The 141,962-nt window shown below is 46.9% G+C and overlaps 5 protein-coding genes across 10 annotated transcripts; 2 read left to right on the top strand and 3 right to left on the bottom strand.

The window, feature by feature from the left end:
* Positions 1 to 26,304: 26,304 nt before the first annotated feature.
* On the top strand, positions 26,305 to 28,281 carry NXPH3 (neurexophilin 3). The gene is made up of 2 exons (XM_059830566.1): positions 26,305 to 26,361; positions 27,550 to 28,281. The coding sequence occupies exons 1-2, from the start codon at positions 26,305 to 26,307 to the stop codon at positions 28,279 to 28,281; spliced, it is 789 nt and encodes a 262-aa protein (XP_059686549.1).
* A 17,128-nt stretch (positions 28,282 to 45,409) lies between these two features.
* SPOP (speckle type BTB/POZ protein) lies at positions 45,410 to 72,822 on the bottom strand. Its single transcript, XM_009816572.2, has 11 exons — positions 72,803 to 72,822; positions 70,195 to 70,266; positions 57,777 to 57,919; positions 57,289 to 57,410; positions 55,476 to 55,627; positions 55,243 to 55,370; positions 51,440 to 51,617; positions 50,797 to 50,852; positions 50,237 to 50,359; positions 46,472 to 46,614; positions 45,410 to 45,723 (listed from the first exon to the last, which is right to left on the bottom strand). The coding sequence occupies exons 3-11, from the start codon at positions 57,852 to 57,854 to the stop codon at positions 45,579 to 45,581; spliced, it is 1,125 nt and encodes a 374-aa protein (XP_009814874.1). The 5' UTR covers positions 57,855 to 57,919; positions 70,195 to 70,266; positions 72,803 to 72,822; the 3' UTR covers positions 45,410 to 45,578.
* Positions 72,823 to 85,735: 12,913 nt separating this feature from the next.
* On the bottom strand, positions 85,736 to 90,426 carry SLC35B1 (solute carrier family 35 member B1). The gene is made up of 9 exons (XM_059830513.1): positions 90,302 to 90,426; positions 90,008 to 90,111; positions 89,671 to 89,801; positions 89,086 to 89,116; positions 88,717 to 88,874; positions 88,224 to 88,350; positions 87,480 to 87,586; positions 87,046 to 87,199; positions 85,736 to 86,690 (listed from the first exon to the last, which is right to left on the bottom strand). Exons 1-9 carry the CDS (start codon positions 90,409 to 90,411, stop codon positions 86,638 to 86,640), a joined length of 975 nt encoding a protein of 324 aa, XP_059686496.1. The 5' UTR covers positions 90,412 to 90,426; the 3' UTR covers positions 85,736 to 86,637.
* Positions 90,427 to 91,679: 1,253 nt separating this feature from the next.
* Positions 91,680 to 113,024, bottom strand: FAM117A (family with sequence similarity 117 member A). The gene is made up of 8 exons (XM_059830172.1): positions 112,910 to 113,024; positions 99,828 to 99,994; positions 96,208 to 96,303; positions 95,549 to 95,662; positions 95,088 to 95,222; positions 94,342 to 94,558; positions 93,850 to 93,970; positions 91,680 to 93,342 (listed from the first exon to the last, which is right to left on the bottom strand). Exons 1-8 carry the CDS (start codon positions 113,022 to 113,024, stop codon positions 93,003 to 93,005), a joined length of 1,305 nt encoding a protein of 434 aa, XP_059686155.1. The 3' UTR covers positions 91,680 to 93,002.
* A 12,685-nt stretch (positions 113,025 to 125,709) lies between these two features.
* Positions 125,710 to 138,913, top strand: KAT7 (lysine acetyltransferase 7). Of its 6 annotated transcripts, XM_059830312.1 has the most exons (15): positions 125,710 to 125,743; positions 127,286 to 127,433; positions 128,752 to 128,928; positions 129,119 to 129,358; positions 129,928 to 130,010; positions 130,245 to 130,334; positions 131,054 to 131,152; positions 131,322 to 131,432; positions 132,284 to 132,475; positions 132,677 to 132,766; positions 133,676 to 133,816; positions 135,019 to 135,112; positions 135,300 to 135,446; positions 136,328 to 136,434; positions 137,103 to 138,913. In XM_059830312.1, exons 1-15 carry the CDS (start codon positions 125,729 to 125,731, stop codon positions 137,202 to 137,204), a joined length of 1,836 nt encoding a protein of 611 aa, XP_059686295.1. In that variant the 5' UTR covers positions 125,710 to 125,728; the 3' UTR covers positions 137,205 to 138,913. The 6 variants fall into 6 exon arrangements, with proteins under 6 accessions (XP_059686295.1, XP_059686296.1, XP_059686297.1 ...); XM_059830313.1 differs by lacking the exon at positions 130,245 to 130,334; XM_059830314.1 differs by lacking the exon at positions 129,119 to 129,358.
* Positions 138,914 to 141,962: the final 3,049 nt, after the last annotated feature.

The raw sequence follows: 141,962 nt of genomic DNA on the forward strand, positions 1-141,962 counted from the left end.
ATGTGGACTGGCTCCCGCATGTTCTGGCGGGGCAAGAACTCAAGGTAGGGCTTCCAAATCCCTCGCCAGCCCCGGCCACTGGTTCCTCCGTCCTGGCAAAGCCGCTGACGTGGGAATCGCAGACAAACCACTGAGTTTTGGCTCTGAAGTGCTGGCCGGAAGGATGATGCGGCCGAGGACCCAATGTCCCCGAGGAACCCTGCCAGCTACCCCGGGGCTCAGCCGTCCCCGTTCACACCCGTGACTCTGCCAGGGCTCTCCCTGTGTTGCAGCGACCGCCGGGACGGCAGCCGGGGCTGAGCGAGGCCGGCTCTCGCTGGCCGGCACGGCTGCTGCTGGCAGGGCTGGCTGGAGAGATGCTCAGCCTGCTCCCGCGCTCCGTCCCGGCTGCCAAGGAAGATTTTGGCCAGGCTATAACTATACGATGCTGCAGTTTTTGCAGTCCAGGGGCTGATGGCAGCTGTAGGTACATCCTTACGCCAAGGCACAGGGCGAACCCTCCTCCTCCTCAGTCCCTGCCTGGCTCCGGGGCACTGGCAACTGCAGAAACAACAAAAAAAAGGGCAAAATGACCCATTTCTGCTGTCAGGAGCTCACACCGGGCTTGGACCGCTCCTACCTGGGGAAGAGAAGGGACCATGGCAGAGCGATCCCTTTTCATCAGAGACCTGACAACCCACTGAAAGGATGACTTTGTTCCCCAGAGATGCTGGGGATGTTCCCGAGAGGTGCTCCGGCAAAGCCCCGGAGCTGGAGGGGGGAAGGAGAGACCTTCGTGCAGCACATCTGGATCTGGACGAGGACATCTGCCCGCAGCCCGCCGGCTGCAAAACATTGAGCGTGCACGGAGGGAACCGCAAACTCCCCCGTTCATGGGACAGCGTCTGATCCAGTGCAGAATGAAAAACAAATATTTTCGCAAGATTCCCAGGAAGCACAAACTGGGGGGGTGGAGGAGGCGATCCCCATGGCCACTGGCATGTCGGAAACATTCACTTTTCCCTTCCCTTTTACATCTCTTTTATATGCTTGTTAGTCAGTGGTTTTAATACACTTCTGACCCAGCCTGTCATATTATAAGACTTAATACTTGCTGCTGCGGGAGTTGTTTAGTGCATTTAGTCGGGCCAGGGCGTGGGGAGAGCCTGAACCCCATCTGCATGCGTGGAAAAGCACCGTTGCTGTAAAAACACATGGGAGCATTTTGTTCCTTCATTGGATGACAAAAATGCATTAACGGATTATTATTATTAAGCTGGGGAATGACAAATAATCCACCTCTGAAGAATGCCCTAGTGAGAAACAGCTGTGTAACGTTTAGTTATAGCAAATATTTCCGTGAGGACCAGCAGCTGGCCGGGACGGACCGGTCTTGGGAGCCTCAGGGAGCAAAACAAAGGGAAAAAAGTGTCTTATCAAGAAAATATTTCATCCATCAGGTGACTCAGTTTGCTCTTTGGCTAAATGAAAAGCACCAAAAATAGAAGGCATTCAAGGAGTTTGCAGTGAATAAATAGAAAAGGGAAAAAATCGGGTCTAATTCTGGCTTCCAGGCTGCGGGGAGGGCGGCGAGCGCAGCAACAGCCCCTGCAGAAATCTGGTCCGAGTTTCGTGCTCATAACAAAGCTGAAACCTCAACGAGTTTCACATGGTTTTGTGTTTCTCCCGCAGCATTTTCCACAGCCACAAAAGCAGGGACTTGAAAAATGACCTCGAAATTTTTATCTGAATTGAGAAACCTCTCCCTGGCCCCTCTGACTCACCCCGTCTATGTACAGCCGGAGCATAAAGCAGGAGCGAGGTTAACACGTATGCCCCGAACGCGCGTGACACAACCTGCCTCGGATGTAAATCCTTTCCGGCCAGGGCCAGAGCTTTGCTCCGATTTCCCAATGCCTGCCGCCGCTTTTCTCTTTCCTTAAGAAATGGCTCAAGTGATACACAAACCCTCATCTTTGACTGCCCACGGGGCCACGGCAGCGCGATGCTGCTGGGAAGAGCTGCGGGATGCGGTGGGGATCACGGGGACCGCGATCCGGACCTGCTCCTGCATTTCCAGGGGCGGTGGGGAAGCGATGGCTTGCTCCCAGCCTGCCTCTTCTATTCAGGGCCGAGAGGCAATTCTGTGATTTTTGCTGCACGCCGGTTAATTAAAACATCTCTGGCTGCTTGACGTACGCGGGGACGTGACAGCACCGTGTCCCCGCGGGGTCTCGCCCTCACGTGCAAAAAAGGGATGATGCTGGGGCGGGGAAAGTGTCGGCGCTGCCTGAGCTGCGAGATGAAGCGTCTTGAAAGAGCTTAACGCCGGCTGCCTCCGGGACCCGCGGGCATCTGCAGTTCAGGCTGTCACTTCGGCTCTGAGTCCCCGAACGACCAGTGCCTCGAAGGAGCTGGTGGGGCATGTGCTGCCAGCAGCATCCTCCCGTTTGCAGTGGGATCAGCCCCCCAATTTGCAGTGGGATCAGCTCCCCCAATTTGCAGCGGGATCAGCCCCCCTGTTTGCGAGGAGGGGAAGCAGATGGGAAAGGTTTAGCCCCTGCCGTGGGGATACTCCGGGGCACGGGGGCCGGAGCAGCCGGGAAGTGAATCGTGACACTCCGGGGCTGCAGCAAAACGTCAGCCGGCAGCTTGTTTGTCCCTGACAGGCTTTCGGCGCTGATCAAACACCACGTCACCCCACGTGCTTTTCCCGCCAGGCTGGCTTTGCAGCTGAGCAAAAGCCGCCTTTTGCCAACTCCTGCTTTTTCTCTGGAGCAGGGAAGGGCCTGGGAACATCCCCCTGCCTAACACCTTTGTTGCACCCCCAGAACACACCGCTCCCCATCATTTCCCTTGACTTTCCAGGCAAAGCCTCTACCTCCAGATCCCGAGGGGACGGGCCTTGACATCCCCAACCTTCCCCAAAACAGCATGTCCATGAGCCTTAGCAGGTTAAATGGCAAAACGCAGCCCCATCCCCAGCAGCGGGGTCTTATCCCAGGAAAATCCAACGGCGAGACCTCATCCCAAGGACATCACTGCACTTGCAGAGCTCATGGAGGATTTTGCACAGGTGTTTTTTTTGCATTTCCTCCCCTCTTTGCTAGCAGAAACACCACGGGACGCAAATAACCAGCACCATGTCGCTTTGCACCGTACCTGCCTGCATCCTGCATCTCCAAGGGTTCCCCCAGGTCCTGCTCTTGCTGCTCCCGCCGCCACTGACCGTGAGCTCTCTTTGGATATTTGGGATGGGAGAAGGCTCACCTGACCAAGCAGTAGGTTAAACCCGTTACCGCCTCAATAACTCACACTTACCTAGGACCGAGGGGAAAGGAAAACAGCTTTATTACCCCTAATTGAAGTGAACTCACAGACCTCTCCCCCCCCCCCCGGATGCAGCGAGAGCTTCCCAAAGAAACCGAGAAGGTCGTTTTTCCCAGAAAATATTCCCTTCACCTTCCAGCCTCCCCCATGCCTCCCACATTAATTTAAACCAAATTAAACTCTGGCTACACCTGGCTCCCTCCCGGCAGCGCCGGCTGGATGGAGGGCTGCGGGGAGTCCCAGGGAAATGCAGGTGAGGGGGGTCGGGGTGGGAGGGTGGATGTGGATCCGTTAACCATCACCTGGGCCTTGCAAGGAGGGTGCCAGATCACCCGATCCCCGGCATGGGATCCCCCCAGGATCTGCAGATGGATGGTTTTGGCAGCGTGACCCTGGCTGGGTCTGTGCGAGGTGTTGGACGGTGGGAATCGGGGTTCAGGATGGTATTTTGCGGGGAAGATGAGGCTCTAAGTAGCTGGGAGGGCTTTTCTGCTCGGTTGGGATTTTTACTGGAAGCAAGATAATGTCTACGAGCATTTCTTGGGGAAAAAAAGAAACCCAACCAATGATGAAGACAAGACTGTTCAGTTTTACTGCTCCATAAATCAGCCCTCGGGCCCCCGGCCCGGCGATCACCCCGGGTAAATCATCACCTCTTCTCAAACAAAGTCCAGCACCGGCACAAGTGGGAACGGGAGGAAACATTATCCTGTTTTCCATCCCTACTTCCCCCCTTCCCCTTGGGAGGAGGTTTTAGGTTTTCAGTGAAAGTCACTGCATATACTTATAATACTAGTTTTTAGCAGCTGACACTTCCCCTGCTTTCCATCAGCTGCAAACTCTCTGGTTCCCAATGAAAGGAAGAAACAAATAAATAAAAGCTGCTATAAAAACAGCCACATTCTGCGAAGATTTGGGGTGAAATGAAAACCCAGCTTCCTGTTTACCAAAAAAATAAATGAGAGGGGGGGTGTGTTCGATGACCTTTAAGCCAGTCCATCCTCCAACCCTGCCTTTGCACCGACGACCTTGGGGTTTAGCTTTCCGCCTCCTCTGCCCTCCCTGGAAAGAGAAAATCTGGAGCAAGGGAGGAAAAACTGAGCTGGGGACAAATGGTGCTGCCCGTTCGGGGCTCGATGCAAGCGATGCCCTGGGAGCTTTGGGCTCGCTTCACAGACGCTTTCCTGCGTGGATGCTCTTTGGAGGAGGTCGTGCTCCCTCCAGCCCTCTCCCTCCGCTCCCTGGGGGACTGCAGGGATGGGGCAGGGCTGCCGTGACCCCCTCCCCAACTCAGCCCCCCAGGAAACAGCCTCACAGCCACCCGTGGGGTGGCTGCCTGTCCTGTCTCCGCTGGAGCATCACTTCACTTTCCCGACACCGCCCAGCGCTGCTGGGTTTCTGCATCCTATTTGTTTTAGATGGATTATCATACAGTTTTTGGACACACAGCCCGCTCCCTCTCCGCATTCCCCGCCGGCTCCCTGCAGTAAGGAGGCTCGATCGGCGCTGCGGCCGTGGGACCTTCTAAAAGGAGCTGAGGCAGCTCAGAAACTGAGCCAGGAGGTTTCCCCGGCCCCGGCGAGCTGTGGGAAGGGCCGTGGGGGCTGCAGCCAAGCTGTGCTGTCTGGGCAGACATGGGGAAGGGCTGGAGGAGACCCAGAGGCAAAAATCTGCCGGCATGAGCCTGTCCCAGTCCCCGCCACCTGCCCCGTGAGGAGCCCAGACATAAAATCACTCCTGGGACCCTACAGAAATGCCTTTTCCCCGTGACATTAGCAAGGCATGGCAGGCAACAGCTGGGACATCTCAGCTTTTACCTCTTACCTCCCATCGCTCCCAATTTCAGGTCCAAGATTAGCATGGCCCGTTTCCCCAGGCTGTGGTTTATGGTTGCACATGTTTCTTGCTCAGCAGCAATAGCAGCGCGTGCACCGGTGCCTTGCGGGCTGTGTTGCTTTCACCATGCATCAGCATTTCTGCCCAAAAATCACCTATAAAATCTGCCCAAGGATAAAGAAAACTACTCCAAGGAGCTCCTCGAGGCACAGTGACACATTGGTCTTAGTCCCAAGAAAAAACTTGGAGAAACCAGCTCCATGGGAGCATTTTCCCCAGCATTTATGCCTAGGGAATGAGGGGATGGTGCAGCATCCCTTGAGAAAGTGTGTCTGCGCGATGCAGTTGGACTAACACAGCATCCCGAAGGATTTACTTGCATCAGGCACCAGCTCTGGGCTGCAACAGGATCAAGAGTTATTCTGTGGGTAAGTGCCCCTGCCATCCCCCGCCGGACACCACAGAGCCACGGTGGAAGCCAAACAGCCAGCTCCTCTCCCAAATTTCTGCCACCAGCACCACCCTCAATAGCAACACTGGAATTATCTGTATTTTCAGGCGTGTGGACCCATTTCCTAGCGTGGATGGGGTGTAGGAACCAGTCGTCTTCTCCATGCTGAGCCCTGCCACGGGCTCGTCCCCAGCTGCCACCGTCCCCTTTCCCCAGCCCAGGGCGGCTGCAGCTCCCTGTCCCCTTCGCAGCCTTTCCCAGGGATCTATACCGGATCAATACGCGTCTAGTCAAGAGGTGAAAGGTGAATACATTAAAATACACTTAGTAAACACCATTGCAGAGCTGGTGAGAAGGTGAAGGCAAGAAATCATTGTAAAATAGCCCCTGGAAGACACATAACAGGAGAGAGACGCGTCCAAGAGCCGATAAATCTCCAGCCGTGGGTCTGAGCTCTGGAGGGAGCAGCTTTGGATCGAGCGGGGCAGGGTCTGAAGGCAGCGAACGTCATGGATATAATTTGCTTTCCAGAAGAGATATTTCCCCAGATCATCTCCCTGCCCTGCTTAATTCAGAAAAGGCTTGTGTTTTGCAGCAGGCAGGCACAGGAATGGAGCAGTGGGGATGCGCTTGGGAGCCCCGTGAGATTTTTTGCACCCAAAAGCATCTCTGGTTTCTGGGTGATTTAAACTGGGACCTTGGAAGTGGCAGGAAACATCCCTGGGAAACCTCATCACCAGTTTGCAGCCTGTCAGACCCCGGTACCACGGGCGGAGGGAGCAAACTCCCCAAACCTGCCCCTGGGACTGTGCAAAAAAGCAGCAAACAAAGCCAAAAGGAGAGGGGGAAGGTCTGGGAGGTGTTTTGGGGTGTGCAGTAGGACATGTGGAAATGCTACAAAGGTACCAAAAAATTGCTTCATTGCACTCAGAGCTGGATCTGAACTCAACAGATGCTTTGCATAAAGGAGATTTTGCTGGATTTTACCTTCAATTGGAGAGGCAGGAGGCAGGAGGGACAAGCTCCGGGTGTGCAGACAGCCCCTCTCCCCAAAAACCAGACTCTTTGCCACCAGCCACAGTGGGGACAGAGAGGCTACAGCAGCACTTGCACCCAATGGGTACCCAAATCTTGATTTAGTCCTACTCATTAGACCATGGGGATCCATGCCTAGAGCATCAGCACCAAGGAAAACGGGGGTCCTCGCTCGAACCAGGATTAATTGGGACAAGTGGGAAGCATCGCAGATTCAATAAAACGCTCCTCCGAGTCCTGCTTAGGGCAGCAGGATTTCCAGCCACTGCTAGTGGCATCCATTGATCTGGGAAATCTATTCCCTAGAGACCTACAGGAAATGGTTCGAATCAATTTAGACCCAATTATCACACCAGTCACCTAAGAGCAGGGTAAAGAGAAAGCTTTCTTCCCTCCACCACAGCAGAAGGAGAAACCCAGTAAAAATGAGCGTATTACCCCAGGCAGGACTTGCGGGGATCTTTAAAGATGCCCCGATATTTCCAGCGAAGATCTTAAGTCTTCAAAACCAATAAAACAGCATCACTGGGGAGCAGCCCAGGGTTTCCATGTGGAAACTTCGGCTTTGCTAGCGGGCAGAGAAGCTTCCCAAACCCACAGAAACACCTTCGTGCCTGCACAAGAAGCAGCATCAAATGTAACCCATCAAACCGAGAGCTCCCGGCGGAGATGCTGACATGGTGTTTGGACCCAGCAGCTACTTCGGCTTCTGGAGAGCAAATCGGAGCTGATCTGCTCCATCCATCTGCACTCTCATAGCGGCGACCGTGGCTTGCTAACACGAATATCACCTTTCTTCTTGGCAGAAGCTCCAGCCTGGGGGGTGGCAGGTAAATACAGGGACAGGATGAATGGGACAACAACGTGGGAAAGTCTGATATGTAAAGCACAATATATGTGTTCTGTATATCCTCAGAGGAGGAGCACATCTCTCCTGTCCAGCGACGCGGACATCCCACCCAGCATTGCAATATGGCAAAACGTTCAGTGCCGTCACCCGCTCGCCTCCGAGCTCGGTCCAGAAGCGATTGCCCAGGCTGAAGCTCCGCAGACCCGGCTTGGGGCCAGCCACGCTGTTCCTGATGGCTGAGAGAAGAGTTAACACAGATGTTAGGAGGCAAAAACAGAATAGAGGATCAGCAATAAATCTGCCTGCCCCCGGCAGGGAGCAGAGCAATAAGAAAGATGAAAGGAAGCAACCCAGACCTCTGCTTCCATCGATAAACAAGAAAACAACAGCAAAACAGCTCTGGGATGAACCCGGCAAAAGGAAAGCTGCTCACACAGCTGCCAGGGGCGTGAGGCCACCGAGCCACGCTCGCACACGAGTTTGGGATGTGCCCTTTCGCTTCAGCCTTCTGGAGCGATGCAACAACCAGAAGCAGCCACGGATCCCACGCAGCGATGGCAACCCCCGGAAAAACGAGAGTCCCTTTGGGATCGTTTGCTACCACTGACCCACCAAAGACCCTTAAAAGATGCGAGAAAGAAATCTATATTCTCCCAGCGCAGCCCCCTCCCCATCCCTTCCCTCTTTGCCCTCTGGGCTTTGGTTTCCTCCATTATTTTTTTTGTTTGCAGCGTCTGATAAGGGTCCCTGTGCAGGGAAAGGGGGTGGCTGGGCTGTGGGAGCCCAACCTTCCGCAGATTCAGTGTCTGCTCCCGCTCCAGCACCTGGAACGTGCGAGGTTTATTCTAACGGGGGATAAAAGGGGATAAAAAGGGATAAAAGAAGACTGAGAACAGTTGAATGAGTGATAAGTTAATAACAAAAAAGACAACCATGACCTGTGTCAGGGTGGGATCTTTCACATCATATCCTGGAAAAATGTAATGATGTCAAAGGTTTTTCGGCGCCCACATCCCAAAAGCTTGCACTGAGCAGAAGTGGCTTTCTTAAAGCACTTTAGAAAGTGTTAAACAAGCCGGTGATTGCACACCAGCAGGGTCGTGTTTATACTCGGGATTACAAGCACTTAACACCTTTTGGTTGTCTTTGCAAAGCAAGTCAAACAGCGGAGCTCTGCTCCGGATCCCTGCTCAGTGATCCCATGGAACGAAGGGTAACCTGCAGGGAGAAAGCAGCTCTCAGGAGCTGTTTTCCCTTTACTTAATTCCCCAGGGAAAAGCAGCCCTGGGCTGGAGTTTGCCATGGAGAGGGCGAGGAGATGCTGCTCTCTCGGAGCCGCCGGCCTCGCGCCAAGAAGGTGTTGAGGGGAATCGATTCTGTCCCCGTATCATGTTTGCGGCTCCCCCCGTCATCGGGACAGCTGGAGGGGCTCCGACGCCCGAGCGAGGTCCGCTGGGCTCCTCTGCCCCCGAGCTGCTCCCACCTGCCCGCGTGGCATCACAATTAGCTGCGGCGGTAACGGCTGTGATGTCAGAGTGGGAGGATTATGACTTCAAAAGGAAGAATAAGCAGGAGGAAACAAATGACATCCTTCTCCCAACACAAGACATGCCCAAGTTTGCGGATAACACTGCTAATTAAGGAACAGAGAAGGCCCTGGCAGCGCTCCCGGGCCACCGATGCTGCAGTCTGCCGGGGGCTGAGGTCACCCCACCGACAGCCCCAGCTTTGGGCAAGGACCACCCAGTGCCGGGACCTCCAAGCATCCCTCAGGATGCCCGGCCAGTCTCCGGGCATGGCTTCATGCTGGATCCAACTACCGGCAGCTCTCACAGGGTCTGTGGAAGCAGAGAGCACCCGGAGACACCCAATTAACAGAGCAAAGTCATCAGCCGAGGAGCCCCACAGCTCGTCTTGTCCCGAGTCTGCTCTCTGTCAGCAACCAGCCCCGTGTGTATCAAAGGGAAACGTCGCAGCCCGGCAGCCAAGGGCAGAGCCAGGACTCCCAAACGACAGCCTACTCTTAATTAAATCGAGCTCAGCCTCAGCCTCCCCTCCAGGACCCTTTCTGCGAGCGTGTAGCACAGCCAAGCCTCCAAGCACTCATGTAAACACGCGGTTCCTCCAGAAAAAGCCAGTAACTCACGTGACGCACACTATTTATTTTTGTAAGACCATTTCTCCTACCCTGGCACTGCAGATTCTGCTTTTGACACTGACTTTCTCTTGGAGACCAAAAGGCATGAACCCTTGGTGTTTAACCTCGCCGTGCCCCGGCTCCCTGGCTGGGGACAGTCTGCCTGCGCGGGTGAGATGCTGAACGCGGACAGGAATCCTAGAAATACCCTTGATTATTCCCTACCCCCTTGCTGCACCTTTCCAGCAGCCCTGCCTCCTGAATGCCTTCTCCAGCCCTGTTATTTGCTTCTCCCTCCCGGTCCCGACCTCCCGAAGGCGTTGGGGCTCCCATCCTCCCACAGCCCACCACGAGTCGGGAGACTCGGGGGGCTTCAGAGGACACCCGGGTGTTTTGCCGCCAACGTGTATTATTCTTGGCCCCGTCGGTGAAGGCGGGAGGGCAATCTACCGCCCGTGGAGAGCGAGGCTTGGGGGCCAGGCTGATGGCAGGAGCAGACGCTGGGAACCGACCAGCTTGAAATTACAGAACATCTGGCTGGGAGCAGCCGCAGCCACCCGGGCACGGTGGCCAAATGCCAGCCCAGCTTGCCAGAGCGCTCCTGCAACACGCGCCGCTTCAGCGGAGCCAGAGCAGGACCCCCCGCTCCTTCCTCCGCTCGGAAACCGAAATCCCTCCTACCTCTCCCATCTCGCTGGGTTTCCTCCCCACGTCCCCAGCACCCCGCGGAGTGGCTCAGCACTGGCTCCGGGGTGCAAGGCATGGTGCTTGCCTTTGCGCTCACCCATCGGTCTCCAAATGGGTCGTGAGACCGAAGCGGTCGCTGCCAGCCTGCCGGGAACAAGCTGGGCTCTGTTAGCAGAGCTTGGGGACGAGCGTGCTCTCCATCCACCCTTTTCCTGGCAAACACTCAGCTCCCATCAGGAATCATTCAGCAAAAAGGCAGGGCTGTCCCTGGACACTTTTCTTGTAAAACGATATCAAGAGGAACCTCACGCCCGTTATGCCGGGGTGGTGGTGTGTTCGACCCTGTAAACACCAGCGATCCCACTTTGCAAACCCTCCTCCCGCCAAACCCCCCGTTCCCTGGGGGGGGATCCATGAAGCTGCAGTGGCGAGGGATCCATCCCCACGTGGTCAGCGTCACCAGCTGCACCCGAGTGGGCGATGCGGGGGCACTCGCGTTGGGGGGTATTTCCAGACCCACCTATTCCCAAATGCTCTGGCGAAGGGAAGAGTGAAAAGCACCTCTCTCTCTCCCCCTCATTCCCAGAAAGGCTGTTTCGGCTGGGGAGGAAATGGTTGCATGCGCTCAGCCACAGTGGGAGCCAAGCCCTGATATTTGGCTCGGCGAGAAGGTCACGAGAGGCGACCCTCTCGCCTTCCTCCAGCCAAGGGAGGCTGAAATCCCTGGCTCCAGCCAGACGCACAGAGGGGGATGAGCCATGCAAGACCCCCGCGGCTGAGCCAAGATGCCCACTAAGTCCCACGCCACACATGGGGACACACGGGGGTCTGGGGGAGCTGCCGGCGGTGGCCACGATCCTGAGCAATGAAGGGTGGCAGCCCTCGGCCAGCCAAAATGCCAGGCATCTGGCCTCACTTCCCGCTGAGGAGCTCCAGACGGAGCAAAGACAGAAAATAAAGGATAAAGCCATCAATTGAGGCGGACAGCTCGCCCCGGCCCTCGGCCCTTGGCGCAGGGGCACGGCCAGCCCTTGACTCACATCTCCAAACACTTCAAAGGGCTCTTTGTCTCCCACCAGCACCAGCCCGCTTGCCCGGGAGGGGGGCAGAGGCGTTAGCCTGCCCGTGGGGATGCTGCGAACCCCAGGGATGGCGGGGAAGGAGCCATGTGCACCCCGGGATGCTCTGCTGTTCCCTCTGCAATGGGGTGGCGAAGCCTCGAGGCAGCTCTGCGTGCCCACACCAGGCTTAAACCCCTTCGGAGGGGGCTTGAGCTGGGGGCCCGTTGCCCGGGAAAAGACGTGCACTGCCCGGCTTTAAGCTAATATCGCAGTCTTTTCGCCCCCCACATGTGGGGCGCCGGCTGTGCAGCCCAGACCCCCCCCAAGCCAGCTCGCTCCAGCCGTGGACTTGGGAGCTGATCCCGCCAAAGGAACCTGCCGCTCTCACAGTCCCAGCCTGTGATTTATTTAATCGATCTTTGGATAAAGTCCTACATATATTTCCAGTTTCCCTGGGAGGTTTGGAATTTTTTTTCCCTTCCCCCCCCCCCCCCCCTTTGGCATCAGCTGTGCTCTCCCTGCAGGGACAGAGAGGAGGGGGAGCGGGGAACGCAGCCGGAATCGGATTGCAACCTTCACACGTTTCCAGGCTTTTGGAGCCGTGTTTCCCACCAAGAAAGCTGGAAACCTCAATCTGTCAGGCCACCTAAACAGAAACACATGGTTGCAGCTCAGCTTGCCAGCCAGCAACGTAAAGCGAGGAATCAAAGGGAGGGAGAAATGAAAGGAGTGACCCAGGGGAGCGGCTTAGGCAGAGCCGGCGCGGGGCAGCCCGTCGGGGACACGGGCAATTCGGTGGCTCTCGCAAAGAGAAGGAGATGAAAGATGTTCAGAGCTGGAGAAGAGAAGAGGAATTTGAAGCCTCAGGGCAGAGACGGTAGGGATGCCAGCCAAGCCTGGGGAGCCCTGCCCGAGGGGATGGGGAAGAGCGCGGCTGAGTTACACCTGCTGCAACCGGGGGGAATTCATCAAAATTTCCATCGAAACAGGAGCTCCTACTCGCATGTGCGCTGTGCAGCTAAACACGCCATTCCAGGGAAAAACAATCCCACAGAAGCACTTAAAATATTTGCATTAAATACCCAACAAGCCTATCAGGATTAATAGCATTACAGTAAATTCCAGACAAATTAATAACCATTAGGCCGTCACGTAAAAGCACTCCTGAAGCTGGCTGGCCTAAGCCTCACCGTAAATCACTTTGCTATCGGTAGCCAATCCTCCCCCCACAAACTGAGCGCTCCTTTTGCCAGCAGTGCCTCATGATACAAATAAAAACATCCAGACGGCATCACGTGTCGGCACCCCAGGTCCCTGCAGCCTGACAACAAGGTGCATCTTCACGTTATCACAAATAAAAGCCACCAAGACTCCTCTCAAAAAATTGCACATCACTTTTTTTGACATATAGTATTTTTTGCCATCGAAAAGCACCAGGATAAAAGGTGTTCGGGAGCTCAGCTCTTACCTACTTGCCGATACGTATAGGGCAAAGCTCAGAAAGATGCCCAGGGAGGAAGAGAGATGCTCTGGGGTTAATGGAGCACTGGGGAGGATGCATCTGATTTCCAGCTGCCATAAATTTGCTGCATGGTCTTACCCAATTAATCCACCACCCTGGCTCAGTTCCTTCCCCTTTCCCACCCAGCAAAGCAATTCTGCATCCAGGGATTTGCAGCCGGGTCGTCCCGTCGGCTGCGCACAGCTGGCCCTGGACCCCGTCTCACGCGCCCGCCCCAGTCCCGCCGGGCACGGAAAGGGAGAGGGAGGGTTTGTCTGTACCGCTGCCTTCGCCGGTACAAATCCCTTCAGCCTCAGCTCCCAGAAAGTAGAAAAGATGAGAAAAAAGCTTCCCAAAACCGTGAAAGATGAGCAGAAGCGGGTGCGGGGGGCGGATGGGGAGAATTAACATCTCCAAAGCAATTACATCACCACCTCTCCCAACCACTATTGAAAACATTGACCTCTACCAAATTCAATCCCTGAGATTAATTACCCGGGTTAATCGCCACTGTAATAAGTGCCTTAGTCAGCATTATGACACACTCTCATCCTGCGGGTCTGCTTCTTACCTGGAAAAACTATCCCTGGCTTTTCCCTGCCTGTTCAACAGGACTGGGGTGGAGGAAACTCCCGCCTTCCTGCAAGGCTTTTGTTTCAGCCAGGATTTACCTGCTTTTTTCACGCAATCATGGGTTTCACCCTGCCCTCATGCTGCTGTTGCGTGCAAGGAGGCACCCACGGGTACCTCATCACCCGTGAAACCTGCTGCTATTCTCCCAAAAGGAGCCAGCGGAGGCACCGCTATTTCTTTTGGCATAGCTGGTGTTTCGCCCCGGCCACGTAGAGCAAAGGAATCACCAAGCCCCCATTTCCCACCTAAGGGCTGGCCAACAGTCCGACAGATGTTTTCTATAAATAACAAAATAAGGAGCACACAAGCTGCAGAAATAGGGAAAGCAAATCCAATTAGGTTGGAAAAATTCTTTACCGGGCTTGCAAAAGGTCTGTGGTTAATCACCTCGCAGGGTGCATCTCTATTAAAATAATAGAGAGATTGTGGGTCCTAGTTCAGCCTCTCCTTCGGGGTAAAACCTGGCTGTGGAGGCAGGGAAATGCATCCCTATCTCTTTGTCCGCTTTAGAAACAAGAATGGGAAAACCTGAGCCAAAAAAAGGGATTTGCCAAGGGAAGAAGGGAAAGAGAGCTTTGGAGTTTGCTTGATTCCTTATAATAATGATTGATTTTTCGCCCGCTGCTCTCAGATTTTGGCTCGGGATCTGGGGCTCCCCTGGGTACCGGACTGCAGTGTAGTTTTCACTTAAATGGACAATTTGTTGCTTTAACTTGCTAAAACCTCAAAAGCCACAACAGGGCTCGGCTGTACAAGCTGTTTCTTTCCTGTCTCAGGTCAAGCGACGGCCGGCAGCGCGGACCCTGCCAGGTTAGCCGGGAAGCCACGATGCCGGCGGTGGCTTACGCTTTCAAAGAGGCCTCCCGTGATTTTCGGTGTTTGAGGTGGGACAGCTCAAGACCTCTTGAAAGCAGCCCCAGTTCCCCGGCGCAAAAGCTTTTAATCTAGCAGCAAAAGCCTAGCTGAGACGCAGCGGTGGGATGCTGAAGTGAAGCAAATTCAGCCTCCAGACATGGGTTTTGTTCCTAAATCAGAGCAAAAATTAACCAGCAACTGGTTGGAACTAACTAAATAAATAAATAAAAGACAGAGAAATCTTCTCATGAAGTCATTCAACTGAGGCTGGAAATTGTCCTAAAGGGTCGGCTCCGCCGACGAGGACAGCAAAGCTGAGCCATGGGTTTCTGTCCCCGCTCCAAGGGCTCCTTATGCATTTTGCATTAAGCAGTAATTGGATAAAATGCATAAACAGGCGCTGGCAGAGGAAGGAAACCCAGGGCTCCCTCTCCCCGGGCTGCACAGCTCCGCCAGCCGGAGAGACAGGGTGTCCGACCGCAGACTTTGGTAAGAGGTGGTCAGCGGTGGAGAGCTGTGCCCTGACCCCCGGCCACTCGCCTACGGATGAAGGACACGTGTGAATCCTCCGCCAGCAGGAAGGAGGACCAGGGCATGGTCTCCCCGAGCCCGGAGGAGGTCCGTAAGCCACCCCACAGAGGTACTGATAGTCCCCACAACCTTTATATGCTCCAGTTTTGGGTGCTTCTCCCAAGGCTTTTGCTAGGCTGGGTTGTCACCCTTAAGCAAGCATCCCCCAGCACCCGCTGAGGCTCGTCTTTGCCTTCGGTTAGTTGGGAGGAAAAAAAACAATCTTGCATTCACTGGGACACTTTCTGATCTAATAAATCCTCCTTCCTCCCTAGCTCCCATGAATCGCTCCCTTTGCTGCTGCTAGAGCTTGAGGCGATCGGACGGAGGCCGCTCGCCGCTTCGTCCCGTGCATTAGAGCATCAATGGACCCAGAGCCTCAGCTGTGTCAAACTGGCCCTGATCCACGAGCTGCTCTACGCTGCCTGGGATCCGGCCATTGGAGTAATTAGGAAAGCCGCATCGTTATCTGAAGCACGGTTTTCCAAGAGCAAATCCATCTGGTTTATTCCCTGGGGAGTCTGAGCTTGTCAACACAAGCTCGCACAACGCGCCACGCTCTGCCTCCTCCCGCGACGGCAAGCACGGGGTTTGGCTGCGGGAAAGGGGTTTGGAGAGAGCAAACGGGTCGGGTTGGGGGTAAAACGGGCAACATCACACTGAAAAAGCAATGCTGAGAACAGTGTTGCAGCCTCTTTGCTCGTTAAAAGCCGCTTTTCCCTGCCCTTGACCCTCCAGCCTTCTCAGGCAGAGCAGGAAGGCTTAAAACCCAGGGAACTGAAAAGCGGAGCCTAAAGAAAGGCAGAAATTCCCCCAAAGCCCTTGAACAAGGAAAGCTGCGGCCCCGGAGGGCAGGGAAGTCGCTCATCAATCACTGCCCTGTCCAGCCCCATGCACACCCCCCTGCCCTGGGTGCTGGGACCTGCTGCCCATGCGACCCCGTCCCCTCCTTGGGGACAAGGCTGGGCTGGAAGTGCAGGTGTCGAGGGGGAGATCTGCAGCTTTTTGGCTGGATTTGCTGCTTTTCGGTGGGGAAAAAGCAGCTGGAGGGTCAAGGGGTGAGCGGAGCTGGTGGGGCACATGCAGTCGCTGCAGTATTTTCACTGGGGGTTCCAGACGGTGCCTTATTTTGGGGAAGAAGCCAAGCGCAACCCTGGGCTACGTCTCACCACGTGGGTCCGGGTTGAACACGCACATCCAAACCCATCTGGCTGCTCTCAGCTCGCATCTCTCACGAGGACAAGCCTTGCGAGACCCTGCGTTGGAACCGAAAGCACTTCGTGCTCTGGGCCAAGCCCCCCAGGACCCCCCCGATGCTAGGTCACAGCTGAAGGCTCAGCGATGGCAAAGGGGACTGGGCTCGGAAAGGCTCAGGTCAGCCTTTCCATCACCACTGAGATGGATGGGGCACGAAGATCAGTGCCGCGATGGAAAGAAGGGGCTGAGAAGGCAAAGCCCCCGGGAGAGCGCAGGGTCTCAGCCGCACGTCGCCCCACGGGGAGCCCCCAAATGCAGAGGGGAGGGCAGGATGGGGGCCAATGCTGACCTGGCCCCATAGCACACAGAGACCAATGCAGAGATGTCACTTAAAAACACACATGCAAGGCAATGCATGGTCACCTCCTTATTTTTAAAGCACTGAGCACCTGCCCCATTTGTCCCCCTCCTCCTGCGTGTCCCCCCAGCCCACATGCTGCTCAGCCCAAGGGCCAAATCCCCCCACCTCCACCCCAAAACCAAGCCCAAAACACCTGGCCCAGGCATCTTTCTATGGGCAACCTGATCCCCGGGACGGAAAGCAGCTCTGATCCCCGGGATGGAAAGCAGCTCCGCTCCCGAGCCCACCGGGACAGGAGGGCTGTGCTCGGCCAGCACCGGCCACCCCCGGCTTGGACCCGACCCAGGCTGCTGATGGAGTGCGAGTGCTGGAAACACACCACCGAATACCTGCCCTCCACCTCGCCTGCTGACCCTTCGCCACCCTCCCCTCCACAGGGGCTGCTAAAAAAATACATTTTTAATTATTACAAGGAAATTTCAGGGGAGGGGGGGTCATTAGCCAAGCTTGCGAGGGTGCCCAGCCACCCTCCAGGACCGTCAGCCTCTACTTGCACATCACAAAAATGCATTTCCATGTAATCACCTTAACAAAATCATTTGAAGTTTCGCTGAGTGCGATCGATGCTGAACAGCAGCGGGGAGCCCCGGGAGGGAGCGGGGTGGGTGGCCCCGCTACATGCAGCCCCGTGCACCGCACCGATGCTGGCAGAACGTATAGCCCCAGGTGGGATATCCCCCCCACGGCAGCAATGGGCAAGGGAGGATTTAAAGGCAGCTATTTCTTCTTAGATCAGCCAATGCAGCTGAAATAAATAATCAGATCAGGTTTAGGGCATGAGAGCCCTTTAGTGGGGCTGCCTCTGTTGGTCTCCTAGAAGAAATTACCTGTCCCAAGAAACCCCGTCGCGCTCGGAGTGCTCGGGCAGATGTAAAACATTAGCAAAAGGGCCCCTCGCCTTGATTTTTTTCCTGCTCTGACATGAAATAAAGCCGCAGCCCCGGAGCCAGCGGGCGGGCTGGGAGCCCTGCAGCGTCCGGGGCTCCCCGTCCTGCCCCGGCCAGGAGGGCTCGTCCGCCCCAAGAGCACGGGGACTCTCAGCAAGAGAGGGAAGACGTGTTTTGAGATGAGACTGGAGAAGTCCAGGGGGGTTATGGCCCAGCCTGCGGCTGAGAAGCTGTGGGAAAAATGATAATGGGGTGGCATGGAAAATGGGGCCAGCACTGGAGCCCTGGTTGCCCACTGGACTGCTCAGAGAGAGCAGCTTAAATATTTCCAGGGGAAAAAAAAAAGAGGAAAAAAAAAAAAAAAAGAAGGAAAAAAAAGGAAAAAAAAAAGAAAAAAAGGAGCCGTTTTCCCCCTTTTCCTAATTTTTCATGAAAAAAAAAATTACCCTTTTTCCCCCCTTTTTACCAGTTCTTATCCCAAAACACCCTCCCTGCTTCCTTATCCCTTTTTTTAATGGCAATAAGGCAAAATTTTCCATGGGGAAAAAACACCCACCGCTTGTCCAGCCCACTCTAGCATTAAGAAATATTAATCATTAGTACTATTACACGGCTCCCAGACAGAGCTTATCTCCCCTCCGCAGCCAGCCCAGGGAAGCACGGAGGCACTAATGCCCGACACCGGCATGAGCAGGGGCAGATGCGGAAGGGGACGGGGCTGAGCGGGGAAGGTTTGTGTAAAGCAGCTCTTATCTGGAGGTGAGCTGGGGCGGCGAGAGAAATGAGAATCCCTGCCTGCACATGCTTGGGAAGAGGCACCTGAGCAGTTCAACGATCTTCCTTCGAAACATGCCTGAGAAATTAAGATTTTTCTAGCAAAGCTGTGTTAATTCAAGGCGCCTGGTGGGGGCATCTCCTTCCTCTGCTGTTAGATACACACCGGTCATCTTTCCAAACCTCTCTCCGCAAATGTCAGGTGTTTACAGCACATTTAAAACGCGAGGTGAGATCGCGGCATAAATCCCCTGACTCCAGCAGCTAAGACTTAAATATCAGCCGACGTGCCAGGCGGGGGAAAGCAGCCCATCCTAACGCAGCAGAGCTGTAGACAGCCGCTCTTTTGGGGCCAAAGCAGAGCTTTGAGCTTCCGAGATTTGCTGCTAAGAGGTTTTTCCTCTCCTTGCAGCTTGAGCAGCAAACTGTAAAGATTTCAGCCTCTTCCCCATCCAGTCTAAAATAGCACAGAGGGCATTTTGCATGCGGAGATCTTTTTTTGCCTATCCTTTCAAAGGCATGCAAACAACTCAGTCCCAGCCAGAGGCATCGCAGCATTTTTACTGATCATTTTAATTTCATTCAGCACTGCCCCGCTCCGAGAGCTGGGGCAAGAAACCCTGACGGCTGCAAGCCATGCAGTTTTTGTGCCAATAGATTGTATCGTGTTTATATTGCCTTTTCACAATGATAGGATCGCGATGTAAATATGGGACATGACCCAGGAAAACGTTACTGGGACGTGAACCCTTTTCATCTCCAATTTATCATTTCACATCTGCCCTGGAAACCCGCTGGCATTGCTGTTTGCTGAGCCCAGCAGAAATGAGCTGTTAATCTCCGTCCTGCTCCGAAGGAAGGAGATGCTGCGTGAGATACGAACCATCACCTCCACCAGCGATTCATCCAGCAGAACGCCCTGCATCGCCTGAACGGGCAGGATAAATGACTTTTTTTTCCCCTGAGGTTTGTGGTTTCGAGGTACTGGGGTTGTATCGGCTGCCTGCAATGCTCTGCTGTCCTATGGGAGGATTTGCAGGTAAAATTAAAGCCTTCCTTTGAGAAAAATCCTGTGCTCTACACCCAAAACGCAGGGAAGGGCTGCTCATGGCTCCAAACCCCATCTCTGCACAAACACTCCATTGGCACGGCTTTGTTTTGACCCGGGATTATTTCTTTTCCCGGAGAGACTCCAGTTGCCTCTTCGGTTATTTTTATGAAATGCTATTCAGCCTCAGAGGGTGGGAAGGGAAATCAGAGCCACCCAGCCCAGGGTGGGACCCGCTGGGACCCTCAGGCTGGAGCCAAGCACCCTCGGGGCAGCCAGCCGTAACACCCCTCGCCCAGCACCCCGGGCCAACGGGGACCCTCTTTCCAGACCCCCCCCAAGCAGAAGGAAGAAATTCCTTTTTTTCTCCCATTTGGCCTGAGAAAACCAAATGAACAAAGAAACCCAAAGGAGCTGGGGATGAAAAAAATGATCAAAACCCTCTGTAGTGCAGCAAAACAGGCCGCGCTCGCCCTTGCCGGGTCCCCAACTTTCCCGGGATAAACATGATTTTTGCTCGCAGGATGGTGTTTTAGAAGTTTCCTAGGCTATCCAACCTTCACGCGCGATCTGGGCCATAAACAACACCGCGATGGGGAAGGTGGTTTTGGGCAGCATCCACCGCTCCCAGGCCAGCAGGTTTTGGGGTTCGCTGCTCTTGCAGCCCCGACAGCGGCGGGTGCACCCAGAAACCGGGCGATGCCCAGAGCGGCTCCCTGCTACCCTCTGCAGTCGCACGGCAGAAGGGCTCACTCAGCTCGCAGCCTCCTCTGCCTCCCGCCTGGCCCCTCGCAAAGGCAGGATTTACCCCCAGCCCTTCCCCAGCCCATCCTCCTGCTCCCCACTGGGGTGTACCCCACCTCACCTCACCCCCAGATGCAGCCGTGCATCCCCGATCGCATCCGCATCGCGAGATAGTGGGCTCCAGCGTCCCCTAAACCCCCAGGTTTGCTCGATTTTAGGGCATTGCCTTGCCAAACCATCTCTCCCAGCTCTTTAGGAAAACCCCGCTGCCTGCAGGTGTCTGCAAGAGAAAAAGGAAGCGGGGAGGAACCTTTTAATTTGTTTTCCCACTTAAAAATCCAAACAGGCTCCCGCAGCTTTAGCCAAAAGGTCTCAGCACTTGGCGAACGTGCGGCGATGAGGCGTCACCTTTTGGAAATGTTTATTCTTCCTTACTGGAAAAGGGAGGGGAAAGACCCATGTGCATGGCTGGGAACAGGGCGGAGAGCGGGGGCACTGCAAGAGGTGGGATTTAGAGATAGTTTTCCCAGGAGCAACATTATTTTGTATTTTAGTATCCAACAAAGTAGCCTGATGCGTTCCAAAGGCAAAACCAAACTGCTCTTTGGAGGTACCCAGTTTACCAGCCCTGGCAAGGCGGATCGTACCTGGCTGGGAGGGTTCAGCTGGATCCGGGAAGGGCTGAGCGCAGGCAGAGACGGGGCCGTCGTCTCCAAACCTCCCATCTGGCAGCTGAATTCAGACGAGGGTTTTAGGAGAACTTTCCCCAGGTCAGCACTGGAGCCCAGAGCACGAACATCCCTTTCATATACGCTTATTAAAAAAAAAAAATGGAGCTGTGTTATGCACATGAACACCAGCAGATGCATGCAGAGTGATACTTTGGGGGGAATCTGTTTATCTTGTGTATGCAGCAGAGGATGCAGCAAGATGCAACCGACTGGCGCCCAGGAACATTTCTTCTCCCCCCCCGGTTTTGCTCCTGGGCCCCTAAACTCAAATCAATCTGGAATAACTGTATTTACCAGCCTGGAGAAATCTTTTGCTACCTGCTAATGAAAGGCTCTGCGAGAGCAAGGTATGAATTAACCACATTTCATATATTTCTGGGTGCCGACAGCATCCACCTGCTCCCTGCGCCTTGGGAGCACATCCCTCCGCACCAGCCCAGCCGAGGAAGGCAGAACACATCCAGCAGCTCCTGGAGAGGAGGCAGAGCACTGAACCGTGGCTTAGTGGAGCTGAGCTGAAATCTCACCGCTGTGGCCAAATAACCTTGGGGTATTGGGCTGCAAAATAAAAATCAGGATGGCAGCCTCTTTCCCAGAGTAACTGGAAGGGGAAAGGGTTGCACCAGGGGATACACAGCATCCGAGGCTGTATATCCCTCTTAATCAACACCTGAATTAATTATCTTCCTCCCCTTATAGCTGTCAGGCATTTGAAGGTTTCAGTTCGCACTCTCGCTATGTTCCCTTGCTGCTTTTAAGTCTCTGCATAAGCCAGTCTCCCTGACCTCCCGATCTCTGCTGTCTCTCCCAGAGCATCTTCACTCTCAGTGGTGGGGTTTTTTTTTTGGTCTTTGGCACTCACAGTCTTGACAGTGCTGCTTTACATGCAGATGCTCCAGCTTTGCAAAAGCAACGTCATGGGTTTGTGGGGGCATCGGACCCGTCGGGCAGCTCCATCGTGCCGCATCTCTCCTCCTCCACGGCAGGGGAGAATCAAGCCCTTTCCCTTTGCTGATGAACCTTCGAGACACCTGCCTGGCACCCCGCAAAAGCCCCCAGGACCCCACGGCACGTGTCTCCCGTGCGGCTAAGCTGCCTCCGCGTACGTGGATGTTTGTGGCCTGTTAGTGGCGGAAGATGCCCAGCAGCACCCTGCCACAGCGAACTGCAAAAACCTCTTCCTTGCTACTACCGCTAGCGATGCTGCCGACAGCCAACCTCTCCCCACCACCGCACACCTGCACCTCAGGTCACTGCAACCTTTTCGCTTAAAATATATTCTATATTCCCCCTTCCCGGCCTTTTTTGTCTTTCTAATCTCCTTCTAGCCTTAATTCTGCTGAGGTTGATAATGCCTTGTAAAAAACAAAATGCTTCCAAATATAAGATCCACTAATAGAAAGCTGCCTTGGTAAACGGGAGATGCTTGCCAGAGCCTCTCCCCTCCCCATTTCACTCCCTCCCGGTGCTCAGCACCCTGTGATTTCTCGGCTGAGCTGAGCCCCCCCCCAGCACCCCCAGGCTGAGCCCATCTTCCCAGCACAGGGTCCCACTAGAGGGCAATAGAAACCCAGGAAAGAAAGCGGAGCTGGGCTGAGCAGCAGAGGGGAGAAAGGGCCTGGCAGCACCGCCAAGGCTTCCTTCAATTCAGCTTGCAGAGAAATCACCCCTAAAAAAAATATCTCAGCTGCTCCCCTGTACCCCGGCTTGCTCCCCCCAGGTGGGATGTGCGTCGGCATCGGGCGAGGTGCGAGAGGCTGCGTCCTCCTTCCCCCCCAAACCAGCCCTTCTCGCTGCAACGCCAAGAGCATCCCTCCCAGAGAGCCGGATCCCCTGGACCTGGGAAAAAAAGAGGTTTCCCAAAGCACTAGAAACACGTGGGGAACGTTTGATTCTGGAAATTTGCGCGATCTGAGAGTATATTTTTGCAGCAGCCCCTGGAGCCGCAGCTGGGGTGGCCGGAGTCGTGCCAGGAAAGAAATGCGGCTGGAAGAGCCCCGGCACCCCCCTGTAATCGCACCCCAGGAGCGCGTCTCGCCCACTGGGAGAAGCCCACGCGGGACAACGAGGAGTTTTGGTCACCGGACCTTCCTTTATTGGCAAAACCCAGCAGAATAAACTTGCAAAACCCACTTTGGCAGCCGCCAGCTGGAGCTGCGGCTTTGGAGCATTGAAGCCGAGCAAAGCCGGGGCCAAAACCTCCGCACCAACTCACCCCATCCTCATCAGCCGCTTGGCAAGAGGCGGGACGCCCCTTCCAACCCCCCCACCATCCCAGCCTGGGTCCCTCCTGGGGGAAAAGCAGCAGGGACAAGGCTTTTCTTTAGATGCACTGAAAGCATCGCCCAGCCTTTCCATTACCTCCCCCCACCCCAATCCCGTGCAATTTTACAGCACCGGGAATATATTTGCCAGTGTTTAAAAGGAAACCTATCCCTAAACGCTGGCCTGGGACTCTCCTGGATGGTTTTATTTTCACCATCGAGGCCCCGTTTGTGCAGGGGAGGTACAGGAGCCCACTTTTACTGAACAGACCCCTGGGATGGGCCGTGTGGGCTGGGACACGTCCCCGAGCTGGACTGGGAGACACATCCCCACTGCCGCTCCAGGAAGGTGGAAGCGCCAGCCCCATGCTCACCACACATGGGCTATTTCAGTAGCTCTGGAGGGAGCCATCGCAGCACAAGACAAGCTAGAGCAGCTCCTAAATCAGTCCTTCTTTACGCCATTCCAGTCCCCAATGCCCTCCAAACATCAGCAAACCCAGAAAGTCACATTAAATCATTTTTATCCCTTGTTCTTCCTCCTCGTCCTGAGCCGCACTGACCTCAGCTCAGCCTCGCTGAGTCGCGAGGAGCCAAATTGGAGACGCAGAGCTGCTCCCCAAAAACGTTTCACCACCCAGAACCAGCGTGAGAATAGGTGGGATACATCCAGCACGGTGGCGGGGTGGCGTGGACCTGAGCCCGCGTGGCACAGACGGCTCCTGGGAAGGCTGTGCAGAAGATGCAGTGCTTGGAGTGATTGAAAAGCAGGTGATGGCACAGGCATTTGGAAGTTTTATGAAGATCTTTTATCGAAATCACAGTAGTTAGAGACGTGCAGCCTATTAAAGGTATGCAGCACGCCGCTGGGGCCAGGACAGCATTAGTGCCGCCGTATATCCTCCAACACTGTGTTCCTTCTGGTTTTAGGAGGCCCCAGAGTCCTTCCAGCACCACTCTTGGATGAATATTCTGGAGCTTAATAGCCCTGGCTACCAGGAAGCTTTTTTTGAGGGATTTGTCACCCTTTTGCTCCCTTCGGCGCAGGTCGGCCGGGGGAACCAGGCTCGCCGGGCTCCTTGCCCTCCATTGGCATTGAGGAGGTGTCTTGTCTTCCCCTGCCCCAAAATGCCACCACTCCAGGGGAGCAAGTGCCATCAACACTGAGCAGGCTGCTCGATAGCAAGTAAAAAGTTATTCAACCCCCAAGTAACTCCCGTGGCATCTGTCCGAGCTGGGAATTCCAACCTGCTTCAGATTTCCAACAAACCCAGGAGGCGACAGGCAGCGCTACAGGCAGGCACCTTAGATGCAGGCAGCGGGCAGCAGCCACCGCACGCACAGATTTGTCACCCACCTTCCTCCCCTCCCCAAAACTGCAAGAGAAACCGCTCTGTCCAGATCCCAGTCAAAAGCTGGAGCAGTTTGCCGTGCAGATGGGAGTGCTAGCAGGGCATTCGGCAAGACCATCCTGCCTCTCACAACGTGCTCTTTACCCCCGTAGTTTGTTCATCTTTAGCATCGCTGCAAGATCTGGCTTTGCAAAGGAGCTGAGGAAAAGGGGGAATACAAAAAGGCTACAGAGAGGAAGGTAAAGTGATGTAAAGAAGAGGAATCGTCGCCTAGGGGTTGAGAAAATACCGGGTTTAATTCTAGTCCTGTCCCTGGCAAGTTAGTTCTCGGTACTGCAACTTCTCCTGCTGAAAGATGGGAAAAGGACAACTGCTGCCATCAGTGGGACAAAACCCACCACGAGCAAATCTGTCTTTCTGAAATCAGCAAACCAGTGGCTTCTGTTTCCTTTTTAAGCGCAGTGCTGCCTGCCATCCCTTTACTCTGGGATAACATAGAAATCAAACCGCCTGGCTTGGGGGAACAGGATCTGCCTTTTCTTGTTCCTTTTAGGATTTCCCATGTTGAAGAGGAGCAGTGCCCTGGCACCGCTGTGATTCGCCCCCCCTGCCCCTGCCATGCAGAGGGAAGGGGAGAACGTCATTGCCCAGACTTACACACATGTGTCCATAAACACAAAATCACAAATAAATTCAGAATAACCCAGACTGTGCCTCTTGCAAAGGAGATGCTGGACCCTCCAGGGAGGAGGGACATGCTCCACATCCATTTTGAGCAGGTAGAAGGGGCCACACACAGACCCCCAAATCAAAACAGCCTGGAAATATTACAATTCTCTCTCTTTTCAGTGATTTTAAGGGTGGGGAGGGAAAGAAGACTGCAGAACCACATGGCCACGCGATGGGGGAGGAAGCATCACTGCAGCAGCCAGTGTTAGAGGAACAAAAATTAAATCTCCCCAATACATCCAAGCCCAAGGACTCTCCCCTCGCCTCATCCATCACCTCCCAAAGGGCACAGCCGCTCTGCCCCGTACCCGCAAGCGGGTGCCTCCCTTCGCCGTACCCCAGGCAGGTCCTGCAGCCTCCCGGGGGGGGGGACTGGTGGGAGAAGAAGTCTTTTCCCTTTCCAGCAGGCAGGTCCTGCAGCCTCCCGGGGGTGGACTGGTGGGAGAAGAAGCCTTTTCCCTTTCCCTGATGGTGGGACTGGAGGGAAGAGGATGGGGAAGAGCTGAGCCCGCGGGCAGAGGGTGATGCCACAATCCTGCCTGTTCCCCTGGTGCGAGATAAAGCAGTTTATAAGGACAGAGCCAGGGACCCCCAGTGGGTCCCCCCAACTGTCCCCCCACCCCGCTTCGCTCCCTTGGTGCCAGCTCTCCACCACCACCCTGGGATGCTCCTCTCTGGGGAGCCATGGGGGCTCCTTCGCACGACGCCTCCCCAGCCCTCTCCTTCAGCGCACCCACACGCCCTGCCAGCTCCCACTGAGCCCCCCCCGGGGGACCCCCAGCATCCCCTGAGGGACCCCCCCCGGGCTGGTTTGCCTGGGTTGCAGGCAGCAAAGGGTTACGCTCGGAGGTGCCGCTCTGCTCCCAGCACCTGGCAGGGGAGGGAGCGAGGAGGGGATGGAGCGGAGTTTCGTTGAGTCTCCGGGAAGGCAGCGGGGGGGCAGCGGGGGGGCAGCGGGGGGGCAGGCGGGGGGCAGGAGCGGCGGCGGCAGCGGGTGAAGCCGCCTCCCGGTCCGGCACAGCGCGGTGGGAGCTGCCGGAGCCACCATGGGCCGGGGGGGGGGCCCTGGGAAGCGGCTTATAAAGGGGGAGGACACCCCCTTCTCCTCGCTGACGTCCCTCGCTTAAAAAGAAGGGAGGGAAAGAAAGAAAGAAAGAAAAAAAATAATAAAAACCCACCCAAATCCTCTCTAAATTTGAGATACGGCGAAGGCGGGCGGCACCGGCTGGAAAATGCATCTCCCTCGGAGCTGCATCGTCCTCCTCATCCAGGGGAGCATCTCTCTGCTGGTGAGCGCTGGGGATGGGGAAGGGGGGGCTGCAGGGGCTGGGGGGGTCGGGCTGCCAAAGGGACAGGGGGGGTTGACAGCCAGGAACGTTTCCCAAATCAATTTGTCCATCCCCCCCCGGCCCCATCCCCTGAAAAAACATGCGTCCCAAAACTTCTGTTATTTTGCAGCGGGTGGGCAGCGGGCAGGGTGGGCTCGCAGGCAGGGCTGGTGATAAGGGTACCTCCTGATCACCCTAAAAATCTGCAGCCCCCCCCCCAGCAGAACAGTGCTGGTAGAGCTGCTGGGGGCCACTCGCCCGCACCCCCGGGCTGGGGCAGAGCTCCGGCACAGCCCCACAGGCCGCCCTCGACCTCGGCTTCCCCGCTGCCTTCTCTGCCAGGGGAGCCCTTCGCACCCCAGGGATCACGGCGGGCACTTGCTCCGTCACCCAGCACCCAAGGCGATGGGGCTGCAGCATCCGCCTCCCGCCCCGGCACCCTCCCAGCCCGCTGGGTGCCCACAGCCTGGCAGCAAGGCAGCCCCCCAGCTCCCCTCTGTGCTTATTTTGGGGTCCGCGGCTGGTGGCAGGCAGAGCCCCCGTGCCGGCACGAGGAGAGTGGGCAGAGGAGCCCGTGCACGGCTGTTAGAGGCAAAGGGCATCTCCCCAGGGTGAGAACTCACCTCGGCGCTTTGCTGTCCCTCGCGCCGCCCCACTGCTCCCAGCTCTGTCTCTCCACCGGACCACGGCACAGTTTGGAGGTCAGAAGTGGGGTCCGCTCTGTCAGCAACGAGACCGGTGCGAAGGCCACGAGGCCGGCACCCTCGCCGCAGGCGTGCATCCTCCCCTACAGCACCCTCGCCCCGGCATCTGCAGAGATCCCCTGGGTGCCAGCGCTCTGCCCTGAGCGAGGTGCCGCTGCCAGGCTGCTCCAGCAGCGAGCAAGATGCACCCGTCCCGGCTCCTTTCACCCATTCCCCAAGCAACCATGAAAGGAGAACGAGAGCAGGGGAAAATTGCTACCAAAAAGGAAATACGGACTATGGAGTGAAGTAGAGAGGAAAGGCAAGAGAAAAGGGAAATAAGGAAAGCAAGGATGGGAAAGAGGATGGCTGGGTCATGTCTGGAGAAGTGGGGTGACTCTGGAGAGCAAGACTGGGCAAGGGGGGCAGGCACCCATCTCTCACTCTCCACCTTGGCTGTGTTCAGGTGATCTGCGGCCAAGAAGAACCAAGGAAAGGTGCAGAACAACATGAACCCAAGACCCAGGAGGGAGCTCAAGTGCAGAAGACCAGAGGGTTGCTCTCCCCAAAGTCCCTGTTAACTCCAACCTTACTGCAGAACATGACCCGCCTGGAGCTGGTGAGCAGCTCACGGGAGTTATGGGATATCCTGGATAACCTGTCCGAGCAGGACCATGCTCCACACCCTAGAGGACAGAGGGACTTGGGGCCAGCCTCAGGCAAGCTTAAAAAAATTTTTGGCTGGGGAGATTTCTATTCCAATATCAAGACAGTGAAGTTGAACCTCTTGATCACTGGAAAGGTGGTTGATCACGGCAACGGCACAGTCAATGTCTTCTTCCGACACAACTCTACCGGGCAAGGGAACATCTCCGTCAGCCTCGTCCCCCCCACCAAGGCAGTGGAATTTGACCTGGAGCAACAGATCTTCATTGAGGCCAAAGAATCCAAAATCTTCAACTGCCGCGTGGAATACGAGAAAGTGGATCGTGCCAAGAAGACCACGCTCTGCACTTACGACCCATCGAAGACCTGCTACCATGAGCACACCCAAAGTCACGTCTCCTGGGTCTGCTCAAAGCCCTTCAAAGTCATCTGCATCTACATCACCTTCTACAGCATAGACTACAGGCTGGTGCAGAAGGTGTGTCCCGACTACAACTATCACAGCGACGTACCCTACTACCCCTCGGGATGACGCGCTCTGCCCATCGCAGGATGCCCCGGTGACGAGCGGGTGCTGGGGGGGCGGGGGGAGGGATGGGGACGGTTTTGTAAGCGGGGGCGGGAGCGCAGCGGTCCCTAGAAACCAGAAGCAAGGAAGGAAGAGGAGGATTTTCCATTTTCCCCAAAAGCTCCAATGTCAAGAGGAGGAATTTTAGGCTATGGGGTATCGGCATCGCTAATCCCAGCCTGGATCCGTGGTCCTTAGAGACTGGTACGTGAAGGCAGGGTCTGAATCTAGGATACAGAATATAGGACATAAAGCCACGATCAGGACTTGGGTTTCTCAGTGCAATAACGGATTTGCCTGGATCTAGGCCACACAGTCCTAAAAGGTTGGTGACCAGGCAAAGAGGGCTCCAGGAGCAGGCTCACACAGCCTGGAGCCAGGGGAGGACCTCGGGGGGGAGAAAGGCACCTGATGCCCTCCATGGCTATAAGATGTCCATGGGCGGCCACATCATCTCCTCCATGTCCAAGTTCTGCAGCGGTGGGAGCTGGAGCTGAGTTTTCTCATGTCAGGATGCAAAGGGCTGCCAGGATGGAAATGGGGAGCCGGAATGGGGGGAGGGACCTTCCTGGGGCGCCACCCCACCACGGCTCACACCGGGCACCACAGCACAGAGTGGTTTCAGGGACTTGAAACTGGATCCGCAGATAGAGAAATCCTGGTGGAATCTGTCAAATCTGCTGACACAATGTATGATTCATGTGTTTCCCCCGACATTCTGTGATTCACACGTTTCCCCTCCATCTCATCCATGCTTTGTATCACCGCCGGCTCCCCAGCGCCCATTCCCACCCTCGCCCAGCCACCTTCAGCTCCAACGCCGCCGTTCCTCAGTGCAAAGGTGCGCGCCCGCGTGCGTACATGTGTGTGAAGTGGAGCTCTGACTGTAGCATTTAATTTACTTTGAAGGAAAAAAACCAACACCGCAACAACGCTGTCCTTGAGAGAGAGAATAAAGTTTTCACAGAGGCATTGAGGCAGGTCAAGTGTTTTTACTGAGAGCAATCTCAGCCTCCTTGGGGGAGAAGGAAAAGAAACTGGTGGGATTGGGAACGAGGCACAGGGCAGCGCCTCACCCCGTGCCCAAATTCGGCTCCGTTCAGATGCATCTGAACTTGCCCCTTCTAGTAACCGGGTATCGGGTCTGGCTTGGGGGTCTGCTGGGACTCGGACTTTCACCTGGGTGCTTGGTTGCTATTGTTCGTGCTTGGGCTCATTCTCCACCGCTGGTGGGTATTCCCAACCTCTTCCCCTTCCCCATACATCCAAACTTCAGGCTCCCACTTACATGGGCACATCCCCTCCTACGAAGGAGACCAAAAAGCAGCGTCCCACTCCCAGCCCTTCATTTTGCCCCCAAACTCCCCATATCCAGAGCACCAGGGCAGCTCCAAAAATCCCCTTACGCCAACAAAACCCCAGCAGAGTTATGAGGCAGGTATTACCACGAGAGCCGGTTTTACGCTTCAGCCTTCGGAAGTCAAAAATTCCTTCTCTACAACTTGGAGAGAGGTTTGCTGGCTGCTGGCAAAGTTTCATTATACGCACTTTTACATCTAGACAGAGGCCGCTTCCAAAACGCATCGAGCAAAGAAAGCCTTTTAGTGCAATAATCAATGGGAAGACTTTTACTCTGAGAACAGAAAGTTTATAATGATTGGAGAGCACGGTTTCAGAAAATAACAGGAGCAATATTTGGTATTGGGAGGGGGGGGGAAAAAACCCCTACCAGGAGCTATCTCACAAAAGTATGTTCCCCAAGGGTTCACACTTGCTTTAAGGAAGAAACACAAAGAGGCAGGTTAAACCCCTTTCTGCCACCACAGACAAACCAAACAAAACCACCACACACAAAAGTTGCTCATTTGGAGAAATTTCAGACAATTGCCATTTGAAGAAACAGAGCAGACAGCGGGAGCAGCTACAAAGGATGCACCATTGTCAAAAGTGATGTGGCAGCCGCAGTTACTAGGAGACCAGGACGGGCCATTATTCGGGCTTGGGAGAAGAGGATTCCTGCTAGCGGAGTCACAACCCCTGCTCAGAAAAGAAGGATTTGGCTGAGCTAGAGGGCAAACAATACAAGAGAAAAAAATCCCCACACCCTAAATCCGCCTACCCTTAACCCCTCCGCTCACCCCCTGCTACAGTGAGATGCAAGGGAGAGCCTTTGCACCAACTCATTTGGTAAAATTTCCCTCGTTAGAGACTACATCAAGGTGTACTTGGATGCATTCGCTTATAGCTTATTATTATTTGCTTTGCGGGGTGTTGCTCAAGCTGTGTCGCACAGTGGAGGTTGGCCGCGGAGTTGTTTCTGCTTCTCGAGCGGAGGAGTTAAATCCCTGCGACCGCCTCTGCTGCAATATCACACAAGGAACCAAGGTTTAATTTCTTTCCCCATTAGGAGATGGACATAAAATAGATTTGGGGGTGGGGAGAGCTAAAATTTATCCAAATGCCGTTCCATGAGTTGCAAACTTCATTACAAATGAAGCAGCGTGTAATGACTGCGGAAAGCAGACTTCAAAAATCCTCCGTGACACCAGGGTTCAGCAAAGTGCCACAGAAGTATTCGCAGGCGTTTTTGCAATTAGAGCCCATCTCCATTTATAAAATGCAGCCCCTTATCATCTTTGATAACTCAGTGGACGGCCAATCTCTTTGTCTCCAAAGCAGGAAAAGCCCTGATGGGAACTACTTACCGCTGTCGTCTACAACTACACAGTGAATGTTCTCCATCTCCAGTAATTAGCTCTCTTTAGTTTGTTAATACTTTTTCCTCTTCCCCACAAAATCCTCCTAATTTAAATTTCATGAGTCTCCCAGCCCAGCTAACCTGTGCTTCTGCACATTTAGAAACCGGCTTCCCAGAACAGCCCGCTCCACCCTCCCACCAAAGTCAATCAGCAGCCCCCGGCCACTAATTGCACTCATTAGAGCTGGTGGGGACCAGTCGATCTGGGCTCCCCAGGATTAGATGAGTCAGGAAAAAAAAAAATAATCAGGAGCTGATGGGTTTGCTGCAGGAATACAACCACCCCAGTCCTGACACCGCTCTCCGTCCCGGGGTGGTGGATCCCACCGCTTCTGCCTCCTCTGGTTTTAAGGACCGAAGTGATGAGACTTCCACCATCTTCCTTAAAATGCTGTTTAGTATCTGAGTAATTCTCCCGTTAAGGTAATTTTCTCAACTCTGCGCAGTCCGAGTGCTCCTTTGTTAATCTTGTCCTATAGAGTAAAAAATAATTTGGCGTAATCAACCTCAAATAAACCTAAATCCATCTCTCTGTAGGTTACTGGGACCGCTTCTCCTTTTGTAATCTTCCAGTCAATCAGACTTTGTCTGCCTACTGTTTCCTATTTACCATATCCAAAAAACCCAGCAGCGGCCCCCGATTCAAATGAGACTCTCGTGGCCAGCTATCACCTCCCAAATGTGCTAATGCATTACTCCAGGATTTCAGAAAGGACAAATCTCACAGGAAGGTACGATTTCACGCAAGGATGGCACAATCGGACCCTTCTCACCGCTACGACATCTTCGAGGCATCAATTTTCCTCAAGTCGGGGTCAGGCAGGTTTTTTCCAAACATAAACATTTTTAGCAGGTTCCAGCCAGACGCCAAGATCTCGAACAAGGAGGAAGTTTGTTCGTGAAAAGCCTCCGCATAAACTAAGAAGCAACAAAAGGTTATTGTCACAAGAGCCCTACTTGATGTGAGAACTTCTTTAAAAGCACCAACATCGCGGAGGTGCCAGCCTTTTGAGGTTTTCACCGGAATTTGGCAATATTTGGAGCAGTTCCCAGAGCGGCGGCTATCAGAGCCACTTGGTTACTCGAGAACTTCAGCTTCCAGAAAAACAAAACAATTGCCTTCATCAAAAAAAACCCCCAAGAAAAAGGGATTTCTAGAGGCTTAGGTGTCACAACAGTAATATAAACCTCGATTTGTGTTAGATTTCACCATTTCTACATCAAGCTCACATTATGGTCCGTCTCAGGTTTCCTTTTACCAAGTTTGTAGGCTGGTGATACTGAAGTTTCTGCATCTGGGGGAGCGTATAATGCTTTGCTTGGAGGGCATTGGGGGCTCAAAGCATCTACATTATTGTTGCTCCTGTTTTTTGCGTCCCCCAAGTCTCCAGCACAGCTCCCGGGTCACCAGCGACATCGCAGCTCCCGTAACATCCCTTGCCGGGACAAGCCCGGCCCTTTTATTCCTAAACCAAACTGCCGAGGTCGAGCCTTGCGGAAGGAATCCTGACCTAAGTGCTTTCACAACACAAATAAAAACATTTTACGGTTTCATGCCCAAACTACCAAATGGCCTTCGCTGAGCTCTAGCTCAGATGGGCTAAGGCTGCCTATGTGCAATGCCGCATCTTTATAGAGATTATTAGATTTTAATGAGGTCTAGTGAGTCAGCTGAGCCTTTATGCTTGTAATCCCCATTTCAATAGCCATAGGTAGCTCCTGGATGCATTAATGTTGCTGGTTCTCCTGCTCTTCTGGGTGCATAAAAGCAACTTTGGAACCAACTTTGTTGTTATGGCTAGTGCCAGGCCAGCGTCACGCTGAACACGGACTGACGGCGCTTGCTCGAGATCTCAGGACGGGTCAAGCGGCAGAGCCGGAGCAGTGCGGGTGCCCGGGGTCCCGCTCCAGCCCACGGCCCCCCGCCTCCCCCGGGGAGCCGATGCGCCTTTCAAGTCCTCTTGAAGTCTCTTCGCCGCCGCTCTGTGTCATCTCTTCTTCTTTAAGGGAAGAGTTTCCCCTCTTCACAGACCACGTTTCGCGGTGCCAACACAAGCTGTGCTGAGGACAGACATCTCGTTCTCCAAGCGGTTCGAGAATCTTAATTCCTGGGCATAAATCCTGATCGTGCTATTGGCTTTTTCTAATACACTTAACCAAGTTATTCCAGGCCTTGGTCTAGTCTGCCTTATCTCTCTTTATAAAGATAATATTCATTTGCCTTCTGGGGATGGAGTGAGACTGCACGATCATCAAACACTCTGGAAATCCTCCCCTGAAAGGGGAGGCAAGCAGAAATGATTATTCATTAAATCCCCAGTGTTATGACTTGTTGTTACACGCAGTAGACTAAAAATGCAAGTGGGCTGAATGCATCATGTATTTGATCTAAGAATTATTACAGTTTTGCCAATTAGACCCAGAACCCAAATACAACCGCTTCCCTCCTCCTCCTCCCGCTCCCCTGCCAGAGCTTAGCACCAGCTGCCGTTTCATAAACACCAACATTTCCCCATCTTCCTGCGCTTTCAACAAACTCCAAAAGCAGCAGGTCTCCGATTGTTTTCCCTCCAATTAATGGCAGAGTGCACCGCTCTCCCAGAAAGAAGCTGCAACATGTAATGTCACATCATAACAACAACCACTCGCCCATCAGCGGCTTTTTCCTGCCGGAGAGGGAGTCGTGCCAAGCGGGTGGGTGAGAAAAGCACCCCTTGGCATCCCCCCCTCCCCAAAACCCTCACCTACCTGAGAGCATCAAACACCGCTTAGGATGGAGGGACGGGGCTCGAGGGTTAAGCAAGCAGGCTGCTTTGCTGCTCAGCGCACCGGTGGCAGGACGGCATCCAGCCAAGCGTCGGAGGAATAGGGCAATCTGCTCCCTTAGGGGAGCTCAGCTCGTACACGCTGTTCTGCAGAGTAAGGCCTGAACCTCCTGGTGGGAAGGAAGGATTTACTTTTGCCTGAGAGGTTTCCAGACCTACCAGAGCACCCATCTGTTACCCAAATGTCTTCTTTCCTAAAGGCTTGTGCCCAAAGAGTAGGAGGGAGATGTGATGCAGTAACCCCTTCTCCTCCAGTGCCCTAAGGTCACTGCTCACCCTGTGGTTTGCCGCTTGCTGTGCTGGAGCATATCTGTTACCATCCAGATCGTGGGGAGGGTTTCCTCTCGTGTCTTGTTAGATTGCAAACAAAGAGACGAGAAGAGGTGAGCATAAGAACAGTGATTTTTTTTTTTAAAAACAGAAATATTCCCATTTAAGCACTGTACAAATAATTCAGACTTACTTGGGTTGCACAAAATTATCCAAGAGCGTTGGGGCACGAGGGTGGCTGCAATCACAGCTCTCAGCTCCATGCGTGCACAGGAGCAGGGCTGAATTAGCGTTTGTTGCCCAAAGAGCCCTTCCCTGTGCCCCTGGGGACAGGCAGAGCTGGGCCAGTGGGTGCCACAGCCCTGAGCCCTCCCTATGGATTAACCAGCACCAAAGGCTGCAGGAAAAATCTGGGCAAGATGGAGTCGAGCAGATCATGGAGGAGAACAATGTCTGTCTGATGCTCACGCACAGACGGTCCCAAATGCCTGAAGAAAACGGACGGGGGAAGAGATTTTAGGGGAACATTGGTCCAAAACCACTCTGATGTGGTTCACAGTGGAGCTGCCTGAGCCACCTCTGTGCGTCCGCCCCTGTCCTCTCCCTTCAGGACGAAGGGCACATTGCTCCAGTGCTCACACAGCTTTGCAAACCACCCCCCGCCTTCTAAAAACAGTAAAAAAACACCCCCAAAAAACCTGAATAAACGCACCAAAATCCACACAGGCACAAAGCAAACCCCCTCAGCCCCTAACAAAAGCATATCCGAAGCCAGCCCTCGCCTCCTGCCAAGCCTTTCGGCGAGCCTCGGCGGCTCCGTTTCCAGCTGAACTAGCATCTGGTTGCTCGCGACGGTCTGAACCGCACTGTCAGTGTCTGCAGGAGATTGCCAAGTCCCCCGGGATGAGGGGCCACGTCGCCTCGCACGCCGGTACGCGGCGTCAAGCACGCTGTCAGCGCTCAATAGATGGTTACGGCAGCATCCACCGGCGCTTCAGCAGGTGAAGCAGCGAAAAAAAGGGAAAGGGGGAAGTTACAGGCGATGGAAAGCACAAGAAAGAGAATGAGAATTCAGACAAAAAAAAATAAATAGAAAGGCTGTCAAGAGGCAGCAAGAGGACAGGAATGGAAAACTTGTCCAGCTCTTTCAAATCCCACCAGACCCTAATTCCTCTGCAGAGAATTCCCAGCTCAAACTGCTTCAAACCCCACACCTGCTCGCACTAAAAAATATGCTAAATAATTCAGTTTTTACTCGCGTGCTCTCAAGCTGCAGAATCCTCCCGGCTCCTGCAGCTTTGCGTGGTATTTTAGGGGGAAGGTACAAACCGGCTGGGATTGAGGGAGGGGAGGTCAGTGTGTCAGCCCACCACCACGCTCTGGGACAGCAGAACTCTGGTTTCTGGTGCTGCTGCCCTTTGCTGAGGGACGCAGAGCCCCTGTCAGCACGGTGGCTGCGACACATGGGGAATAGAGATGTGCCACGTACAGGATAAAGGCAGGGAGAAGGGAGGGCTGGTGTGTGTGTTTTCCACCTGCCAGGCTTTTCTGATCTGTGGCAGATGTCTCTCCGCTTTCAAACTGCATCAAGAAGCGTCCGCTTTCATCTAGCCTCCTCATCGGTAAATTTTCCCATAAGGGGAGAAAAAAAAATTATCTGCTGTGGTCTACTCAAAGCATCGCATGCCTGCATCTTCGGCACATCTGTAGGACTTCATCCTGGACCAGTGGCTCTCCTGCTCCCCCCACTTCTGCCAATCCTTCTGGAAGACCGACGGCCTCATGCCTGCCCTGGTCCCCACAGTGCACTGGGAAGACCATGGGGTGATGCCCGATGGTGTATGCTCCTCCTGAAAGCTCCCCACGTACTCAACATGGACACGTACTACACTCCTGTGGTACCTCCCAATGCATCCATCAAGGAAAATTGCTTTACGAGCAGCGAAAAATCCAGTTTTCTTGCTCCAAAACACACTGGGGGAAAAGGACGAACACCCAGGAGCAAGTCGCCACGGGTGGGATGCAGCTGCCTCCGTCACCGCGTCACGCTCCACAGTCACCCACCTCCTCTCCCTTCCTCCACGTTACATCTCAATCCAAACTACACACATTGGGTACCTGCTTCCATGGGCCGCTGGCACGGGCTCATCCCCCAAGTGCAAAGAGGCGCCTACATTCACGTGCACATTTTTCCTCCAGAATTTTAAAGCATCCTAACACAGTTTCATGAGGCTGAAGCTACTGGAGGAAATGTAGAAAGACAATTATAAACTAAATGAGAATTTCAGCAGGTTCCTTGGCTGAAACCATCTCGTGGCAAGGGTCCTGCTCAGAGACCAGTGCTATGGGCACAGCAGCCCAAACTAGAGGGAAATCCTTAGTTTCAGGCATAGGGGCTCTTAAATTCTATGTCTTGTTCAAAAAACTACAATCCCAACAATAAAACCAGTGAAGATCCGGCATCTGAAAGGAGATTCCTCAATGGACTCTATACATGCACATGGGACTGATGGTTAAATAAAGAAGCGAAGACAGCCCATGGTGGAGCAGCCCACGAGCCTACTGTGTCTGCAAATCGGTTTGAAGATACACTGGTGCTTTATAAACCTTTTGAAATTGCAGCCTGAAGACACTGATTTTAACGACTATGTTCTCTCTTCTTGCCTCCAATATTAGACATCGTCCCACTGAGACGGTGATCAGATGCTGAGATACGCAATACAGTCTTTCAGTTACTATTGCTGCCGTCTACTGCCGAGTGCTTAAAAAATGTTCGCACCCAGCTCAAATTGGCATTTTTCTCAGCTATCAGAGGAAGTGTAACTATTCTTGCATTTATTGTCGTCCCACGAGCAAGTGCTGCTTACCTTGCAGATTTTATTTCGATCTCCTCAACCCACTGGATGCTCTGGCACTTCGTCATGGGAAGCCAGATATTTGCTTATACCATCGGTGGCCAGCTCTGTGTTTGCAGCCTCTGTTATAGCAAACATGGTATCTTAATTAAGGGACTTGTTGGCTTGCTGAACTCAGACAGATGGGATCTTAATTCAATTACTATACTTTAATTACCTACTATGGTAGGACTTTAAAAAAAATGGACATAAGTGAAAGGTTTTCTGAGCAGCTATCAGTCATATCATATACTTATCAATGATAAGCAGTAAATGCTGTTCAGTTGTTTCTTTCTACCACTCCCTCTTCCTCACCCCTAAAAATGCCTGAATCTTATCTACAGCTTTGGAAATTTTGCCTGATCTCTCCCCTTTATGAACTGAAAATAAACAGAAGCAAGCTCTGAAGCGGCAGCACACACACGAGTGAACGAGCTGGAAAACACGACGCCTGTACGTTAACCCACGTCCTCCCAACACCTCAAGCTACAGCAAGTAACCTGAAGAAGATGCAAGTATTTTTGCTTTACAGATTATAAGCTGCCAGCTGATGCCAGTAAAGAGGTCTGAACCTAATTTAAAAATAAACTTGTCTTGGGACACAAGGATGTGCCAGATTATTTCTTCTGGTCTCTTTTAAAATTATTCTCTAAGAAAAGCCCTACAGAAATAAATCACAGTTGAGGTCCGTTACAAAGAGTCTCCCTTCGGCAGATCTGAGACAACAAGGACAAACTCGTGGTTAGTAGGTGCTGATGGAATAAATCTCCCCACAGCTACTATTTTGTGAGAACTCCTCATTTTGAGGTCTGTTTCTGTTACACAGGGTTGTTTGTGTCTAGGGATGGAACTGAATTTTGGAAAAACATCTCTCTTCATCTGCTTGGAAGAGGGCTATTTCATCCCCAAAGCACCGAAAGAGCATAAGCAGGTCTCAGAAGACACAACTTCCCATTTACATTTTTATGAGCAAAAGGGTGGGCTTGGCATTCTCGTGATTTTTTAATTTCTATTTTGGGAATGAGGCTTGGAAAACAGGTGGAAGCAGCTCTTAAAATTGCTTAAAACTCTTTTGACCACAAGATGTGACATTACAGCATGCTTGCAACATCCAATAAACCTCTGAAAACAAGATACTGGCCCAATTTTTTCTTGGCAGCTCTCTAGCCATGCATCCATTGCCAAGAACAGCATGAGCAGAGGGAGGGGCAATGCAAGCGTCCCCAAATCTCCCGTGCTAACAAATGAGGAAAAAACACGAAGACCCAGGCTCGGCACGGCCTGAGACTGCCAACGGTGGGACCTGCGAGCGCCAAAACCGATTGTGTTTTGAGACCCCTGTCTTTAAGAGACCTCCGTCTATTAAAGAAAAGCATTTCTGGTGAGATACTGAGAGCCAAAAGATAGCAAAGGTTTGAAGTTTGGGGCTGGTTTGTTGTTGTTGTTTTTTAAAACAACTGAAGAGCTCCAAAAAAGAAAGTATTATTGTATGTATTATCTATACTTAAACACAGCCTACCTGTTTTCCGATGTGTCAAGCTCTCCTCCCACCATTTCTAAAGCCTATTCTCGCCTCCTGATACGCCGTTTTACAGAAGCATACACCCACAGGCTTTCTGTGTAACACCAGTCTATAGCCAGAGGTTTAAAATAGTAGGGGGAAGGTAATAACACATATTTTAAATATGTAGTGACTGTTCACCAACAGGAAAAGTCTGCTTACATCAAAACCCTGAGAAGTCCCTCTCCGCGTGCCGCGGGCAAAGAGCACGGCACCGAGCAGCACGAGGTGCCAGCGCTGGGGCAGGAGGGGAAACATAAATGGAGCCACCAGTCAAAAACAGCCGTGGCTCTTAAATCCACAGCATTTCATCTCCGTGCTGCTGCTCGTCAGCCGCTGCTGAACCGACACTGCAAATATCTGCCCGTACCCATCAATCACTCAGCATCACCACAGCCGGCAGAGAAGCGCTGAAGGAGAGCAGCGCTGGTTCACGGGCATCAGGTAAAAAAGCATTTCTTTGATTTAATTTTGAGAGATCCACGCTGTCAAAGCATACATAGGTGAGATTTAAAAAGCAAACCACCCATCAATATAACAAAAACACCACTTACGTCCTACAGCCCAGCTCCATGCCATGCTGAAGCGCCCACAATAATTATAACCTCACAGAATTACGTGTTTTAGAAGTCCCAGCAGCCCTGGAATGGGATGGAGTTATTGCTGTAGTGCTGAAAGGAAGGAAAAGGCTTATTTAAACATTTACCATACGTGAAATGCCTCTTTTTTTCCCCTTGCCTTCTGAGGCTTCAGCACCTAGAAATAAATCTAGCTCATTAAAGAATATTTCGCCGTTCAGTTTTGTTTACAGGCCCCAGCTAAGTAATGCCTGCTACCTAATTCAGGTTTTACCATCTGGCACATCACATTAGAAATCAAATCTGCAAGGTGATTTATTTTTTATTATTTCTTTTTTTTTTTTTTTTTTTTTTAATTCAGGACAATCTGAGTTAGGAGTGACACCACACTGGGCAGAGGAGACTAAAGAAAAGGCATTTTAATTTCACATCCTCTAGAGAGAGAAATTATTACAACCCATCAGAGCATCTCCTGCTCATTTATGTCTAAATGTTTTACAGTCGCAAGCGGTGACTGCAAGCGATGGAGTTTCTGCCCACCCCTCAGCAGAGCCATCGCAAAGGGCACGTCCAGCATGCGAACCCATCTCCCAGCAGCCCACGCACGCAGAAGCAAGCGTGCAACGAACTACTTGTATCTCAGCTGCACAGAGATACAGGCAGTTGGATTAGATGATCGGTGTAGGTCCCTTCCAACTGAAAATATTCTCTTCTAGTCTATTCTGAGCTATACTATGCTCTTCTATCCCATGCCACCTTAAGACAGACTAACTTTGAGGCTGCTGTTGGGTGAACACACCATTACAGAACACCTTTATTTTGATAAGCACACCAGGACAGCGAGGCAAGATAATTATCTTGCCCAAGTTTGCTGTCTCCTTGCTGTACGGCACGCGGGATAGAAGCCAATCTCCCCAAATCCACAAAACACAGGCTACAGAAGGAGAAAACTCCCCGTCTGCCAGCTCTCCCATCGCTGGCCACAAAAAGCTCCGGCCATTTGTCCTTGCAACGGGGGCGAAGCCCCTGATGAGCCTCCAACAACCGCTGGAGTTGGCTGCGAGCTGTAACCCGGCCACAGACTATAAACTCAAACATCCTGTTTAGCTATTTTTGTCGAGTGTTTTGTTGTTTGGCAAAAAAAAAAAAAAAAATCAATAATAAGCAATAATTTTGCCAACGCCACCTGCCTAGAGGAGTGAAAAAAGTTGGTGGGAAAGAAAGGAAAGGCGGACAAACTGCAATGCAGCAACAACCGGAATTAACATTGGGAAACTCTCCTCCTAACGCAAAATCAAAAAGCAACCAAAACCTTGTAGTTCTACGGTAACATTGAAATAAGTAGGTGTGAACAGGAAAAAAGGACCCACCCCAGCTCTAAGATGCAACAATCTTAAGAGTTAACACTTGCACTGCTTCACCTCACCATCCAGAGATAAAAAAAGCAGATAAAATGCACTCCCGCTATCGCATTAGAGGCGGCAGCGAGGAGCAGGTTTGCAGACATCCACGCAAGGACGTCACCCTCCAGGATGTCACGCTACTGAATATCGAGGACCAGCACACCCACCTCCCCCCCACGTCGGAACCGGATCCCTGTGTGACGAAGCGCCTCCTCTAGTAGGTTTTAAATGACTCAAAATGCTCAGGGATAACCTCTGTGTCTGCCAGGAGCCTTCCAGAAGAGGTGGAATGACAGTCTGAAAGTGGTTTTCATTTGTTCGTTTTCATCCCATTACTTCTAGATGTGCAACCTCTGGCTATTTCAAGGCTCAGAAAGCTTCATTAGCAGCTCGGTACAAACATCCGAAGAGTTCTTGTCCTCAACACTGCTCCCCAGTGGCAAGAGTCAACGATTTTCTCTTCAATACCTGCTCGATTTCCCGATGGCAGAGCTCAAAGTAACATTCCTGCATTCGGATTAGAGAAAAATACTGCAGCATAACACAGGACATCATTTCTCTTCTGGAGGGTTGGGGGAAGTGTTCCAGTTCCCATCCAGTTTATCATCCACCATCTCGATTAACAACTGGGTGTTGTTTTTTTTTTGGCCATTGATGCTTTTCAATTATTCAAAGAGGAGCCCTACATTTTATACCTCTCCTGCCTGCGATTTTTCACAATTTGATGGAATAATTGCAAGCTCTCTCCATCCCTTCCCAATTTACCCCATCAATTAACACATTTCCTCAAGTGATTTTAATAATTCAGTCTCAGAGACAAAGTCTAATGTATCAAGTAGGAGCAAGATGTAAAATCCAAACCCAAACTTAACCCAAAACTCTGCTGATTTTTCTTGCCTGCGCTCTGTCCAACAAACTTCAACCGGCTTCAAAGGCCACCTCCTACACTGAACCGCTCTCGCTTTATTTATCATATATATTTTCCAAAAGCCTTCCAGGTCACCGCAATTTATTTCCCCAACTATTTCATGGGCTGTTGGGCTTTTTTTTTTTTCCCCTGCTGTCTCCCAGTTTCTTTTGTCCATTGTCTTCCTGTGCAGTTCAAGCTGACGCTCGCGTGCTGCACCCCCTCTCGCTGCGCACCCATCAGCACCACCACCACCAGTTTTAACGTTAACTTTACACGTAACGCGCACAAGAAACTGGAATTGCCAAGGCAAAATTTGCGGCAGCATGTGTCTGGAATTGCAGCCAAAGATCCAACTGGGCAGCAGGTCAGGAAAAAAAAAATACACCCTCTATAATTAAATGTCTTCATATTAGATTAACCAAAAAAAGTCATTAGAAATAAATGAGTTAAGTAATTCTGCAACACAAGTTAAATGTCAGTCATGAGAGAAAGGAAAACTGCGTGGTCCAAGCTGACTGAACAACGTAATTATTTTAGCAAAGCCTTTTGCAAAATAAATTGCACGGAAGTTGAGAAACCTTCTGAAATGGAAGTTTTTTTTTAAAAAAACAACAATCTTTGGCTCCTTCAAGGAAGTGGAGAGAGGAAAAAAAAAAAAAGGGGGGGAAAAAAAAAAAAAGAGAGAGACGGTATTGTGTCCTTAACAGCAGTTTGAGAACCAGAACAAAGCCAGAGAGAGTTTCAAAGCACAGCAGCTCTCCCCACTCTGCTGTTTGTTCTGCTCATAAGCAGACAAGCTGTTTCCTTTCATCTGGAAAAACTCACACAATAAGAAAAATACCTCAATAGAATCTGAGTCTGTAATAACAAAGCCCAAGGGGCAGCCAGAAAGAAATCTTTTTGGCCAGTATAAAATATTTGGTGTTTGGATCCTCAGAGAGAGCTGACTGCTTCTGGGTGTAGGGCATATGCACATCCCACCGCTGCCGGAGGAGGTCAGGGATTCATTGAGGTATTTCTTGTTCCTGTCTCTCCTCCCCACACCCAGATGAAGGCTGCAGCCCTCGTAGGTCAGCACAAAAGCGAGCAGAGGAAGCTGGAGCAAGGAGATAATAGGGAGAAGGAAGCACATGAAAGACTGCGCACGGGGATGAAATGTCTCTCTGTAACACCCTTGAGGAGGGGGAAGAGAAGGAATTAAAAGCACGAGCGCAGGGTCCAACCTAGATTTTGAATCTGGACCTGTGGTAGCTACGCTGCGATTCAGAAGACCTGGTAAAAATGTCTCTCTGAAATATTGTTTTGATAAATATGCCATCTCCTTGTGGAATTCAAATCTCCAACTGTTCAACTGGCATGGACATCTCTGCAGTAACAACACATGCCACAGATTGTGAGTTAACTTGAATTACATTTCAGATCTGGGGAGGGGAGGATGTCAGTGGGAGGTTTATGAACAGTATGCTCTAGCTCTGATGTTGTTATAACCAGATGGCTTCAGCTGTATCATTTACAATAAAAAACAAACAAAAAAAAAGTGAAGTTGACAAATAAATCATTAATTCACCTGCAACTGGAACAATCTGAGCAAGTCGCCTCCTTCACGGATCTCATTTCAGACCTTCCATGACGGTGTATTCTGCAACTGCACCTGGCTCCACAGGCAGGGCTGGGACAGACAAGCCCCAGAACAGATTATTTTCCTGCAGGTATCTCCCCATCCTCCGGGGAAGGAGGCTGCCAAATCTGTATCGCTTTCCTGTAAATACCTCCCCAAAAAACAGGCCGAGGACAGGCAATGCGAACAGCCGTTTGCTTTCTTCTAGGCATGTCTGCTTCCCAGGGCAAGGCTGAGCCAGGGACACTCCTCGAACAGTTGGTCACTTCAACGTGACAAGGATAAAAGGTCTCGTACAGGTTTGAATATTTCAGTAAACAATGCAGTTACTGCAGCGTAATTAGACAACTCTGTGCCACACAGACAACTTCTGCAATTACCTGGCAATGAACTTTCCATGTCTGTATGCAATTAGAAGCTAGAAATGCTGGGTTTGAGTTCTGACAGGTTAGTGGGGAGAATCTCGTTACGACTAAATGCTTTGCTTACCTAAAAGGAAACACACGCTAAATCCAATATAAAAGGAATTAGTGGCATTCGAGCAATAGATGCAATATGGGAATTTGTGAACCACGTAAAAGGAAGGCTTTACTATACAGACGGTTGTGTGTTTATGATGTGAGCCTCGGTGGGGGAACACAAAAAGGGGCAGGGACCCTCTCATGAGTCACTGTTTGATAAAAATAGACAGCAGCTAGATTAAACACATGAGCGTATGAACAGAATTCTCCTTCACACAAGGGACAAGAGGCTGTGAGAGAAAGTATGATAACAGAATGAAAAATCAGAGACAACAGATACCTAATCTATTTTCTAGACAAAACAGAGTTATTCTCCGTAATCCATTACGTGCCCTACCTGACCATCTTAAGGTCAGATCAATTTGCCACTGCCCTGGCACTGCGTATTTCAATCTAACCGCCCTGGAGATTTGGGGCTAATGATGACACAAATGGATGGTGTCTACCCTGCCCAGACATCCTGTGTCGCACCTTAATGTTATAAAACAGATGGCTTAGTATACTATTCTGCCTTCCCACATCTAAACAGGTATACAGGTAAAAGGAAGGACCATGGGTCAGCTTCACACAGCTACTATTAAAACCAACGCTCTCTAGTAACACCTGCTATGAGAAATAACACAGGTTTGCATTGCAATTTTGTGTGCAACATTCCTTAATAAATCCCATCTGAGTTCCAGGAACAGCGTGTCACTATCAGTATACGGCAGCAAACTGAAACAGAACCTTCTGGGAGCCGGTTTTAAACTGGGAAGTCTTAAAAATGAAACAAACAAAAAAAAGACAACAGATACCACACAGTACAAAATAGTAATTATTTATATTTTCAAAAAGAAAAAAAAAGTTACCAGCTATTTTGAAACTTCTTCCCTGTAAGAAGAGTGACTAATAGAAAGGAACAGGACTGGCTCCTATACAGTCGGCAAGTCAGGTACAAACAGTTGTTAAGAATCATTTAGCAACTCAGGACAGGGACTTTTGACGCAGCATTCATGAACAATAAAATTTCTCCTTTTTTTTTTTTTAAAAAAAAGGGGGAGGAGGGAAATAAAGCAGGGAAAAATGCCAAAAACATTTCCCACAATGTCTAAAAACAGTAACCGTTGTTCTTGTCAGACAGCACGCTCCAGATCAAGGATTTTCTAGTCCTTTCAAAACCAATACAGCCAAAGGCTGCCTTCAGTCTATTCACACCCTCCAGAACACACAGCCTTTCACTGTCCCCTTTCACTTCAACCTGTCATTTATAAAAGGTGGGGTTTTTTCTTCTTTTTTTTCCTCTTTTTTTTCTTTTTTTTTTTTTTTTTTTGCAATTAACATACAAGTGCTACTAACAGAGAAACTGATCTTCTTGTTGCTGGATGGCAATAAGGAGTTACACAAACGTCCAGTTTTTAGCTCAGCTGGAAGGACTTAAATTCTCTTTTTTTGATTTAAATACTACTGGAGCTCCCATCAGGTACTTCTTTTCCAGAACCTCACTAGAAATTCTTTTTGACCCTCCAACGCTCTCCAAAGCTAAAATGTCCTCTTGCTCCAGGCATCTGACGATTTGTTCTGTGCTGCCAGACGCAGAGACGTTGTTTTCCCCAGTACCACTGCTGGGTTATTCTGACTTGGGTTGGTGCCTAAACCGAACCCTGTACTTAATTGACTCAGCCAAGTCGAAGGGAACACACAGACGATGCAGCGACAGGGATTCGTTAGGTTGAACAGCCCCAGAGCCCCAGGCCCACCCTCCCCCCTCTCCCCAAGTTACTTGGTGCTGTTTTAAAAAGTCTGGGTGTCACGAAGCAGTCTCTTCCCCCCAACAACAGAGTAAAAGCTCCACAGATTTCGCTGTCTACCTGGTGGTCAAGGTTACAGCAGCAACAGCTGGTGCTGCTTCCAGAAAAACATGGGGTGGTGTGACCAGACAGGACTTTAGGATTGCTTCAGTCGCTTACGTGGGGGTCCCAGAAAGGGGCACTGTGCAGAGGCCAAAGAGCGATACGCCTCAGCCACCAAATGGGGATGCGATACTACCATAGACTTCCAGCCTGATGTCTCCATGACGTCAGAAGCATGACTAGAAAGAAGAGAGAATAAATCTGAAGTTATCAACTGGGATAAAAAGGATTAACTAAATGGATTCTTTCCACATGCCCGAGAAAGCTGACATTTTTAGTGTACTGTTTTAGGATCACTCTGGATGTATGCTAGATACCTTTTTGTGAAGACTGCAAGCTTTGGCTCTGCTGGCACAGTTGTATGCTGGACAGTCCTTCAACTTTAGGATGAAAAGCTCAAACGTACATGATCCCAGGTGGAGGACAGCAGGAACACAATGCTCATCTACCCTGACTACTCAGCACAGAAGTCTTTTAAATCAATATAGAACGTACTGAGAAAAACTGTATTAACTGACAAATAGGACTAAAAACATTTCCAGACATCAAAGTAGTTGGTAGTCATTTTACATCTACTGAAAGGTCTGTTATATTACGAGTTGCACATAGTGCCTCAATATCAGGGGCTACTTGATACTCTACTACCTAAAAGTTCTTGTGATCTTAGGAAGAGATCCATAACAGCTCAGAGAAACAGTCCTGCTGTACACTCCAAACAGTCCCAGCAGGACAAGACTAATCTGCCCTTAGGGCAATGCCACATCTGGGACGCCAGATAAATGAAGGATCACAATGGGAGAACTGAAAAAGAAAAATAATAGAGGAGACTCTCCCCTGCACGTGACGCTTCACAAATTGTGAACCCAATTGCTAATAAACAACACTTTCCTCTAGATTTGTTGCATCCTGGAACAAAAGTAAACTCACTAGTTAATGAAGTCCACTGCTTGAGTTTTCAGTTGATCAGCACTATGTAGGTCAGCTAGAATGAGGATCTCGGCTGCATTTTCCACAGACAGGTTACTGCACAGTGCATCCTCACACATCACCTTCAGACGTTCTAGAGCATACTGCAAAATACAAGCCAAAGTACGGTTACAAAGAAGAAAACACCTAATCAGGCCTGATGTGAAGCCTTACTTGTGCTCCTTCACCCTTCAGTAACAAACTACTCTATTATGCTGAACAGACCTCTTCGCTTTGCTATATGCATCTGAACTGTACTCAGAGAAGTAGTGACCAGCAAAACAAAACAAAACAAAACAAAAGGAGAATCATGATGTGCCCACCCTGAGGAAAGCAATGGAGAGGAAACATACCCACCATAAAACTCTCATCCCGGCCTTCTTGTGTTACAGGCTTACTGGTGCTGAGTTCATGCTTTGAAATGAGAATTTCAGGTCACCTGTAATACTTACTATCTCAGTGACTTCAAGGCACAGAATGCTAAAGCCAACCTTCATTCTCACTCTATTACTGCATGACAGTAGTACCCGGGTTCAGTGGGAAGACCTATCTAACAGTGAATGCTCCATAGGTGTTCCAGTGATGTTTAGGCAGTTTTCACTCAATTTCTTTGCCATTAGTGACCTGCACATTAAGATCAGCCTTGCTCAAGCACATACTACTAGTTTAATATTAAAGTGTTAAACAAATGCCCCTGATTTCTTGCAGCTATCCAGCTAGAAACAAAACATCACAGCATGCCTGTAATGCCTTGGCAAAAGCTCTAGTCTAACTTCACATTCTCAACCTAAGAGTTTCTACCATTTAGTTGTTCATTTGCCTCCACTTTTTTTAGATCCGCAGGGTTGGGCCACATCAATGGTTTGAGAAATTCAAAGGATATGCTTAGAAGAAGACTGCTGTCTAATAAATTTCACACTATTTTCTGCAGCACTTCAGTCAGTATTGAATCATGCAGACACAGCCAAGATTTTCAAAGGCAACACAGTGGTCTCGGGCAGACTCCAGAAAGAGCAATACTCAGAAAACTTCAAGCCACTCATTATCAAGAAATGAAACCCAAACCCCAAACCTCAGTCTTTTGGAATATCATAGCTGGGAACTGTGAGACTGAGATACTTCTGAAAATCTTGGTATGTGTGATCTGATTATGGGGTTTGTGGCTCTTTGGATGAAACAAACTGAGTATTTCTGAATACTTCTGCATATTCTAGATCCCACGATTTCATTTCACAGGGATTAGGACAGTAGTCAATTCTAATGCAGTTCTTATATGAATAATAACATTAGCACTACATAAATGGTCCTAAAGATTAAACACAGTTAGGTCTTCTTCACATTATGACTTCAAATTGAGTGACATTTCTAAAAAGAAAAAATCTTTAAGATTGTTAATTTTTTTTTATCTGACAGATAACTGCATTTGAGAGTATCCTTCATACTGTTGATAAGGCTTTTTTGGACAACTCAGAGATGACATGGTATACAAGTTCTTCAGTATGTAAGGCCACATTGGGAAAAGATACCAAATTTGCAAGGACTGAACAGAGAGCTGGTAACAAGCTCACTTGCATGACAACGGGAGCGCCTGCCATACAATAAGCATTGTTACTATAAATTGATTTTATATTCTGATTGAGATTTTCATCCCGTTATGGTTAAATTTACCCGAATAATTTTAGATTGTAAGAACATTTTTTCACTTAAGGATCGGTGATAATAATTACTTCAATTGAGGCATAGCACTCATAACCAGGACAGTTTTCTCCCACCAGAACATCTGAGAAGGCAAGTGATATTTACTTGCTTAATCTGTATCAGTAACTAAGAGTTTCAAATGAGGGGCAAGCCATTAGTTTATATTAATGTCTGTCAGTAGTTTAAAATGCACCAAACGAAGCTTAAAATTATGCCTTTTGTAAATTGAATATTCTCTTCCATGCATGTACAATTTTTATTTCGATTTTCGCTACAAATAGCTCAGCTTCTAATTACATAGTTGGGCAAAAGTAGCCATTCTGGTCTCTCAGGTACCAAGATTTCCCCTTCCCCCCTTTCTTAATTACACTTTAAAAAAACACCCTACCTAATAGCACACTTACCCAAGAGGCTGAAATAGTATCTCCTGGGTTGAGAAGACGTGCTTTGTTTTGGTTTTGGTCTAATTACATATTTTCCCCAAGAGACAGGAGGAACTCAGAAGAAGCTGTTTCAGTCTCTTGAGTAAATATTAGATGTTTTATGTGCTTTCATGAAAGATTTTTTATTTCTCCTTTTAAAAGACACACAATGACTTTAAAAGGAAAAAAAAGCTACATTAAAAGCCAGGAAACTCAAAGTTAAAGCCTACTCTGTCCTTAATGTACTGCTTCTTACTTACACTTGTCTCAGTTAAAGATGGTATGTGAGCTCTCAATCAATACTCTTTAAATAATGAATAAAATATGTGGCAATGATTATAATCAGGCCAAGAATCTCCTTGCATTATTTCCCATTTTAATTCTAGTTGCAGTGGCCTAATAATGGCATATGGAGCATTTCACCTCTAAAATCAGCATTTTTGATGAAGCCCAGGTCTGCAGTGACAGGGAGTTTGATGGCCGTGTGGTGGTTACGTGGAACAAGGTTACATGCATCCACATTTTAAAATCCACCACCCTAACTGGCACCCACAAGAGAATCCAAGGACTGAAGAAGCATGGAGACTGAACTACGGTCTCACCCCTAGAGGTGGTCCCTCCAGGTCAGAGTTGAGGCACATTGGCAGGGCAGTGTGGAGAATCTTGCACTGCTGCTACCCGTGCTGAACCTGTTCGATGGATAAATTCAGGACTTTAGTCTCCAGTGCTGTCAAACTGGCATCTTTCACCAGCACTAAGTTCACTTTTAAGAGAAAAAAAGAAAAAGGAAATAAAATTTTGGTTATATATTACGAATTTTCACTGGTTAATACGGCTCGCTGGCCAGCAGAGCACTCTCTTCTGTCCTTGGTGCTGCAAAGGGAAGGAGGCAACGGCTGGCTGGCTGGCAAGGCCACAGCGCTGCGCCTGCTACGCAGGGACTACCAGCAGCCTTCCAGTCAGACCATCCCCGACACCTCCCTGGCAAGGACCCTGCAAAACCACAGACGGGTTAGGCAATAGGGCTTCCTCCAGTGCACCCCTTCTCTCCATAAACAGCAGGGACTGCCACTGCAAAAAGAAAATAAACAACAGGACCTTCCCACTCTTGGCTATCCATCACTTTAGAGCATCTCTTGAAGCTGCTGATACCAGCCAGACCAGAAGGAGAAGCAGGCCCTGTTTGCCAAGACAGAACACTACTTTTTGAGATTTGGTAATAATCACACTAAAAAAAAAAAATATTGCCAGGTCCACCTTGACATTTTCTTCTCACCCCCAGCTCTTATGCTAGATTATGCTGAATAGAGATGACCTCTGAAATTTTAAGAAAACGCTTAAAACTGAGCAGTAGAGACAGAAATTCCTGATTGTTATATGTTAAGATATGTATCTATACAGCTATAGGTATCTTATATGTATATCCTATCTTACAGGTATCTTATATTACATGCAGGCTTACCTACAAGCCACAACCAATTCAAAGTAACTGCCCAACCACAATGATCACATGAAAAGCTTACTGCAGCAATCTCCAAGGAGCATTGTGTAAAGCAAGGTGCATGTCATTCCTGGTTCTCTGAACACCCATAAATCCCAACTGTACCTTGTCAGCAGCTGCCAGCAAGTCATCAGCCATTTTGTCAAGATTTGGTGCCTTCCCCGTGTAAATAAAGCACATCATTTCCTTAAAAACTTCAGGCTCCACATCATTGATTTCAACCCGATTCTGTATTAGAAAAATGAAGCTCATTAAGATCCTGACAAGAGGCTAAAGGCTTCCTTCTACCCAAGCTCTTCCAATATCTAGAAATTTGCTACAAACTATTTAGAATGTGTACTATTTGCAAAAAAGAAAGAAAGAAAAAAAAAAATGTGGATGGAGTAAGAAAAATTCTAAGTTGTATTTCACGTTCTCTTCTTGTCCTTATCCCACCCCAGACTCTTTCCCCAAGAGTAACAAAGGTAACAATTGCCTCCTTGATCCCTTTCTTCCTCCCTTCAGGACAGCTGAAGCAGAGACCTGCATCTAATGTGAGAAAAACAGTTAAAAGGTGACAATAGTCACAAACACTACCTAAGAAAGTTATCTGACCAGTGATGCTAAGAGTTGACTAGAGAGCTATTCATCTAGCCGGAGAAGTTCTCCTTCCTTCAGGAACTTACCTTTTTACTCTCTTCCATCTCATGCTCAAACATGGCGCTGAAAACTGGGGAACGCGCTACGGCAGTGGGGAAAATAAAACACAGTTAGAGATGCTCTTTTACTCTTCAGGAGGAGCTAAGTGTAGCCTGCCAACACCTCAACAACTGTCTTGCTACTTAATGCAAGAAAAATTCTCCTATAACAGATAGGGCAAATTGGGTACAACTGGTAAAGAAGTATAGGTTGTGACTTAATGTAATGTGGCCGATGTAGCTTCAAACTGGGTATGGGAGAATTTCTTATGCCCTTTCAACCAAGGCTGAAGAGTACATGGGTGGTAAGGTATCTTTCTTGACTTTACAAGGAAGTATTCCCCTGGAAATGTACTAATTTCTCCTTACAAATGCTTTAGGAATACGTTATAGTACACTACAGCCACAAAAGAATCCTCCTACCATCCTCACCATGGCAGGAGGTAGGCAATTAAAAATGGAGCAGGTATTTCCTCTCCCTCTAACAGTTCACAAAACAGTCCTTTACTACAGCTCTGCAGTTAAAAGCACTGCAGAAGCCTCCTTTAAAGACAAAGTAACTCAAAAAAACCCACTTGCCATCATGTTGTTGTCTCCTATCCCGCTAAGGCCCATCCAACTCAATACCGACCTGCCAATATGGCTTTGTGAGCCTGGAACTCCTGGCCTGCAACGCACAGACAGCAGTCCGTGAAGCGTGAATTCTCCCAGAGTCCTCCCAACTCATCTGCCAAGCGACACTCTGGTACCTTCACCATGTTCATAGTGTTCTGGCCGGAGATATTGACAGAGTCCTGTACCACACTCACCTGGAGGGGAAAAGAAAGCCAACAACCAAAAAACTCAAAAACACACACCGGAAAAACTAATTTCTCTACAGGAAGTTTTTATTTCCAGGACAGGTGAAGGGAAATGCAAAGCAAAACCCACACCTCTCAAGCAGAATCACTGTATGATTAAAAATGTCTCCATTTTCAAAGCATCCTTTCTACCCTGCCTTAACCTGGTTCTCTGCTCCTCCAGAGTGTCCATCCCAAGTCCTAAATCACACCAGCACATTTTCTTCTCGATCCCAAATTAACAGCACTTCTACGCAATTTAATCGTAACTTTACCAGATGGTTTACCAAGGAAGTAGAACCTTATTTTTCTGCTTTTACGGACATCATACCTGACCTAGTTTTTTCCTTCTATCAACACTCTGAAACCCTCCCCAATCAATAATGCAATACAGACAGAAGTACAGATGAAAATGAAGTGTACACAGAGCTTCTCTATCCGAGCACTGCATCCACACGTGCGCAAGGGCAGTGTCTGACCCCCCAAATGTCTTGCTACTTCTGGTTCTAAATTTCTTAGAGAGTTCAACACTTCCACCACATTATAAAAGAAAATTTAAAAAAAACCGTGAACAGTAAGTTTAAAAAAGCAGCTTTATGTCAAGTAATTAGGAAGATTTGGGGAAGGTAGATAGATTCCTTATCACCTGCTCTAAAGCAGACATGGTTAGGCAGGGACCACAGGTCCCAGCTGATGAAAAGGGAACCGTTAAGAGCCTATTCAGCACCAAACCATTATTGTTAAACACGCAGTAATTCATAAGCCTTCTACAGCAGACTCCAATTAGAAAAGATCAGAGTGACTAATACTACTCCGCTATAATAAAGAATAAAGGAAGAAGCTGATTGACAGGGAAGCATACATGAGACTATTTCCTGGATTTGCTGTCAAGTCTAAGTTAAATTTCAGTTCTATTAATAACCAATGGCCAAAGAAGAACAATGGACAGCAAAGGAAGCTTCACAATTATGTAAAAGGAGAAGTAAATTATGAAGTGAGAGAGATGACAGAAGCACCTTCTAAGGAAAAAAACTGCTAATAGCACATATACCCCAACTCTTGAGAAACCTCCAGTGGGTTTCTGATGCAGGCACATCTTGTGTAAACTACACAACACTCAAAACCAAACAAATACCAGATGCTGCTTGCCAAAGGACACTAGTGAGTAGCCAGAGCAAAAGTGAGGAAGCTAATATTCTTTGTCATTAATTTGATGGCTACATCATCTTTTTGCCCTGTGACATCTAGACCAGCAACACGGACTCAGGGATGGATGAAAACTCATCAGATTCATTAAAAAGGAATTCTAAGATGCAGATCCCTTGCTGGAGTCCGATACTGATTACAGACCAGCCAAAAAAGGCTTGTGAACTGTGTCTCAAATCAACAAATAAATCCTCTTCATATATAAAAGGAAGTCAGTTACTGGCATGAAAATCTATTACATGCTTTTTTACATAAGGAGTTTAGACTGGTAGATTCCAAGTGACCAGCCTTGGAGGTCAAAATAGATAAGGTTTTGCTTAAGCTATTTTCAACTTCTTAGCACAGGAACCAATGCTACCTAACTCAGAAGAGAGCTATTACCACAACTTTGGGAACACCGTTCTTTTTGGAGATTTACCGGGATGGTATTTACCTATGATGTTGGAATATAATTTAAAGAGCAAAAAGTAATGCAGTTGGGATATGAACAATCAACCCCACCTGCAAAACAGAGGTTGAAAAATTCCCAAACTGACAACTAAATGAGGTCAGATTTTAAATGCTTGACAAGGAACATCATTCTCTGCCTTAACAGCATTTTCAGCAAGACGTTATCTGTGTTCAGCACTGGACATAAGCAGAGAGCAAAAGACTTTCCTTTTAATAAAGCAATGAGAAAGTGCAGTGGAGACACTCAGCAACTTTCTGCTCTACAGAAAACTCCAACATATCCCCAAACAACAAGCATCTCAACATCCAGTATTGCTATCTCCTTAGACAGTTTCTACATACAAAACATGCATGCTGAAAGTACAGATGTGAGCAGCATCACTTGGCACCTGTGGCCAGCAGGGAAGCATTAGGAGAGCATATGGCACACCGGTTTACATGCTAAGAGACTTACAAGCTCAGGGAAGAAAAAGGAGGAAAAAAAAAAAAAAAAGAGTGGGGAAAAAACCCAAATCCAAGGTGTTGAAAGTTCTTGACAAACTGCTTCCAGCCAGCAAAACCTTCCCCTCTGATATCACTAAACTTAAGATTTCTTACATGCTAGACTGTAGAACAAACTGAAAGGGAAAACAGAAGATATCAAGGCCAGGTGAAGCCAGCAGCAAGTTTTCTCTTCATCCAGAACAAACAAAAAACACTGAGCTAAAGCTTTTGAAGGGAGTAATTCAGTAAAGAGTGGGCTGACTTGAATTAGTACTGGTTGCCAAGACTACTAGTGGATCTCAGGTTTGTCTACATTGCATCTCGCAAATTCCCTTCTCAGACATTAATTTCTGCGTTTCGCTCCACAATTCTAAGTTCTCTGGCTCTTTTATCATGAAGGAAGGAGTAACTGCCAGACCTATAGAGGTGTCATCCCAGACACTGTCCTCTTCTCCCCCCATATGGCTACAAGTGTTAAAGGAAGGGCTCCTGCCATGACAATAAAAATTTATGCTACTGATTGCATACACATCCTTTAGGAGATGTTTGTCAATTTAAATATGTGCATGTTTATGATGGCCAAACAAAACCACCAAAAAAAATACAGCTGTTGAACAACTTTTGACTGAAGCATTTCTTTCACTCCTGAAAGAAAACACAGCACAAGGAAAGACTCCCATAAAAACCACTGCAGGAGATCCAAAGAGAGAATAACTTGTTCTACCTGAAGAAACTCACAGCTAAAGGAGGTATTTTGCAGTTAAAAAGACAATGGAAAGATGAGAGCAGAAGCTCTGAAGACACTAAATTAGAGAGTTTAAATTTGCTCATTAATTCTAAACTTAAATATCTAGTTTTAGAAAAAAGTGCCTGCATCTTCGTCTGAAATTAGTATTAGTGGAATAATAATTTTGTAAGCAGTTGTAGAAAAATGCAAACACAATGACCAGAAAATTGTGGTTACTATAAAATTCCTTTTTCTTCATTTTTTTCTTTTTGTTGGCTGTATAGACACACTTAGGAAAATAAAGAAAACTCTTCTTTACTCAGTAGGCAAGTAATAGGCGGGCCGGTTTCCACCACAGAGCTAGTGTTGGTTATTATCCCAACTGAGTTTCAAATTAAGGAGTACAAACAGATGGATGATAACACTAAATCAGAAGTGAAATGATAATCAAACATGCTTAATTCCTACCATCATCACAGGTAAAAGACAAATATAAATTAACAAAAAATAAATGTAAGCAAAATGTGATGAATCACACACAGAAAAAGCCACCAGCCATGCAGGCACGCACACACACACACACACGCACAAATAAAATCTCAGTGCCATATAAACATCCAGTATTTCTCCTGACACCTCTGACTCCTTAAAAGCAATGATGAAAAATAAGGTCACATCTCCCTTAAGCTAATGGAATTGCTATTCTTTCAGCTGCACAGGAAGACTTACCTCACAGAAGAGAGTGAGTTTGTCATCTGGAAGAAGTCCATTGGCCTCATCCAAAAGAAAGTCTCTTCTAATAAATTTTTTGAATCCCCAGTCCTTGCCTTGTACAAATCGATATGCTCGCTGGCTCTCTGAAAGAAAGATACGGTGCTTCAAACACCAGCTGAGTGACTCGCTTGATCAAACAGCAAAAGACAAACAACTGACCCCATCAGACAGAAAGAGGTTTTACACACCCATTGCTTTTGTTTCTTCTCCTTTAGCATTCAGGATGGAGAATTTGAACTTTGCTCGAACTTCACTTTTTGGACAGCTCACCAGCAACAGATAGAGGGATAGATAATCTTTACTTTCTTCATCCAAGCCTTTAGGGTTCACACGTAAACACCTGTGGAAGCAGGCATCCGAATGAGACGTCAGGAACAGTTTTTGGCAGGTCATTCATAGCTTTCAAAGAAAGGGCATTGTGGAATTTTCACAATAAAATGTACAGCAAACAAGTTCTGTTTAACAGCCACTGAACCACAACGAAATAATAGTTACGTAAATAGAGTGGAACTGCGTGTTACAGTCAGCCTCATGCTACATCTCCAAGACAGATAATAATATTGAGGCAGTAATTATGGGTAAACCAGTGCAAAAACCACGGGGGAAAAGAGGAGGGGGGTCTGGTTTAAATTACTGAAAAGCACCCTGGATGTCAACTTTCAAAACAAGAAGGTTAAAGAAATAGTAGAATGGAAGCAATGGATTTGAGGAAGTGCAACAAATCCAGAGGTAAAATTCCATGGGAAGCAACTGAAAGGAAAAATGGATTTCTGGAAGGCTGGTAGTTTCTCAAAAACATAATGCTAGGGCAAAAAGAAAAAACTACTCCTGTGTGAAGAAAAGGTAGTAAGTGCAGGAAGAGGCGAACTCACAAGCACTTCCATGACCTGAAACTTGACACAGAATCCAACAAGAAGCAAAAACTAGGCCAAATGACTACGAGCTCAACCACACAAGGACAAAAAAACAAAAAAAAAAAAACCAAAAAAAAAAAAAAAAAGTCAGAAAGATCTAGACGTTAGAATGAGATCTGACTAGCAAAGGTTATAAAGGTAAGTAATTTAGTAACAAAAAGCAGTCCAAAGAAAGCACAGGTCTGCCACCCAAAGGAAGGGAACACAAACTGTAATCACACACACACACTAAATTATTTAGTGGCTGATTTGCCGCAATCTATACTAAAGAGGTTTAAAGAAAATTGCTAAAACACTTAACATCAGCCACAAGGGATAAAATAAGGAACCAGGTGTCCATGGATCTACTAGGTCAGACACGACTCACAGTTGATACACGTTCTGACCAAAGTCCGCTCGGAGTTACTGGAAATTACTTGAGAACTCAGGGAAGATAAGAAAGATTTTAAAGGACAGGAAAAGGCCAAAAAATTATGTCATCTTTAAGAAGCAGAAACTCCTGGGCAGAAGGAGTTATAGAATATCGTTACTTTGATCATCTCTGTGTTAAGTCTCTGAATTCACAAAAAGCTGCCATAAAGGGAATACAGTAGCAATAGTCTTAAATTGCAAGATTTAGAGCGTAGGCAAAAATTATCTTTTTAACAACATGGAGTATTTGGGACTGAAACGGGGAGGCTGAAATAGAGTTTGAATACACTGGCTGTGGACCCTCATTGGCTTATAAGAGCTTGTTAAGATAAACATCAGTCAAAACCCCCCAACTTAAGACATTAATAATCCTCCACGGCATGTTTCTGCTTCAAGGCAGGATGTAGTCTCCCTTCCAGCTATGGCTTCTATTACTTCTGATGTTTTCCATTATCAGAGAAACACTGCAAACAGCCAGATCCTCACATTTGTTTTGTGTGTCCAAACACTATGCTGAAGCAACAGTACTTTCTCCCTGTGCATATGTTGTACATCCAAGGAAGCAAGAACCCATGTGCAGTACAAGTATTTTTTAATGTATTTCCTCTGTTATAGAACCCCAAATTCTTTCACGCAGTGGTACAAACAGGGTGAACCTCTCTGCTCAGTTTCTTACCATTTGAGTTTATCATTGGCTCCAGATGAAAAGGTTGAGCTTTTGATGACCTCACCCATTTCTTCTCGGCAGAAGCTAAAGTTGTTTATGGTCCACATGTAGGAAAACTTCACCACCTTGATCTTAAAAATGGAGGATAGGAGGCAGTTTAGGGTCATACCCATTTACCCTGACCATCCTAAAGGCAAAAACTGAAAAGCTGGAAGTTTTACTGAGTCACTTCCATGACAAATAACCCCCAAGCACAAGACAACAGTCGGGAAATGGCTAGCAGTGGCAGCTGGACCACTCCAACTTCTCCAGCTGCCTCCTCAAAAGTTCTGCCAAGGGCAGAGGGCAACATCCTACTGTTGCCTTGGTGAATGCTCACTGCTAGCAAGCATGACATAGTCTGAAAAATCCAGTCTCTAAACTTGTTTTGAATAAATTTCTTACCACAGATTCTAATGGTGTTATGTTAAGAGTATCTCAACACAGCGTGGACTTACCTGAGTGTAGCACCAGCTCTCTGCTACAGGTCCACTCGACATTTCTGCCGGAGGAGGAGGACTCGGCACCCTTGACATCGCCAGTTTGAAGATTAAACAGAATTTCACAACTCAGCAGAAGAAATTTATAATTGATCTTCACCCTGTCAGTCCCAAAAAAGAGAAAAAAAACCCAAAAGTAAGAACAAAGGAAAAAAAAACTTCCGGAGTGCTGTTAAATCTCATGGGACACAAGTTAAAGCCGTCATGCTGTCTCCCTCCCCCCTAGCACCTTCAAAATAGGATGTTACATTTAAACATTTTAAAGCGTTACCATATGTTTTCTGAAGAGGGGAATACACCACCTCCACTTATTCTTTTATGCAGCTCCTTATAGGAATAAGCCTAGCATATAATTTCCTTTAAGGAGTCCAAGACTCAAATAGGAGACTCCCCACTTGACTTGGGATTTACTACTTTACCCTGAGGCCACCGTTTCAACTCCCTGTTTACTCCCTCTTTTCATTTTGAGAGTCTCAGACTATCAGAGATCACATTTGACAAATGAAGTTCTTAATCTCAAAAAGCTACAGGTAGCAACATGCAACCCAAACTCAACAGCAAAACAAAACCCTAGGTTCAGAGTGATTCCAGTAACATCAACAGAGTAATTTCCTATGGCTTAAACCTTCTCCTGAAGCCTTACTATTAGGGAAGGTGTTGGTGATGATTTCTCTACTTCAAACCCAATCCCTTTGGCCAGAGGGAAATTCTCATTGCCTTTATATGCTAGTGAAGTTCCCAACTTCTAAGTGCCAAGTCAAATTGTCATCTGCAGAGAACAATCTGGGGTTAAAACCACTGCAACACACCTGAACGAATACGCAGGCACAACTGATAAAACAGGCATCTAGTTACCAGAAGGGAGGTTTTAAAACAAAATAGAATAATCAACCCATCTCTGACTTCTGAGTCCTGATCCCTAAGGCAGATACACAAAATGCCTTCAAAGATGAGCTCGGAAACTAGGATTCATTACTTTGGCAGATGTAAAAGCATCACACGCCTTACAGTTTAGCCTTCTGCTAAACACTTTCTGTTTCACAGGTGCTATTTATCTGCACAGGACAGCCAGTGAACCACAAGAACTTCATTGCTGTTAGTTTTGTCCTCAGAAGAATAAAAAAAGGGTGAGTAAAAGACACAAAATGGTTATCTGGCAATACGAATTGCTTTAAATATAAAGGCTGATATCGAGGTACGTTGGGGGAGAAAGGTAAAGCACAGGCTGCCGGTCTTGAGGAAGGCTGAGTCATTAGTTGTTGAAAGGAAATGGTGGAAAGCGTAGAGAATATATACCTAAAAATCCCACATCTCAAAACAAGAGGAGAATGTTCACAATAAGAACATAAACATATATGTACATAATTCCCCCCAAACTGCTATTAAGATAATTTGGAGTCTTTAAGTGCAGTTGCAAGGCTGGTCTGGATTTGAGTGCAGGCTCCAGCTGCAGACCAGACCTCTCCTAAGCAGGGCTCACATCAGCCACTCCAGTTTACCGCTGTGCATTTGGGTTTTCAGTTCTACGCACCTTCGGAAAGCACCTGGAAATGCTGGTACACAGGCATTATCTAACCATAAAACAAGAGTGGGGTTTTTTTAGGTTTAATTTCCTTTAGAAAAGCACAAGTGAGCCCATGTAAACACTGAAAGAGAGATACTGGCTATCAGGAGCTAAGAAATAAGTATTTAACCCTGCAGAGCTGCACACTTAACTCGATGGAAATTTATTTCCCTGGAGCAAAGCTCAGGGGCAAGCAACTCCGTAAGATCTGAACTGCAGACAACTAGGACTAATGTAAAACCAAGTGCTCTCAGATCAAACTGCTTTACAAACTTTTTGCATTTGCAGTTTGTGCTGTGCATGTGGAATGAGGGAAAAAAAAAAGTTTTAAAATGTTGATTTTTTAAAAATCAACATTTTAAAAAGAAAGGGACATTGAGATGCACTTTAGGTACTTGCTGCAGGTTTTATTACATTAAACTTAAAATTGCCACAGTTCCTCCAAAGAAATTCAATGAAACCACTCTGTGTCATTCAAATTAAGCCAGAAGTAGCAGAGACGACTTTTGAATACTTAGCTAACTGCCCTTCCATGGGCAACATTCAGTCTTGCCTCCGAGGTCATCATTGCTTCACTGTCTCTAGTCACAAGTCTTTCGGGGACAGATAAAAGCTGAAATTCCAGCACAAGCAGCAAGAAACACCTCCTCCTCACCATGGCTGGGGAAAGGATGCCTTTTTCCTGGTTTTAGTCTATGGGCAGGAGAGACCCAAGCTTTTTCCTTCCCCTCGGGGTTCACAGAAGCACTGCTCAACTCCACCCAGGCTCTTCCATTGTTCTGTTCACAGCTATTTTTAATCTACATTATTCTAGTGATCTGTTTTATAGCACAGGCACAAACGACAGGGACACAAACTCCTGAGAGAAGCAGCGGCCAGGGAAAGGATGAAGTTTTTTAAGCTCGCCTCCACACTGATGGCAACCTGTCTGCACACTGAGCAACAAGATGCTAAGCGTAATGAAAAGGTTTGATCAGAAGAAAGCACAACAAATAAATAAAACACAAGAGTGGGACGTGAAATTAATTTTTTTTGTTAAAATTGTAGTTAGTTTCAGTGATTTTAGTTTTTAACTTACATCTTATTACTCAGACTACTTGCAACACGGAAGTATTCAGGTTTCTTTCAAAATACTTCCTTATGCAGAGTGAGAAATAATGCAAGAAGCATTAGAGGGGATGAAGAAAAGATGTAAAAATAACTTAGCTTAAAATAACTTTTGAATTCTCTGAAACGACGACGCTATGGCCCTCCATCCATCTCCCCATACACCTGGCCAAAATGGAGGTGTGAATTAAACCTCAAACCACAACAACCTACTAGGTCTTCCTCCTAGCAGGGATTTTGGGCACAGCCCATCACTGCGAGACACCCTAAAACTCCGGGTGAAGAACAGCCGGAGAGTCAGCAGCAGTGTCCATCAGCATCTTCCCGGTGACTCGGTGAGGCCACAATGCTGTTCTCCTTGCCTGGCTTCAGAATAATTACAAGGAACAGACCCAGAACAGTTTGGATAAGGTACCAATTTCCACACAAGGTATTTATCAACAATAAGCAAGTTTCTGTAAGAAGACTTCTACTTCCAGGTAAGCTGAAGCAGTTAAGTATCTACACACACATTAGAGAAGTGGTTTAACAGGAAAGGTAATTACACGGTTAAAAGACTCCAGTGGGTCCTTCTTGAAGACAAATTGGTAAATTCAGTGGTAACACCTCCCTTTATGGCATGAAAACGAGGGATTAATGAGGAGGGAAAGAGGAGACAACAACAACTTTTTATGTTACAACGGCACATTCATCAAGCCTGTTGGAACACACTGAGAAGTTGAAGGGTTTCCTGGATGGAGGGCAGAAGTTAATCCTAAATTCCTGTACCTTTCACCGGTCTCCAAGGAGCAAACTCCAGAAGACTGTAGCCATCAATAATGTAAGGGGATAGGGGAAGGAAATAGATAATCGTGTGATGCAAAAATTGAAACTTTAACAGCTACTTTCTGTATTTCAAAAGGATTTTAAGATGTACCTAAATATTACCTCCATCTTACATATGCAAAGACGTTTTAGAAAGCTTGTGTGGTCTAAAGGCAAGACAAATGTATGAGCTTGAGATACACAGGACTATTTAATTTTCTCTGAGTGACTGTCACTTTCATATCTTACATCCTTTCCTCCCAGATGGCTTGGATAGGCAGGTGGTAATAAAAGTTATGACAACGTGCTAATAGAATTGCTGCACGCCAGCGCGTCATTCGTTATGCTTTTAAAATGGTCCAAAGGGGACAAAGGTTCCAGATTTTAAAGATTTTCTATTATTTGGAAAATACTTTCAGTCTGGCATGTCAAAGCTTTCTACAGGTGCTTTGCGAGGCAGTTAAATGCAGTTAAAAAAAGATTTTAAAATCCAACATACCCCTAGCTCAATACGGCAATCAACCATCAAATACTTGTCATCAAATGACATCACTGGTACTTTTACTGCTGTAGCAAGTCACAGGGGGAATAAACTGGCAATATCCATCACTGCCTTTTGCAAAAATTACCAGTAAGGAAAAACTTGGCGCTTGCCCTGCTTAGCAAGCACACGAACAGGGCAAGCACATAAAAGGTCACTGAAATATATCCTTAGAACTGTGCCGTAGAAACTTCCATGTGCTGTTCCACCTTCAAATGCTGAATCACTCTTCTGGCATGGACCAATATTAAATGCATTTTAAAAGGAACCACAGCTAACTTAAGGTAAAGTTAAGTTTCTGTAATCGGCAGGGCACTCCCGGTGTTTATTTGCTCATGAACACTTAATACTTCACCAGTTCACACTTCTTCACTAACAGTGCTGGCACCTCTGAACTAGCAGTGAATTAAAAAGCGCTGCAGGCAAAGGTTTTAGGAAAACATTTTGTAAATAGTTTGGATATCAAAATTCTTTCCGGCCAGGAGAGGCAGGGACAAACTTGAAGGTACAGGCATAAATACCAAGTCACAGGAAACAAAATACAAAGTATTATCTTATGGACCCCTGCGAGCCCATGTACAGTCTGGGGTCTCTTACTTCCTTGGCTATAAAAAACAAACAGCACTTGTCTCTGGACATAGTTAAGATTACAGTTAAGAAAAAGAATAATTCTCACCTCATTCACAACCACTTCCAGATGAAGACATTTTATCTACGAACCAGAGCCAGATCAGACCTTTCTGAAGCACAGGAAATGTTCCCTTGCCACTTTGTCCTCATAATTACCTCCTGACTTAGCAGCTGCACCAAGACATTTCAATCTCAGCTCAAAACTTCATCTACTGTAGGAATCAACAGTCAAATCTATTCCCTGAGCAGCTGAGACTTGACCTGAGAGAGGTGGGGAATATCAACTCAACAAGTAATTCTAGAAGAGGCCTCAAAATTACTAGACTTTTGCTGAACAGCCTGTCATTTTCTACTTCTGCTCAAGATAAACCAACTACCTTTTAAGAACCCAGTAGTTTACACCAGAAATGTCCAAGTATATTCGTTTTCAGTAAGCTTTATTCAGCAAAAGATAACTTACAGAAAATTCTGTAAAAGAAGCACATTTTTAATTAAGCATTTCAAGAACTGGAGTGATTGCTTCTTGGACCAGCAACGTATCAAAGACTATCCAAGAACAGCACAAAGCGCAGAGAAAAGGAGCAGGACAAAGATAATTGGAGCAATAAAACAAGGGGATGAGATATGGAAGCACAGGAAAAGACCATTATCTTCCTGCATTCTTCAAAGCTTTGGAAAGGACAATGGAAGGTCTGAATTCACTGCCGTAAAGAAAGAAAAAGAAGAAAAAATAAAGGGGGGGGGGGAGCAACTTAACTGAAAGAGCAAAGTGGGATGCAATGCCATCTAACTAGTGGATGAATGAAATGAGTAATTTTTCAGATTTTAATGTATATACTAAACAGGGTGTCATACCACTCTTCCTACTTGCCATACCAGAGAAGAAAGCAATGACAGGCAAAGCATTCACATCACCGGTGCTAACGACTGCCAAGCAATGATACCGATTGCAATGATGATACTGATTGCAAGGTCTCCTGTGCGTCAGGAAATCTTGTCTAGCTACAAAGGCAGGCTGAAAGTCAGGCACAGCGAATTCCAGAGGTTACACAAAGTTGCCTAATTATTAACATGGTGGTGTAGAGACTGCACCAAGGTAGCGAACAACCTGTACCAATAAAAATAGACTGAGATTAGAAATCAACACTTAGGAAAGATGAAAGTGACCCATACCAAGAAGCTACGTCTTGAAAGGAAGCCTGGTTTACACAAGCGAGAGGCTTATCTTTCTGGAACAAAGAAATGTAAACGGTTCTACAACAAATAGCCAATCACCGCCTGGAAAAAAAAAAAACCAAACTATAAAGGAGTAACATGAATGGGACATATACAGACTTAACTGTACCTGAATTAGAGGGAAGAATAATCTAGGCCAAAAAAAGTTGTTGGTGAATTAAGCTTGAACACTTGCTAAAAACTGGGAGTGTGTGCACCTTCCTCTACCTTCTGTGCTCTTAAATCCAAAACCAGATCTTACTTAACCTGTACCCTGTTGAGTGCCACAAAAACTGCTGAGCTCAAAATGACACATGCAGTTTCATTTACAAACTTCAGTCATAAGAGAACAGACTGGAAAATCAACATAATCATAGCAGAGAGATAAAAGGAATGAACTCACATCCAGTGGAAGGTGCATACCAAGCTAAAGGACCTACAACTTCTCATTTGGGAGACAGAAACAATAGAGATAACCCAGTTTCCTTAAAATACAGTGCAAATGATCTCTCTCAACAGTTGAGAGTGCCCATGCATTTCTCTTGATTCCAAGGCACTATGTATCAGTCCTAATTCAGTTTGTAAGTTCTACCATCAGTAGCATTCAGGAACTTGGAGGGGTACCTTCTTTTTATTATACCCTGAAGTTGCCAAGTACATTAGAGAAGGCCAAATTCCTCAGGTCACAACAGGGTCCTCCGGACACTGCATAAAAGCAAGATTTTAATTAAGGCAGATGCATGCACCTTAATTCAGTTTATTTCAGAAAACTCATTATCAAGTCGGAACATCCAGAAATACTTTTTTTTGGAGCTGACAGATCACAGAAAAGTTTAGAGGAGTTACATAGAAAAATAATTTTCAACATGGCTAATAAGAGAGTTATCTCAAAACACACTGAATATTGGCACCCCACTAGAATTCAGTAACTAAAATTCCACTTGGAGAAATATTCCACAACTAAGGGTTTCTTTTCCATTCTTGGAATGTTTTTATTTTTTTTCCCTTAAACCAATTCTCCAGTTATAAAAGAGGAAAAAATAAGAACAGGCTTGATCACCTAGAAAAATCATAATTTGTATGAAACTATTAAGGGATCACAGAATCATTAAGGTTGGAAAAGACCTTTAAGATCATCAAGTCCAACCATCTGTGAAACATCAGCCTTGTAAGGAGAATTACATCTATTTCGTAAGAACAGAAACACCATCATTCTTTAGCCATAGACCATCTACCATCCCTTCCCCCTCCTCCCCAAATATCACCAGATAAAATAGCAAGCAGCTAAAACTAAACCAAGGAAACAGAGAGGAAGTTGGTTAAGAAGCAGCCCAGAATACTCTAAATAACCTTCTGCTTTTATAAACAAATCCTCCACTGAAAATGTCTACTCTTCAGTCATTAAGTCAAGTCATATTTTTGACATTTTTCTAAGACTGCTTCATGCCTGTGTTTGAACAGATGCAGAAAACTGTATCCCCTTTAATCACATCCAACCCTAACTATAAATTACCCAAAGTATATCAGAATTACCTCCACACCAGTAAACATAAGAAGTAATCAAATTCTTAAAAGCAAACCAAACTTTTTTTTTATTTTAGAGTTATTGTTGCGTTTAAGTCACCACTCCTATTTTCACCAGATGTTTGCCTCTTCTTTAACTCTTTCTACTTCCATCTTTAAACCTCTTGAGGTACGTCCTGAGATGCTTAAATCTTAAATCTTCAAAACTGTTTTTCCTCAGAAGTTAATAATCTTCATAATTTTTTAATTCAGATCATAAGCATGTTAAAAAGAAATATGTCTGTCTTCTTTTTCTCCAAATTCTCCTTTTCACCTCTTTTCTCTTCCTTCCTACCAATCCATTCCTGCTCATTTCTCTCCTCTCACAAGGAAAAACGTTATTTGAACACACCAGCTCAGGTCTTACAGAAACAATCAGCCTGAGCAGACTTCTGTCTTCAATAAGAAACCTGATCTTATTTTTGAAAAGAAGAGTTTTGTTATTGCCCGTGAACTCTTTTATTTTAGATTCTCCTTCACATGGAAATTGTAAAAAGTATTTTACAGCTTCAGTTTCTACTTGTAGGGTAAATTGTTACCTGTCACTTGTCAAGTAACTCAGTTGCCATTTTAGCAATTTTTTTTTGAAAAGTAAAACATTTGCACTTTCATAGCACGTAAATAATCTTGCAGATTAAAAGATAAAGCCATGAAAACGACTCTTTCCAGAAAACTTCCTAACATGCCAGGGAAGCCTCTCGCTCCGCAAGCAGGCTGGCAGCAGCAGGCGTTTTTCTCCCCTCTGTAGATTGTTCTTCTTTTGTAAGCGCGACACACTGCTAGAAATACCTCACACCTCTAAAATCCCAACAGATTCCTGGGGAGTTGAAAATAACTGGAAGAAAATGCCTAAGTGGTTTAACGTCTAATCAAAGAACAAGCAAAAACTGAAAATTAAGCAGGACTGCATTTTCAATCTGCTGTGCTGAGACCTGGTACCAAACACCGCTGAAGCACTCAAATGGGATTGCAGATCTGACCTCTAGCAAACCACCAAGACTATAATCCCCTCTGGAGCCTTTTATTTATATCAACTTTCCAGTAACACAAACATCTGGTAGTCCTCACATAACATTTTCCAGTTGCCATCTTGCGTTAATATTTCTAAGAGCTTATCAAAACCAACTTGAGCTGAAATACAGTTTCTGCCATTATTATTCTGGAAATTAAGCTTTCAAATAATCAATTTAGAGATTACAATGTGTGGCCAAAACTAGACATCAAACTACTGATTCTTTCACCTCCTTGCAATTACAGCATGACTTCAAAATGGTTATGAGAATTATTTTAAACTGCTGAATGTAAAGAACATATGATTGCCAAATAAAAGAACTCTTGAGAACCAGCATGCAAACCCCAGTTTTTGGAAAAGCATGAAAATAAATCAACTGCTTGCTTCATTCCAACAGAAAGCTCACTCCAGGACTTACTTTTAACAGATAATAAATAGCAATTACAAGCACTCGAAAACACTCCTGTTTGCAGCCTATCCTACCAGGTAATGCTTCTCTGACACTCGCGGTTTTCTAGACAGGAAGAGTCCTTAATTTTCAGCGTTACTTTGTTTAGTCTTTTCTCTGACCTTATCAGACATCAACATGCGAAGGAATAAGGAGAGAAAGGAGATGGGAATCAAATTCCAACCAACTTCCGCTTCCAAACCATCTATATTTTCCTCAAAAATCAGCAGCCGTGTTTCCTATAAAACACATCACACTGACTTCAATAAGGCGTGATGGTTTTGCTAGCGTAATTTTAATAGTCTTACTCACATTAACATGAAAAAATAATAAATCACATCTTACCATAAATCACACTCAGAAAATAAACACAATTATGGCATTCGCCTACACCCATATTTGAATATTCTAACCATTCAAGACCAAGATTATCGAATTAATAAGACAAAGAGCAAAGAAAAATTTCAGTAGCTTAGATATTCTGTATTTAATATATTTTTAATCAATAGGAAAAAAGACTGGGCCAGAGGCATTATTCTATGTCTGTTTACATTAATGACACTTCGGAAGCAGGGCAGCAAGGCACATTCTTTCCACTGCTTTCGGCATTAATGTTGTAACGTGTGTTAAAAGTGAAAAAAATCCCAAAGGAAGTATCTTGGACACAGGGAGCTGACTGCCTGACTTTTAATTTTAATTATACATTCTAAGCTGTTGCTGGCATAAGCCATTTATTGAATCTTTAAAAAACAAAGGGAAATGTAAAAGTACATGAAAATAAATTCCCAGGAGATACCTACATTTATTTCCCTTTATACACAAACAAGCCATCTCCATAAACCCATTCTAGCCTCAGAGAAGAAACCACTCCTTGTTTGTTGCTTTTGTTTTCTTCCTGTTACCCCTTCTGTTCTTATAAGAACACTTTAAAAAGTCTTCCTACTATTTTGCCCATCAATAGTAAAACTCAGTAAGCTACCGGGCAATATTATCTAAAGAGAAATATAAATTATCTGCTAGCCAAGAACCAACTCTGAATCACACAAGTTATAAATCTTAAAAAGTCCTAGTGCTACTCGGCAGTAATCACACAGGTTTGGTAAGGTTGGCACCAACCTAAAGCAAGGATGTTTCAGAACATTTCCAGGATACAGCTGAATATAATCTACTGTAATGCTTGTGCTTGCGCTCCCTGATTAAAATTATATTACATCGAATTTGAACCACAGTCATTTCACTGTAATCTTACTTGCTAGAAAGCAGAGGTCTGTAAGGCAGAACATGACACATGACGGCAACTTCCAAAACTTTTGGACTCAAACACCTACACTGACACACTGTTCTTTTCTCCGGGAAAAAGTACTAACAAAATCACAAGCTAACAGGAAATCTTAAGAAAACCGTCTGTCTCTCAAAGGCAGTAGTGAGATACTGTTCTCCGAATTTCATTTACTGCCCACAAGTGCTTCTAAGAAATTAATCAAACTGATATATGTGGTTTTTAAGCACAACTTGTTGAGGTTGCACACTTCTACAAAAAAGCAGCTGAGGAAATGAGGGCACCAATCATTTATTATGATTTTCAAATTACAAAGACAGATCTATAAGGTCAGGACACCCAGCCTATTGTAATAGCATGCATTCTACGCATCCAAGGAAGGTACTGCATGATGTCTTTGCCCCAAGATAACAGAATCTTGGGGAGGGGTGGGGGATATGACAACATTCTTTAACAGTCAGTATCATTAACTGAAAACTTTTCCATCGATGCAATCAGCGTCTGTTCAAGCCTCTTTGTGCAGCAACACTTGGGAGGCAGCCAGGCAGCTTTTCTGCATTGCTCTACAGCAGCTCCAGATGACTTACTGTGTTTGCCTCCACCTGCTCTCCAGTCTCACTGCTATAAGCAGGTCTCTAAAACCAGGGCTGTCATCTGAGCTTTTCTTTCAGACACAAAGGCAAATCCACTATTTTAAATAAAAAATAAAAATGAAAAAGGATTTCTTTTTAAGAGAAGATAAGTGAGGCTTCACTAGCTTTAAGATCTAAGCTGAAGAAATAAAACTTAATAATCTTGGGAAGTCTCCCACTAGTAAACCACTGCTGTTAGAGAAAAGTTGCTATATACAATTAAGATCTATGATTTGTTGAACAAATTTCTGCAGCAATGAGCAAAGAAGGTGGGCAGAACAGTAACTAAAGCCACACTTAAAAAAAAATACACATATTCTTAAATTAAATTACTTCTTCATCTGATCAAGTCCCATAAGCAAACTTCTACTTCTTGTTTGGCTCTAAGACCAGTAAGTTTTTCCAGACCACCTTCTCTGCTATTCAATTGTGCGTAAGTATCGGTTCTTGTAACAGCCCTAACAGAGATATTCACGTGTTATACTCATTTTAGAGATAACTGTTTATTGGTAAATATGAGGACTTAGACTTCATGGAAAGGAGAAAAAAAAAAAAAGAACAACTACACATTGCTGTTCAAGTCCACAAATCATTTTGTGAACCTCTACAAGTGCCATTCCTGCGTATTCGTAGTTAAAAATGTGTAATTCTTTAAATTCTGTTCGACATCAGAAGATACAGTTTCCATTTTTAGAACATCACATCAGTCTTTTTAGATTGATGCCGTATAGATGTCACTGGCATGTCTGATGTCACACATATGAAAGCGTTCCTTCTGTACCTCTATTAACTCAAAGGGTGGCACGTTAAGTCCAGAGAAAAAGTAGTGATCCAGAGTAACTATCAGCCAGCTATTTAAGTATCCTGGTGTCCAACTATACCCTATGTAATTTTACATATCACGCAACATGAAATGTTTCTGAACATGTAATAAATTTAAGGTGTTTAGAGTTCTAAACCTTCCAGTATATTTTCAGAAACAATATTACTGAACTTAGGAGACTCCTAAATATTTAAAATGCTTAAAATTAGCATATTTTCAAATTAATATTCTGATTTTCTGTATGCAAGTCTCTTAAAGGTGTGCACAAGAGCATCCTTTTTTGCTGGAAAATGATTTCTCTTATCAGAAGTTGGATCAATTTTTTAAAAGCAGTAAGATTACTGTATATGATTCACAGCCCAAGCATTACATCAGACCCAATTTAAAATGCACAACATAGATGCTAGATTTCTAATGAAAGCCATTTTTAAAGTCCACAGTCATATAATATAACCTGTTGAATAAGACGTACAACACAGGCTAAGAAAAGCGGAACCGAGATCTCAATAGGAAAATTTTAATACTATTTTCTGTAGTCAGTGCATCTAAAGTCACCAGGATTCTACTGGTTTCTAATATATCAATGGCCAAATCAGTATCTTCCAGTTATGAATTTAGCGTTGGAGTGTTTAATCCCTTCCATGGTCCCAACTTTACAAACTCTATGGATGCCTAAAAATCCATGGAGTTGTAAGACCAGCTACACCTCACGGAACACAACGGTGCAACTCCTGCCTGTAGCCAAAGAATTTACTCACAGTATAGAAATGAACTCTCAAGTCTTTTCCGGGCATTTGCTACACAGTCAGTGGTTCTGCATCTTTTCTGCCCTAAAGATGTGGAGAGGGAAAAAAAAAAAAAAAAAAAATCACAAATTACATTTCATGTGTGCCACGTATTTTCTTGAATTCTTAGCTGTGCGTATCAGGGAAGAAGAAGAGACTTCCAGAATCACTCAACTCCTTCCTTCCAAAACACTGCTACAGAGTTCAGTAAAGGGACACTTAACAACATGAAACCAAGAGAAGAAGTTCTAATATATTTACAGATATAGCTTCTGAAAAACAACAGGTTTTTTGCCTCCTCAAGGGTATGAATACTTTAACCTCATGCTAATTTCCTGTACCGTCATGTGTTTCTAGAACTTGGGACACATGCTTTATTTAAGAGGTCTCTGAAGTACAAAGTACAAGACAGAATGCAGCAGCAGCTTATCAACTGAGAATCAAGAAGCAACACTCTCAATAAAGGTTTTTTGGTTGGGTTTTTTTTGTTTGGTTTTGGGTTTTTTTTAAACATGTTTTTCTTGTATTTCCTCTCTGTGCTGAGTAGGAAACACCAGCAGTCAGACGTTGGAGAAATACAGCAAGATCTTACATAATACTCCAATCGTGCAGAAAATCGAGCCAAAGCTGGGAGGAGAGAAGGAATTTTACAGAATTACAGTGGATATTTCCAAGCGTGGAACTATGAATGCAATCAATAACACAGCAATAGCTCCTGATCGTACAAGAAATAATAATCTTTCCCAGATTTATGCCCAATTTTGCAGAAATAATGTCCAGGAAGAAATGAAGCAGATGATTTCAAGTTTACAGGGTTCACAGTGAGCCAGGCAGTGGAATGGCAAGCCCCACGAGTAAAACGCTGAACAGAAGGGTGTGCCAAGAATAAAGCTGGTAAGTCCCTCTTATTGTGAACTGGATTGGTATCTGGAAAAATCACACAGGGCAACAAACTCATTTCACAGTACATACCTAACACTAGGTCCATCTACAGGCTCAGCTACAGTTCAGAGATTAACCCTAAACCTACCCCCACACCGGTCAAGCTGGCTCAGTGGAAACTAACTGAGAGCAGACTGGTAAATGGAATTGTTTTTAACGTTTATCAGGTCTAATCAACCTAATACTATTGCCAGTACTGGTACCTTCTCCATGTTAAAACATCAGCAAATTGTAAGATCCATTACACAAGAAATAGTATTTTTAAGTGCTCCACTGTGATCTGTGCAATCAGCGATGGTACTGCTCACTGAGACCATGTGTCAAATCAAAACCCCTTCCATTTTAACTCCCTCCCTGACCTGTATCTATGTGCAAATCCTGAATGTTTTGGGGATGAAACACGGTTAGTTTTATAATAGCGGTAACTATCGTCAAGTAAATCAGGATACCAGATTTGACAGTAATTTCTACGATCTTATGGTAGGTACAGTTTTGTATTACTGTCCTCTACTGATACAGTGACAGGATGACAGCTCGCGATGTACTTCTGCTATCACGTTGTCTTGATCTTGATACACATCCATAACAAAGTACCATTAAGAAAAAAACCTGTTTTTTCTTCAGGTCACAATGAAACAAGTGACATAATGAAACCAAATCATTCTGGGCATCTGGTTAGAAAACGTCACTGAAAAAGAAGCAAGCCAGTTATATGTTTCACTTAACTAATTTAGGGGTTTTTTTAATAACCAATGAGTTCTATTTTATAAAGCAGAAAAAAATAGTGAAATTCTCCAGACTTTTATAGGGCTTCACATCAAGCCACCCCAGACATAACAATTTAGAACTCTAAAGGCAAAGAAAAAAGAAAAAAGGAAATCACAAAAAAGGATTCCTTTTCATTATGTCATGATGATGCTCTACAATCACAAACGTAAACACATCTAATAACGTTGAGCTACAGAAAAATGACGACAAATAAGATTACATTCCATATTTTTCTCTCCCCAAAAAACTCCTGTCAGAAAAAGACAATTCCATTTCACGGGCAGCTTCGCAAATGCTATGAGAATAACATTTTTACCTTTATAATACCATCGATCATTAATCAAGACAGTGCTTGCTACAAGCATTAGCACTCTGCTATCAAATCGTATTACTGACACATTTAGCTGTGAAAGGGAATTCTTTTGCCTTTCCGTGCTGCATGATGATGCACCATTTCCTTTAAACACCACTACAGGCCTGAGACACAGCTAAGAAATACCAGTACTGATCCCAGGCACCCTGGGGTCCAATTCATAGGAAGACCAAGTTCCCTCCTGATTTGGAAATGTGCCTCACGGTCCCCAGTGGCAAAGCTACGACCTGTCATCCCTTACTTGGTTATGCTGTTAGTCAGCTCAGTTTTTCCACTCCAGCCCTTATTTCCTTTCTCCCACTCGTGTTTCCTTACTCAGTTCCTGGCACCCCACTGAACCTCTGTCCCTACCTGGGGATCCCGAGGAAGCCCCTAAGCAGGCCTCCCCCCAACTTCTCCCAGCCGCAGCTCTCCCCCCCTCAGGCCCTGCTCCCTCGCCCTCCCCAGCCGAGCTACGCTCCCTCTCTCAACTCCTGCCCCCTTCCCCACAGCCCTTACCTCCTGGCCCTACGAGTGACTCCTACCGCCGGAGGAAGCCCTGCTCCGAGGCAGGCCGGGAAGCCCGAGAAGCCCTGTCCCAAGCAGGTGCGGCGGGTGGGGAGCGCGCCCCCGGAGTCTGCCCCCCGCTCCGCAGCCAGCCCCCCTAGGAGAACACCAGCAGCTGGAGCTCACTATTTGGCAGCATGTCTTCCTGCTCCGATTCCCCCCAAGCAGATGCAGAGGCTCATTATTCCGCAAGTCCCCGCAGCAGCCTTCTGCGCAGGCGCCGACTTGACGAACAAGCAGGATATGGCCGTTCCCAGCGCTCCCCTCCCGGCCGCGCGTGCGCAAAGCACGAATGACACCGCCTCCCCAGCCCCCCCACTCATGACCACTGCGCATGCGCACATTCCCTCACACAGGACTCAACCACCCCCCCCCTCCCGCGCATGCGCCCTCTGCCGCCAGGCCAGCTTCCGCGCATGCGCTGGCGCCTCCGAACACGCCCTCGTCCCTCCGATGCGCATGCGCGCTCGGCGCCGCCCGCCTGCTCCGCCCCCCGGCGGCTCACATTCTGGCAGCGCGACGGAGCATGCGCTGTGTGCCTTGGGGTCCCCCCGAGTGTCACAGCTCACTATCTGGCAAGGAGCGACTCCTGTCGCAGTGCCATTTAAACAGCCGGCGGCGGAGGGGGACAGGCCCCTGCGGGTCTCTCACTTCCCAGGGCCGCCGCAGGAACAGAGGAGAGCTGCCCCACACACACCTCGCAGAGGCAAGCGGTGGAGGGACGACGACGCTACCTTCCCCCCGTCCCTGGGGAGGTTTCCGGTCCTCGCCCGAGTCCTTTAGCTTCTTTCCCCCGCACAGCCCTCCCACCTCACCTGAGAAGGACACCGCTGCCTGCTGTCCCCTTGCGGTCTCCTCATACTGCCCTAAACTGACACATCCGGGCTCCCCACAACACCCGCCTCTGGGCGACGCGCCACCGGGGCGGGGGCGGCGCACTGCGCGTGCGCGGGGAGGGGCGGGGCGCAAGGGAGGCGGGGGAAAAGGCGGGAAAGGCGTCGAGTGGGGTGGCGCGCGCCATCCCTCCTTTCCTCACGGCTCTGTGAGGAATTGGCTGCCTGAGGTAACGGCGCGCCGCTCGTCCCCCTTCTGCTTTGAGACCTCTTCTCCTGGTGTTGTGCGAGGGCTCTGCTTGGAGGTGTAGGGGTTTATTGTAAATCCCTTCACCCAAGGAGGAAATGTTAGGGGAGATAAGAGGGTGTGCGGGTTTTTTGCTGTTGTGGCATGGCCTGGTTTCACCTTTCCTCCCCGTTCCTTTGAGGGTTGGGCTTACTGTTGTATAGTGAAAATACAAACAGTTCTTCCCCCTCTCACTTCAGGCTGGGTTGTGGGTCACTTCAGTGCGTGGGTCACCAGTGCTTGTGAAGAATGGCTCCCCACACCGCGCACAATGAGAATTTCTCGCCAAGTTTGATGATGGTTGGTGAGGTTTTTTTTCAAGGCACAGCATTTATTTTAACTTTTGGAGAAAAGGATTATAAAGCAAACGTGCTTTATGTTTGTCATTTGGGGGACTAGATCAAGAGCTTAGAGGAGACTTTATAGACCTTCCAGTATCCACAAGGGGGTTATCAAGCAAACGGGCCAGGCATTTCATAGTGGTCCATGGCAGGACGATGAGAAACAAAAGTAAAACCGAGATTTAGACTGGCTAGAAGAAATTTTTTTCATCGTGACCATAGATGAGTATTTGGACAGGTTGCCCAGAGAGACTATTCAGTCTCTATTGGAGGTTTTCAAGGCCTGATTAAATAAACCCCTGAGCAACCTCGTCAGATCTCATAACCGACGCTGCTTTGAGCAGGTTGGACATCCTGAAGTCCCTTCCACCCAAATTATCCTGTGATCCTAAGATCTCTTTTATACATGGGTCTTCTCTTGTTCTAATTCGTAATGGTTTGCAACCAGAGGAAGCAAAATTTTCATTGTTAGTGGTCCTTAATTACATAAATGTTTGTAGAGAAGTTTATCCAGAGCTAGCCTTTCTTTCCTGCCAGTTTCAGTCTCATGTTACAGTGAATTAATACAATTAGACGCAAAGCACCCCAATAACCAAATTAGCCGTGTAGCACAATACATATCACAGCTACACTTGTTTAAACGAAAGATCCAAAGTCTTTTTATCTGATACCTCATTCTCTCAGATGAAAAATGCTGCTTCTCATAGCACAACTGGTCCTGTACACTAGGCTGCCACATTTGTCCACTACTGACTCAGAGAATATTGCCTGTTTTATTGCTAACATTTTCTGCAGCGTCCTGGGTTTTCTTGGCAAGTATCTCATCCAAGTCATGACCAATTCTTGGACCATGCTTCATTCCTTCATTTCACAAACTGCTGCCCGTGGTGACAAAACAGCAGGTAATGCTGCATTGTAATGAAGAAATGCTGTAAAACTGTCTCTTGGAAAATACAGAATTGGTACTAGCATTCCTGTTCTGGCTACACATTTCTCCTAGAAACTTATTTTCATACCCTATCCATTATCCTGGATTTTATATTCCCAAAATAAACTGTGGATTTTTACTGATGTATTTATTCTCTTATAGGTGAAGTACAAAAGGAAATTACAGCACCAGTTTTAGGGAAAACAAAGAGATTCCCTTCTTCCCTCCTGCATTAGAGCGCTTACGCTGTGGACTCTTGATACAAGGGGTTTCTAGATAGAACAAACAAAAATGTCTCCTTTAATTCAACGCTGGCCATGTGTCACTTAGCAGTAGGAAGGTCAACCTCTTTTGCAGTTTATGATATTCTCCTGATCAAAATTCTCTTGTTCTCAGGAAGTGGAAAATTAAATTGGGTATCTGTGAAAATGAAGATCGAGTTTCACTTCTCCTCCCTATGAAAAAGTTATTTAGGGTCAATTCTGCCCTCCTTGGTGGTTGATAGAAGTGAAATACTGTCACTTACTCTTCACAAACCCTACCTTATGTCTTTAATACAATCCTGTAATAAAATGACTGTACAATTCCTAGGTGCAGGTACTGCTTGAACCTTGAAAACTTGCATGGGGATATGCTGATGCGTGCATGTTTTGACACTAGTGTGCATGTGAGAGTAGCAAATTCTCAAATGCATTCACTTGGGGTAGAATGCTCAGTATCATCTGAATGATACAAGACAGGTTGTTTTTTCTGCATGAAAAGAACCAGTAAATGCTACTGTACATACAGGTTTGGAGGTGTTACTTTTATGTATATGTAAGTTCAATTTTTATGTGAAGCTGATTAAACTGATGTCCGTGAAAGAGTTGCGTGCAAGAATTTTAAATAGCTCCTGCTTTTTAATATTCACTTCCTCTTTGGTTTTAATTATTTTGTTCCTACATTTTCCCTTTCAATTTACTAAAAATCTAGAAATGTAATTAGAGAGAGGCTGAACTCAGAGAAAGCTGCCAGCATTTCTACATCATGATTAAATATATCAGCCATCCCTTTAGTGAGAGACTGAAAAACAGGATTCTCGTAATTATCTCCCTGTTATCCAGGAAAGAATCTGCAACACGTACAGATACAGAGTTATTGAAAATGCAGCACTAATTAAAATCTCATATAGGCTCCTGATGATCGGGAGAGTATGAAAACACAGTTATTTAATTATTTCCTGTATTTGCTATCTTTGTTACAAAAACAAACAAAAACCATCTCTAATCACTGGGGAGACTTAATGAGGCTTTTATATATGCAACAGTCACACAAACATTGCAAGTTACTTTATTTACCTCTGCTTATACCAGTGAGACATCTATATAACTCATTTTCCATATGTAATGCAAAAGGAATGCTGTGGTACATTCACAAAGAGTAAGGGAATCATTGCTCGGTTTAGGATATGGGTGCTGTCTTAAATTTAAGACATAAAAAGAATCTTGATATTATAGGCTTTTATGGTTTCATTGTGAAATAGTAATATTTGTGTCATAGCCAATTAAAAATCTAGTATCTAATAGGTTATCCTTCCAGTCTGACTTCTGCTAGGGTATGTCCATCCTCTTGAAAATGTCACGCTCTCACCTAGCCCAGGACAAAGCCTACATTATTATTTATCTTGTCAAGGGAGTCTAAGCTCTGGCACTAGCAGAGCACACTAGAGGACAGTAAGTGCTGATATGGTTTGTGATGAAAGGAAAACCTTCTGAGATACTGGCTTCTTTGAACCATATAAGTCTGGGGATCCTCCAGGGAAAAGAAACTGGTGAGCTTTTTCTTTTGCAACCCTTTTCCTCAAAATTTATTTTACAACAGAATAGCAAGTACTGAGCGAGATAGAGTCCAGTACCCCCACTTTTCCTTCACTATAAATTAACTAATCTTCAGTGTTGCATGGAATAGGAGAGTAAGTTGAGTATTACCCACCTTTTAAAACTTTAAAAAATGTAGAGAAGTTAAGTAGCTTATTTAAAAAAATTATTAAAAAGTATATATTTTTTCATTTTTTTAAAAAAGGACAAAATTGGAAAACTGGTTGCTTCCACTTTCAAAGCAGAAATCCAGAAGAGTATAGGAATTAGGTGGGTGTTTTAGACATCCCAATTCAAAACTATGACTGAAACCAATTCTTTTTCAACAGATGTATAAAATTACAGGTACCTAAATTTTTCAGGTACTGCCCTTTCTGACCTGAAAGTTCACTTAAGTGTTGCCAGTTTCTGGTTATGCACGTGCTCAAACCCATCACTGTCTGAGCACTTAAGCAATTTGCTCCTTACTTTTATTACATTTGGATCCAGTAGCACCTATGTCCCTTGGAGCATGAAAGGATAAATTTGCTCTAGCACAGCCACCACATATATAGAGCGTTAAATTCAGTACAAAACATGATAACCATCAGCACTTCTATGAGAAAGTGCCTGCTGGTAGTGGTGGGATAGTCTCCTTTTTCACATACAAACCATTCTCAGGTCTGAGTTTACTGCTATGCATATTTCTTGTCAGAATTTGCTTTCCTGACTTCAAAATACTGTAAGATAACTTTACTAAGTCATTATTGCTGTGATTAAAAACTACTTTTATTTGTGAGAAAACAAACATTGTTTAAAAAATCTTGACCTCCTTTGAAAAAACTCAGACTTGGAGATTTTAATTGCAGGGAATCTGTTCATAGTGCTATTTTTACATGTATTGGAAAAGTATCAAAGCTAATTTTTTAGAAGAGGAAATTATACATTAAAATGCACTATTGTGAGAAAGTGACTCCCTAACGTCTTTGAGTTGGTGCTTTGTCTCTCGTTAGAAGCATCTCCTGCCTTCCCTGATGAGCCTGCTCTTGTTTTCAGTGCTGGTTTGCTTTAAGATGCTTTTGATCCTGTATTCATTAAAACCTGATCCTGCTGCTTCCCACCAGCCCTAATGGTCTGTGAAATTATTTTCCTTTCTCCAAGACACTGTTAACTCTGCAGAGTAGAGGAGCTCAGAACATTGTCAAAAATCCTCCAATTTATTCAAACCAGCTTTTCTCCACAAACAAGGATTAATCTTCAATGTTACCACAGCAATCTTCCTTAGTGGAGAAGTGGGAACGGACTGCAACGGAGTCTAAAGGTTTTTATCACTGCTGTTTTCCCCTTCTACAGGTACGGAGAGAGAATTGGACCAAAGACTTGAAAATGAAGGATAAGAGTCATTCTGTATAACAGAGCATAAAAGTATGAATGAGCATACAGGGCTCAAACTTCCAAAGAGGAAGTAAATCCAGTAAGAAAAAAGTAGGGAACAATGAAGCGAAGTGATGTAGTAAAGGAAAAATGTAAAACTGCATTTGCGGTCTGGACCTTGCAGGGAATAACAACAGTTAAGGAAAAGGCAGGATTTTTAAGGTGTCCACAAACTAAGAATTCTTCAATGACTCAGCCTCAGGATTTGTAACTAGAGGACAGTTTGGTCTTGTTCTATTTTTTTAATGCTGGTGGAAGAGAGGAGAGCTCTTTAAATTTGTGCTTTCAACACAGTGATAAAGATTAGTATTAGCTGTCAATATGTACTTTATTGCACAAATTCTAACAAGCATTGTGACTTAAATATTGCTATTCTAGAACATTCTTACAGAACAGAACAGCTTTGTGTGGAGCTAATCGGTTCTTTGGTTTTGCCTTCTCATTAGCCATGTCCTGCAATGACTATTACGGCATTAAGTTACTGCAACCAAAATGGCAGTAATGAGTATTTGGGTGTTTCATCTGAAATTAAATATGCATTCAGTTATTGCATAGAAAATTGTTTTCTAGAACAGCGATTTCAAAACCAAGCATTCAGAAGCCACAAAGACCAACCAAAAGTAAGGTTGTCCATGCAATATTTTGGTCCTTTTGTAGATCTCTGCATGCTGTAGTCTTTAATTGCATGATCACATTATCTTTAACCTGATTTCCAAAGGAGACAAAGCTTATGTTGTTTGATGTTCCTATCTTCCTACCCCATCCCTCAGTAACTTCTAATTCAGCAGTGTTTTCCAACCAAATTCAAAAAAAGAAGTAGGGGCCTCAAAGATCATTGCATTCTACCATATTCCATCAAAGTAGGGTCTGGATAGAGAAAAGGGACCTCCCCAAGCACCCTAAGGCATTACGCTGCAGTTTAATAAACACTAGTGCATCTGCAGGGGGGAGAAACTCCACGAATATGCTAACTCTGGAGAAAGCTTAAATGGGAGCCACAATCAACCACCAATCTCAAATCTGTAGGAAACTACGGGCTGCTAATTCCAGCATTTACAGGACTTTTTTTTTCACTGGACTGTGCTATCCCTTTCTGTGACTAGGCAAGTTTATAGATAATGGAATGAAACGCATCCTGTATGGGTTCCCAAGCTTTATGTAACTCACACTTCCTAAAATATTTACTGACAGCAAAAATAATTAATTTCTTCCTGGGCATTTCCTAAATTATCAGGTAATGGTGTCTTGTTGCTTAAAAATATTGATGAAGCTATCTTAATCAGTACCCCTGTAATTTTAAGTGATTATCATGCAATATAGACAGAGGGGAAAAAAACACATCTTAGAATTTATCAAACCAGAGAAAATAAAGCTTATGTCAAAACTATGCACTAATATAAAGCGCCAAACTTGATACATCTCAGGCCTCGTTATTCAGAGAATTTGGTAATTCAGATGTGCTTTGTGTGTTCTGATCAGTTTTACATCTCTCCAGGTGTGGCTGTGAACACTGCCTTTTGCAGATCTACCCCAGCCGTTCATATGAAAAGAAAAAAACTTACTAATCATAGAAACACTTTAGATTATGGGATTGCCACACAGGTCCTAAGGCAGGGGCAGAATCTGCTAATCCAAATTGGTGTTCTGTTTCTTAATCCTGAGAGCAGGATTTTGTTTTTCTTGCCACATTCACTGTAAAACTAATTAACAAATTATAGCCCATCACGTTCACTGAATGAGATCTCTCAAGACCTTGGGAGAATAAACTAAATCAGAGCAGGCTGCAAATTTGTCTTGAAAGTACTCAGCTCCTCAAAGCTGATAAGGAATGAGAGAGGCAGCCTTTGCCTGGAAAGCAGTCTGCATTGTTCAGAGAAGTGACTTTTAGTTAGCTAGTGAATGTCAGGCAATCATGCTGCCAGAGGACACAAACTCAACTGTCTACTTTTGCCACTACCACAGAAACTGGAGACAATGATCCCTACTGTTTGAGTGTACTTGAGAGGGTTGAGATTTTTATTGCCTTGTAATGTTTAATTTTAGGTGGGAAATAGTCCTTTGGAGGACAGTTTTCTGCTGTCAATGGAAGAGACCATTACAGATGAGCCTAGTATGCCCTCTATTCACGTTCCAGGGCCACTGCAAGATTCCTTAGTGTTGCCTTTATAATAGCCAGTGTTTCAAGGGGAAATCACAACAACATTGATTCACAAGTGTGGGGTGCTAGTCCCACCTGCAGAAAAGCAAATCACTATGTACAAGGCCAATTATGGAAATCCTTCCTTGCTGTCCTCAAAATTATGTATAGCTTTTAAAATATATCACTTCATTCCCATTTTCAAGTTTCAATCAAGCAAAAGACTTAATCAGTTTTCGTTCCAAGTGATGGAAGGTTTCCATGACTGACCTGGCTGGATTTTAACTTTTATGGATTCTTCAGCATCTGGTCTGTGCTAATTGAACTGCTGGTGGGAATGCCTCATGCTGCACATTTGTGCTGCTCTTGGAGTAACTGAAGACCCAGTAAAGGACCTGAACCTACTTCCAGGAAAAACCACACCACCATCCCTGACTCTGGCAGTCTTTTTTTTTTTTTTTTTGCATTCTCCTACCAAAACACCTCTACTGAACGAGTCAGTATTTCAGCAAGTACTGTGTACGAAAACCATGCTGTCTTCTGAACGTTTTGGGTTTGGGTTTTTTTTTTTTTTCTTTAAAACAGGTTAATTGCTCATAAAAACTTCGGAAATAGGCTGTGAGCTTACCAAAGTAACTGAACAGTGATGATGAAGAAGGTATTAAAAGCGTTCAGGATCCTACGTGTCCATAAATATGCAAAAAGAATGAAAATGACATTGCAAGCACTGCAGAAAAGCATAGCAAGAGAAAGCAAAAAATGGTCATACGGCTTTTTTCCCAATTTAATTCTGAAGCCTTAAATGCACTTTTCATCTCAATTTTTTCCTTAAAATATTTAAAACCTTAAATACCTCATTCCAGTGTGACATCCAGCTGTCTCAGTTTAAGTCTGAGGCAATTACTGTTTTTTCTTGTTCTCTAGATGCATCCCTGGCTAACTGTTCCTGAAATTCTATTAGTTGTGAACTGTAAATCTAAGTGTGAAACTGTTTGTTATAAGAGTATGTATTTCAAAGGCATATCCCATCCCTATCACCCTTACGAAATTCCTGCTACTACTAGTCAGCATAAACTTACTACATGCTAAAGTGGGACTCTAAAGCTAGCACGTATTTTCCCCGACGGATGCTATTTTGATTCTCATGTCCTTTTCAGTCCGTGAAATCTGACAGAAATTCCCATATCCTTTGCAAGAGTGTGTGGAATCCTGCAGGATAACTGAGTAGCACAGCGTAAATCCCAGTTGTTCTTGAAGAATTAGCATTGGTTTTTTTAAGTGGTATCTTCAAGATTGGCAATTCATTAATTTCAAAGCAGTAATGATAACCTCCTTATCCCTTAAACTATTGTCATTTGAGCACCAGTCTTTAATATCCTGTGACCAGAAAATTATCAGTGTTAAACAATTATACCTGCCTCTACAAAATATATGCACGTACAGTATCATCTACCTTATTCTACGTGCTCTCGAAACATTTGGGATTTTTAAACATCTGCTGATGAGCTGCAGAAGGAGCTTGTAAAAACAAGGAAGATGAAAGGAAAAGGAACGCAGCTGCTAAGTTTTCCCCCCTGCAGATGCCACGTCTCAGTTAGCTATGAAATAAAACTTCACCTTGCTTAGTTGACACATCAACGAGTTCCTCCTGGAGGGACAACAGGCACAAACACTGCAGCAATGTAATCTGCTGTTTATTCTCAGACCACCAAGAACCGACAAGGTTCCTAGGAGAATTCTGGCAGAAACATTTTCAAAAACATCGACTGTGATGCCAATGGCTGCTTGCTGTGCAGGAAGCCAGCTGTTTGCGTTACGTGAGGACGAGAGGACATGGAGGTGTGCACATACTTAATTATGCTCCTGCTATTTGTAACGAAGGCCATTCTGCAGAAGAGAAGGTGATTGTCTTAAAGCTTCTAACGACTTAGCTTCAATGTATTCTCTGCTAATGGTCAAAAAGAATTAAGCAGACTAAAAATGGAGGAAGACCTTGATTTCCACATTATGTTTTTACTGTAAGCACAAAGACTCTAGAAGTACAGTTATATTGCTAGTTAAAGTGGAACTGCTTTTTTGTTGTTTTTCTCCTTGCATTTCTTGAAAATGATTGAAAGAAGAGTTCCCCCTGCTGGTAACTGGCTGAGCCATGAATGGACTCGGGGTTGGGACTCTGGAGCCAACAAAAAGTAGAAGAGGGGAAGATGGAATTTCTTCATAACTTCTCAGTCTGACCTTCATGTTCTGCACTTGCAGGGCTTTGTCTAAGGCACTTAACAAACTAATCTCCTCCGCAACTGATTTCCCTTCCTCTTCTACGCAGAGAAAGACCAGTCACATCCGCTAAGGAAGGAGCAAACCACAAGCATTCCCTTTAGTAACTCCTTGGCAAGCCAGCTCAAACTCAAAACATTACACAGTGGGTATTCAAAGCACCTACCATCTTGGCTGCGAAGGGTGATGTTTTACACTTCACAAAAACTTTTCATTTTGGAAAATATGTCATTACACAAAACTATTGCTTGCTTACAGCTGGGGAAAGACAGACAGATCAAGCACACAGGACTAAAAAGAACAAGGTAGTCTTTTTTATTTAACTAGGTTTGTACCCTTCTAATAAACTGGAGAATGTCTAAAAAAAGCAGAGACAAACCGAGTCATAGCAGAACTGGCAAAGCCCAGATTGTTGGTAGAGAACCTGGGCACTGTGCTTTAATTCTTTGAAACCTCTAAGCTGCTTATAGGTGCCCATGCTACCACAGAACGCTTCCTTCTTTGAATAAGCAAAATATAACTTGCCAGCAGTAGTTAAAGATTCCCTTGCACAGCCATACCCTAGATGTTACGCAGTATCTAGATAAACTACAGTAAGTTCTGTCAACACTTGGTACATTACTAATCTCTTTCTTGAGGACAGAAAGCCTTTCCTGATACTTCAACCAGGAATTCAAGCATTGCCTCTAAAGACACTTGCATTGTTTATAAAAAAAGAACAAAGCCAAAAAAATATTAAACATAATTACGCCTCTGCAAAAGGTGCCTCGAAAAGGAGCTACCATTTCTAATAGGAAAAAGTAACACGAAGGGTGAAAACTTTATTGGGTCCTAACCCAGTTCCTTTGGAGTTTACCCGTCTTTAAATAAAGAGACAGCTGAACCCAAGCAGGAACATACACCAAAAGCCACCAGGCAGGCTTCTGAAAATGTGGTAACGTCTGTCACTGGGGAGAGGTATTACAGCAATCCTCCTGGCAGCTCAAAGTGGGGGACTTGTTTTGAGGCAGCGTTGTTAAAACTGTCCAAGAAGAAAAGCCAGTGCTGATTTGAAAATAGCTTCTTGAATTGCTTTTGTAGCCTCCTCTGGGATCTCGCAGTACGTGAGGTCTAGAGAGAAGACAGCAAGCTGTCCAAGGAAATCCAAAGGATTCACACTCAAGGTAAGTACAAGAGCTGCCTTTGTTTTAAGAAATTCTTATGGAGGTGCAGCAAGAACCAAGCTGGAACAATACCAGGAATAGGCTTTAGAGCTAAAGTGGGTCAAGGGAGCCTGAAGCAATCAGGAGAGAGAAAATCTCCTTTATTTTCTTTCTTCTTGGCAGACTGATCTTTAAATCTGTGCTCTGAATACAGACAAGTTGAAGATATTGGTAAAGACAGATCTTGGCTTAGAAAATAGACCCTAGGAAGCTCCCAGCTTCATTCTTTCTGCTGGTCGTCCAGGCTGCTGCAGCGTGGGGAAGGGGACTGACCTGTGGCTTTCAGCAAGAGTTCCCTTGAAACTATGGTGGCTTCTTTTCAATGGTTAAGGAAAAAATTAACAATGAAGTCTTTGTTTCATTTTTAAGACACTGTGTCTCCTAGAGCTACACCGAGACTCGGGGCGAAAGGGGGAAGAGTTCAGGAAAAGCAGTCTTCCTAGCGTATACACAGAAGAGGTGATTTGGCTTGAAGTGCTGTAAATGAAAAGGAGATTGCCAATAATAGACTGACAGCACAGTGGAGAAAGGCTGCTGCCATCTCACTCCCTCAATGCCTGATCATATACTTTCTCAAGAGCTTTAGTCAGTATAGAATTATTGCTAATAAGCAATTCGGCTTCTGTGGAATCAAAATAAGACTGATTTCCCTTTGATGTGTAGCCCACGCTCTAGAATAGAGTAGTGGTTTATAACAGCAATGACTCAAATGTTCCTAACAGGTGACATGTTTGAACAGAAATTCCAAGATTATCACGAGGAAGTGGATGGTTGAGGGAGTAAGTGAATTATAATGCATTTTTCAGGTGTTTGTATTTGCACAGTGATGGGGAGCTGGGTCTATTCCTACATAAGATTACTAATTTAATAGAAGGGAAAACAAGTCTGCAAAACTAACAGAATTGAGAGCTCACCTAGAATCTTTTTGCTGCTGTTGGGTGCTGAGTTTGAGGATTGGTTAAATTTAAGAGAGTGCTAAGAGAGAGAGGAGCGCAAGTCCTATCAACACAGAGAAAAGATAGCTTTATGATTAACGCACGCAGAAGATAATTGATTCTTATCTCTGCCACAGTGTTCATGAACACATCATGCAATTTCTCTGCTCCCTTTTATAAAATGGAAATAGTATTCATTACCTTAGAGATACTGGGAAGCATAACTGTCTTCAGGGAAGCCAGAATCTCCGTACGGTAGCAGATGCCAGCACATGGTGTTCATCAGGCAGTATTCATGGAGGTAAGTCAAAGAAGCTTTTACTTCAGGATTCTCTACTACTGGGAACATGTTTGTTTGCTACTTATCACTTGACCTTTAAGACAATGTAAGTTAGCAAAGAGGTGAAGGTGACAGACTTTCATAGCCTTGGCTTTAATTTTGCAAGAAATGTGTTGTTTGAGTAAAACTACAGGATGGTAAGACAGATTAAATGAAAACCAAATTGGAGGCCAAAAAAGTTGTAAGAAACACTGGAGGAGTGGGGGAAGCAGGGGATGGAGAGAGAGAGAGACTTACAACAGCCGCTCAGGAAAGAGCTCAAGATCCCATCTGGAGGGGCAAAAGGCCAAAGCCACAGAACAGATGGAGACCAAGTGACAGCTGGTAGAAACATGCTTTCATGTGTAAAGTTTGCTCTTTGGAGAATTTTGCTCTCCAATTCTGAAGGCATCATTATGACAATAACTCCTCCCCATACAACACTGGGGAGCTAGCCTGTGCTCAGGAGCGGGCGTTGGAAAGCTCACCGTGATGGTGGTTAATTAACAAGGGCCCTTTCAACATTTAGAAGCTGTTGTCACACAACCCTGGCAAGGTTTTAGCAGCAGAGGGTCCTGTTCCTTCATCAGCAGGGGGGATGAAAAGAATTAATTTGGGCCCCACTGGTTAAACAGGTTTCCTGTAAACTTTTACATATGGCAAGAGTTGCTTCCGTTTTAGAAGGGCTCGTATGAAGGACAGAATGCATCTCAATGTTTACTCATATTATCTTAATGGAAGAGCATCCAACTGGCTGCTCCATCAACTCAGTTATGGAAAAATCATATCATCAATCAGAAGAGGGGCTTGTCTTCAACACAGGCCTTTAATCCAGGGATCTTTCCAGGCCACACCAAAGAACTAACATAATTCTAAGACTAGCCCTCTCCTTGGAGAGAGTGTGCTGTTTCTCCCCAAGATCAGCCAACGATACTGAAATTAAAGTTCTGGAAAAGTGGCCATTGTCACTTTTTCTTTAATAAAGATACGAAGATTTTTTTCCTGTTAAGGCAAGAATTTCATCCTGCTGCTAGGATCTAGTAATGCAGGTTTGATTACAGAAAAAAAAAAAAAAGCTTAATTACAATTAAAACTAAAGTATTACACTTTTAAGACAATTTAGAATTAAAAAACTAAAACAAAAAAAATCCAAACACTCCCCTTCTGATTACCTATCCTGAGTCCAGTTTCATAACAGATTTTGAGGTACAAGACAATAAATTAAAAGTTCATTCCAACTGCAGACATCAATCAACCATTTCCTCAATGTGATGTTTTCTTTACTCCCTTTCCAAATTTGGCATCAAGTCCAAGGCCTGCAAAGACATAAAATAATCCATGTGCACAGAAAATTGCTTCACATTTTTCAAACAAACATAACACAAGGAATGTCGTGAAAAATCAGCTTAGCAGCACCAACTTACTAATGGTCACTCAGAGGCAGTGACTCACCCAGTGTGGGGGGTGAAAAGAGACCAAATAAGATCTGCTAGAAGTCATGTTCCTCTTTTCCTGCACTGGTGAGGCTACTAACACACTCTTCCATCGAGAGTCTTCTAATACGATTAGGTTTTTTTGACCGGCATCTTCTGTTAGCTCTCCCCTCGCTATACATCATCTCTATTTAAGTTAACAGCGGAAAGACCTCAGGTGTTTGCTTCCCAGACTTACCCAAGAACACCAGGACTGTCCCCACCCACTGCATTGTACTGATGGGATTGGCAAATAGAATGACGGACGCTAAAATGGTGAAGAACTTGCGGGTTGTGGTGATGATGGAACAAGTCAGAGGTCCGAAGTATACCACAGTCATGAAAATAAAACTCTGTAAAAAACCAAAAGGATGCCTTTTGTCACTCTGACTGGTAAAAGAACAACACGGATCATACTTTCAGATGAAAAGCCATTGAGCCAGAGCCGAAAGAATCTTATTTCAAATCCTGATTATTTGCATAAAAACTTAAACCAGTTTTACTCTGAAGGTAGCCTGTACAGAAAGCGAGCAGCAACCAAAGCAACGGAAAGTGAAGCAGCCTTACTTTGCTGTCTCCCAGCTGGGCAAACGCATCCCCATGAAGACTGCGGAACAAGGGAGGTGTATTTACCTGACCCAGCGCACTTGTCAGGCCAAACAGTAAGATATTGTAAATGATGCTGGGGTAGCGTTCCGTAAAACTCAAGAACTCCCAGAGCTCGCCGGTGAACAGTATCCCTGGAAGAAGGATCAAGACGAGAAGCATGAATTACGAGCCCAGAGGCAGCCTGAGCAGCCACTGCCTATGTAGTATAATTTTGGTTTACACTCGTAACCCAACAGGTGCTACTAAAAGCAAAGACTAAATTCCACCCAGTGGAAAACAAAGAGAACAGGAGAAAAAGTGATCACCTTCCTAGTTAATTAATGAAAGAAGCAATCATTAACTGCAGATCCAATTCTGACAAAACAGTCCCTAGCAATTAATTAGAAGCGCTACTCCCTAATTGGAGCGGAAAGCTACATGGATACGGTTTGCTTCTCTGCCGGCACAAGAGAGCCCTCGGGTAGAAACCCAGGCAGTTATGGCCGGAGCGCAGAGCCAGCCTGCGGGGAGGCCTTCTCAGGCGTGAAGGAGCGTTGGGCAGCTGCACTCTGCATGAAGTGGTGTCCTCTAGTGGGTATGAGGAGAGCTACACTGAACAACCCCGACTTTTCATAGACAAACAAACAAAAAAACCCCCAAAACAAAACAGTTATTTGCAAATAGTGCTCTAGGCCCATTTTTGGAGCAGGACACAATGGCTCTTCCCCCGGGGTGTCCCCGGGCAGTCTCTGGGCGTGGTGGCTGTGGTTTTTGCAGGGTGTTCCTTACCAGCCCCCAGGAACAAGGTGGACCATAGATTAACGTTCAGCATCATGTGATTGGAACCCGTTTGGTAGTGAGCTCTCATGTGGTCCTGAGATACACCCGTCAGCCCATCCAAGGTCAGTGACAGCAGCTGAGAAAAGAAGAGACAGAGATAAGAGAAAGCACAGAAGACCAACGTTCTTTATGTCTTCTCTATGGGGAAAATCTTGAGCATTTTCCCCCCTTTTTTTACATCCCAATCACCTACTCAATAGCAATTATGTGGCCTCAGAACATATGCTAAGAGCGACGCGCACGTCCTCGTGCACTGATCTCATACCACAGCTTAAGAGTGCACCACCCAAACCCCGCCGAAGGGGTTCCGCACTCCTGCAGAAGCATTTCCACGCCGGCTTTAGGCTACGCTTGAGGTACAAAGGACACGGCCTTATCTGTGTTGTAACTGCTTGTTCCTCCTCAGCCCTGCCGGGGTTATTTGTGCGTTGGCAGTACTCACCAGAAGGAGTTCTCCATAGCCAAAGACGTGGTCATCGCTCCCAGCCCCCTTTTTAGGTTTGTACAGAAACAGGGCCACGCCTGCGACTATCAAGAGGACGCAGAGATACTTGGCCGGGGGATACTTCTTCCGCAGCAAAGTCACTCCTAAAAGCATGACTGTAAAAAAGCAACATCACAAACCGCTCCCAAAACCCTCTCCTGGGGTTTTAACTTGACCCAACAGAACAACGCACAGATAAAACACCGCTTGCGCTTCCTGTGGCAGAGCAGATGGAGGGGGAGAGGCGCTGTTTTGACAGCTGAGGTCCTCCTTGAGGGCACGAGAAATCCACATAAATATACAAGAAGAAATGTGAAATTTGCGTACCTGGAATGGGCTTACAGGATTTGCCTAGGACCTGTAAAAGAAAGACTTGTATTAACTATCCGCATACCGTCACCTGCCTACAACGAGAGAGATCACGGCAATACAAGGGTGACCGTATGGGATCAGACCACCCCGGTACGCCCCTCCAATAAAACATACCAGATACGTCAAAAAAAGAAGTCAAAAATCCCCATCACAGGGCAACTGCTAAATTAACCGTGAAGGTTCCAGAAATCGTCTCAAGCCCTCCAACATCAGCACCAACTCCCAATTAGCAAATTCCCATCATTTCTAGGGATTGCTATTCCCTTTCTGGAACAGTCTGAGCTCATTTGGCCCCTCTCTACACACCCAGCATTGCCTGAAACACAATGATACAGCCCCACAAAAGCAGTTACACACAAATGAGTGTTAAAATCACAGTTTCTCTCCATGTCATTTCACCAGCTGGTTCTCCCACAGCATTCGCTGCCTCGGCGCAGTGTCCGTTTCTTGGGGTACCCCGAGCACTGGGGGGTAACAGAGTGCTAAGTTGTACATTAAAGCTGCCTCCCCTCGCCCCCCGCGACGCCTGCCCCGCTCCACCTGAGTCGGGTAGCTGACGAACTGCAGAGCCGAGTTGCTGGAAACCATCGCGCCCAGATAGGAGAGCGAGCAGGCGGCGTACAGCCAGCTCCGCGTGCGATCCGCTTTGACGGCATCGAAAAAATGGATGACTGGAAGGAAAACGAAGAAGACGAAAGTCAGGAGAGCTGCCAACAGCCGCCGCCGCCACGAAGCGCTTTGAGAGCGTCGCCAGAGACGCGGAGGGACAATCGACGCCGATGCTCGGCAGCAACCGTCCCCTCGACGGGTGACAAACCCCGACTGGCGACTCGCAGCCGAGCTCCGCGAGCAGCGGGGCGGCCCGGACCCGACTTACGGAGCTTGGCGAAGGCGGCGTTGATCACGCACTGGATGAACACCAGGGTCAGGGCGTACTTGAACTTCTCCTGCTTGGCGCCTTCCCCGTACCGTCCCCGCGTGCTGCAAGAGCGGGACACGGTGAGACAGCGGCGGGGCCCGCCCCGGAGCAGCCTCCCCGGGACACGGTGAGACAGCGGGCGGGACCCAGCCCGGGGAAGGCTCCCCCGGGCCGCGACCGCACCGGGGCCCGCAGTCAGGGCGGCCGCCCTCGGGGCTCCCCCCGCCCCGGCCCCCCCGGGGCGGCGCTCACATGCTCTCCTGCAGGATGCCGTAGTAGAAGTAGCAGGCGAAGACGCCCAGGAAGCAGACGGGCAGGCGGAGGCGCTCGGGCAGCGCGGCGCCGTTCGCGCTCGCTCCCATGGCGGCGGCGGCGCGGCCGCTCAGCGCCGGGGCCACGTCCAGCACCACATCCCGCAGCGCGGCCGGCGGCGGAGCGGGCTGCCTCATACGCCCGGCCTGCGCCCGCCCGCCGACCAGGGCCCCTCCCGGCCTGGACGCGCCCGTCCGCCGCGCTGCCGGGCCCGCCGTGAGGTGGAGGCGGGCGGGCAGCGCGGGGGACCAGGCGGAGCCTTGCCGGGAGGGGCGCGCCGAGAGCCTCCGGGACCGCTCCGGGGCCGCGCCGGCCGCGGCGCGGCGGCACTCACGGCCGCGGGGCGCCCCTCGGGGCAGGCAGCGCCCGGGGCAGCCCCGGACTGGGGACCTTCGCTGTGCGCGGCCCTTGCGGTTACGCAACCCGATGTGGAACGCGGGGATTGGCTGCACCACCGGGGCCGGCGCTAACGGGCGGTACCTGGTTGGCGTTCGCGCCGTCGCCTGAGCGACTCGGGCGGGTTGTACGCATGCCCCAACGGGCCGCGCGGCCCCACCTTCCAGCAGCGCCGCGCAGGTCCCGCCGCCCGCCCGCCCGCCCCCGTCTGTCTGCCCCGGCCGGTGTCAGGCCCCGCGGCTGAGGCCTTGAGGGAGGGCGGGCACGGGGGGCCGGAGCCCCCGCACCCCTCAGGGCCCCCTGCGGCTCCTCTTTCGGGAGGAGGAAGCGGCGGCTCCGGGAGCCGCTGGCCGCAGCCGAGCAGGGCCGGGTGCTCTTGCCCGCAGCCCAGCGCCGCGGAGCGGGACAGCCGGGGCCCGGCCCCTCCTCACTCCCGGTGAAACCCGATAAACGCCGAGGGAAACACGGGGGCTCCGGCTTGAGGCCCTCCCGCACCCAAACCACCCTCCCCGGCCCCCCTCCAACACCCAGGAGCTGCCCGAAGCCGCGCAGGGGGTGCGTGTAGGTGTTTTCCTTCAGCCGGCTGCATTTCCCCTCCACGGCCTCATTTTAGCAGCTTCTAAACGAGCACGACTTTAACGACCACGTTTTAACACTTACCACCACTCGGCCTCGCGAGCGGCCTTGGCTTCAGGTGAGGAACAGTCAGTCCTGCGCACTCGGCGGGGCCCTCGGAGAGCCGGCACGCTCCCGGGCAGGATGACACCCCAGCAGGGCCAGTGTGCCAGCACAGCAGCCCGCTACTGATGCTACTTGAGCAGAAACCAGGCTGTGAGCCTGTTCACAGCTTCAACATGTCTGCTGAACTCTCCAAAGACTCCCGTTTAGACTCAATATATTAAATCCCAAAGAAGTACTTTGGATGCCTGAAATATTTATTTTGTTTCCTTTGAACTGGCAATACCAGCATCTGCAAAAAACCCCCTCTAAACACAAGACAAGAACTCCAAAGCTAACATTCCTCCTTTAAGCTTTGCAATACATACATAAAATACAAACTTCAAACAGCTGCAAAAATAGTGTCTTTGGAAGAAAATAGACTTTCTACATCAGATACAAGAAAATAGGCTTCTTCAATACAACCCAGAGCCTTTGCAACAGAACACAAAATCAAATACTTTTGTTGTCAAGAGGCTTTACAATCAGTGTTCCCGTGTCATCGCTTCACCTTCTAAGGCATCGTGTCAGGACAGAGAGCCCCGCCCAGCTGCGGGCCCAGCTCCGTGCAGAGTTTAGCCCTCGGTGAGGCAGAGGGGTCCCGTCCCACCCAGGGAGCCAGCCCCAGCCAGGCTGTCCGGGCTCATGGCTGGAAAGCAGCAGGTAGTTCTTCTCTACAGCAGCAACACACCCCACCTCAAGCAGGGACCTTTGTGCACTGCCAGTTTTCACCTCCCTCTTCCTGCAGCACAGCCAAGGCACCTGGAAGACATCTGCCCATGCGCAGGGAGACAGGACAGGCAGCTTGTGTCTCAAATGCTTCCGTCACCCTCAGCCACACAAGGTTTCCAGAGCACGGATCTGTGGAAGCCTGCGTTTGGTCACCTGCACCTCCCCGTTTAGCACTGCATTCTTCAAGCTCCAGGCTTGTTTTGAGGGGTAAAGGTGTCCAGGCGGGGCACGGTCAGGGATCCGCTGCTCTCCAGCCCTCTCTGTGCTCTGAGGGAGATGAGCTGTCCTAATAGTGCAGATACACAACATTTTCTGCTCCAATACATCCAAGGGCTGCCGTCCTGCAGGCCCCTTCTCCCCCCTTCCCATTCCCCAGGGTTCAGCAGTCCCAGACAGCCGCAGGGGTGCGGGGTGCTAAGGAAGCCCTAACCTGAATTCTCCCAGCTCAACCTCATTCACAGAGCCATGGAACACGAGTTTGCCTCTGTGCCCCACAGCACTGCCCGGCTGCTCTTCACCAGCAAAACAATCACACAGGAAACAAAGACAATTCAACACAGGAAAGTGCTTTGAACAGGGGAGGCTTGGAGAAACAAGCCTCTCCAGCAGCGAGGAGTCCCATGGCACACTGCACTTCACAGTTTCTATCATCCGCGGAGGAAGCCTGCCGCGGTTCTCAACCCCAGGGCTGCCTCTTGGCTGTTACGTCCCACCTTCAAGGCACTAGTCTCCACAGGCTGGCAGAGACGCGCTGAGGAGCCAGAGCTGCTGTTGCTGGCTAGCTTTCCCAAAGGCTTCACACCATGAGAGAGCTGTGGAAGACGACGCTCTCCTCTGGCTGGCCACGCTTCCAGTGTTCGTAATTCAGTGAAGGAGACTTGGACACCTCGCTGAAGCTATCTACTGCAGCGTCCTTCCGCACCCCAAGGAACGGGGTGGGAGCCGTGGGCTGGCAGGATGTAAACGTGCCCGTGCCAGGGCTGGAAGAAGCTGGAAAGCCCCTGAAGAGGAAACCCACGTTTGGGAAGAGGGGCTTCACCAGACTGACAGGGCAGAAGGCAGAACCGGTGGGGTTGAAGTGCACTTTGTTCTTATCTGGGCAGGAAGGCTGAAAAGGCTGATCGGGGCTGGGGGAGCTGAAGGAGAGAGACAGAGTGGATGTGATTAGGAACAGACACTCCCAAGGGCACCGCGCAGCCACAGGGAAAACACCTGGAGTTGTGCACTCTTCAAAGAGCCTGACTAAAAGGTGAACTGCCTCTGTGAGCTGCGCCACTCTTCAGGTACAAAGCGGCACGAAGAGGCTGTTTTGTTTTGAAAGCACACTTATTTATAGGAGAACCACCTCTTCTCCTCAAGAGGCTCTGCTAGCCGAGAAAAACCTACTGCCTGGGAAGGACAAGGGATCACAAGATCCTTCCCAGTGTGTCTGAGGGTTAGCAATTCAGCTTTCAGCTCTTCCCACCAGGGCCTGAGCAGCCACGTTTATGGTGGGATTGTTTCCTAGAGGCTGCTCCCTACTTTTAGAACAGGGTAGGGGTGGCAATTGCAGCAAGAGAAGCCTCAGCTGCCTTCACCCCAGCATCCTACCATGGGACCAACCTCACATGAGTTCTCTTCTGCCAAGAACTCCTCATACTTACGAGGCTTCTTCAAAGGCCCGGACCTTCTCACATCCCTCAGGAGGTTCCCGTTTAAACATGTAGCTGTGGTTGGGTCGAGGAGAAGAAGCAAAGGCCAGGACTGGTGAAGGGCTGCCCTCCTCTAGCAAGGAAAAGATTCTTTTTAAAAATTTCTCAAAAAGTATCCAACAGCGCTCTTTAACTCAGCACCAGACATGCTCTTCTAGACCTTGGGGCTGCAGGCTACAACACCCCAAAGCTGCGGCATTTTATTTATGTAGTTCCCAGCTCACATCCTCCACCTGGTACTGGAAACCACCTACCTGGAGGGTAATTACTGGAGCTTTAAAAGTCCACTATAGTTTAGCCAAATTGGCTGAGACCCTCTCTCCCATCTCAGCTGCAGCTTCCAAGCCAGCACGCAGACAGGGAGGAGCCATTGCACCAAGGTTTTTGCAGCACTGGCCCCCTTTGTCTCCCCTGACCTCCAGCCCCTCTGCTTTCAGTGTTTACCTTTCTCCTTTGGATCTGGCTGCACCTCATCCGCCGCAGAGGAGGGCTCCTCTGCTGCCAGTCTCACCGGGGTGTGCGGAGAAAGGTGGAGAGGCACGGAAGGGGAAGGAGAGAGGCTGCTGCAGCTGCCACTGCTGGGCTCCAGAGTCAGGGACGCATCTCCGGAGCCTCTCTGGGCAGGCGCTGGCGCCCTGTGGCCATCTGGGACATCCAAGATCTAGGGAGGAAGCAAAGTCTTAGTGGAGCAAGAAACCCCTCTCACCAGTGAAGAGGTATAACAGCAGTTGCACCTACAGAGGACGGCTACTTGGGTGCTGGATCCAGATACAGGCAGAGCCTCTATGTCGGTGGGTGAGGCAGCCTTCTGCAACCAGAAGGACATCAGCCCTTCTGTATCCTGCAACGCATGTCAGTTCAGAAGCTGTCTGGGATCGCTTCTCCCACATCCGCACAGTACAAAGTAGCCTTTGGATGCCAGTCTAAGATAGTGTACTAAAGCTGTCAATGAGGTGTCATCTCTCCCAAGATTACTACTGGCTGACCTCTCATAGCATCAGCAAGTTTTAAGGAGGGAAGCCAGCAGCCACTTGACCCAATTTAGATAGTTACACGCCTAGAACAAACTAAAACTAGACACAGAGACCATCCCCCCCATGGCCAAGAAACAGATACGGGCAGGGTCTTTAGAGGAAAGGATTTCCAAGACCACCCAGAAGGTTCAGGGCGATCTTGTGACCTTCACTTACCCGCAAAAGCTCTTCCTCTCCCTGTTCCTTCACAAACACTTCCTCCAGCTCCTGGTTGAGCCCTTCCAAGCTCCTATGCAAGCAGGGGCTGAACCTCAAAACGGGAGATGGAGAAAGGAAGCTTGAAGGAGAGTCCTGTAACAATTCAGAATCAAAAGTAGTTAAGAGTTCTACCTGCACAACCTCAGCAGTTACATCTGTTCCCACAGCTCTCCAGGGCTCAGCCAGAGCCTTCCAGGAGGCTGATGGGAGAAGACTGACAGCAGAGTCGTGTAAACTCACTAACTGCAGATCAAAGCACAGGGACAGGGGTGGGAGAAGACAAAAAAAAAAAAAATTTCTCCCTTCTCAGGCATGAGAGCAGGACTCCGAGAACAGCTTGGACACCTGCCCAAAGGAGTTTGCTCTCCACCTCACTAGGACACGCGATGACAGCAGAGCAGGGGGAGATGTGAACGTACCCTGAGCGATCCAAGGACAGCATGGTCCCCCTGGAGTGGGGAGCTCTTCTCCTTTTCTTTGCCACTTCTGCCGTTTAGCTTTGTTCGCTGGAGCTGTTGCTTCAGTTTGGCAATCTAGCAAACAGAGTTTCAGCTACAGAATCAGACAAGCCAACACACCTCCACCAAAAAGGATCATGCCTCGGCTCTCTCCTCCCCCTCTCTTCCAACCCACAAGGAAGTGCCAAAATAGAGACTGTTTCAATCACACAAGCAGCAGCTCCGGCCACTTCTCAAAGGATGGACCAGAAGTACTCGCAAGGCCTCGTCACAAACCCCCCCACTGCAATGTGGCCAGTACCCTTCCTCTAGCAGATCTGGGTTATCTTCCACCTACAGATCGTCAGGAACCAGGCCCCGCTGGGACCCACATACGCCACGACACCGACAAGCAATGCACTGAGTTTCAGTGGAGCTACTTTACAATAGCTGCCTGCTAGAGGAAGCCAACAAGATCAGTCTTTAGTTGAATCACAGAGCGTTTGGGATGAGAACAAGGACTGAGGTCTCATCTTCAATAGTATCCTGTCCTCCCACTCCCCTCCCATGCAAGCAGGAGCCTCCTACACATTAGCAACTAACCCAGATCTTGCTCAAGCATTGGGAGCGTTCCATTTTACCTCTCTGCGGTGATCTGTGCTACCCCAAGAAGCAGAACGCTTGTGAGCACCGGAGCTGGCTTTCCCCACTTCTGCGTCATGCCAGGACACTGGAGTCTGAAGTGATGAGAAACACGGCTGAGAATAATCACAACATTTACTGGTTTAGAGACTGGTGGTAAAGTCCTAAGAATAAGCGATCAACTACTGCCCGGTCACAGTCCTATTCCAGTCTCCCCCCATTAATACAATACTCAGTAACATGCATTAAGAGATAGCCATCTATTTATATTTGCCAAAACAAAGTAATTTTGGCCAGATTTGTGCCTATCGCAAAACTGGACCTCAGACCTACATGGCAAGAGACCTGCTTGGCAGTCAGTGGCTTAATCACCACATGTACCTGGCGAGATAAAGGACACCAAACCACTACTCCGGAGAAACAACCGCAACCGCCTCCTGTGCTGCTTGCACAGGCTCCTGTCTGATGAACGGTGACGTAGGGTTTCAGGCACTCATTGTACGAAGAAGCATTACTGAGAGGAAAAGCCTCACCCAACTGTGAGAACACACAACTTGCTTCTGAGACCTCAGGCTGCCATATCCGAGTTCAAAGGCGTAACCAAAACCAGCGTTTGGCCTGCAGACTGACTGCTGCTGCTGCCGGAGTGCTGGAAGAACCCAGCTGCCTCTCCAGCTCACGTCCCTCCATCTGCAGGGCTGGCAGTTCTCAGCTGACTCTCTTCATGCAGAAAAACAGCCTCAGCACCACGTTACACAGCTGTTTTCCAAGCAAAAGCTACATTTTGAGCATCAATGGAAATCAGAAAGGGCTGTTAATCTGATCAGCAAAGGGTGTGAACTTCCTTCCACTGAACTCAGCGCTCTCGGCAGAGACTCCAGAATCGGAACAGTCCCAAGGCACATCATTTTCAAGACCAGCCATCATTTTTTCCCAACATCATATTTCAGTGCCTCTCAAAACGCTCACCCTGTGTCACTGCTGCCTGCCATTTCTGTGGGAGGCTTTGGATGATACTTCCCTCCTCCATCCTCAGCGACAGGCTGCCAGAAGGTGAGGGCCTGAGAACAGTTCCTCTCCAAGCAGCTTAACTGATCTCCCCAGAGGCTACTGCAAGAACAGCAGCTGTTTTTAACAACCCTGTTGAGTCACAGGGATGACAGAAGCCTCTTCTCTCAAAACAGGTTTTAAAATCTATTTAAACCAAAGGAACAAGGCAAGTTACCTAGAGAGGTACCAGGTTTCCCTTCTGTAAAGGGATACAGGTGATTTCTAGGCAGAAATCCAACCCTCTCCTGACTTAACAGGCTCTGAATGAGACCCCCCCCCTTACACACACACCACTGTAGGCAGAGCACACTGCATTCCCTACAGCTAAAACCATTTGTTGCCTAGGTCTCTGCTTTGCAATGCCTGTAAGCAGCAGATATCATGGCACAGGAGTCGTTCTAGTCGATTTACAGTGTTCAGCTTGCTTTGAGATAAGAAATCCATTCAGTCTGAACATTGCTCCGAGGTCCTGCTAAGCTCAGAGCAGTTGGTCGCAGCCATCCCTGTGCTACTCCTGAATCGTGCCAGACAGAGAGGGGAACAGATCAACCCGATAGGAAACCCTATGGCAAAGACCAGCCTTGCAGTTTCAGCACACGGCACATCTGATCTCATTTCCCACCTCAAATATTCTCTCCTAAACAACTCAACATCATTATTTGGCTGTTATCCCAAAACATTGTGTCATTTTATATCCCAGTAGATCACACACGTAAGAAAGCTAAGGAGAAGAGGCAAAGGTCTAAGAGACAAGACCACAGCCCTATCCCACATCACTGCAAGAAGCAAGTCTGTGGGAAACTGAACTCCAGCTGCTAAGAACAGTCCTGCTTTGCAGGACGTGACAGAAACTCTCCTCGAGTCACTGGAAGCCTCCTGAGCCCTGTTTGAGAAGTCACTTATTGCGGCCTATTGCTGTGACACCCAGAGCACTGAGCACTGCACCAGTGCTCACAAAAAACTAGGGCCTAAAAAGGAAGAAAAGATGTCATTTGCAATACGAAGGCCTGAAAACAAAGAGCACATACGCGTCCTACCTCTCGCAGGCAGACTGTCAAGGCAGAAGGAAATTACAGAACCTTTTGTACTAACCGTGGCAAAACCGCTTCCTCAGAAAAAAAAGAGAGAAAAAAATGCTTTGCACAGCAAGATAAAGCCACAGGCTCCAATCATGTATAGTGCTGCCATCCTCACCCCCACACTGAGCACCTGCAGTTGTATCTCTCACTTAACCACCTTACGATAGCAAATCTACAGAGCTCTGCAAAACAGCCGATCAGTAGCTGAATAAGGAGGGAAGTAAACATGTACTGGCTAGCAGAGAAAGTCCCAAGTTTGATAACCATTAAACCTGAAAACATGGAAGGAGCGGCAAAGTCCTGGAGGTTACGATGAGGAACATTTTGTTACTGCACAGGGCAGTCTAGAATCGAGGACTTTATTCCCAGCTTGCCACAGACAAGTCATTTGACAGACAGAGGTTTGTGTGTGAAACAGTGGAGACCACTGCTCATTTCACAGGAGTGTCCCAAGGTAAAATTAGCATTTGCAAGACACTTGCAGATAACTGATGAAAGACTGTGGCGCACCTGGTCTATTCACTGCAGAGAGGAGCGATCAGCCCCATGGCTCAGCAGACTCTGAATTAACATAGCCGTATCTTCCATTCTGAGGAAAAAGGAGGTGCCCCTCTTCTCCAACCCTTTTGCCAAAAGGGCCACATGCAAGAAAAACTAATTAGCCCCAAAACACTGGGGGTTAAGCGTTCCCACCATTGCTGATGAAGACAGAAAGGAAGAGTGTGCTTCCCTGAGTCAGAAATAAAGTTAGACAAATTCTTTCCCTTCCTTTCCAGCATGCCCTCTGCCCTCAGCAGTGCTCTTGGGCACCAGAACTGAAACAAAAGCAGGCAAGAACACTTTGGAAAAGGACAATGGAAGTTGGAATCCAATTGAGAATTTCCTGCAAACAGCCCAGTAATAAATTGTTGAATAGCAGAGATCAAACAGCAAGTTAACAGAGATTCAATGTGCTAAGTAAACGACTTGTTAAGCAAACGGATGCTCTTATCCTTCTAAATTCTTTCACCTCTGCAGATAGGCAAGAACTATTTGCTGCTATACAGTAATATTTACAGGTTGCTAAGAGTTCCTCGAGGTCTGGAGCTTTTCCATTCTACAGTAGAGAGCTGCGCAGTTCGTGCTAGCGAGCCCTTCTGTGGGAGCACCCTTGACTTCTCGCAGCGTGTGGCACACAGCCCACGAGTGTTATATAAGGACTTGGCCCAGAACTGCAAGCCAGAAAAAAAAAGTAGTGCTGAGCCAGTACTGGAGCAGAAAGCCAGAGGCCATCTGCCTCCAAACAAGGCCAAGGAAATTCTAACTCTGCACCAAAGTGGAATCAACTGAAAATGAGAAGCAAGAGGGGAAAGAAAGCCTTCCTAGAAAGTTGCAGCTGGATGGATGGAAATTCAATGCCTTCCCTATTCACCTCCAGTTTACACAGCTCATTTTAGTTCTGCAGCCCTCTCCCAGCCCAGACTTCAAGGGCAGCCTGCCGGCATTTATACCTGGGTAGCTTTGTCGTTCATGCATGAAGTGGAAGCTCCTTCAGCCTCCCGCGGCCACTGTCCCAACAAGTAGGAGCCCACGATGGTGTCTAGCGAAGATGTGCGCCGCACACGGGGCTGTCGGGGACGGCAGGTCTTCTCAACAGCAGCAGCACAGGGAACACTAGCTAGACAAGGAGGAAAAGAAAAGAAAATGAGACTTCCAAAGCCAAGATTTAGCAACAGCTATCACAATTAACAAGCCCACATCCGTTGCAAAGATCGCAAGAAGGGAACTAGAACATACAGCTTGGAGAAATCCATTTACTTTTCGGAAACCAGAGTCCTATCGCTTCTCAAATGCCCAGTGAGTTCCCACTCTCACAACAGCAGCAGCTCTTCCCTGCCAAGGCCACGCGGCTGCCCAGCCTCAGCACGGGCAGATTTGCTGCTCCAAGTCAGCGATCGAAAACAAGCAGCAACAGAAACACCGCTTCAGTAGAGTGGGCCAGCAAGGGCTGGCGGACTGACTGCCCAATCTGCCCTCCTACTCACTCCTCCGCTCTGCTGCAGAGAGCCGTATTCACACTTATCACCAAGAGATTTCTTCTCTAGAAGCAGAGATTTTATTGCAGTCCTTAAGTGGCTGCTTGAAATCATTGGTCAGACATTCCAGTCGAAGTTGAGGTAGCTGCTACATGACCAAGTGAAATACTCAGCATGTCCACATTGCTTTTGCATGAGCACTGCAGGAAAAAACCCTACTACGCTGTCTGTAAGGCTGTATTTCTTACTAGCTGGAGCACAATGCTTAGTTGGAGAACCCATGGTAAGACCCAACAGCGAAAGGGAGCCTGTGTGCCTCAGTTTCCCCCAAGGAAGCATGCTATTGCTTGCTTCTGGTTTCAAGGAGGCCAAGAGAACATCTGCAAAGTTTTGGATCCTCCAGTGGGACTATGTGAGCACTTGGTGCACTAGTAGGTGCGTGCATTCATTTGGCAAAGAACAGAAAGGGAGACGCGCAACCTGTTTGCTGTCACAGCCCATCGCTGGCAGGGCCTAAGCTCAAATCCAGGAGCTCTGGGTCTGCCCAGCTTCCACAGGATGGCTGCACTGCCTGTTCAGACATTACTTTCATAACAGTAGCTAGAAACACGATTAACAGAAAAGCTTTATAAATACAATGAGTTTAAGTCTATGTGTCAGCAATGATACACACCAGGGCAATCCCATCGCAAGGACAGAGCGCTAAATGTCTCTCTTGGGAGGCTACGGCAAGGGGAGATGTAGAGCACACGCTTTGCTGTGCCCTCCCCGTCTCCTCCATCGCAACCTGGCCAGCTCCGAACCCAATGTGATCAACATGGGGCCCATGGGCAGACAGCACAGCTGCCCTCTTCTGCAGCCCTGTCATCACCCTTGCAGCTGAAAAAAGGTGTTATTGCCAGAACCAAAAAGGTAGCAAGAAAGAGACAAGTTGAAGCCAGCAGGAAAGTTTGTTTGCATTTCATTTTGATTAGACATGCAAATTACCACACACATTAGAACCAGCCCTGTGGCCTCCTGGCAAGATATTAAGGCCATGCACAGCTCTCTGCTCCAGGTGCTTTGTGTACAGATATTCTCTCCTTCCTCCCCAAAATGAGGGCATGGCAGGCAGGTAGCGAGTTAGCCACACCAAAACTGTTAAAGACTATGTTGTGTTTGCCAAATACCTCTGTGTTCAAAGGCGCTGCAGCACGGACTGCAGGCTGAGACTGTTCTAGGGACATGGCCTGTTAAATACATCTTTTTATCAGCTAAAATACCATTTGAGCAGTGGAATTTGAGTTCTAGGTGAGAAAAGGGTAGGAACAAAAAGCCACGTGGGAGGGCAAAGGAAGCATTAGTCCTTGCATGACAGCCACACCTCATAAGGTCCACACTGGATTAAAGGCTTATTGTGTTGGGTCCAGCTGGCATTTCAAGGCAGGCTCCCTGCTCCCAACAGTTAACAGTAAGACAGCTACCACTAACTCTAATTTAGAAACTCGTTAGTATTTGCAGCTTCCTCTTCAGTGCCTCATTGCCCCCACAGGCTATGTTACTTGCATCTCCATTACGTATGACTTCAGCTGTCTCTTCCTCTCGTGCTGCTCTCCCCAGCTAGGCTGCTGGCAGAAGAACTGAACGCTGCTGCGATAGGGCAGCCCCTCTCCCACACTGCTTTGACAGCACACGTCCCCCACAAAGCTCTCCAAGAGGCCCCCTTTGATGTAACCGTTGCATCCAGAGTGACTGGGGTCACCGCTGTACTCCAAACCTTCACCAGCGCAACACAGCCAAAACCAGCCTGAAAAGACCTCGAAAACAGACGTGACCAATAGACGGGAGACATGGCCTCCTACGGTGACAACCACATCAATTGCGTACGATGGCTGACAAACACCTAAAGCTATCAACGTACGAACAGCAAGAACTGTCGTTCCTTTTCACGAAGTACAACTCTGCTACTGAACAATTCACAGTTTGTTTTTAAGCAGCACCGAGAAGCCCGAAGGGCAGGGGGCAGCTGGGAGATGCAGGGCAGGGTGCTGCTGGAAGCAGGTTGCCCCTCCTTAGGGCCCAAAGGCTGCGTGCACAGCGCAGCGTTTCGGGCGCAAGGAGGAGGGCGCATGAGAGGCGCCGAGGCAGGGTGGAGCGTCCTGTTTACAGCTCCGTGCTATTATCATCCCTCCGCACTGAGCCTGCACAGCTGCCACCTGGCCACAAGCTCTGGAGTTGGTCCAAGCCAGCTCCACAGCTGAGAAGCGTCAGGTTGTGGCGCTTTTACTTTTCATGTGACAGTAAAGCAGATAACAGAACCTTCGCCGTATCTCCAGGAGCCATTTGGCTGCCTCCAATTGCTGCATGAGGCTTTCAGGCAGCCACAAGTAGGAGACTGGTGCAATGCACACATTTAAAAGCAGGAAGTTTTCACTGCTGGAGCCCTAGATTTGCAGTGTTCTTAGTCCTTCCCAACCACATCAACGCCGGGGAGCTCAGAGCTTCCTAAACAGTCTCCCTAGGCCAGCCAATCTGCGTCTAAAAGGAGAAAAAAAGCCTTCAGTAAACTTTTAAAAATTTCTGGGGTCACTTTTCCATAAAGAATACTTACAGCTGAATCAAAAAACGATGGCAAGCAAAAGTAAAGTTCCCATTACTACTTTCTTTAGAGTTGTAAAATTTTCTTCCTTCCCTCTCCAGATTTCACCCTGGGGAAACTGACCCTTTAGTATCAGAAGAATGTTTAGAAATTTAGGGACATGCTGTTCAGACCCTGACATTTTTGGAATATGTCCCTGCAAGGGTCTATCTTAAAGTGATGAAGCATAAAATAACAGTCCATGTTTAAATATAATCAGCTTTCAAGTTAACCATGGAACAACGGGCTGCCTGAGGCTTCACCACACAGGGAAGCTTTCCCTGCGTTCTGTAATATCAAGGCGTACCTAATGGTTTTGGATGCAGTTTTCATTTTATTGGCTCAAGCAAGAGTTGTAACGTTCCAAGAGAGAATTTGTCAGGGAGAGTTTAGCTGAGATGGAACCTGAGCAACTCTGTCAATAACTAACTTATGCAAATATCTTCCACCCCAGTGTAACAGAAATTACTGCTAATTATTTAAGTTCTGTATCAGCTTCCCCCATCTACACCTTTTAACGCTCTTTACAACACATCATCTTATTCACATGATGCTCCTGATTTGGGGGATGAGGGCAGTAAGATAACATAAATGCCTAAGTTGAATTTCTCATGGGCCTGTCAAACCACAGCAGGACCCTGTGACACAGAAACATCTCTTAGACAAAATATTCACACCAAACCAGGCTGCTGGATGTGTATCAGTGTCCCCTGCTGCAGCCCAGCACCACTTCCTTGATCTTTAACATCTTCCTAGACAATCTAGCTGTGAGATCTCTATATGAAACATTTTTTTTGCACAACAGCTACTCGGACACAGTTCAGCTGGCACAAGCAGAAGGGACGCAATGCTGGCATTGCTGTGGTGGTTAGCAGGGCAGGAGCTCCTACAGCAGGAAGGAAATAAGCTATCCTACCATGCCAGAGCACTAAAAGAGCACCTTATGTTCATCTTGAGGACTGTACTACTTAATGAGTTACAGCTCTCATCAACAGCTTTGGTGTAGAGCAGGTCTTGGCCGTAGCATCACCCCGAGCTCGCTGGCTCCAATCCAACAGAACAAGAGGTGAGGCTGATACACAGCAAGAAACCCAGTGTCTTCCCTTCTCGTTTTAAAATGTAACTGGACAAGAGATGCATGCGCAGGACTTCCAGAGGGTGTTAAGAACAGTGATCCACAAACCACATCAGGGAATTGCACTTCATCTAACCTCACTCTGCAAGGTGGTACTTGATCAGAAAATGTATCTCCTCTGAGGACCAAAACCACCTTAACCGGGCATCTCCAGTGCACTGACAAGCAGCAGAAGCATTAGTGAAATAAAGATCAAAACTGAAGCTTCAGCATTATAATCTGTTTGAATCTCATTTCAATTTCTCTGCAGTTTCATCATGGTGAATCAAATTACCTGACAGGTTGTTGCCAAATCGGACAAAAAATTCTCAGCAGCAAGCAAGTTTCAGAAATATATTCTCAGTTTTTATTTAACTATTTTTTTCCAGGTGGAGCAGGTAAAGGAAACTGTGTCCTGACTTCTGCACTGAGGAAATACAATAGAAACAGTTATTTTTTGAACAGTCCTAATCTTTAGCATAGCAAAGACTAAAAATCCTTACAGGGAAAGAATTGCCTTTTCCCAGCACTGTGCCTTTACTGCACTCTCTCTGCATTCAGGAGAAACGTGAAGATTTAAGAAACCACGCTTGCAACCATCGCAGTCAGCCCAGGCACTTCCTCGTGGCACACCAAAGCGCTGCTATTGCATGCTGCTTCTGCAAAAGCACTCCAGGAGAGGACCTTAATCTATCACACAATCTGAAAGCAATGCTGGATTATGCAAGGAGTAAATGCTTTTGCTCTGGGAATCCCAGAAAGCCTAAAAGGAGATGAACAGGCAGTTTTACTTGTTCTTAATGAAATTAAAACTCCTGTGCTTAGTACACTACAGAGATCTGCAAGCGTGCTAGAAAATGGAAGCATTTCACAGGAGTTCAGAGCATGGTCAGAGCTAGCTACCGAGACAGGAATGAAGGCAAGATCAAGAGCTGGAGAGGTGCTGGGATGAAAGTTCACAGAAGCTGGAGGGAAAAAGAATATCCTCTCCACAAAGACAGCTACAAACAGGTCTTTTGAAGCTGAAGAGACAAGGGGAAGGTCTCAAGCTTTAACCAGAAACGGAGTAGGAGATTCAGAGAAGGCTGCCAGAACACGCTTACTCAAGGTACCAAAAAAGACAAGCAAGGCTATAAATCCACATCATCTGAGGGGTCTCCGCAAACTGCCCCCCAGAAAACAAAGCCAAGCAGGGGTGGAGAGAAGATCTCCAGTACAAGACAGGCATCAGGATGACTACAAGCAACCTTTGAAGGCTGGACACAGTCTGCATTTGCTAGGAAAAGAAAAATATCACTCTGCCCCAAAACCAAGAAAGGAAAGTTATGTTCAGCAGTAATGCAACGCGGAAGAAGAATGCAGTAAGACAACCAGTTGCAATTGATACGTATGGGTAGAAAAAAAGAACAATTTGAATGTTAAGGGGCTTCAAAGGGGAAAATGAACCTGGAATTTATAGGCAGATTAAAAGGTAATGATATATAGAACCCTCAGCCGCTCCTGCCAAGAGAGTTAACACGTCCACAGCAGTAACTTCTGGAACTAAGTCTTTTCACCTCAATTCTCTGCAAAGGAAGTATTCTACATCTCTCCCTCTCTCTCAATATTTTAGAATTATAATCCCTTTGCCTTTAAAGATTTATAACTGAAGGGAAATTCACACCCATGCCAGCATGGGATTTCATAGCTCTTTGCTCATTTCAGTAAACATTAATACAGAAATGCAAAACCCTCAGAGCACTGAAATCCATTGCACCTTCCGGCGAGGAGGCAGAAGCTGTGGTTAGACCACACTGCCCCTCATGACTCTTGCTCAAACTGTACGCGCACAGCCCAAGACACCCGAAAAAGTACCTGCTGTTCCCAAAGCCCAGGCCTCTAAGAAACCCCACAAAAACCTTTCTCTGCTTCATTGCTTGACAGACACAGAGAGGAGCAACCCACCGAGGTGGGGGGCACGAGGAAAGCAAAACACCCAAGGGGAAAGATGATCCTCCGCCAGGCTGGGGAGCTGGATTCCCATCTGATACAACCCAGCAATGCCTTGCCCCGCAGGCTTCGCTGAACCGGCCCCAAGGGCTTCACAACTGGCCTGGGAGCACAAGGGAAGAAATTCCAGGCTTTGTAATCACTCCCCTGGTTACAAGCTGCGTTAAGAGTACAGCTGGAGAGAGCTGCCCAAAGGACACAGCATCTGCAGATATCATTGAAGGAAATTAATAGAGGACACTAGCAGTTCAAGCTGTCTTTTTTTTTTTGGACACAGACATTGTTCAAGAGCAACTCCCTCCAACAGGGCTCAAGGCCTGAAACTGAAGCTGAACACCCAGTTGATGGAGGAAAAGAGCTGAACTCTTCACCTTTAACTTAATTCTTGCAAAGTTTGTTTTTCAAATGATAAAACAATCTGAAGAATTTCAACATCTTCTAAGTTTTTGGTTCAAGTGCACATTTCCTAAATCTAGCCTGATGCAAGGCACCACTTTAGTGGGATCTTCAAGCAAGCCCATCTCTTACCCACTGATACAGGCTGGGAGTGCTTCCGGACTGGCTTTACACTCTGAAATTTAAGAACTAGGAAAAAAACAGATGGGCAGGCAGCCTCTCATGAACAATAAGAGTGGTTTAGAAACAAGCAAAAACTTGTTCAAACGTTAGATCTTTAGGACTTGTTCACTCTGATCCTGGAGAATACAGATGACTAAGGAGCTACCAGGATCATCCACGTCGCCCATATCAGAAGAGTGAAACCCAAGCAATGAAGACAGAGCTGTGGGTTTGGGTTTTTTCCCTTTTTTGTTAACCCTACTTAAATCAATTCCCGATAAGCATCTAGGAATCAAGATCACTGCAAAAGGCAGGGCTCTCACTCTCAAGATGAGAAACCTTTGATTCTCAAGCCCTTGGAAATCTTCCAGCACAGATAAACCGAAGTAAAATGAAAACAGAGTAAGACATCCTTGATATTTCTACAATTACAGACAAGGTGGAAAACAAGGAAAAAGAAGGTTTCCTGTCCTTTAGATACATATAACTACATAAAACTCATCAATACTTTATGACAAGCCTTCCTCCTGTACTCACAGTCATCTTTATGGCTAGTTGCAGTTAAGCCATCTGCCTGGAGGGCCCAACATGAAGCTACTGAAACAACTTTTCAGCAAGGAAAAAAAATATGAAAAATCACAATATCTGATAAACCTTCTGATTACCCTCCTAGTGCCTCTTCTAACTGCGAAGCAGGATAGCAAAGCTAATCTTAGCTCAGTGTTACAGCTAGCCTAAGCAGTGTAAGCACAACAGCATTATGCATACAACAGTTGCACACAGCAGCCTCAGGCTCAAGCGTGCCAGGAACCTTACAAACTCTGTAATTCCTGTTCCTGAATGCTTCCAGCCTGAAAGGATGGCACACAAACTATGAGAAACTGAGGCACAGGCAGGAGAAGCAGCTTGCCCAGAGTCATGCAGCAGGTTCCAGGCAAGCATGGAAACAATTATCTCCCATTATTTTCAAAGAATAGGCTAACCACACAACTTTCTTTGATATTTTCCTCATTTCCTGTACAGTCAACCCTGCATTAACAGGTGGTTTAAATGGCAGCACCACAAGCTCAATTTTTAATGCAAAAAGGCCTGTTTAATATAATAAATTCCAAGAGGGAATATTTTTACAGGCCCAACACTATTGGTCTTTCTTGGAGATCTTCCTTGTACAACTGTGAATCCCACTAAATCAGTATCGTCATCTTAAACTGCAGGAGCCATGAGGGAAGTGCCAAGATCAGCTCGGTGTAGCCAACGCTGCCATTTACACGCTATTTCAACATCCAAGCTTTGCATAAAGAGAACGCATTGCACTTTGGTGCTCAACATCATTTCTCTCACAGGGTTAGGCCAAGGAATTGGTTTTTTTTTTTCCTTTGCACCACATAGTCAGACAGTAAAAAGTTTACCGCACCTGGAACAGAACTGCTTCTTTGCACAAATAAGTGGCAAGGTTCCTTCAGTCCTCTGCTCACCCAACAGATGCTAAAAACTTTGCTATGGTCCATGCAATTGTGTTAGATAAGCCCCAGCTGAAAGAAAGATTCACAAATAAAAATCCATCCAGGGTAAATGACCTGAGAGCTTCCTAGTTCCTCTGGAGCATTCTGCTATAGAAGGGACAGATCAAACTGACCACACGGTCCCATCCCTTCCCCCTGCAAATTTGTTTTAAACGTCATCTCCAGAATTTAAAACAGGGAAAAACTTGTTTCACCCACAGAATGTCAACACAAGTCAAGATTAGTTATAGATGTGTCCTTTGTTTCCCCTTTCCCACACCCGTATCCAGAGGCTAACAAACTGGGAGCAGCAAGTTTAGATTGAAGGCATGATCTGTATCAGCTGAGGACTGCAATACCATGAATGGGCTCCAATTACTGTGCGAGAAACTCGTTCTACATTAAACAAAGCCACCTGCAATGCTGTGCCTCCAAACCTGAGCCACGTATTGTATTCAGCTGTGTTTTGCACAAAGACTGATTCGGTTCCATAGGACAGAGGCAGGATTCTTCCTGGCTAGTGCAACAGCAGGACACCTTCAAGATTTTCCCATTCCTCAACCAGTCCCTACATGACTATTTTTCCCCATTACAGCTCTCTACCTGTGCTTAACCCTTTAATTCTACCAGCCTGCTTACCCACAGCAAAACCCTAAAGGCAAAGGCAGAATTACTTAATAGTGATGAACCCCAAAATTTGGAAATGCAAAGCTTGTTGAAGCAGCTGCTTGCAGTGCAGCAGCACAATTTTCCCGTGGCAGTACTCTGCATCCCTGCTTGAGGGTTTTTGCTTCTCTTTTGGAGAGTTTATACCAACCAAGCTGCTACTTCTACTGAGATCCCCGTCTCCAAGATGGACATTTTCACTTTCAAGTTGGGTACAGGATATAAACATTATGAACCTGTGTGTCCCTTGTTCATTTGCTTAAGCACCCCCTGAAAAACTACAGGTGTTAAACAGCGTGAAAGAAAACTCAAGAGCAGACACCACAAACATCTGGACCACTTTTTCAGTAACGAAAGCCTTTATACCCATCCCTCAGGACACAAAACCCCATCAGATATCAACTGCTAAAGCGAACGCAGTAGGGCCTGAAGCACTTAAGATATTCAACTAATAAGATTGGGGGGGAGAAGACCCCCACACTCATTACGTGATGCCTGCAGCAAAGGGAAGAAGCAGAGAAAGATATGGTGAACAGCTCTGCTGTATCACCACCGTGTAGGCAGCAATCTCACAGCACTTGCAAGTGGTAAACACACATTTTTATTCCTAAAGAAACATTTTCATTTTGCTAAACATACACTCAGACAGTATTGCCTATGAATAGTGTCCCACTCATCTGCCTCTATAATATACACCAGGCACGGGTTTAATTCAGATACCAAATAAAGATATTTGGCAGTCTGCTCACTTAGTCTCTCTAGCAGGATCCACACAGCAAAAACAACTGGACATCTCAAAAACAGGCAAGTTCAGCAGGCAAGCAACAAAATCCCAGCTAGATGAGTCAGCTCAGCCAACAGTAACTTCCTGAAAGCTAAAAGGCACCACATAATTCTGGGGTTCTAGTGGGAAAACTGGTGAATTTATCTGAATTCTGATGAAGAGAGACTATCAGTAAAGCTTTGGTTTCACGGAGGGTTAATGTGAAGTACGCAAAGTGCAAGACACAGCTCTTGTCAAAGCCATTCATGAAACCGCATAGGTTTACAGGTGAAGACTTGCACCTCTGCACCTCAACTTGTTCCTCTCCTATGCCACACTGTCACTGATAAACAGGTAGCACTTGGAAGGCAGACAGGCAGTTACCCTTTCTCCTCCCAAGAAATTTACTCCAATACTGTTCAGAAAAGCAGCTGGTAGGTAACTCCCGGTGCAGCTATTTATCCCATCTTACCCCCTACACACTGAATAAGGAGTGCTAGTAACATATGACATGACTTTGCTTTTCCACCGTATTCCATCTTCTCCCTCTCTGTGCATGAACCAATTTAGATCACTAAGACTACTTATCCACTCATGTTCACAAAATGCTACGTTCACCAATGGGTCCGCAAATTAAAATTCAAGCTGCAATTTAAATAGTCCTATTTTTTTTCTAGTGTCACACTGCAGAAAAGAGGCATAAAGACTTCTCAGTGTCTTGCTTGAGAAAATGAGGTTTCAGATTGACCGTGCTTGATGAGGACTGGGGTTACACCCAGGCAGCGGATTCACGAGTGCGAAGGCATAGCTCTCAGGCAGGCTGAAGTCTGGATGCAAGCACAGAAACTCTCCGACCAGCACGTGCTTCTGTGTGGGCTTTGGGGGAAACAACTGAGGCCACAAACAGCACGAGCATTGCCGTTAACTGATTTAAACTTCAAAGTCTCCACAAAGCTCATCCCACCCCAGAAAAGGCGTAACCTTGCCGCTGTTACAGCATCTGTAGAGCTCCGACTACCCCAGCAGCCGCCTCCAAGCCACCTAACGTGGCATAAACGGATGCAACAGGGATGGGTCTGGCCTGCACCTGAAGAGGATCAAACGCTAACACATTACCTGCTTCACCACCAAAAGCCACATCACTGAAGAGATAAGGAATTTGAGAAAGACCCAAACATTGACCCCAGTGACACACATCAGATTCATCACTAGAAGTCCTGACATCTTGGATTTCTAAACAGCAAGTCAAGACCTTTTAAAATATTCTTAGACCTCCTTCCTGGCATCCCCCAGGCTCTAGCTCCTCCTTTTAACAGAAGCCCTTTGAGAGACTCAGCAGCTGCTCCTCATCTCAATGGGATCCTCTATTATCACAGCAGCTGCAGGATCAGACCCCGGATCACCCTGCACCTCTTCTTCTAAAACCCCAAGCCAGAACCACAGCAATCCCCGGCAGCCACGCAGCTCGAGACCAATTCAGAAAGTCAGCAGAGTCAAATGAGGAAAGAAGTGATAAAGCAACAGGTTCACATGCTGAGCTCCCAAAAGGTAGGAGCAAAAGTGTTAGATTACAGATCACCAGGATACCAGTTTTCGGTTAAACCCTGCCAGTTTACTGCTACAGCTCCCACACATGCAGGGAGCAAACTGAAGCTTATAAAGAGTGATGAGGCTGAGAGCAATGGAAATTTCAACACTTCCAAAACTGTAGATGAAATGACTATGATCAAGAGGAAAAATTCAAGCTCCTGGAGCCTGAACAGTGAGGCAGAGAGCCAGGAAGAAATGAAGACCAGCAATTCTGGTTCGTGTCAGCAGAGCGCCTGCCGTTTTGCCCTCAGAAAGCTGCGTGGTATTCACCATGCTTTGGAGTAGGTACAGCACAGAGCTCTAACACAACCAAGAGATCACAGGCAGCCTGGCTCCCCTTTCTTTGAGAGTTGCTTTCTTTTTGTTCTAATATCTGAAGCTACTGAGTAATTACCCTATTAACAGCAACTTCACCTCGATTTCAGCGTACTGCTGAGAGGGAAGCAGAGACTAGCACTCAAAAGAATTTATTTCATTAACTTGTTTCAAGTGTAAATTGAGCAAAAAGCTTTTTAATAACTTCTCTGATCAATACCAACCCCGCCAGTGGCAGGAACGACTGGAAGTCTCAAGTAGGGAAATGCCGGACACTTCAGGAAGGGCCATTAATTCTCATTGTAGGACAGGGCTGCAGCAAGCTCCTCTGCAAAGCAGATTAAGTAGCTGCTGCACTAAACAAGAGACCAGCACTCCGAACAGATGCCACCAAATCAGCTGGCCCAAAGCTGGGCAAATATTTCTCTCTATTCCAAAAATCTGTTTAAACTTACATTTAACCCCAAAAGCGTTTCGTTGCTATTTTAATACCTTCTGAGATAATGAACAGCCAAGCAGGAGCTCAGCATCCAAAAGCAGTCCCATGAACAGCCAAAAGTAATACGTACATCAAGAAAAGCCAAAGACTATTATTAGGTCACCAAAAAGTTATATTTAAAGAAGCATTCCTAAAGTGGTCAGAAAAATCTCAGTAATGCAATTAGGGCCAAACTGCCATTAGCGCAAATCAAATTACTGCTTCTTTATCAAGCCAGATCAGCTGCCTAAAACACAGGGCTCACTTTTTTGTGAAACCACCTCCAAACAGGCAACTCATTCTCATGGAGGGCCGCAAGCAGTGACACGTCCTGCCTGCGAGGAGGCCAGCCCAGAAGGGAGATCTGCTGACCCCACGGGGCCGGGGATCAAAGCTCACACCTCGCGTGTGTGATCGCAGCCCACGGGCAGCATTTTAAAGGGCTCCCGCGGTCTGAAGTTTCCCTTCGCTCGGCGTCTTTCCCCCCCCCCCGCCCGGGGTTGTTTTCCCCCCTCCTCTGCCCTCGGTTCTCTCATTTCTCTTTCGCTTCCACCCACGCAGCATCGATTAGGAGAAGCCTCCCGAGCACACGGTAGTTTTCGCTAATCCCGGTACTGCCTCCGCGGCCCCGGGCGGGACGGGAGGTGTCGGCGCGCACAGCACCGGGACTCCCCCGCTGCAGGGGCAGAGCCCGGCTCCGCCTCGAAGCTCGCTCAGCTGCCGGGGCCCGGGGCGAAGAGGCGCTCCCCCGCGGGGGCATGCTACCGAGCGGTTCACTCCCGGGAGGTGCCGCTGGGAACCGGCGGAGCAGCTCCCGGTGCCGGTTGCGCACCCCACCCTGGGCCCATGCGCCGCCCCCGGTACCCCGCTAGGTGCGGAGGACAGGCAGGCTCCCCCGCCGCAGCCCCGAGGCTGCCCACGGAGCCGGTTGCGCACGGGCGGTGCTCGCCTTCTCCCGCCGTTACCTGCCCGGCCCCCGTCTCCGCGGCGCTGCTGCAGCTGGAAGGGGACGGTGGCGCGGAGCGGCTGGAGCCCCCCGGCCCCGCCGCGGCAGCAGGAGGCGCCGCCCGCCCCCGCCATCCCCGGCCGCCCGCGCCACCCGCCGCACTGACCCCCGAACACCGCCAACGCCACTTATCGGCGCTCCGGGGGCGGTGCCGGCGGGAGGAGCCCGGCGATCATTGGCTGTCCGCAGCCAAGCGGGCCGCCCTCGTTAACGGGAGCCAATGAGAGCTCTCTCAAGCTCCTCCCCCGCACGCGCTGTGACGGTAGCCAATCAGAAACGCAGTCACCCTGAACAGGCATCATCCCTCGCGCCAGAGCCAAAGAGGGAAGAGATGCTCAAGCCCTGCCCCTCGCTCCCTCCCCGTAGCGGCGGCAAAACCAATCGCAACACGGGACAGCGGCGTAAAGCCCACCCTACTGCGGGAAGACCAATCGCAGGCCTCCTCCGACGCCCCGCCCCTTCCCCCCGGAGAGGCCCGGCAGCGTTTGTGTTCTGCGTCCGGTTTCTCTTTCACCTTGGGAAAGAGGCCGGGGGGGGAAAAGCCCCGGCCCGGCCCGGCCCCCGTCCGTCCCGCCTCGTCCCCGGGGCACGGCGGCAGCGCGAAGTACAAGACACAGCCGTCCGGGGCCTTCGCAAGCCCCGGGCAGGCGGCAAGCCGGGTTCCCCCCGCCCCAGCAGCGGGGGCTATGCCGGATGCAGACGCGAAGGCAGAAAGAAGCAAAAAGCTTAAAAATAGCCCAAATTACAGTGCGGGACTCCAGCAGGATCGGCTACCGAGCTCTCAGCCCCCCCGATCCACACCCCCTGCCCCTGTTCGAAAGGAGCCGAGGCCTTTATCAGCGTTTAGGGGGTTTTTTTTGTTGTTTTTCCCCCTTTCCCAGCGCTCTGCTCTAAGCACAGTGAACATCGCAGGGGGGTTTGCCTTTACACCAGACAATCCTGCTGCAGGAAACTCTAATACAAGTTTCATCACTGAGTGAGCTTCCAACTTTCTGTACCCCCTCAGACATCTAAAACTCAAGACATCTCACTGCAACCCCTCCCAGGCTGAATTAAGAGTTTAAAAAAAAAATACATATATATATAGCTGGAAAAAGGAGAACAGAAATCAAAATGTTGAAGTTGGGGGTTTTTTTGGTGCTGGTCATCAAGCACAAATAGTTCTGTCACACACAGGTACAGGTTGGCAGATGTGGTTTCACAGGGCTGGTGGAGCTGGGCAGGATCAGGCCACACCGCCTCGCTCCTCGTGTTCTGCATTTTGTACCAAGGATGTGACTCACTTCCCAGCCTGTTCACAAGGGTCAGATCCTGCAAGCATCAGCTTCAGCGGGAGCTGGATGAGGACCCCGCTCCTTTGGTTCCCTCTCTGTCCCACCACCATGTGCCCTTAACTCAAGAGAGCTTTGCTGAACTCTTATTTCCAGAGAACTTCTGTTCCTTCCACTGTCTGCCAACTCGTGTCACCTGCAGGAATCAACTGCTACTTAAACGACAGGGCTGAAGGCCTGAGAACAGACCCAAGAAAGGAGGCTGCAGGGGATACAGCCTTAGGAATGACAAAGTCAAAGCTCTGGATAGGGCCATAGGAAAAATGGAATGCTCAGAATTTGGGGTGCCAAGGATTTTGAGGGAGGCAAAGTTGAAGCCTTAAGCACTAAAGATAGAGTTTTTCCAGTGCTAAGCATTTGGGACTCTAGCCCCACAGCCTTTTTCAAGATTAGGGGGCTCCAGGGTGCCCCACCTCCACCTGTCCCTGCAGTGGAGAGGAAAAGGTCCTTCCACCCAGCCAGGGCTCTCAGCAGCCAGCCATTCACCATCCTCTGACTTTCTGTTCCTCAAGTATCATTTCTCATCATGTCTTCCATTTATACCTTATAATTATACCACGTTATTTGATTTTTTGAAAAGACATCATGACATGCAGGCTTTTTTTCCCCCTTGTTCTAGTCCCCCAAAACATATTTATAGTCTAACTAGTCCTCAAATAAAGGTCATTACCTTTTACCCTTTCCACTCACCATATCTCCACTAAACCTACAAGCAGACTCTACCCGCTATGGGTCCAGGCCTACATTCTGCCTCCAGATGGACGCAGTTTTGTGGGTTTAGGGAAAGGAAGCGTCTATCCAAGTGAAAAGGGTGGGGCCGATCTCTCCAACCCAGGAGCCTGGGAAGCTGTGGCATGGCTAGATAAGATGGGGGGGAAAAGGTACGAGCTGGCAAAGCAGCCCGGGCTTCGTGCCAACCTCTCTGGAGAGGAGAGGCTGTGACAGCCCCAGACAGTTGGTCTCCCCCAGCAGCTATCGCAGCAGAGCAGCACTCCTCATCTTCTTCCTGTATCGCTCTGCTCGTGAGGCCGGCTGTTTCTATTTGCATGTAATCAGGCAACAGATGGGAAACTAGACAGTGCCATCTTCTTGCTTCTAGAAAAACCCTGGGGGGGGGGGCGGGGAGGAAGAGGTGGTGTCTACTGCAATACTGCAGTTACTGAAGGAAAGGACAGAATGTACCTCCTGATGGAGGCAAAGATGAGACAGAAACCACAGCTTTGGTTATTAGATCTTAGTAAACAAACAAAATGCCACCCATCAAACTAATCATCCCTATCTCTTCTAGCAAGGAGTGCTGCAAGATCTCTGATAAGGTGGAAACCCAGTCACACAGGGAGGCACAATGATCTCTGCTCAGGACTGTCCTAAGGATACGGGAACATTCCAGAACAACAGTAGCGTTAGGAGGCATTTCTGAGAGTTAACAGCACTCACCAGAAGACAGTTCAAGTACTTCTCTGTTCACTTACTCTTCCAACCTAAAATTAAGTTTTAAACTAAACAAGGGTCCTCAAGGGTCTGTTCTCCCAACAGTTCTTCCTATCCCAGCTCCCACTGCAGAAACAAGGTAAAACCATACCTAGCTGATCTTTGAAACCTTGCTGCTACTCTGTGTACAGACACTTCTTCAAGTCAAAGACACTCTTCCTGAAAATATTTCCTTCCCAAGATCCATAGTAGCTATTAGCAAAGAAACAGGAAATTAATTGTAAGAAAGAAAAATGGGGAGGGAACTACCAAAGTACAGGTGTTCAAAAGAAAATAAAACTGCAATGAAAAATGGTTGTAAATGCCAAGTTGAGGAGTTTTGACCATATGCTTTTTTCACTGACAGACTGGTAGCTCAACTTTTCTAGGAACCCCTCAGAGTCAGTCCTTCCAACCTAGAAATTCAAATTCACCTTTCAGTTTCTCTGCCACACTGTCTTTTTAAGGCACTGTGATTTGAACCCAATACCCACAGCTGGAACAAACTAAAAATATTCACTCCTCTGTGCTGTTTTGTTTTAGCATAAAGGAGGTCACACAGCTGTGCCTCTGGTTGTTCTCACCATATCTCATGCTATAAATACAGCAAGGAATACTAAAAAAAAATTTGAAGTGGTTCAGCACAGCTCAGCTAAGCACCACTCCATCTCAAGTCCAAGTTTTGCTTTCACCAAATGCTTCCCTCAAGGTTTAAAAACCCACATTTTGCTTTATTATGTAGGAAGAGGCAAGAAAGCACCGGCTGTTACCTATCAAATGGGCTACAGCCATTCTAGCTCAGATGAGTTGCACATTAGCAGCCAGGCAAGTTTATTTGCAACAAGAACAGGGCTTTCTGTATCCTTCCCCAACAAAGACACACACACCACAGAGTAAGCGTTATAAAATTAAAGTTCCTACATTCCTGCAGGCTACACTCCAGCCTACGCAATGCAGTCATCTCCCCGTAACTAAGGCTCCTAATGATGTGCTGCATAGTAGCAGAAGCAACACAATCTTTTACAACTGCTCAAGGGCTGCAGGTCAAGGATCCAACTTCTCATCATACTCTGCCCGCTCGTTTCCATTGCTTCTGCCGCAGCAGTTTCTGCAGCCTTCTCTCCTTGCTCAGAAGGAGAGCTGACCTGCCACATCACCAGATAACTAGTCTCAGTTTTCAGAGCCTCAGAAAGCCAGTCATTTCATCACGATTAGCAAACGCCACAAAGTTTCAGAATTATCAAATGCATCTCATGGCTATGGACCGACCTATCCAGCGTGTTCCAGAAAGTCACCTTTTAACACTAAAGCACTGTCCAGTTCCTCAGTATTCCTCAGTTCCAGTATTTACAGGCACGCAGGAGAATATTTTTGTGTAACAGGCCTGGCCATCCCTTCCCTATTGGACCCCTCTGAGTACAGCCTACTACACAGCCCAGACCCACCAGTCTTTAGTTTTATGTCAGCGTCACTTGAGGAAGCGACAGGCATATATGAAACATGTAAGGCTGAACAGTGGCCACTGCAGTCCTATCATTCTGGTCCAGCGCTCAAGTCCTAAATGAGATTATATTTCTGGCTGTTTGCTATGGGTAGGAGGGAGACAGAGCTTAGATTTAAAGTCCTGATCAGCTGAGCATGAACGTGGAAGATCAAAGGGTCATTCAGCATACAAGCTAAGCTTTCCCTCATTGTCCTTGAACAAAATTCCTCTCACTCTCAACTGTGGAGTAAAATGCTTGCCTGTCTGACTCCCACTCTATCCCCAAGAGAGATGGCTGCATTTCACTACTGGACAGTTTCTGCACTCAAATGTTTTGAGATGAAAAGCTCTAAAGAGCAACAAGATAAATAAAACTGCAGTTTATTAAAAGAGACCAACAGATTATTCACCAGACCAGCCAAGCTATTTCACAGTCTGGTCATGCTTGCAGTGAAAACAGTGGGAGTTTTGGGAACAGAGCACAAGCCCTGCTAAGAGTAAGGAGACATTATGAAATAGATCATTTTCACTAAGTCATGGAAAGGCAGGAAGCCTCTCCTAATAGTATGAATCATCAATATACCAGAAAGAAAGAGTGCACTTAAAAATAATCACTGATGTCCAGCACTGCCAACTTTGTAATAGAGCACGTAAGTGAATACAAGGAGACCAAGGAGAGCAAGTCAGTCAAGTACTGACAAATTGGTACAAAACAGGCAAGAAACTCAAAACTACAGCCATGATAAAGCATGTCTCATACCTGCTGCTGCAACATCCTCCACTGCTGCTTGGGTTCCTTCCGCCCACTACAAGAGCCACCTGATCATCATCACCACTGCTGCGACTCTGCAGCTTCTCCCACTGGAAAACAGACACAGCAGGGATCAAGTCTATTATCTTCTTTGGGATCCTTTCATCATACACTCGCAGAAGTTTGGGTACACAATTACCAATTTTTTTTTCTATTGCCATTACGGCTGATGGCATTCAGAGCAATCCCCTGCTTTGTGCCAGGCAGTGCATCTATGCAGGAGTTGGCATTTGACTGTTCCAAGTGACACACAAAGGTTGTCCGCAGCAGGACACAGCACATCTAGGGGACACCAGGACTTGTGATCTATGCTGGTAGATCCCACTTATCCTAAGAGAGGATCTTGTTTCTCCTCCCGTGCCCAACCACGTGGATTCAAGAATTAGCCAACATCAGAGACTTAGCAAGATTTCCCAGAATAATACGGGCTGCATTAGATGTAAAACATTCACCATTAAGGAATGACAGCTTGCTTAGGAGAACGCGTGTTAAAGGAAGCTTTATGTTTTTAGGATAGGCAAACCCACGGTTTCTCAGCTTGCACAGAACAGTATCAGCAATTAGAGCTCTAGTTCACCCATCAGCTACTGTCTGGCAAAGCACAGCAGCTCAGTCGCACAGCACTACCTTTATATTTCCTGAAACCGAGTTAGATTAGAAAGTGTTAGAAACGTGATATAGAAAAAAGTTTACATAAAGGGCTGTATCTGGCACAAGAATATTATTCCCTCATAGATAAAAGGCAGTCCCAAGACAAGCTCCCCAAGAAGTGCTGCTGAGCTTTTCCAGAACATGCAACATGAATTTGGAAGCACAGGTAAATAAAACTGTGTGGTAACAACTGGCACAATGTAATTAGGAAAAAATGCAGACGCTGAAGAAAATAACCTACTTGGCTCACCTCAGAGCTCAGCAAGCCAGAAGTTCATATAGGAAGAAACTTTTTTTTTTGCCATGAATAATTACAAAAACAGGACTTTCAAAGGAAATCAGCAGTTCCAGCTGGCACATAAACCTTATCCTAGGAACAGCCATTTTGCAGCAGCGCACTTCTAATGGGACACAAGCCCCCAGAAAGCAGTAACATTGCTCACCCCAATCTTTACTTATCTGACAAATTTCTCCAAGTAAGACAATGTGGTTTTTGTAATTAGAGTTATAAAGGACAGTGATTATATCACATAAAACAAACTGGTGTAAAAGCTACTGCTCCCATCTTGTGATATGCTTCCTCCAGATAGATCCTCCCATTCTCCATCCATTCTGTACTGGCAATCTGCATTCAGTTTGGTGTTTCTTTGGCTCCTTCAGTGTTAAGGCACAGAACTAATCAGTCTCCTAGGAAACTAAGGGAAAGATAAGGAAAGATAAACCTGCCTAAACAGAGGAGAAGCCAAATTGATGCATATTTGCTATCAATCAGACCATCCCAGCAATGGTGTTGCTCAATGTACCAAACTGGTAGTAGTTTGTTGTTCTCAGAATTCTTTTGCCTAGCTCTGGTTCTTACTTCTACCTTGTCTTACTACAATCCTCTCTTACTCCTTGTCTTAAGGTTGCTTATTTTCTTAACCTTTGGCTATGCTTCCAAGTATGCTCCACCCTTTAGTTTGGGGTGACATTTGGTTTCTCTGTTACCTGCCTCCTATTTTCACTTTGGATCTAAACAGTAGGCACATACTAAATTATCCCTCTACCTCCACTACCGCAGGCAACTACCTGAGGCACAGAATATGGTGATTAGGGATCACTCTTCATTTAGTGGAGCAAGCAAAGACAAATTCTGTCCCTACTATACTCACATATAACCTGTTCTTAGTATCCCCAAAGTTCTTACTACAATCAAGATATTCATGTCAGCTGGAAACTGAGCTACCAAGTCCATGGCTAGTTGCCCACAGCACCACAGTCAGCTTTATGAAAAAGAACAGCCCACAGGATGGGCTCAGAAATGCCAAACAGGATAAAGTTTCGCCTTCACTTCCCACATCAGTGTCATTTTTGGTGACAAATGTTTCTTACACCTGTGAAAGTTTGTGTCATTGGGCTGAACAACATGAGCAGAGTTTTCCTTTAAGGAAGCATGCAGTGGACTTGATTGATTAGGAAGCAAGGCATTAACATCAGTGCCAGGCAGTTGGAGAGCACTGCCTAGACTGGAAGGAATGTATTAAAGGAACAGATCACAAATCCAAAAGCAGACAAGAGAATCCAAAAAATAACCTATTTTGGCAGGAACAGGTTGAGGATGGCATAAAAAAATCTGGCCTGTCAATAGGCATTAGTCCTGCCAGGGCAAAATGTACTTTTATTGCAACTATTTAATAATTAGATTATACTATGAGACCCAGGGGAGGGAGGGAACCAGGAAGTGTGGCTATATTCAGCTGTAACTAAGTGAAACTAAGCTGTAACTCTGCTTTCAGCAAGACTCAGACTGGATCTTTTTTCCATTACAATTAAAAAAAAAAAAAAGATGCAGGCCAAACTGGATTGACCTTGCTCCTGATGCCAGAAAACACAGGCTCCACTCAGATGTCTGCATGCCAGAGCCCCGGGGAAAGAGCGAATGCATGGATTCTGTTCAAGTTTACTGAAACACCCCTACTCATCTACAGCTAGCTGTGTTTTGCAAGACTTTCAGCTCAAGGCATGGTACATGGCCACAATTCTCCATACAGGGGTTTCTGTGACAATTTATACTACAAGTCAGTATCCACTCAAATCTAAACCAGCTTCAGGGTTTAAAAAAAACAATAAACACACACACACCCCGGCTGTTTGCTGAACTGTCTGCAAACACATCCTCTCAAAACTGGAGTCTTCCTGATGTGCAACAGCTGACGGATTTTTTTTTTTAATGTGAAAGTAAAAAACACTATGCCAATCCGCAAATAAATCCCACAGCCTAGACTAGCTTCAGCACTATGACTATCTGAATTAAATACATTAGCTGCTCTTGGGTTTGTTTCTGAAATGTACCAAGGCCCACCGGACAGCTGGCCTCTTCAGCTGTAAACAGAAGTCAAGACTCAAAAACGCTTAGGGCCAAACTTGTTGCTAGCCCAGGTCCCACAGCAGATTTTCTACCACATTAAATTCTGTGCCTTGCACCTTCTACCATTTGTATTCACGTATCTGCATTTAACCTGTTTGCACGTCGCAGACTATACTTTGTCAAGAACCAATTTCAACCTTCTCAGCGAGTGACAGTCAGAATAATTGAGGCTCCAACCCCCGCTCAGAGCCAGGCTAATGTAGATCAGGTTGCTCAGGCCCTGTCCAAAAATACAGCCAGCAAACAGCAGTAGCCCTCAGTTTTTCCGTAGTAAACATGCCCTTGTGAGAGACAGTGACCCACTCCCATATGGGTCTTTAAGACACATCAAATTGGATCAGGAATTCTTCAAGCTTTACATGCATGGGTCAAGCGGTTCTCTGATGCTGCTCTTATTGCCCAGACCTACCACACCTAAAAACCAAACATTTAAAAATATTAAGCTGGAACCCAAACCAGAGGGAAGCCTCCTCTCTACTCACCTTCTGAAGACTTTAAAAGGAAAAGAAGCAGCCCTTCCAGATCTTCGTATCTGTATAACAAAGCTCTGGATTTTTGCAGCCCTTCATCATTATCCTAGTCTTCCTGTAACTCTAGCCCCCAGAGCTGGACTGAGATGACACCTAAAAGCAATTAAGATTTATTCAAGTATAGCACTTCAGATATTTTTATAGTGTATTTTCATTATATAGCATTTCTCTCACTTGCCTTAAAACACGCTTAAGCAGGTAAAGCAGCCCTGCAGGAATGCATCATGCAAATAACACACAAAGCAATTAAAGTGAATGCTTTAACATTTATAAAGCACTTAGCAACTGAAAAACCTGAAGTACTTTAAAAGCATTTCTTCTACTTCATAACAATTCCTACATAAGCAAGGCTACTTTATATCATCACCGATGTAAGTGATGGCTATATTAAGGTCCCGCAGGCAGCTGACTCAATGCCATGCCTCCAGAGCAAGTGGGAACCAAGCCAGGAGATTAGGGTGTTAAACCTATTTTCAACCTATTGATGCCTGTACCTGTTTATAGAGATTGGTTTTGGTGAAAATTCCCTTTTCATTGCCTGTATTTTCTAAGATTCAGCAAGAGTTTTGGTGGTGTTTTTTTTTTTTTTTAAATACAACAGTGAATGTATCTAAGCCTAAGTTTCAAAGAGTTTAAGTGAGGCTAAAGGCCTAGAGAGATTTCAACAGATTCAGTGAGATCTTTAGGGCCAAGAGGTTTCAGGTAGCTAACTCTGCTGACATCAGTGGCAATCTGGCACCTACATATATTCAATAACCAAGAATTTAAAAACCAAAAATCACTTTTTCAAGTAATCAAGCACTTGCTAAATTTTCTTCTGGTATAGCATCAGGAAATTCCTCATTTCCTACTTGGAAAATTCTGACAGAGTTAAGAGACTGCAAGTCTGTCTTAAGAACCTTATTAAAGGGAGCTTAACCCCAGTGGAGATCCCTGTAAGCAGAAGCTACACCAGTTTGGCACCCTGAAAAAAAAATAATTTAAAAAATCGCTCCCTCTCTTCTCAAGCTGATTCCCAATTTCTGTAGCTTGCGCAGGGTGAAGAAGTGGTTTCATGCACTGACATCTAGTGGTGATGACAATATGGAAGGCACCTGGCAGCATACGAAGCCTCTCGAGTTTCACTTCCTTTTGTGTTCTTCCCCAGAACAGGCATGCAGTTTCAGCTCCAACAAATGCCAGGGCTGGAGCTTCTTCAGTACCGACCGCTGGCACACGGCCAAGGGCTGTACACATCCTTCACACACAAATTAATGAACAAATGATTTTTATTTCTGCCAGAAGCCTCCTAAGTTTGGACTGGATTTTGAACTGAAAGGTAATAGCCGCAAGTTAAATCCTTGCAGTCTGTTCTACTGGCAGATACACACATACAGAAAAGTTCTTGCAAGCTCTGCTGTGGTCATAACACGATCTGATTTTTGCTCCTCCAAGAGCATGAAACAGCTTAGCAAATGTAAGACCATCTTCCCTTCTCACTGCCCCCTTCCTCTACACACCATGGATACTCTAGAGTTAGGTCAATTCAATGTTCAAACTGCACAGAGGACTTACAGTTTGCATTACCATTTTAATTATCAGGAGACGATAAGACAGCATGGGGAACTGGATTCCTGGCTTCTATTCAAGTACTGCCACCTCTAGGAAAATTATTAAACACCACCCACTTCTGTTTGCTTTGTTTTTCCAATAACATCCTGGTGGTGGTGATAAGTACTACTAATATGCATTAACATAAACAACTTATTTCAGACACAAGCTTCAGTAACACCTAGAAGCTCTAATATTTTATTTGTTTATCTGATACAATTAAGCACTACGGCTTTCATATAATGCAGAGTTTTTGAAAGAGGAATCCTTTAGCTATCATCAACAGGCAACTATTTCAATGGGACGTGATAATGTGCAACTTTTCACATGGTCATCGTATTCTTTAGTCCGTTTCATTCAAGCAAATCTGCAATTGAATTTGGATTTGCAAGGTTCAAATATGTTATGTTAGAATCAGCCTTTAAGCTAATTGTCGTTTTCCTACCATAGGCAGATTCCATTTAATACAAAACATAAAAGCTGAAGAAGTTGCAATCTACAAGCTCTTTGAAATCTTTTTTTATTGCTCCTAACTGCCCCACATTTCCATTAGAGCCCTTCATCAGTTTGTAACATTAGACACATTCACTCTTCTGAGGCCTGAGCTTTGTCTCATAGAAAACACATGGGAAATGAGCATCTACAAAGCGTTCAGACTAACTCCTCTCTTTTCTTTCTATTAAGGAATAGTGCGCTGCTTTTCTTTGTTCCCATTCCTGTTGCCCTTTGAGGCGATGCTTTAGTACATCCCAAATTTATCTTAAATTAAACATTTCAAGTCAGTTTAATAACTTGAGAGCATAATATTCATTAGCCTAATGCTAGATTTTGGCTCAACTGCAATTTGAAATTCTATTATATTCTAGGCAGTCTTTTCTTTTTCTTATAAAGTAGGAAGAATCCATGCATTTGTGCAGCAGTGTTCTCTCCTGCAGCCACCTTTCAGTAGGTTTGCAAATTGGTTGACTGAAATAATCAGACTTACTAATGAGCTGTTCATGCACGCACAGTTTTCCTGGGCTTAGTGCGTACATTTTCTAGATCAAATACATGCTTATCTGCAACCGATACATACACTCCTACTTCACATACCACACATACTGCTTCCCACTCCTCTCTGCTTGGGCAAAAGCAGAGGTATTGCATCATGACTTCTTCAGAACGTTTGCCTTTCAACATTTCACAGGAGACTGGATACACCTAGGAGCAATAACGATTTGGAATGAGAGAAATTACTTGCAAGACTAAGGATGACATGCACTCACGAGGATTATAGGATTAGGCCCTGAGAATTTCATAAGCCCTAAAGATAACCATAGTTGGAAAGAAATCATGTGTTCGACTAAATACCCTTATTTTTCCCCAGGTCTTTACATAAAGCAATATACTGTTGCTCATAGACCATGTTATCACATTAACGTTATTGATATATTATATTTAACCAGTCAGCAGCCTAATCACGACCAGGGACACAGCTCCTGCAGAGTGCTTGGCCTGTGCAGGGACCACACAGGGGTGAACTTGCTGCCTGTCTGCTCCAGGCCGGCCTGAGGCCAGAGTACGCGAGAGCCGCCCCCGGGGAACTACCAGGTGCCTCAGCGGCTCAGGGCAGAAACACGACCAGCTCACATTGGCCTGTGAGAGAACTACACATGCGAAGCTTCATGAAGAAAATCCCCCCCCCTTGACGATACTTTGAGAACAAAAAGATTCATTAACGACAACAGCCCTTCCGAATGACAGCCCAAAGCAGCACAGCCCTGCGAGGCCCGACCAGGCCCGTTAGGCCTCTGCGCCGGCCCGCCCCGCGCCGGCCCTGCGCAGAGCCAGGGCCCGGGAAAGGCCTCTCCCTCCAGCAGGCCGCAGGCAGGGCAGGCGGCGGCACCCCCCTCAGCAGGAGGGGGGCCGGCAGCCGGAGGCGCGGCGCTCCCCGCCTCCGCCTCAAGAGCAACGGGGACTCACCGCCTTCTTCCACCCAATCACTCCATGGACCCAGCGACGCGCCTCTGCCCGGCCCCAAGATGGCCCCAGCGGGAGGAGCTCAGGCTGCCCGAACCCAACATGGCTCCCTGGGGAAAACACCCGCTCCGGTCCCCGGGCGTCGCCGGGAACCCGCTGACTTCACACCCGGACCCAAGATGGCCGCCGCCTCAGACAAGAGCCCTCAGCCCGAACCCAAGATGGCCGCCGGCAGCTTCACTGTCCCCGGCGCCGCCGGGATACCTGTCCGAATCCAAGATGGCAGCCCCCGCTGGCGTGAGGCTGGCTCGGGGTCACGTGACAGGGGGTGTGGACCGTGTCCCGGCGGAAGCGTGAGAGACCGAGCAGGGAACAGGGACTGGCGGCGGCGGGAGCGGGCTGGCGCCGCCGGAGCAGACGTGCCGCAGGACGGGAGACACGGCTGTCACCACGGAGCCCGCCAGCGCTAACACGGCGGCGAACGCCGCTTCGCGGGCCGGGGGCGCCGGGGACCAGCCAACCTCGCTGCCCCCGCCCCCGCCGAGGATGCCGCGCAGAAAGGTGAGCGTGGCCGGGGAACAGGGGAGGCGCCCGGTGAGGGAACCGGCGAGCTCGGGCCGCAGCTTTCCCCCCTTCCCCACCCCCTCCACTACCTCTCACGGGTACAAAATCGAGGGGAAAATAGCGGCCTTCAGCCCCCAGCGCCCGCCCCACTCGCTCCCTGAGTGGGTGCCGCGCGGGCACGCTGGGCGCTGATTGGCCGTCTTGCTCGTCACTCATCGCCCCCAACGGTTACCCTTTCCCCTCCCCCGCGCCTGCAGCGCGGTCCGCCTCTTTGCTTTTCCGATTGGGCAGGCAGTTAGAGATCTGGGCATCTATTGGTCGGACTGCCTTGCCGGGCTGGCCGCTGATTGGCTTCCGCCGCTGCCCATCTACGCCCCCAACGGTCACCACCCCGCGCGTGCCTTGTTTCTCCCTCTCTCCCTTCCCCCATTCCACTCCGCCCCCCCGTTGATGTTTCTGTGGGAGCGAGGCTTGCACTGATAGGCTGGCGGCTGCCGTCAGTCACGCCCGGCGGCCACGCCTTTTTGCTTTCCAAGCTGACATTGGCGGGCTCTCCCTTTCGGCCACGCCCACGCGCCTTGTGATTGGCCGGCACCGGCGACTGTCCGCTGGGCGCAAAACAAAGCGGCGCGGGGGTCGCGCTCGCGCCACCGTGCGCGCGAGGCCTCAGCAGCCGCCCCCGCTCTTCTCCTCAGGCGGGCGCCGGCATCTGCCCCGGCCTCGTCACCGTCCCCTCAGGGTCGGCGGCCGCTCGGGGGTACCTGCGCCCGCCCTGACCGGGACATACCGACGCCCCCACACCCTGGTTGTCCAGTCAGGGCTGCCGGGCAGGGGAGCGATCTTCGGAGGCCTGGTGGCTGCCCGCCAACTCCTGAGGCCTGCTTCCCTCAGAGAGCCGCCCAGTCCACCAGAGCAGGGGGCCGCTCTGGTGGTCCAAAACGAGGTGAATACAAGCGCATTTGCAGCCTCTTTCAGCCCAGCCTCTTCGCTCAGCGCCTTCATTTTCTCTGCCTGCCTTCCACCAGGGAGCTCTGACGCTGCCCTGAATTGCTGAGTGGCGAAGAGTCAGTTTGGCCGTTGCTGGAGCCCGTCTGTTTTCTCCACCACCTGCTCCCGTGGTGCCTTGTGCTCTGCTGGGCTGCCTCTGCTGTTTTGAACAGGCAGATGGTGCGGGAGTGCTGTTGGCTTGGCAGGGTGAACAGAGAACGGTCAGCTCGGAGCCTATCCAGTCCAGCCTTGAAACTGCATTTACCTTTTGCTTTAAATAAAATCGGGTGCTACTCTGATCTTAGTGGATCAGTTTGCAGAACCTTTTCATTATTGATGGCACTTTCTGACACTGCATATTTATTAAACTAAAATATTTTCTCCAGAGCAATACACTTGACATTTATTAGTTTGCGTATGTTATTGTGTCAGCTTGAATTTAGCTATCTAGCATCAAATATTTTCTTCCTCTTTTTTTTTTTTTTAATAGTATAAATACAATATGCAAGTTTAAGTGCTCCTGTGCTAATGTCTGGGTCTGTGGTGTTGCAGAGGAATGCGGGCAGTAGCTCAGATGGAACAGAAGACTCTGATTTCTCTACTGATCCTGAGCATACAGACAGCTCTGAAAGCGATGGCACATCACGACGATCCGCCCGTGTGACCCGTTCCTCAGCCAGACTCAGTCAAAGCTCTCAAGGTAAATGCTTTATTAAACAAAAAGAAAAGCAGCCTCTTAAGCAACAAGAGGCTCAGTGTACTCCATATTCTTAGCCTTTAGAACTTAAATGTGTGGAGTTTATATCTAAATACAAACATACAACTTTTTTCATTGGTTCTTAACGTACCACAGCAAAAAGCAGTCTTTATATGTGCATATTGCACAAATGAGGTAATATAATCTAAAGATTACACTGCTGGTGGAAGTCAAAACTCGAGTATCCTCTGTTCAAAAAGTAAAGCCGTCTACTTGTTAAAGGAAGTGGGAACCAAACCCCATGATTCTGCTGCCAGCTTTGCCTAATTTTTCTGAGAATTCTAAAAATTTGCTTTCCGTCTAGACAGTTCTATTAGTACTGGAGCCAAGCTCCAGAGAGGGTGTTTAGAGGTGAAAGTTGTTTTTGTGTTCTGTGTTTGTTTGGGGTTTTCTGAACTGCAGGGGAAGATGTATTTTCATGACTTGCTGACGCTGACCCTACTCTGCCATAAATGTAATCAACATATTGCCAGTTATTTTGTATGCTTCTGCTTTGGCATCCGGATTGTAAAAGGAAACATTGAATGTGTCCACCTCCTCATTTTTAGTGTTAGCATAGTAATTTCTTGGCTGTTAGTTAGTAAGCTGCCATCTGGCATCAAGGGGAGGCAATGACAGTAGATAGTAACTTCTTTCCGTTGCTCCATGTACACACTTTGATAAAGAATCTATTTTGCAACAAATTTTATTGCAGGTAAGAAGTATACATGCAAGATCTTCTGGTAATTAGGTCTTAACAACAAAAGGAAAGGTGGTTTGGATGTGTATGGGATGCCTGTGATATTCCTAGGTTATGAAAGCATTGTTCTAATGCAAAATAATTGTTTTATAGTTGTATGAGCAATATAGGATCACACAACCACACACAGGGTCCCAAATATAGCTCCACACCAGAAGCAATCTTGCTGTTCCCAAGGGTTATCTAAACACTGGTAGTTCTTATCTAAACCAATGGTTCTTCAGCCTTCCAAGTGGGAGCTGGTTTGTAATTGCTAGGTAATTAAGTCCAGAGAAAGCTGATCTAATTCAGCTTTCTAATTCACCAGATTCCTCAGTGTTGGTAAAAGTGTCAAAAGATTTAAGCTCGGAAGAACAGAGCATATCTTTGTGATGACTTGCAGCAGTGAGCAGTAGGACAGAACTCTGTGTTGATACCCAGCTATCAGATGTTGGTATTACAGACTTCAGAGCACGTGTGAGGCAAGTCTCTGAGCTGCAGTGGTTATTGTGGGTGTAATTATGGTGTTTTCTATGGGATTAGATTCCAGCCCAGTTCGTAATCCACCATCATTTGGAGCAGAAGAGCCTGTCTATTCTACGAGGAGGGTAACCCGCAGCCAGCAGCAGCCTACTCCTGTGACTCCAAAGAAATACCCGCTCCGGCAGACTCGCTCCTCTGGGTCAGAGACTGAACAAGTGGTTGACTTTTCTGATAGAGGTACGTAGGGTGCAGTGAGGCGTTGAAAGTTTGCAAAATGCTGTTGGAAACAGTATGTGACTCCATTCTCTGAGGGCACAGTATAATATCCTGAGGACAGAGGGTTTGAGACAGTTATCCAGAGTTGCTTTACATATTTTTTTGAAAGCTTTCTTTCAGACAAATTTGTAACATCTTGATCCTTATTCAGACACTAAAAATGCAGCGGATCACGATGAGTCTCCACCTCGTACCCCCACCGGGAATGCCCCTTCCTCAGAGTCTGATATTGATATCTCCAGTCCAAATGTATCCCATGATGAGAGCATTGCCAAGGACATGTCCATGAAGGATTCTGGAAGTGACCTGTCTCACCGCCCTAAGCGCCGCCGCTTCCATGAAAGCTACAATTTCAACATGAAATGTCCCACTCCTGGTTGTAACTCTTTAGGTAATTTCAGCTCCAGGATTAATCTCTTGGGTTTTGCCTTCCTGCTGTGATATTCAAAGCCCCGCTCAGTTGAGTTATAGATCCTAACAATATGCACTTAGTTAGCATCAGATGTATTATTGAGAAGTGGGTATAGAGGAGGGATACGAAGCATATCTGCAGATATATTCTTCCTGGAGGTGTTTTCTGGCTAGGAGTGTTTGGGGGATGATAGGGTAAAGAATAAGTTAGGAGTGTGAGCACAGGTGTGGGAGGAAAATGCAGAGTCTTGCAGGTAGGGTACTGGTCTCTGCCAGAAGCAGGTTTTCAGAAACAAATTATTGCAGACCTCTAATATACCTGGCTGCTTGCGTGGAGTGCAGCTTTTGAGGTAGCGTGAAAAAGATTTTCCTTCTTTGTCCTTAAAGTTTGTGCCATGAACCATGAAGTGTGCTCCTTCTATCACACTGCTAATATACTGAGCATGCTCCTTGAGAAGCTCATATGAGGTATCTGCCCATCTAGGATACTTTTTAAACCTCTTTATGATCGTATGTTAAAGGTGGGGGTTTTTTTCTGATCCTTTGCAGGACACCTAACTGGAAAACATGAGCGACACTTCTCCATATCGGGATGCCCACTATATCATAATCTCTCAGCAGATGAATGCAAGGTAAATGAGTCTTCTGTTTTATCTTCCTTACCTTTTTTTTGAGCAAAATGCCAAGACCTGTCATTTGTGAACAGAAAATAGAGTTAACATGTCTTTAGCTGTAAGACAGCAGCATTTGTGTGTCAAATCATCCGTGAATGACAGTTCAGAAAATTCACCTAAGCGAGAAATGGAAAAGATGGAGGCTTTGATAGTAGTTTGCTGCAGCATTGACAGATGAGTTTTGGCTTCCAGGTGCGAGCACAGAGCCGGGATAAGCAGATTGAGGAGAGAATGCTGGCGCATCGACAGGATGACAACAACAGGCATGCCACCAGACACCAGGTAGGCAATCTGCATGTAATGGAGTGGCTGCTCAGTTAAAAATGGAAAAACCTCAGCTTGTGGTTTCTAGCGACAATGATTTTAACTTGATCTCCCTTCTTCACTTCTTGGATAAGCTATTGTGCTGAGTCCTGACACTCTCCATTTGTCAACTCCAATTTGTTTCAGCAAGGGCAGTTCATGGCGTCCCTTAAATGAGAGACTGGAGCAGCTAGTGAGAACAGGGAGATGGCACTGGCCAGTAATACTACAAAGGAGGCTGGAGCTGTTCTCAATATGATCTTTTCTGTGTGCTTTGATGTGTAGGACAAGAGAATTCCTGCAGAACTGTAAACTACAATTTTACTCTGACTAAATAGAAAAGAATAAAACCAGGGGAATTACATTTTTCAGTTCATGAGTCTTGGACTTGAGTCAAGATGACTTAATGAGTCAGCTCTGAGCTCTTCCCCATGATTAAGCAGTGCATAAGGAGTGCACCCTGTCTTGTGGGACTGAGGTACTTTGGCAAAGGCAAGCTGTGGTGGGTAGAAACATTTCCTATTTTACATACCTGTGTTGTACCTGCAGTGCCCTCTTATTAGCATGGGATTTGGTTCAGAGGCAACAAGCCTCATAAAATGAAAGCCAGGAGAGAGGTCCTTTAGGGTGGGAAGGTGAAGAAAAATGTTTGAAGTGGATGAAGCCTAGTGAAGGTTTCCACCTCTGGTTTCTTTCAGGCACCAACAGAGAGACAGCTGCGATACAAAGAGAAAGTAGCGGAGCTCAGGAAGAAGAGGAACTCAGGACTAAGCAAGGAGCAAAAAGAAAAATACATGGTAAAAGCAGTAATTTTATTCTTTCATTCCCTCCTGTCTGGAAGGAGATCACTAAGCGGGAGTTTGGCTTTCCGAGTCATCCTGCAGCATTCTCAGCTAAAAGAGCTGCAAGATCCAACAGCTTAATAGCAGCAAGGCAGCAAAACCTCCTATTATTTTATTGTTCTAGGAGCACAGACAAACCTATGGCAATACTAGGGAGCCTCTACTTGAAAACCTGACGAGTGAGTATGACCTCGAGCTTTTCCGAAGAGCGCAGGCACGGGCATCTGAGGACCTGGTGAGACTTCTAGCTCATAATATATCTCATAGCAAATGTCTTTGTCAGAAACGGGAATGCTTTCTGGGTTTTGTTGTACTTGTGCAGATGGAATCAGAGTTTGTAAGAACTGCCCAGCCAAGTCAGCGAAGTTATACTAGGGATTACATTTAAGTTGCCAGTCATTTGGAGGGTTTGCTGAAAGTACAGCTGGAGCTAACCCATTTGCAGTCATGAATGCTGCAGTGCCTGCAAGAGGAATAATTGGTAACAGTCCCATTTAATAGGTGTTTGTTTTCAGTGAAAGAATGGACAGCTTCACCTGCTGAAAGAATGGCTAAGGAGTGATGATAGCAAAAGATAAGTCATCTTGACAATAGCTGGTGACTCTGGAATGGAGTTCAAAAACTTGTATTGCTGAGGCTTCTGTAGGTGCTTTCCAAAGCTACTTTCCATCTCCAGAGATGAACCAAGATATACTTTGATGCTTGCCCGTGACAGTTGCATCTGGGATGTCTAAGGCAGAGCATTAGGCTGTATCCACTCCCTACAGATCAGGAAAGAAGCATGAAGTGGCAAGGAGGTTACGTTGCTTTGATGACAGCAAGAGTAGGATCCTAGTGTTAGCATGCTGCTAAGTGCTGATTAACAAGACATTTCCTGATGAAAGGAACTGTCCTGCTTGTGGACAGGGCTCAGAGTTTGATTGAGGAGAGGTCCCTGGGAGGGGTCATTAGACATGGTCACACTGAAAGATGAATTCAGAAGACTTGAAGTAAATTATTTCCTTGAGGGAAATAAATAGGGCCCCCTTCTTCTCTACCTACTTTTAAATTTTTTTTAAAATAATCACCCATTTTTTTCATTCATAGGAAAAGTTGCGGCTCCAGGGCCAGATCACAGAAGGCAGCAATATGATTAAAACAATCGCTTTTGGCCGTTATGAGCTGGATACCTGGTATCATTCTCCCTACCCAGAGGAGTATGCTCGTCTGGGACGTCTCTACATGTGTGAGTTCTGTCTCAAATATATGAAGAGCCAGACAATACTGCGCAGACACATGGTAAGGGCTAGGGCAGAGCTGATTCCTGAGCTTTAAATCTGATGTCAGCATGTAAACGTTTTAAAACATTACTGTTGTTAGCTCAGTTGCTTGCTTTAGGAGGTGAGAAGACTGCATGGTTCCTGGTATATCCGGTAGCTGTTGTAACCTTTCCTGCCCTTAAAACAGTAGTGTCACACAAACTTTGTTTTCCTGTCATAGGCAAAATGTGTTTGGAAACATCCACCAGGTGATGAAATCTACCGCAAAGGCTCCATTTCGGTGTTTGAAGTGGATGGGAAAAAGAACAAGGTAACTAACTGCGATCATTAGGCCAGTCTTGAGTGTGGAGTCTATCTCTCAAATGTGCTAGGCACTGCTTTTGCTGTAAAGAAGCAGGATGCAAATGGCCCTTTCTCCCTCTAATTGCAGAAAGGCTATTAGAGTCTGATCTGTCCATTCTTGCAATTCTGGCAGTAGTTTTGTCTGCATTTTCTTTGTAGTTATGCCTCAGCCAGCAGTTCCATCTGTTGTCTCATACGGTGCTTGGAGATGTGTGTCAAGATCCCTTTCTGAAAGTTAGTGGGGAGATTCTGTGCTTGGCCTCAGTAGATCGCTACCACCCATCTCCCATTCACTGTGAATACTCAGGCAAATTTGGGTTAGAGTGGGAAGCAGCCTAATGTTATCGAGGGTGACCTCCTTAACCCTGAGTTGAAGGGTAGAATATGAATCTGCAACTGCAGATTCAGTGCTAGGTAGTAGCACCATGCCTGTGCCTTGTCTCCAGTTGTGTCCAGTCCTGAAGGCTGCAGAGGAAAGAACAAAGAAACAAATTCAAAAGCTAAATTTTGCACTGCCGGAAGTTGGGAGGAGTCTTTTCTAGTTACCAGGGATAACCTTGAAGCATGGGATTAATACAATCCCGTGCAAGCAAGCAGAGATCCAACCTTCTGCTTCCCTTCACTGAGGATGTGATGTTTTGGGCATTCAGAGATTGATACCGCAAACATCAGTTCCCACCCTTAGGAAGTTAGGCTTATCAACTTTCATCACAAATGGAATTGTTTCCTGGGCCAGCTGCTCTGTTTGAAAGACTGTACATAATTTCTCAGATGATTGAGAATTTTCTTGTAATTTCCCATGTATGCCTGTTTTTGTCCACTCTTGATATGTTCCACTGTAATAAACAGGTGTATCCTATTCTCCTTTTGCTTCTAGATCTACTGTCAAAACCTGTGTCTGCTGGCAAAACTTTTCTTGGACCATAAAACACTGTATTATGATGTTGAACCCTTCCTCTTCTATGTCATGACAGAAGCTGACAACACTGGCTGCCACCTGATAGGATATTTCTCCAAGGTTCGTTGAAAATACACACCTACGCGTTACTGTCTCACTAGAATGAGATTTAAGACACTAATTATCCATACTGAATCTCCCCTCCGAGGTTTTGCAATCTCAGGATTTGTTGCTTTTAGGAGTAGATACAAAACCTGATTCAAACCTGATCTGGATGATTTGTTCTTACTGTTTGCTGTGGGGGTTGCAGGTGCTTTGCTGTAGCATCTTTCCTCCTTACTAGCAAAAACCAAATCAGCTCAAATGAACTATTGTTGCTAGGAGGCATAGTGGTGTCTTAAATTTAGGCAAAAGTAATGATAAAGGAAACATAGAGAAAAATCCATTAAAATAAGTATTAGTCACCATGATATTTTTTTTTAATAAAATACTTGAAGGAATAAAAATTCTTAGGTGGCGAAGCTGAAGCATAAGTAACTTAAGCAGATCCCACAAGTAAGTCACTGGCCAAGCATAGAGTAGGAGCCAGTTTTCTCAACTGTTTGCTCAGACATGCTGCCTACCTAAAACATAGCCGATCTGTTTGTTTAATCTCTGCTGCACATTGGTGAAATACATTTCCTGGTTGTTCTTACTTCAATACAGAAAAAGTGATTACCCTTCCGGACATGGTGATATCATGCAATGGAGTTATCAGTTTAGATATTTCAGTCAGTGAAATTCTATAGGTAGGAAGAATACTCTCCCAAATAAAATGCAGTGAAACTATATTCCTGAAATCACCTGAGTCAAAACTGAATAAATACCTAAAAAAAAAAATGCTCTAAAGAAAAATCTTCATTGATCTGAGGATGAGTGTGTCTGAGTCTCTTCTTTGTCTGAACATTTCAATGCACACTATGTGCCTATAACGCTGCTGTTATGTCGCTTTCTTGTTGCATGTAAGCCTGGTAGATGACAGAGGTGGTAGTGAGAGTGTTATTGGCTCCTTCTCAGGTACAACTCCATGGCCAGCCATCCTAGGCTTAAAATTGTGCACCAAACACCCAATTTAATGGCTAATAAAGTAAGACACTAAGCCAGGTTGGTAGCTGAAGGGTGATCATGTTACTTGTCGTTAGGCAGGTTTTTCTACTGTTGCTCCTTTCACCTTGTATTGTATTAGTTGCACAGGCTTGTTCAGTCTGTTGGGATTATGATATACACACTGTTTGTACACATCTAGACCTGTTAATCTATCCTCTCTGTGTTCTTGTTTTTAGGAGAAGAATTCTTTTCTCAACTACAATGTTTCTTGTATCCTGACAATGCCTCAATATATGAGGCAAGGTTATGGCAAAATGCTTATTGACTTCAGTAAGTATAGAGAGAGAAACTCTGGAAACATACTCTGTCCAGCATGACAATTTCACCAAGAAATCTAACATATCTATGGTGATGGTTGAGCAGTTTTCATTATAGCTGATTTCTGCATGTGCTTAAGAGGGTGACAGTCAGGCAAGAGTAGTTTAAGAAGGATAAATAGGTTTTCTTTCCTTTACAGGCTATTTGCTTTCCAAAGTAGAAGAAAAAGTTGGCTCTCCGGAACGCCCTCTGTCTGATTTAGGTCTCATCAGCTACCGCAGTTACTGGAAGGAAGTTCTCCTTCGTTACCTGCATAATTTCCAAGGAAAAGAGATCTCTATAAAAGGTATGTTTTCAAGCTAAATAAGCTTGTAGTGAATTGGTTCAGGAACATACCTATGCATCTCACTCACTCATTTTCCTCAAATATGAGGCAGGTCATGCTTGACTCATTCATAAAGGTGTTTGTGTAGCAGCACAGTTAGTGGAATATTCCTGTAGTTGGGTATGGCTCCTTTCCAGTCCTGCCACCAGTAAAGATAAGCTAGCTTGCAGGGTTTTGAAAGTAGGTATTGGCTGCTTCTTTCAAAAAATACATTTTTTAAAAAAGATTCAGCAAAGCACTTTATCTCTCTGTAGATTAGAATGTAAATTTTAAAAAGAAAAATGCCTTCACTGAGAGCCTTTCAAATGCTTTGGAAAAATACTAAGACTATTTGGACTTCTTTTAATAGCATTTTTATGTTTATGGCACCTAGGAGTACGCAGCATTTCGTAGAGATATCGAGGTAGTTCTGAAGAAGCAGCTACGTCTTCTTTCAGAGGATTGCACCTTATTAACTTGGATCCTAAAATCAGTATCACTAAATCATTGTGATGTCTAAGCTGGCTTTCAGTTTTTGGGTGAGCCGGGCTGTTTCTGTACAGCTCTGCATGGCTTGTATCCATAGCCTGGGGTTCTTCAAACTATTTGCCATCAGTCAGCCCTCAAGAGTGGAATGAGCAAAGGCACCTTGTATAGCAGTGCTAGAGATAACCAGGGTGGTGAAAGGTTGCAAGTAAGGCAGCAACAGTAGTGCTGCACGTGTCTTCTTTAATATCTGCAAGGCATTTTGTGTGTATCACTTTAAAAGGAGTTGCATAAAACTTGTAGTTGAAAACTAACAGTTACAGGCTGTTGAGAAGGAATTTGTTTCTATTCTAACATAAACTGATGCTGGTTTGCAGAAATCAGCCAGGAGACTGCAGTAAACCCTGTCGACATTGTTAGCACGTTGCAGGCGCTTCAGATGCTCAAGTACTGGAAGGGAAAACACCTGGTCCTAAAAAGACAGGTAAGATTTGTGATGGCTGTTTCTGCATTTCTGTTTTCTTATATTTAACTGTTAGATTCAGATGAACTTGCTGAAATCACTATTTCCTTTGCATTGTGCTGGGTTTTCCAGCCTTTTTGTTCTAGTGGGGGAGCACTGTAATTTTCAAATGCAGTAACTGGTAAAATATGACATGGGCATCCAACCTGATTCTTCAGTAGTGTAGAAATGTGCTGTAGTGACCTTCTGTTTCTGATGTGTGGAATAATGCTCATTGTAAATGGCTTTTTAGGGGAGCAATGGATCAACATTCCCATCATGCTCCTCATCATTCCTGCCCTTTATTGGGCAAATGGATGACATAGAAATGAACTGAATTAATGGAATCCTGAACGAGTCTTGTTTGTACCCACTAAGACAAGTGGTTTATAAATCCCCAAATGTGACAGCTTCTCTCTTTTGTTTTCCCCTCCCTGAGACTTCACTTTGTAGCTAAAAGTAGCCTTATCAGTGTGGTTGGAAGGGCTTCTAGAAAGCACTGTGGAGGAAATGTTGTTTTTGTCACACTAAGCAGTTAGTAGGCTAGTCATCTTCAGATTTGTGGACTTAGATGTGTGGTGTTGTACCATGGATAATGCTCCATCGTGGATCATTGGTTTTAACCTGCCCTTTCGTGCTCTTTTCCTTAGGATCTGATTGATGAATGGATAGCCAAAGAGGCAAAAAGATCCAACAGCAATAAGATAATGGATCCCAGCTGTTTGAAATGGACCCCTCCTAAGGGAACTTAACTGTCTCTCACTCCTGAAGCCAGTGAACCCCAGCAGTAGGAAGTACCCTAGGGATCTCTGTTGTATCTGTTGCTGTTGTGATTGGCTGGTACAGTACCCTCCCGAAAGATCAGTTCCCCTTGGTACTGTTCTGGCCCAGATCTTTTGTGCACACCACAGACGCTAGTTCTGAGGAACTTTATGTTTCGGCCTCAATGAGGTTGCAAGGATTGGATCTGTATAGGACCCAAACGAAGCTCCTAGCAGCACTGGCCCAAGGAGTTCTGATATCTGGTACTGTACCTGTCCAGTCACTGGTCTTACCCTCACGTTCTTATTCTGATGAGGTTGTGTTGTGTCCTATAATCTGGTTGTTTCTTCCTTCAGGTTCCTTGCGTTCTAAGTAATGGAGATAACTTCTGTGGCTTTTGAACAAGGTCTAATAATGCTTGTTTGGGGAAAGTCTGGTTTTCCAACAAGCTGCAGTTACACTGACTTCAGCATTTTTAACTAGTCCTGTCTGAGGGACTGTTCCATTCCATGTATCAAATAGTTTTAGTAAGATAACATGCCACCTCTTTCAGCAGTGTTTTCCAAATAATATAGCAGGTCTTCACATAGTTAATAGTGTACAGGCAGAAGCTTGCATATCTTGTAACTGAGTGGTGTGATCGTTAGCGTTACCCTGGAGGAGTCAAGGCGAAGTGTGTGAGAACATCATGGTCTGAGATGTTTCACAGAGTTGCTCTTGGTGTATGCTCCTGGAGCTACTACAGTACCACATTTGTTGGAGAGACCTCTTTGATTATAAGTTACTGGTTTATCTCTTGGAGTTAGTGGGTTCCTTTACACCGAAACAGCCTGTTCAGTATATTTCACTGGAGATATTTTTCCCAGAGCAGTCTTCCTTGAATTGTAGGTCTCTTTGTATTGGAGAGGATTTTTTTTCCTCTAGACTGAAGAAATAAAAACTTTAGACAGATTTTTGCTAGCCTTGTCCAAACAGCCACAGAAACTCTACAATGCAAATATCGTCAGTTGTTGGATTGCCTACAGTGTACGTTCTGTGCATCAGTGGCAGCTCCAGTTAGCTGTGTGGATGGTTTGCTTCTCTGACAGTGCATTCTTGTTTGTCTTTGTAAAACAAAAAAGCTTTTACTTCCTCTCTCCCATCAGCACCACCGGAAGAAACTATCGTATAATGGCTTTCAAGTATAACCACTGTCCTTGTGCCACAAGTTTCCTATATGGCTCCAGTGTGATTAAAAGGGGGGACAATCTTGGGGTAGACGATGGCAGCATCCTATAGTGCCGATTTCATTTAAACCTTCCAATGCTTCCTCATTGAATGGTGGCTGAAATGAAGCACTTGCAATGTAGTGGTAGGTAGGAGCCGTTTCCTGTTAACCACTGACCCATCCTAGTGTGGAAAAGTTCTCTATTGCTCTTCTGATGGTTGTCTGCCTTTCTCTGCCTCCCTAAAAAAAAGAAAAAAGATCATCAGTACATGGTGTATACCTTGTGGGCATTACTGAATTTTGCTGTCTCATGCCCTTTACTCCTGTATTGTAACTAACTACAGATACTCATGAAACTACCCAACACAGTAGATCTCTTGTGGAGTAGGGAAGAAGGCCATTCTTGTGCAGAAGCTAAACCCTGTTCCCATGATGTGGTAGAATGTGCTATTCTTGTATCTACTTCTCAATAAAGCATGTTCTCTGCTCAAGTTTATGCCTTCTTTTTACTTTTTTTTTCAGTCAGATGCTGTTCTACATTTCAGGTTAAGTGAAGCTGCTGCTTTATGTTGCAAGGGACTAATTTTGAACCCGTCTTTGTGTCTGGTGTATTAAGTATTGTGACTAGAGCGGCCTTTAGGTTGAACCTTTCGGAAATAGCCTCTATTGCGTATTTACTCTAGAGCTTATTGTGCACAGGAGGCTACCATGAAGTATATATGGATGTTGCCAGATGGTGCCACCTTCAGTATGTCACACGAAACTGGGATAGCATCTGTCAACGTGAAGTTCATTGAAGAAGGAAGGAGTTACCCTAAAAGCAATGGCCCTGGATTTTTAGCCTTCCCTTCTGTGCTTCCATGACCGGACCTTCTTGCTTCTTGTACTGTGGGAGGATTTGGGGCAGTGAAGTCTGTGATCTTCAAAAAACAGTGTTTGAAGTTCAGCACATCTCTCAAAACATTTTGAGTCTTTGATATAATCTCTGATGTTAAATGGTTAATTACACATATTTCCTCCAGCTCCCTCCAGAGATTCTGCTTTTCTATATGACTCAATGGGAGTTAAAAAAGAGCAGGGAGTGTTTTTGGACTCTGGGCTCTGAGTTGCAGAGAGGCCAGGGTGCTGTTAAGAGAAAGGCTGACATGTCAGTGATCATGGCCTGAGATTTGAGATGCTCGGCTTACAAAGAAAGAGAGCAAACTAATTGAGATGGAATACTTTGGTAGTCTTGTTCTGATTAAGATCAAAATCAAGGACACTTCCCTGAACAATGACGTTTGTTAAGTCATATCAAGGCTATTCCTAATTCTGTCTTGTTTTCCTTAATAAGACAGTTTTTTAAGCATTTGATTTGGGAGCATTGTTTTTACTTACTTCAGCACAGTTTTGTACAACAACAGTTGCCTTTTTTTGCCTTCTTTTTTTTGGTGTTTTGGGGTGTTTTGGTTTTTTGGGTTTGTTTTTGTTTGTTTGTTTTTAATTTTTCTTGCAAGTACAGAGATGCAGTGTGATTTAGTTTGCCGATAACTGGACAGAGAGACAAGAGGATAAGGATTTCATTCCCCACACTGCTCTGCCATGTGACAGCCAGCCCCTCTCTAAGCTTTTGTTTTCCTCCAGTCTTTATTCTGTCAAGTCTGTTTATGTTGTGACTTCTCTGAGGCAGGGACTGTCTCCCCGTATATGTACAGTTCTTAACACTGATGGGGTCCCACGCTTGACTGAGACCTCTGAGTGCTTTGGTAATGCAAACACTAATTAAGTAGTGAGTCATACAGATAGCCATAAACATCCCTGGGTAACCAAAGGATGAGACATGCTCACAGTTTCACCCACAGTTTATTCATAGCAACTGCAAACGTGCAGATGTTATATTCTGTATGGGCAGTTTGAAGCCCACCTCAAAATTACGATGCTGCCAAAAAGTCACCGGTGCTTTCAGTAAATTTTCCTAGATTGATGCCTTCTTGCCCCCTTCTTTTCTCATTTATAAAAACCCACTTGCATTTAGCCTTGACCTAACATAGGAATAGATACTGTATGTAATTTTAAGCACACTGGTAACCCTACAGAGTTGTTTGCTGTGATAGACCCAAAGAAACCCTAGCACAAACACAAATTCAGTGCAAGATGGAATGAGACCACCTCACCTCTACGTTCCAGAATCAAGAACAGACTGTGGTACTGAAAGTTATATAAATCAAGTAAGATTTTGAATGCCAGTAAAGATGAACAGCTGGAGCAGATACAACTTCATAAGGAATCTGCTGGTTTGGAAAGCCTCAGGTTATGTGTCCAAAACCAGAGAGGTACCCTACCAAAGAATGAGACAGAAACCCAGGTCTTCCAGTGCTCAGTCCTGATGCTTTAACATCAAACTCATCCTTTTTGCCGTGGGCCGACAACGAAGTTTGTTTGGTTTGGATGTCATCTAATGCACTTCTCATATCTATTTCCCGAAAAGATGGTAATTCAGCAGAGCCAGGGTTAAAAAACCTTTGTTTCTCTGCTGTCAGTAAATGAGAAATAGCCCTTTGAAAGCTTTACAGGCACGGTAGTAGCCAGTGTGTGTACTTCTATAACTGTATTGTTTCCTGTTGAGTTTGTTTCCCAGAGAACGTTCCATGACTTCTGCCCCTTTGCTTAAACTGCCGCTACCCTGTGGCCGTTTTACTGACAGTCCCTCTAGTCTGCAACTTTTTCCCTGTTTATTTTGCTATTTCTGGCTTTCCAGATGTCATAGTTAAAACAACTTCACTTTCTATTTTAGTCTCCATATTGAAGTACAGGTGTGATAGCACAAACTGTGGACAGGTATAACACAGCCATATGCTTCCCAAAGGATTTTACCCACACCTCTCTGTTTTGGATCTTGCGCTGCTCTTCCAGGGTTAAAAATTCACTACACACAGTCACTGTATTTCAGGCTGGGCATAGACAAACAGCATGGACAAATCCTCTGCTCTTGAGATTGTTTCAGCTTAAGGAAGCTGAACTGAAGAGAAGTTAATACACAACTTGTGTATTTAAGAATCCCCCAAAACCAACTCCCAAGCTTCTCCACGTAGTTTAAGATTTCGTAGCAAGAGGGATTCTTAGCTTTTGTGCCAACTAGTGTAGGAACTGCTTGTCTGGATCAAATCTAAGATCAGTTGAACCCAATAATGTGTCTGACAGGAGTCAGAGGTTAATGTTCAAGGTTAATGACTGCCTCAACAATGTATGTCACCATTAATTATGATATCTACATACCTCTTTAAAGAAATACATCTCTATAAATTAGCTATCCTCCTCAAGTGTTCAATTATGGTTTACTGGTGCATTCTGAAGCCATCCAGGGCCCTGCTTTATCCTCTGCTCATCCCCGTGTATATCAGAGCAGCCTCAGGGCTGCTGTAACAGCATGCTACCCCAAAACTTCCATCAGCCTTGGGAAACAGACTAGTTAGAACACACAATACTTCAGCCTCTCCCCAACCTTGTCCCTGGATCCAGACTCTGGAAGAACAACGGCTATGAAGACCTCAGACGTGCTGAC

Source organism: Gavia stellata, chromosome 28 (genome assembly GCF_030936135.1).
Source record: "Gavia stellata isolate bGavSte3 chromosome 28, bGavSte3.hap2, whole genome shotgun sequence".
Classification (NCBI taxonomy): domain Eukaryota; kingdom Metazoa; phylum Chordata; class Aves; order Gaviiformes; family Gaviidae; genus Gavia; species Gavia stellata.

What these genes read in the sequence shown, in the direction of transcription:
- SPOP (XM_009816572.2), bottom strand. Translation starts at nt 57,854, where the DNA reads ATGTCAAGGGTGCCGAGTCCTCCTCCTCCGGCAGAAATGTCGAGTGGA. An exon ending in GCCAATGATAAACTCAAATG is followed by an intron (nt 55,628 to 57,288) that starts GTAAGAAACTGA and finishes CTGCTTCCACAG; the next exon opens with GTGTTTACGTGTGAACCCTA. An exon ending in AACTCACTCTCTTCTGTGAG is followed by an intron (nt 51,618 to 55,242) that starts GTAAGTCTTCCT and finishes TTTCCCCTCCAG; the next exon opens with GTGAGTGTGGTACAGGACTC.
- SLC35B1 (XM_059830513.1), bottom strand. Translation starts at nt 90,411, where the DNA reads ATGGGAGCGAGCGCGAACGGCGCCGCGCTGCCCGAGCGCCTCCGCCTG. An exon ending in CACCTTGTTCCTGGGGGCTG is followed by an intron (nt 87,587 to 88,223) that starts GTAAGGAACACC and finishes TCCTTCTTCCAG; the next exon opens with GGATACTGTTCACCGGCGAG. An exon ending in GACAGTCCTGGTGTTCTTGG is followed by an intron (nt 86,691 to 87,045) that starts GTAAGTCTGGGA and finishes ATGTCTTTGCAG; the next exon opens with GCCTTGGACTTGATGCCAAA.
- NXPH3 (XM_059830566.1), top strand. Translation starts at nt 26,305, where the DNA reads ATGCATCTCCCTCGGAGCTGCATCGTCCTCCTCATCCAGGGGAGCATC. An exon ending in AGGGGAGCATCTCTCTGCTG is followed by an intron (nt 26,362 to 27,549) that starts GTGAGCGCTGGG and finishes GGCTGTGTTCAG; the next exon opens with GTGATCTGCGGCCAAGAAGA.
- FAM117A (XM_059830172.1), bottom strand. Translation starts at nt 113,024, where the DNA reads ATGGCGGGGGCGGGCGGCGCCTCCTGCTGCCGCGGCGGGGCCGGGGGG. An exon ending in CTGTCCTTGGATCGCTCAGG is followed by an intron (nt 95,223 to 95,548) that starts GTACGTTCACAT and finishes GAATTGTTACAG; the next exon opens with GACTCTCCTTCAAGCTTCCT. An exon ending in CGGGCCTTTGAAGAAGCCTC is followed by an intron (nt 93,343 to 93,849) that starts GTAAGTATGAGG and finishes TCTCTCCTTCAG; the next exon opens with CTCCCCCAGCCCCGATCAGC.
- KAT7 (XM_059830312.1), top strand. An exon ending in AGCAAAAAGAAAAATACATG is followed by an intron (nt 131,153 to 131,321) that starts GTAAAAGCAGTA and finishes TTATTGTTCTAG; the next exon opens with GAGCACAGACAAACCTATGG. An exon ending in AAAAGAGATCTCTATAAAAG is followed by an intron (nt 135,447 to 136,327) that starts GTATGTTTTCAA and finishes GCTGGTTTGCAG; the next exon opens with AAATCAGCCAGGAGACTGCA.